Source organism: Macrotis lagotis, chromosome 4 (assembly GCF_037893015.1).
Source record: "Macrotis lagotis isolate mMagLag1 chromosome 4, bilby.v1.9.chrom.fasta, whole genome shotgun sequence".
In the NCBI taxonomy this organism is placed as follows: Eukaryota; Metazoa; Chordata; class Mammalia; order Peramelemorphia; family Peramelidae; genus Macrotis; species Macrotis lagotis.
The window spans coordinates 252,328,824-252,473,002 of NC_133661.1; the positions used below are offsets into that span (position 1 = coordinate 252,328,824).

A 144,179-nucleotide genomic window follows, 5' to 3' on the forward strand; every position below is an offset into this window, starting at 1 on the left:
GACTGCAGCTCCACGATATTTGAACTGTGTCCTTCTGGCTGCTTGTAATATTTTCTTTTTGACTTGGGAGTTCTGGAACTTGGGTATAATATTCCTAGGGGATGGTTTTTTGGGATCTCTTTCTCGGGGCAGGGGGGATCGGTGGATTCTCTCCATTTCTATTTTGCCCTCTGCTTCTAGAATATCAGGGCAATTTTCCTGTAGTAATTCTTTGAAAATGATGTCAAGGCTCTTTTCCTGATCATGACTTTCAGGTATTCCAATAATTTTTAAATTATCTTTCCTAAGTCTGTTTTTCATATCAGTTGTTTTTTCAATGAGATGTTTCACATTTTCTTCTAATTTTTCATTTTTTTGGTTTTGAAGTATTGAGTCCTTATTTCTTGTAAATTCATCAATCTCCCTGAGTTCTATTCTTTGTCTGAAGGATTTGTTTTCCTCAGAGAGTTTTCTTATCTCTTTTTCCATCTGGCCAATTCTGCTTTTTAAAGCATTCTTCTCCTCAATAACTTTTTGAATTGTTTTATCCATTTGACCTAAGCTGGTTTTTAGCATGCTATTTTCTTCAGCATTTTTTTGGATTTCCTTGACTAGGCTGCTGACTTCATTTTCATGTTTTTCCTGCATCTCTCTCGTTTCTTTTCCCAGTTTTTCTTCCAACTCCCTCATTTGATTTTCAAAGTCTTTTGAGCTCTGTCATAGCCTGAGCCCAATTTCTGCTTTTTCTTGGAGTCTTTAGATGCAGGAGCTTGTGCTTCCTCATCTCAGACTGAGCATTTTGATCCTTCTTGGGCTCATATGCAAAATATTTCTCAATGGTCTTCCTCTTGTTTCTCTGCTTGCTTATCTTCCCAGCCTGAGCCTGGTTTTGAGGTGCTTCCTGAGCTTTTGGGACACTCCCACAAGGGTCTCAGTGTGTGAGGCTCTGTCCTCCCTCCTGGTCTGTGAATGTCCATAAGCGCCCCCCTCTGCCATGGGGCCGAGGTGGGGGGGCCCTGCTGTTCTATTGGGGGGCCTAGACTGTGATCAGGATCTGAATGTGGTCAGAGCCCCAGGGTCCTGTTCCAGGGACAGAGGACAGAGCTGGGCAGTTTCTCTCTCTTCACTCCCCTCCCTCAGCTCAATGGGCTCATGCCCTGGGGCTCCTGCTTACCGGCTTCACCTGCTTCTGTTCCTGGTTCTGGGCTGCAGAAAGACCAAGTTGCTTGCTGTGTGCCCTGAGGGCTGGGCTCCATGTGCTTGCTCTGGCAGAGGTCCCCCGCTGTTCCCCCACTTTGTGCCCAGTGCTCCCCGGGGTGCAGCTCAGGAGACTCCCCCACTGCTGTGAGCTGCAGCTCCCAGTGCCCTGGGGCTGCCTCCGGGAGGCTGAAGCTCTTTCACTCTGATGGGCCGCCCCTCAGACCCCGGGGAGCAGAGCCTTTCTGCTTTTTTCCAGGTTACCTTGAGTAGGAGAACTGCCGCACTGGGTCCCTTTGTGGGTTCTGTCTCTCAAAAGTTTAGAGTCCTTAGTTTGGAAGTTTTATGAGAGAGCTTGTAAGAGATGTTGCTCTCTTGTTGCCATCTTGGCTCCGCCCCCCCCATATTGCATTTTTAATCTGTTTTATGACATCGCTTTAATTCTTTTGTAATTTTGCCAATTAGCTGGAACCTTTTAACTTGCTTTAAATTTGCATTTCTTATTGCTAGTGATTTGTAGAATTCCAGTGATGATAACAAACCATTTCTTTTTTTAAAAAAAAACTTGATTATTCATAACCTTTGGAGATATATTCTTTTGAGCATTATCTTATCTTTTTCACCTTTTTCAGACCTAGTCAAGAACCAGTCCGACTATCACAGGACTATTTATCTTCTTTGGCTTAAGGAAAAAATGCCAGAGCTCACAGGTGTATTTTTGATGTATTTTATTTTTGCACATCAATTATTTCACAACTCCCTTAGTATCTTTTGATCTTAAAGAAAAATTAAAATGGGCTAGCAGCCACTCTGTTAGCACACTCCTTACAGTTTTCCTTTAATCTGTTATCTGAACTAGTCAATTGGCCATTATATTTGACCAGAATTATGTCTTTTGTCTTGTGGTCATTCATATTATCTTAGGCAAGTGTACAGTTTTTCTGCTTTTGTTTTCTTTACTTTTTAATCAGTTCATACACATCTTCCCGAATTCATAATTATATTTGTGAATCCTTATGTCACAGTGATATTTCATAACATTAATATGCCATCTATTCCTGGAGTGATGAACTCCTGTTATATTTCTAGTTTTTTTCTACAACAGAAAATGCTGATACTGATATTTTGGTGAATGTAGGACCTTTCAGTCATTGACCTTTTGGGGATATATGCCCAAAGGTATTATCACTGGGTCAAAGAATGTGAATAATTTAGTAACTTTTCTTGCATAATTCTGGAATTGTTTTCCAGAATGTTTGGATCAATTGAGAATTAACTATGCTTGTCTGCCCATAACCCCTCCAGGATTGGCTGTGCCCATCTTGTATAATTTTGCCATTTAAGTGGGAAGTGATATTTCTGAGTTGTTTTAATTTTCATTTCTCTTCTAAGTAATTTGGAATGTTTTTATGTGGTTTTAGTTTGCATTTAAAAAACCCTATAAGGATGAATGTTAAAAGGTAAATTAGAACATTGTGAAATATCTTGAATTTGTATAGGTCTTTTAGCTTTTCAGGGTATTTTCCAATTTTTTTATGTAATCTTCATGTAATTTTCATGTAATTTTTCAGAAAAAATCCTACTGGGTAGGTAGAAAAGATGGTTTTATTTACATTTAAGAACATAGGATCATAGACCTCTAGAGTCAGAAGGGACTTAAGAGCCATTTTGCCAATGAAAGCACTGAGACTTGCCTAAGGTTACATAGGTATTTGTAGTCTGCAGAGGCAAGATTTGAACCTCAGATTACAGAGCCAATGTTTTTTTTCCTTTGTACTATGTTGCTTCCACAATTCATCAAATACCTATAGTAACTATTCCTTTTAAATTAATTTGTCCAATTATATGTAAAGATAGTTTTCAACATTGATTTTTATTAAATTTTCTCCCACTTTTTCTTCTCCCACCTGATATAGGTTATATGTAATCTGATATAGGTTATACATGCATAATCATGCTATACATATTTACATATTATTCATGCTATGAAAGAAAAATCTGATTAAAAGGAAAAAATATGAGAAAGATAAAAATCAAATTTAAAAAAGTAAAAACAGATTGCTTTGATCTACATTCTGACTCCATAGCTTTTCCTCTGGATGTTGATGGCATTTCCATCATCCAGTCTTCTGGAATTGTCTTAGATAGCTGTATTGCTGAAAATAGCTAAGTCTTTTATAGTCTTTCACAAGATGTTGCTACTACTTACTGTGTACAGTGTTCTTCTGGTTCAGCTCATTTTACTCAGCATCTGTTCATGTAAGTCTTGTTAGATTTTCTGAAAGCTGCTTGCTCATTATTTCTTGTAGAACAATAATATTATATTGCATTCATATACCATAACTTGTTCAACTAGTTCCCAGCTGATGAGTATCCCCTCATTTTCCAATTGTTTGCTACCACAAAAAAGCGGCTATGAATATTTTTGTCTATGTGGGTCCTTTTCCTTTTTTTAATGATCTCTTTGGGTTATAGACCTTGAAGCTAGATCAAAGATTATGCACAGTTTTAAAGCCCTTTGGGCATATTACAGATTTCTCTCCAGAATGGTTGGGTTAGTTCACAACTACATCAACAGTTATTCTATTCCTGATGCTGTGATACTGTGTAGATATAGAACTATGAAGCCCTGTTCATAGGGTTTGCAAGGTTCTTTGAGAAAGTGGGGTAGAGAATCCATTAAGAAGGAGAAAAAGGGACTACCTTCTTTCAAAGAGGGTCCAATTGAGTTTAGAGAATATAAATTTATGGTGATCCACTAAATTTAACTGTGTGATTTTTCCATCTCTGTTTAATAGCATGAATAGGAGTGGAGGAGATGAATGGTGGGAGTCTTGAAGACTTTACATCACAGAGTAGGTATCAACCTGATGGGGGGAGGGGGGAGAGAGAGAGAGAGAGAGAGAGAGAGAGAGAGAGAGCGAGAGCGAGCAAGAACGAGAAGAAATGTGTACTAGTATGTGAAATTCTGGACCAGAATATGCAGTCTTTACTGTTTGAAGACTGGGAAAAAGATCAGGAGTAAATGTTAAACTCTGAGTCACAAACTGGAGACTATTGGCCCAATATTATTTTAAATTCCAGTGGTATTCTGACTTACTAACTCCTTAGATTGAGATACCAAACACCAAAGTTTAACTTTCATGAGATATTAACATCATTATGAAATACATTAACATGTAAAATAAATACATTAACAAATCCTCATGAAATATCTATTTAAGAGCAAAGGTCCAAAAAAAATTCAAAGATACCAAGATGGAATTATTACTATGAGACTATTACTGTGGCAATCCAGGACTGGGGCATACAAAAGGTCAAAAGAGTGGGAATGCTTTGCACAGCAGCATCTGGGATCTTTTGGTTATCATTAGTCTAAGTTTGGGGAATTATGATACTGGTGTTGATAGTTACACAAATTTTTATCAGTGTATTTGGTGCTCTGCTGCTGTTGTTTGTCCTTCTTTCTGAAAAAACCATGACATCAGGGAGATGATGCCATGACCTACACATGAATTAGATTTGAATGAGGGAGTGCTGTACAAAGTCACCAGCTGTGAATCAGGACAACTGGAGATGGCTTTGAATGTGAGGTTATAAAGGTATTAATTGTCAAATGTCTAAGGTTGAACTCAAGTCCTTCTGATTCCAGGGCCAGTGCTCTATCCACTGTGCTAATGTAGAAGATACAGGCAAAGGAAAAGGAAGGCACATACCAATTACAAATACCTACAGTGCTTATGGGACAAAAAAAGGAACAAAAGCTAGCTTTGCATTTTTAGAGGACTAAGTTACATTGTATTCAATATCTAGGGTTAATTTAGTATTGCTATATTTATAACACATTTTCCTTATATTCTTGATCTAATCACAGTTTGATATGTGTGAAAAGCAATGAGTGAATGTGAGAGAGGTAGAATTACAAGATTTGAATGTGTATGTGAGCTATCAGAAACCTAAATAAAAATCAATAACCCAAAAGAGCCCCAGATTGTGGAAGATCTTAAGTAACTAGGCAAAGGAGTCTGAACATGACTCAGGAAGCCAGATCATGGTAATGGATGTCTGTCAACAAGGACACCTCCTTTCTCAAGGAGGTATGTACCAGATTTTCTGTCATCCTGCCCTTATAATTAAAGGGACTTAAACATGCATGTAGATTTTCTAGCAAACATCCTTAAATCCCAGCGCACCTCAGTCATACAAAATGGGAGTCTTACCATCTCACATACATTTCTATGATTAAAAACTTGGAACATTCTTTTATCCAATCACAATCATTATCTCTTCCTATGCCTTAGTCAATCATTACATCTCTTATTCAATCATTGCAATCATTACATATTTTTTCTTCACTGATACCATCCAGTACTTCGCTTCTATATCTCAGTACTTTCTCAGCCAATTATCCCTGTTCTGATTTAACCTTTCTCTCTTCCCAGTCTGTACCTTATCATTAATCAGTACAATTCCATGTAGTTCTGTGCTCTGGACTCTGTTGCTCAGCACCTCTCAAACCTTAACCCCAAATCTATGATCAACTTTAATGGATGCAGCTCCTCTCAGCAGTTCAGAGAGCTGGGACAAACCTGGGAGACTTGCTATAGACTACACTATCCACATCCAGACCTAAGAAAAGACACACTATAAAATCTGAATGAACTATGTTCAATTTTTAAAAATTTCTCATTTTTCCTTTCTATCCCTTGATTTTCTTTCATTTCCCTTAATCCTAATTCCTCATACAGAAAATGACTAACACATAAAAATGTTAAACATAAACGTATATATGCAGTGTTCATTGGACTGTTCACTGCTGAGGGGAGAGGGGTGAGAGGGGAGGGTGAAAGAAAATTATGTAACTTAAAAATAATACATGTGAATGAATATTGAAAAACTTTCATAACATGTAATTGGAAAAATTTTAAAAATAAATTTGGAAAAAACAAACCCCAACCCCCAACAAGTTTTCTGTTTCTATGATTAAGAACTGACATTTTACCTGATCATAATCATCCCATCTCTCCCTATGCGTAATCACTCCCAACTTTCCTTATGCTTTCCCCTTTCTCTTCTCTCTTCAATTTTTCCTTTTCTGTTACTAGGCTTCTGTTGCTCCTTAATACTTTCTTAGGCAGGTGTGACTTCACTTTCTTCCCTTCCCAGTCTCAACTTTCAAAATGATCTTCCTTAAATATAATTCTAACCATGTCATCTCCCCTACTTAATAAATCCAGTGATTTCTTAGTATTCTAGAATCAACTAGAAAAGCCTCTGCTTGCCTTTTAAAGCTCTTCCCAACCTAGCCCTTTCATACTTTACTACCCTCTCCACATACTACTTCTTCAGCCATACTGCCTGGCCTCCTAGCTGTCCTTTCTATAAGATATTCTAACTCTTGATGTGTACATTTTTACTGGTTGTCCCCAATTCCTGGAATGCTCTGCCTCATCATCTCTGTTTCTTGGATTTCTTGGCATCTCTGAAGTCTCAAATCAGAGATTTTCTTCAGAAAACCTTCTCTGGATACCCTTATGTTCTGAGATTACCTCTAGTTTTATTTATATGTTGTTGTTTGCATGTTGTCTCCCCATTTAGATTGTGAGCTCCATGAGTGCAAAATTTTTTTTCCCTTTTCCTTGTCTTTCCAGTCCTCAACACAGTATTGAAATATTGACTTCTCTTCTTCACCCCTTGATTCCCAGCTGTGTGCCCTCTGACCAAAGGAGACACTGAGTCATGATTCAGAGCATAAACTGTTGCCTGTGATATATCTTCTAGGCCTTTTCTTAGTTTTCCTAAAAGGTCTAAAAGTTTTGCGTCTTGAATGGACCTTGATAGCATTCTAGAATGTTTCAGGGTGATTCAGTTAAGAAAAATTCATTTTACTCTATGTTCCCAGATCTACTGAGTGGAGGCTATGGAATTCCATGGCATTTTATTAATTACTCTTAGCCCTTATTTTTGCCAGTGCTTGGTGGTTGGGAATGCAGAGCCAAATCCTGAGGTGTTTTAGGATTGTCAGGGGAACTTTGAGATCATCTAATCCAGACTCCTTGATAGTTAAAGAAACTGAAATCACACAAGGTTAGTGACTTTCCCTGGGTCACAGAAAACCAAGAAATAAACTCAGATCCTTTTGACTACACATCCACTGTTATTTCCTGTCTACCATGACATCCTCCAGTCAACACCCTCTTCTTCCTCCTCCCCCAAAATGGAAGATGACATCTGGCTGTTCTTGAGGATATTGCCTTCCCTAGTCAGGGGTAGTTCCTTCCATACTTTATTCCAATCTTATCTGTTCATGGGGTCCATTGGGTCTAGGAGTCTCAGCAGGTCTACCCTGATTGCTTCTCTTTGAAGTTGTGGTCATGCTCCTTTTCTTTGCTGTGGCATTTTTAGGCATTTAGTGAGAGACATGTGTTTAAATGGGACCCCTAGCCACTAGACACTCAAGTACTTATTTTTTTTTTTAAGAAAATTTTTTTAAATTTATTTTGAGTTTTACAGTTTTTCCCCTAATCTTGCTTCCCTCCCCGCCCCCCACAGAAGGCAGTCTGTTTGTTCAAGTAAGTACTTATTAAGCACCTTTTTATGTACCCTACATAGTGTTAAGTGCTAAAGACAAAAATTCAATGAATGGTACAATTTCTGTTCTCCAGGAGCTTATCTTCTAATCAGGAAAACAGCAAATACATTTTTAAAGTCAGTAAGATAAGACTCTAGGAAATGGGAATTCAAGAAAGGTTTCATATAGGTGGTGATGCTTCAGGTATGACTTGAAGAGAGGAATTCAGTGAAATTGAAGGGAAGAAGTTCATTCCTGGCATTGGGGATAATCATGGAAAAGAACCAGAGACGGGAAATGAAATGTATTGGAGGAACAGAGAGAGAAGGACAATTTGACTCCATTACCAAGTACAGGAGGGCAGTGATGTTCGATGAGGTTGTAAAGCTAGATTTGGATCAGTTTATAAAGGGCTTTAAAAGCTAAATCAAGGAGTTTGTATTTGATCCCAGAGGAAATCAAACATTTTGGCCAGCAGTATGACAATGAATGAGAGTGGGGAAGGTCCATTAATCTACTGCAATAATCAGTATGAGAAATGGTGAGAGCCTGAACTAAGGTGGTAGGTATATGAATGGAGAGAAGGGATCAGATGTGACAAATGTAGCACCTACCTTTCAGGACTGCTGTAAGGATAAAATAGGATATTTGTAAAGTGCTTAGTCATCATTAAAGTGGTATTAAAAATACTAGCTATTATGTTATAGAAATGTAAATGTAGGATTTCTCAATTGGTTAGTATATGAACTGGTTGAAAGTGAAAAGTTCATAATTCCAAGGTTTATAATCCTGGATGGCTAGAAGAATGGTGGGGAATAGAAGAATACTTCTACAGAAATAAATTTTGGAAGAGGGGGTGGATTGGAGAAGCAGGGTGGAAATCACGAAGTTTTGGACATGTTAATCTGAAATATCTCTAGGATATCCGGTTTGTGATGTGGCATTAAACTTCTGGGGAGAGAGTAGGTTGGATATTCAAACAGATATGGGAGTCATTAGAAATAATTTGAACCTATTGGACCTAATGGGGAACTGAGAGAGACTGTAGAGAGAAAAGACTAAGGACTTGGGTCAGAGCCTTGGGAAATACCAACAATTAGGGGGTGGATCTGGATAATTGTTGAACCAGCAGATTACACTGAGAAGTGGTCAAACAGGTAGGAGGAGAACCAGGACAGAGGTTGCTGGTTAGACAATGGCTAGAGTACTGGACCTGAAGGTAGAAAGATCAGAGTTCAATCTCAGCCTCAGACATTCTCTAGATGTTTGACCTTGGCCCAGTCAGTTATTTTGCCTCAACTGTAAAGTAGGGGGAATAAGAGTTTCTCCCTCCTAGAGTAATTGTGAGGATCAAATAAGATATTTGTAAAATGCTTGCACATAGTAGGGACTTAAGAAATATTATATTTCTTTCTAGTGTCATGAAAGCTGAGAGAGGAAAGATTATCTAGTTGGTGAGGGTCATCAGCAGTGGTACATGAGGCAGTTAAGTGGAGAAGGATGAGACCTGAGAAAAGACTGAGATTTTCAATTCACTGGTGATTGCTAAATTTGGTGGGGGGGTAGTCTTAGTCTGGTGATAAGGGCAGAAAGCAAATTGCAAAGGATTGAATAGTAGATAGTGGGGCAGCTAGATGGCGCAGTGGATAAAGCACTGGCCCTGGAGTCAGGAGTACCTAGGTTCAAATGCGGCCTCAGACACTTAATAATTACCTAGCTGTGTGGCCTCGGGCAAGCCACTTAACCCTGTTACCTTGCCAAAAAAAAAAACCAAAACCTAAAAAAACCCAAACAAAATAGATAGTATATGTAGCTTTTTCTAGAAGTTTGATTGAGATAGGAAGGAGAAATAGGATTACATCAAAAAATTTCCTCCCTTTTAGGAAGGAATTCCTATTTTTTTATCTCTAATTTTATATCCTTATATCAGTTAACCAAGTTCAACATATATATGTGTATGTATGTATGTATGTATATATATATATTTATTATTATTTTTTTTCTTACTTGGGTCTAAAATTTGGTATGTGTCATGCTACAGGATAAACAGTATTGAAATCAACCTGTAGGGTATGTCTTATACTACATGATAGACAGTATTGAGATAAAGCTGTAGGGACCATTTCCCTTTTCCTTCATCTTAAAGCATCAAATGACTGACTGGAAGATGTTAGCTATCCATTTCTGAGTGGTCTTGGCATATTGAATAGAGTCATCTCTGAACCCTAAATTTTCCTCATTCCTCTCATCAGGTCACTGAGCTTCCCATCAATGATCTGCAGGGTCTGCCAAGGATTCATTACTGGCCAAATGTAGTTGTATAATACTTGCTCAATAGGATGAAGGATCTGCCTAAATGGCTCCTCTTGTCTTCACAGTTATTAGGATTTAACCTTTTGGTCAAAACTAGGGTCCAATAACAGACTACCAGTTGCCTTTTTTTTCCCCATTTAAAGCAATTTTTAAATTGAGGAAAACTGATTTTTTTCCTTCTCATCTTCCCTTTCCCCAGTGAAAAGGGAAAAAAACTCTCATAACAAATATGTATAGTCAAGTAAAAAAAATTTCACATTGGTTATGTCCAAAAAAATGTGCACTTTGAATCCATCATCTTTCTGAATGGAGGTGGTTAGCATTTGGTTAACTAGAATTCAAGGTTGGTCATTATGTTGGCTAAGCATTCCCAAGTCTTTTTATAATGGTCTATTGTTGTTATAGTATGAATTGTGCTCCTTGAGCTGCTCACTACATTCTTCATTTCATACAAGTCTTCCCAGCTTTCTTCGCTGAAATCATCCCTTTCGTAATTTTTTTCCCCCTTTTGGTTTCATATTCTCCTTTCCTCTACCCCCTAATTATTGACAAGAAATATACATATCATGCATATCCTTCATAATTTTTTCAGCACAATTTTTTTCCATCATATTCACATGCCATAACTTGTTCAACCATTCCCCAGCTGATGGCAGTGCCTCAGTGACCAGTTTTTTGTTGCAGAAAAGTTACTATATTTTTATTCATAGAGGTTCATTTCCCTCTTTCATTAATCTCCTTATCACTTGCCTCTTTTAGAGATATATGCCCTATGGCCTTGCCCTAGAAATCTATTGGTTACTTTTGTCTGTTGCCAATGAGAGATTAGCTGAGCCACCTTAATTCCTGATTAAACCTGGAGACCTTCTATACTATACTATATCCTTATTTGGATATGTACTTAAAAAAATAAGGCTGTCTGAATTCTAGCCTTTATCTCTCTAAAAAATAAACGTGGAATGAGGAATAGAGCCCTTGATTGGGGGTCAGGGAAGTCTCACCTCTGACATTAGGGAATGCAACCCCAGGCAAATAATTTAACTTAAGCTTCAGTTTCCTTCTCAGAAAAACCTATAATGGTTTTGAAGCTTGTTTTATGAGATTATATACATAAAAGACTTTTAAAGTTCTATATAAAATATGAGCTGCTGTTGTTTCTCAGATAAGACCCCACAGAAAGAATGGGGCTTTCCTGATTGTGCAGTAAATGGGTCTTATTAGGAGTTGATGAATGTATGCTTGTTGCCATCTCACTCCTACCATCCTTTGAGGGTTTGTTTTTTTTTAAATGTGGTCTATGGAATAGGATGTAGTGACTTAAGATTTGGGTGGGAATGTCTGAATTATGACTGATTTGGGTGTCCACATACCCTTGGGGAAGCCCAGTAAATGTGCACTTGCCCCCTCACCAGGGGAAGGGTTACTGCTTTGGGGGCCTGAACATGCCAAATGCATTTATCTGGACTGTGACTGCCTGGGCTTTCTCAGAGGACTTGTCCCTTTCTTCTGATAGTGGTATCACATTAAGACTGATTGTAGAAACCGATGGGTCTATGTTCCTCCTGTCTTTTGTACTGGCCAAAGAGGAGAATGTAGTGGTGAAATCACAGGCATTTACCTCTTTTTCCTGGGGTTCTTTGATGACTTGCTTCCTCTGGGTGGTGATCTTGTTCCTTTGTTTACATTTTTAGAAAGTTCATCAGACAACAAGCATTTATTAAATGCTTTCTGTGTGTGCCAGACAATATGCTGAATGATAGGGATACAAAGGAAGGCAAAAGAAATCCCTCCTCTCAAGGAGTATTACATTTTCATGGGGAGGCAACCTGTTATTAACTAGGTACATATAAAATATATTCAGAAGAGAAGAAGCTAATTTGTAAAGGAGAATGCATGTAAAGGGTGAGATCAGGGAAGGCTACCTGCAGAATAGCTCCAGCATTCTGGGTTGGGTAACCAATAACGAATTTAAATCAGTTATTCAATATATGTATTTCCTATTACCTGGGTTTTGTCCCTGGTGCAGTCTGCAGTCTACACTGACCTTATCCTTTGGCTCCTTATTTAGAGGCAGTTGATGGCCCATTGGATGGAGTCAGGAAGACCAGAGTTCTGACCTGGCTTCTGACACTTAGTACCTGTGTAATCCTAGACAAGTCACTCATCTGTTTGAATGTTTTCTTTGTTGTAAAATGAAGTTAGCATCTTACAGGTTTGTTGTTGAGGACTAAGTGAGATAATATTGGTAAAAATAGGTGCCATAAAATACTTCTCTAGCCATTTCTGGGGATAGAATTGCACTAGCTGGCTCTATTTTCTAATTTGGATGAGTAGTCAGTAACAGTGGATCACCTGGGTATTGGTTGAAAGCAGCAGGGAAAATGACCAAATTATCTGGAATCTCCCAAGTTTTCCCTTCGTGTGTCCTTTCCACATCTCTAAGTCAAAGTCCTTCCTACTTCCTGATTTGACCTAGAATGTTGAAACCAATGTGACTGGGCATTTACTTTTCTATGTCATTGGCCTCATTATGTCTGGGCCTGTTTTTTTTTTTTTTTTTTTTTTGCTGCCTCAGTTGGCTTTTGAATACCCTTCAGGGATTTTTGCAAAGTTAACTTATATGCCTTTAGTTACTCCTGCCAAAGTCAGTTCTGCCCCCTTTCCCTTAGAGTTGGCTTAGAGAGCAACAGACATACCCTTAAATCTTTGGATTCTTTTCATTTTTTTCTAGTCTTGTGGCCATTTTATATACGTGTTCCTCTCTGTTCATAAGAACTAAATGGCTTGGACTAGATGATCTCTATGATTTCTTTAATTTAAGAGTCAACTGAAATGTTGTGCTGATGAAATTTGATACCTAGCTTACATCTGTTGTTTTTAAGTTTTAAAATGGTTTCTCCTTTTCCTCAACTTGTGAGGTAAAATTTGTGTATTACTGTCCCCATTTTACAGATGAAGAAATTGAGACTTTTAGAAGTGAAATGACCACTTCATGGTCATATAACATTTTGGATATAGGTCTCTGGTCTTTAAGACCAGTTACTGAATCAACAACACCTTCGAGAGAGACTTAAGAGTTGGATTTAGAGGGTGATACTGAATAATGATCATTTAGTTGCTGTTGATGACTTTTTACCCAGTTCTCTCTCCTGTCTTAATGGAGGGGCTTTAGTTTATTAAGTGCTGATTCTTTTTGATTTTATTTCTAGCCATTTCATATTTTACTATCTTCTGTTGTTTTATAAGGTAATAAATGAAGAAGACTTTATTAAGAAATTGGACTGCAAACCTGATCAACATCTGAAGGTGGTTTCTATTTTTGGAAATACCGGGGATGGAAAGTCTCATACTCTTAACCATACATTTTTCTATGGCCGTGAGGTCTTCAAAACATCCCCAGCACAGGAGTCGTGCACAGTGGGGGTTTGGGCAGCCTATGATCCAGTCCACAAAGTGGCAGTAGTAGATACAGAAGGGCTCCTGGGAGCTACTGTCAACTTAAGCCAGAGGACAAGACTGCTGCTCAAGGTTCTAGCCATCTCTGATCTGGTCATCTATCGGACTCATGCAGACAGGCTGCATAATGACCTCTTCAAGTTCCTTGGAGATGCTTCGGAAGCCTACCTGAAACACTTTACTAAGGAGCTCAAGGCCACTTCTGCCCGCTGTGGCCTAGATGTCCCTTTATCTACTCTGGGTCCTGCAGTCATCATTTTCCATGAAACAGTACATACTCAGCTATTGGGTTCTGGTGAGTAGTTTGCAGATGTATATTGATTTTGCTGAATAAAAGAAAAAAATGTAGAAGTTGTTAGTTTGCTAGTACTTTCTTGGTGATTGGTAATAAGTCTTTTCTCCTCTTTATATTTCTTTTTTTTAAAATTTTTTTTGTATATATTTTTTTACTTTTTAAGTTTTTGCAAGGCAAATGGGGTTAAGTGGCTTGCCCAAAGCCACACAGCTAGGTAATTATTAAGTGTCTGAGATCAGATTTGAACCCAGGCTCCTGACTCCAAGGCCGGTGCTTTATCCACTATGCCACCTAGCTGCCCCTATCCTCTGTATATTTCTTTACCATTTATGTATGGTATAGGCCTAGTAAATGTTGACTGATTTCCTTTCCTTCTCCCAAAAGAAAAAAAAAAAAGATGTGGAGGAGAAAATTTTTTTTTTCCCTCAAGGAATTTGATTAAGTATTATATGTTAAAAATGCTTTGGAGTTAGAAAATCTGGGTTTGAAGGATAGACCTGTCCATTTTCTGTATGACTTTGGGCAAGCTACTTTTTACTTCTCTTTCTCTTTTCTTGTCTACAAAAGAAGGGGAGAGAATTGACCAGCATTTCTCAAATTTTTTTGGTGTCAGGATCCTTTAATTCTCTTAAAAATTATTAAAATTGGGGTGGCTAGGTGGCACAGTGGATAGAGCACCGGCCCTGGAGTCAGGAGGATCTGAGTTCAAATCCGGCCTCAGACACTTAATAATTACCTTGCTGTGTGGCCTTAGGCAAGCCACTTAACCCCATTGCCTTAAATAAAAATTTAAAAGAAATTATTAAAATTTATAAAATTTATTAACTTTTTATTTATTTGGGGTTTTTTTTTGCAAGGCAATGGGGTTAATTGATATGCTCAAGGTTATACAGCTAGGCAGTTATTATTAAGTGTTTGAGATTGGATTTGAACTCAGGTCCTCCTGACTCCAGGGTAGGCAATAATTATTACTAAGTGTCTGAGCCTGAATTTGAACTCAGGTTCTCCTGACTCCAGGGTTGGTGCTCTTATCTACTGTGCCACTTAGCTGCCCCCATTATTAACTTATTTAAAAGCAATAATCCATTACCTATTAACAAAAATCATTTTATGGAAATAACTTCAAAATAAAAAATGAGATGAGTAGTATTTTTATATTTTGCAAATCTCTTTAATGTCTGACTAAATAGAAGACAGTTTGATTCTCATCTCTGTTTCTGCATTCAGTCTATTGAGATATTTTTTATGTTGTTTTGGGTAAAGTATATGAAAACAATTCAGTCTATTGAGATATGTTATATGTTGTTTTGGTTAAAGTGTAGGGAAAACAATCCAGTTGTAGGAAATTTTTTTTTTTTTTGCAAGGCAAATGGGGTTAAGTGGCTTGCCCAAGGCCACACAGCTAGGTAATTATCAAGTGTCTGAGACAGGATTTGAACCCAGGTACTCCTGACTCCAGGGCCGGAGCTTTATCCACTGCACCACCTAGCTGCCCCTGGAGGAAAATTTTATAGATAAATAATGTCTTCGTATTATGAAAATAGTTTTGACTTTGGATACTCCCAGGAGTCAGTCCTTATATTGAGAACTACTACACTAGATGGTGATTAAAGTTCCTTCTCATTCTGATCCCTTTGTTCCTATGTTAGTTTGCCTTGACCACCATGTTAGATTTTGTTTTCTTAAATTGTAAACTTCTTGAGGTACCTTTCCCATGGGTTAGTGTACAGTTAAAAACAGAGAGAAAGCAGAAGTTCAGAAAGGGTACATGGGAGATTTGTATAAAATTATTTTTTATGTTGTATCCTATACAATTCTCTTTTTCCTATCCTTTGTGGAAGGAAATGTTCATCTTTGTTGAAAACATAATTTAATGAATTTTAAATATATTATATAAAATATTCTTATAATTTGGGGAATTGAGAATAATTACTTGGTGATCTATAGCAGAACCTCATTGCAAAATGGTTTTATGTTGCATAGATCTGGGAAATATTGTAGGTAATTAGCTTCATTTAGTAAAGACCTAATATAAAATAATTATCCTGTAGCCCATTATTGGTCCCATCCTGTAACCTAGCACTACAAAGGGGGCAGTTCCAGAGGTAATATTATTTTCACATTCATTCATCAGTTTTTTAATGATATGCCTTAATTTTAGTGGAGGGGGGTAGGGTGGGGTGGAGTGGTGATATTTAGTTTGTCAGTTAAATGCTGTAAAGTAATATTTTAATCAAACCAGGGAAGCCAGGAAAGAATAACATAAAATCAGTAATATTTGTTTTAGGGGACCTGGATGAGTAAGAGAAAGGAATTTCTTTACTTGGAAAATAGGAAGACTGAACAAAATGATTTCTTGGTTCTTTTCAGCTCTTTGATTATGAATATAAGAATTGGGGGTTTCTCCTGTGTTTATTGGAATATTGTCATTTAATTTTGAGGGGTTTGGAAAAGAGGTTCATTGATTCCATTGGGTCTGTAATTGAGTCATTTTTATCACTTCTAGGATGTTGAATTATCAAGAATTCTTTAATTTGAGGTAGACATAGAACAGACAGATTCTTTGTAATTCTGAGAGAGAGGGAGTAGAACTGGGAAAAATATGATTGTCACCTTTTATATTACATATGATTTCTACTTCTCTTTTACTTGATATGCCTCTCTTCCTGGGCATGAAGGTAAATGAATTATCTTCGTTTTGTAAAATGATACAGGATAAATTATTGGAGAGCTCATTCTGTGCTGATACTTGGTTTTGCTTCATTTCAGTTTGTGGCTTGTAACTAGTTGGGGGGTGAAACAGTGACTTCAGGCCCTGTGTGTGTGTGTGTGTGTGTGTATTCTTTTTGCTCTCTTAAAAAGTGGAAAGGACCTATAGAAATAGCTGGGAATACATATAGGAGACTTCCTTTTCTGTTTTTCTAACTTTCTTTATGAACTTAAGGAAGATGCCAATCCTAACAGTCTTTCTGGTTTTTCAAAAAGTTTTTTTTAAAGCTATTTGCTCATATTCCTGGATTTATGCCTTCACAGATCACCCCTCTGAGGTGCCTGAGAAGCTGATCCAGGACCGGTTTCGGAAGCTGGGTCGATTCCCTGAAGCTTTCAGTTCCATCCACTACAAAGGAACAAGGACTTACAATCCCCCTACAGATTTCTCTGGGCTCAGGCGGGCCTTGGAGCAGCAACTGGAGAACAACACCACCCGTTCTCCCAGGCACCCAGGGGTCATCTACAAAGCACTGAAGGTCAGTGTGTTCCCAGTGATCTGTACTCACCAAGCTCCTAGTATTCATTTAGTGGGGCACTGTTGGGAGAAAGGTGGGTAGTTAGAATACATTAGCAAGAGCTCCTTCCTGTTGTCTTAGATAGTGGAAGAAAATTGAGGTCTACATCCTAGGGAGAAGTGTGAGAAGCTTAGGCATTTTATTAATAAGAAAAGGAGATTCAGCACTAAACTGTCCTGATATTCCATGCTATTCTTTTACCAGTCCCCTCATCCTCTAGCTCAAGGAGCTTTAAAATCACATAATTTGAAAGAAATCAGTTTGTTTCTCTTGGACTTCTTAGCATATATACATACAATATTAACAATATATGTACATGTGTACAATATGTACTTATAAATGATTTTCATTATGTATTCATTTAAATTCTCTTAAAGCATCTTTTTATATTGCAATCTTATATTTTATGGAACTAATGATGCCATCCCATATCATGATAGATATAGGATGTCTCACTGTACTGTGGAAAGTCTATAGCTTGGGTTTAGTTCTTGTATTTCAACATTAACACTTAAAAGTATTCCAACTATACCTATTTGAAAGCTCATATTCTTACTCCCTGCTCATTATACCTCTTCATCAAACAGCACTTGTTAATGCATATTGATACTTCAAAATCATATTGGTCCCTAGTGTGCTGACCTGCCTTGCTATGAGAAAAATCAGTTGAACTTTGGTTCAGGAGATTTGAAAGAAATGACTTAAGATCATAACAATTGGAAAAGTAGCAACTTAGTATTTCTAAAACATATAATAGGGGTGGCTAGGTGGCGCAGTGGATAAAGCACCGGCCCTGGAGTCAGGAGTACCTGGGTTCAAATCCGGTCTCAAACACTTAATAACTACCTAGCTGTGTGGCCTTGGGCAAGCCACTTAACCCCATTTGCCTTGCAAAAACCTAAAAAAAAAATAAAAATAAAAATAAAAAAATAAAACATATAATATCATTCTGATATTCACTATACTTTTTTCATGTTATATGTATACAGCCTACCCCCCACCCCCCAACCCTATACATACTTCTCAAAGTATTCCTGGATCCAGTATAGCTGGAGACAAAAATCTTGAAATCTGAAAACCCTTGACAATTCATGGTGATGGAAGTTGAGGCTGCCATGATAGCCATTCTCAGATCCTTGCCTGGATTGATATTTAGATGAGACTATCAAAGAATACTTAAGTCTGCTGAGAAGACTCTTAAATTTCTCTGAAATCTACTCCAGCCCTATTTTGCTAGACACATTTAAGAAGTGGAGGAAGAATGCTAAGGTCTTTCAGACTTATGATTCATAAAAGTTGTCTGGGTTGGCTATTTTGATTTATAAGGACCCTGACTGAATTGGAGTTATGAAGCTCCTTGCTTACTGATGTCACAGTGGTACCCATAGGACCCCAATGATCTTTATTTCTCTTACTGAAGTGGTGGCATATGATATTGAATGACCTAAAGTTGTTTGGGCTGTCCTCCACCAATGATGTAATTATTAAAATTTATAAATTCTTAAAATATTTAAAATAAAAAATTTATAAACCCTTAAAATATTTTTAAAAAGGGTATTTTAAGGCTATTCTTTTTTTTTTTTTAAGGTTTTACAAGGCAAATGGGGTTGTAGCTTGCCCAAGGCCACACAGCTCGGTAATAAGTGTCTGAGGCTGGATTTGAACTCAGGTCCTCCTGACTCCAGGGCCGGTGCTTTATCCACTGTGCCACCTAGCTGCCCCAAGGCTATTCTTTAAATTGATTAAAAGAGCAATTATTATTTGTTAAAAAAGACATAACAATTTTTATTGAATAAGGTAACTGTTAGAGATTAAAAATCAGAACCAGGGGAATTAGTGGATTAAGAGTTCCCATGATCCCCTATAGATCTAATTTCACCAACTTCTCCCCTTTTTCCAGGTTACTTATTATCTCTTGCCTCAACTTCTCATTAGTGTACTTTGAGATTAGCACCCATGTCATAATGAAATTTTCACAATATGGATCTTTAATATGTATTATTTGATGATGAGCTTGCTTTTGATTTTAAGAACTTTTTAGAAGTAAATTCTCATTGATTCAGAATTGTGACACTGAATCTGATATCTTAGTGGTTCAGATGGTGTGAACTTTAGTGGTTTTCCCAATATCCTAAAAAGTTAATTTTACCTTTTCTTATAATCTTTCTTAAGGTTGACCCCTTAAAGATTTTATTAAAAAGAGACATGTTTGAATTGTTTGACATGCCTGATCTCTACATTAGAATTCTGAACCACTAAATAAGAAAGATAGCCACTGGAGAAATAGATTAGTGGGAAGAACCAACAAATTAAGTTTTATCTTTTACAGTTATTTCCTTTCCACATATTGCATTATTAAGATATATCCAGAGGCACTTTCCCTTGCCCTTGATAGGCCTCATAATAATCTCCTTAACATCCACCAAGAATCTTTGTACTATTTCCTTTAATGAAATTTCCTTTTGTCCAGTTAGGTTCTAGGTCCTCATTTGTTTATCATGTGTATTCCTTAATTTTATGGTCTCTGCCTTTACTTACCACAGTGGTGACAAGAACTGCTTTAGCACAGAAACCTGTAGGGGAGTGTTTTCTAACAGAATTGGTAATTTAATCTTGCTAGTGGCAGAGGACAAACTCTTAATAAATAGTAAAGGTATAATATCAATATTTGAAGTCAAAATGTAAGGATTTTAGAGTGGGAAGTAACCTTAATAGTGGAGATGAAGCAATTGGGGCCCAGAGGGCTGAAGCTGGGCAAATATTGGGCAAATAGCCCAAGTTTTACATTAGAACTAAGACCCAGGACTTCTCACTGTAGAGAAATTTACTGGACTTTCTGTTGCTTTATATATTCCTTGTGAATTCAGACTGCTGCTGTGTAATTGAGGCAATCATTTAAAAATTAATATTGACTCTATATAACATTCTTTCTCAGGTCAGCAAAATAGAAAACTTTTGACTCTTAAATTCCATCATAAGAGAGTATTTACTGTCTACATAATCATTATTGGGTTGGGGTAGGGAATGAGGGAGAGGTAAATCTTGTCTTAGCATTTTATAGTCTAAAGCTCCATATTTGAAATAGGAAATGTATTGCTAGCTCTTGTTTAGTGTTAGCCATATGGATACAGTAGAGAAAGAGCCATGTTGTTGCCAGGGCAACTGAAGTTCAGGATCATCTGGTCTCTAAGCAACCACTCCCAGACATGCTACAAATGCTTTTCCAAGATTTCTTTTCAGAAGGTAGACCCTTTCCTGTCTTTCTCCTCCAGCCTTGGGACCTTGGGAGGAGGGGAACCCAAGAAACCCAGGAATGATGTGAGATCTGGAATGTTGGATGGGGAGCAAGTTTGGATCATGTGGTATTATCTACATTGGAAAAGAAAAATCAGGTTGCAGTTGGGGGAGGACAACTTTCATCCACTCTGGTACTTGCTAAACTCCCTAATATTTTTCTCCTTTGGGTTAGGTAAGCCAGCTGAAGCCTGGCAGTACCAAGGCTATTAAACAATATCTAGTTCTTCAGTGACCACTGTAGGAGATGATTTATTTGTTATCTTACCGACTTTCTAGAAGTTGGTCCTCAGGAAGTTCTCTGCAACTGGCATCTGAAGTAACATCTGGTTTGCTTCAGAGGCAGCCTGCCCTCTTCTGTGAGGTCATAAGGAGTTGTTGCCTTAGCAAAGATAAACCTATGAGAAACATGTCTGTGGAAAATGACAGTTATTTTTATGAGCTTACTTCATAGGAAATCAACTTGTAAACTGAGACCAGAGATTTAGAATGACTTAGGAAATCCAGTGTCTTCTCTCTTTCCTAAATAAAAGGGTTTGGACTAGCAAGTATTTGAAGCAGATGATTTTTGCACTTTCGTTGCTGTTGGGTTACAATTCAGTATTTTCCTTGCCATTTTCCAAAGTAAAATTCCATACCAAATGAATATGATCAATTGAATGAAATATCATAAGAGTGAAAAGAAATCTATATGTCATTTCTTTTTTTTTTCTTTTTTTTTAGATTTTTTCAAGGCAGTGGGGTTAAGTGGCTTGCCCAAGGCCACATGGCTAGGTAATTATTAAATGTCTGAGGCTGGATTTGAACTCAGGTACTCCTGACTCCAAGGCCAGTGCTCTATCCACTGCGCCACCTAGCTGCCCCTATTTCATTCCTTTTGAAGAGGGATTATATTAGATTGGGTATTCTAAACCTGATTTCTTTGACCTTGAGCAAAAGCACTTAATCATTTGTAGCCATAGTTTTGCCAGGTCTAAAAAAATGTATACTCAATATTTGTGCCATCATGAGGAGGTGTTTTGGGGAAACTGCTTTGTCATCCTTAAAGTATTATATATAGAATTGGGTATGAATTATTTATCATGTTTTTATCATTTTTTTCCCTGGACCAGGGAATAGGCACCCCCTATTACCTATAATTTATTTTTTTATACCTATAATTTCTTATATTTCAGCCTGATACTTAGATTTTTCAACTACAATTTACTCAAGAAAACGGGATTTTTTTGCTTAAGAACTTTTTTTATTAATAGGTTTACCCATAAGGGGGAACCCGTAATATGGTCTCTGAGACTGTCTTACAGGATCTAGTTTATCCTGCAAATGCATTTCCTATCAGAAAGATAACTTGGTATTATAGAAGGAGATCTGGCCTGGGATTTGGGAGACCTGGGTTCTAGTGCAGATTATATACTCCTTATTAACACTTCAAGCCTTTAATGAAAGCTGCCACTTGTTATAAGATGTAAAACAACTAACAGTTTGAGTGCCTGGCCTCTAAAGACTTCTTCGAAGGGCAACTAGGTGGTGCAAGTGGATGGAACCACCTACCCTGGAGGACCTGAGTTCAAATCCAACCTCAGACACTCATTAGTTGTGTGACTTTGGGCAAATTATTTAACCCCAATGCCCCTTCACACACATACCAAAAAAAAGGAGGAAAGAAAGAAAAGAAAACTTTCTTCCAAAGCTAACATTGTAAGATTCTCTCTGTAGTGCAGGTTATGATACTTGTCTATATACCTAGCTGGCCTCATCTACAGGTAAAATAGGAGACTTGCCTTTCCTTTGTTGTTTGAGTGATACATTCAGTAGGGCTCAGGATTCCAACCCCCAAATAATATCTTACATCCTGAAATTCTCTATTTGTTCTTTCTTTTAGCTATTGACTATTTAAGAATATCCTCTTAAAATTAAAACCCTATCATTACTGGGTATAGCTTGAATAACAGGTGTCTGTTGCCTTTCTTGATTTTTCTGATTCCCTTCCTTATCTAGGGAGTAATCTTTTCCTTCTGATCTTGAGATATATTGTTTATATTTTTATGTACTAATACTAAAATTTTTTAGTATAAATATATGCCTTCTTACAGCTATTAGCTTATAGGAAGTACTCTATTTTATTTGTGTTTGTAGCATTCCCATGTTTGCTAGCTTCACTAATGGATGTGTGTTGAATAAATGAATGAAAAGGCCTGTGAACCATAGCGTTTTTTTGGGGGGGGAGGTGTTATTTATTTGTTTGGTTTTTTTTATGGTAAGGCAGTGAGGTTAAGTGACTTTCCCAAGGTCACACAGCTAGATAATTATTAAGTATTTGAGGTTGAATTTGAACTCAGGTCTTCCTGGGCCTGTGTTCTATTCACTGTGCTATGTAGTTGCCCAAACCATAATTTTTTTTTTAAGGTTTTTGCAAGGCAAATGGGGTTAAGTGGCTTGCCCAAGGCCACACAGCTAGGTAATTATTAAGTGTCTGAGACTGGATTTGAACCCAGGTACTCCTGACTCCAAGGCCGGTGCTTTATTCACTACGTCACCTAGCCGCCCCTAAACCATAATGTTTTAAGAGATTACAATTGAGTTTCTCCTTACAGGGGGTTTATAATATAAAGTTAGTGGGAAAAGGTAAAAGTTCATTGTCAGAATTACCTTAAATTTTCCATAAGGTGAATGAAGTACATAATAGGGTATCCTTAAAGAGTTTGTAGTTGGAAGGAGGATTAAGGCTTTTTTAAAAGAAGGCAGTATATATCAAGAATCAGATGGATCTGAGGTGGTTGATTTGGAAACAATTGTAAATTTTATTTTTCACCATACCTAGCTAAGGTATTGATCAGGAGGCAGGTGGGAACCAGGACTTCTACACAAATAGAAGAAAGCTAAAACAGGTAAAGACTCAGCTGGCAGGGAAATTGATGTTTAGGGATAAATACTCTTGAAAACTCTTCACATCTAAGTGTAAATATGATCATAGTAAAGGGTATGCACACCACTATATTACTTAAGTTTTGTTTTCCTTATTGATTGAGGTCATAGAAAATAGAAGAAAGTCCAAGGAAACTTAGCAGGGATCTTTAAGCTGATCATTTCTACCAACTGAAGTAGAATATAATGTAGAGGAGATTCTAATCTTATGACCTACTGAGATGCTTTCCCTATGAGATGCATGCAGGAACTGAGAATGATTGAGAGAATAGCAAATTCACACTTCCCCTCTCAGACCCTGGGTTTACACTCATCAAGTGACATTAAATAAACTATTTCTTCCCTTTCTCCCTCTCAACTGTCCCTTCCTTCCCCACTTTCCCTTTTCCTTTCTCCCTCCCTTTCTCTTTTCCATCTTCCCCCTTTCCCCTCCTTTATTTCTCCCTTCTCCTTTTCTTTCCCTCTCCCACTTTCCTTTTTTCTTTCCCTTCCCCTTCTTTTTTCTCTCCCCCCTCTTTCTTTCCCCTTTCCTTTCTTCTTTCTCCCTTCTCTCTTTCCCTCCTTTTTCTCCCCCTCTCCCTTTTTTCCTCCCCCATCCTTTTCTTTTTTACCTCCCCCCATCCTTTTCTTTTTTTCCTTCCTCTCTCCTCTGTCCTATCACTTCTATTCCTCGACTCCTTCATGTCCCATTCCCACAGAGGTTTTATGCAGGCAAGCAGCTTAAGTCATGCAGAGTGCTAAATAGTCAATACACTATGGAGAGTTGCATCACCACCATCTAAATTCAACTCATGTGTCCTAGGAAGAGAGGGAGAGAGAGAAGTAAAAAGGAGATGGAGAGAGAGAAAGAGTAGACAGGGAGGAGAGGAATTGAAAGAGGAGTTGGGTGCCATGGGAGTGTGGGGTTGGATTATAGCATTCAGAGTAGAAAGGAACTATGGAGATCATATAGCTCCATCCCTTTCATGGAAGGAGATCATTTAAGTAAGTCCAGAGAATTTCCAGGAGAGGGGTGCTACAAAAGGGAAAGAAACAGGGCATCAAGCATAAGCTTTGTGTCTCTCGCTGTATCCATATAGTCAGTTCCACATGAAGCAGGGAACTCCTCCACACAACTATAACAAATCGTTCTGCTTGATCATTATAACCAAACTCTCTGTAGGAGTCTGGGCCATTGTTCTTGATAGTCTGGGATGGTTTGAGGCCAGATTGTACTTGGAAATGTAAGAGAAACCTGTTGAATTTTGTCAGGGACTCCCTCATATGAGGAAGGAATATTTGCTAGGGTGTAAAAACAAGTTTCTGGTGGCACATGGTTCTTTCATCAAATATCTTTTGAATGTCTGAAGTGTGCATTTCGCTCTCCTTGGCGCTATGGGAGATATAAAAATAAGTAAAACATGATGTTGATCATATGATCCATGCTAGTACAGAGCTTATTGTATATTTGGGAAGACAAGAAATTTTAAAGACCAAGCTAAGTGATACCAGGACTATGTTATAGAGCTCAGGAAGAGGGGTTGATGGTAGTTAGAATGTGGGATATGACTTTGAGTGCTAAGGTATGAATAGGATTAAGATAGGCAGGGGAAAGAGAAGAAAGATCTATATCACAGGCAAAAGAAATCTTGAGATTGTTAGCTACCTTTCTGCTTTATTGGATTTTTTTTTCGTGTCTTACTATTTGCAAGCTGTGTTAAAGGGTTTGATTACCTTTTCCAAAATCATCCCAAAAGGGGGAATTCTGTTTTATTATTAGATTGGATCATTTTGTATTTCTTTAGGCTTTTAAAATATTTAAAAAAATATATATACACACACCATTGTATGAAGTTCTCCCCAGTGTTTGAAGCATCTGAATTGATAATTGAAATCTTTTTTTGCCTGCGGCTTAAATTAATCTTAACATTTCTTTAAAAAAATTTTAAAAAAGTTATTCCTCCTTCCACTTAAAAAATCTCCCCCTTTTGAAAGATATTTAAGTGATTAACCAACATGTTAAAAATCTGGAATTTAAAGTGAAATTAGATGTCTTAATGACTGCAGAATCTATTCCTCTTTTAATTTGCTTAACTTTAGAAATCGATGATTGAATTTATATTGCTTTTTGATTTAGAGGGAAAAAATATTCAGCTTGAAGGGATGGTCTAGTGGAATGTAAAGAGTAAATAGAGAGTTAGAAATGGAAGATGCCTTTCAACTTAAATTTTTCAGTTTATCTCTACAAACATACTTTATTCTTTGACCTGAAATTTATTTCAGCTCAAGGAGACTCAGCTGCTTTTTGTCTTGGCTTAGCAGTACTGATAAAAGGTTGCCAATGTAATGATAATTCTTTTAAAATTTTTGGGATAGTTCCCCCCCCATTTTGACACCTTTCTAATACTTAATAAACCATCCCTGTGAATTATAAGGGGGGGGAGGGAAAAGGAAGAGTGAGGAATCCAGGAAATCCTCAACTTTGTAAGAGCTACTATTAGATCAAAGTGAAAACTATCATCCTTTTATGCCTTATTTTTTTCAGTGCCAATTTGACCATGATAAACATGGGCAATTATATTTGTTATTTTCTATTATTAAAGACCCAGTGTGTGACAGATCTCAACTATAAATGGTATTTAGAGGAACTTTGCTCCTTCATGATTTTTTGGAAGGGAGGGGTTGATAGTTTTTTCCTGAGGTTTATTAAAATATTGATAAGTACTTGCTGGACCATGATAGCAGTTTTAGTCGGTCTCCCCTTTCCAGGTGAGGAATCTGTCAGATCAGACCAGTAATTTAGCCTTTCTATGAAGGCTGCTCCTTTGAAGCAAAAACAGGGCAGAAGTGACTTTCTTCTGAGTTGCTCAGTAGTTTTTTGCCTTTCCCCCTCAATTCTGGCAGGCATTGAGTGACCGCTTCAGCGGTGAGATCCCTGATGACCAGATGGCTCACAGTTCCTTTTTTCCAGATGAGTACTTCACCTGCTCTTCCATTTGCCTCAGCTGTGGGTAAGTGAAGACAATAATTCACCCCTACCCACTACTAGAAAAGTGAGTTAGGCCTGGCCTATTTTGTAGGACAAATGAAGAGGAACCCAATTTTTTTAAAGTCATAAGATAGAAATGTCTGTGAACCTTCTTGATGTATAAAAATGCAAAGCCTAACTTAGAATTAACCTTTGAAAGTTCTGAACCAGAATGGCACCTGGGCAGTGTGGGCTAGAGGTTGGGTTGAAAATCTAAACTTCAATATATTATGTTGTTATTTAATGATTATTGACTATCTGAGAGATATAGTTCATTATAGGGTAAAATGCAGTGGGAGGATCTAGATTTGAATCCTAATTTTGCTACTTATTAGTTAGTAGGTAAAACATTAAATATGCACTCTAATCAAGGTACTGAGGAAAAAATGAAACAGTTCTTTCTCTCAAGAAACTTACGCTCTGAAGTGTTGCCATTTTATATAGTATTTTAAGGGTTATAAAAACACAAATTATTTCATTTGATTCTCATTGACAACATTTTCTCTGTTCTATAAATGAGGAAACTGAGACTTAGAAAAGCTAACTGATTGGCTAGTGTAGGATCAGTGATTTTGAAAAAGGCACAAATGGTACAGTAGCAGATTTTCACATTAAAAAAAGCTGGTAAGGATACGTTGTATTATAGAACCAAGATCCAAAAAGATCTTGAGAAGATTGGGTTGAATCAAAATTTAATGGAGATAAATATGTAAAATGTTATGTTTGAGTTCAGTAAATTAGCCTCACAAATACAATTGGGAAAGCATGAATAGAAAATAGTTTTTTTTTTGAAAAAAATTTGGAGTTTTAGCTGATTAAAGATGCTCAGTAAGAGATGATGGCTGAAAAAAGCTATTGCACTCTTAGACTTTATTAATACAGGTATAGTTTTAAGAATAAGGATTGCAGTTAATCATGTTAGTTCTCATTGAATATTTTGTTCAGTTAAGGTGTCCCATTTTAGGAATAATATAAGTCTAGAGAATGTCCAGAGGCAGACAACTAGAATAGGATTTCAGTTACTATAGTTTGAGGATCCCTTGAAGTTCCTGGTGATGTTTTAGCTTCAAGATGGGTAGAGTTAAGAAGGATAAAATAATAACCATATACAAGAATTTGGAGGGCTCTAATATGGAAGAAGGATTATATTTGCTCTATCTGGTTGATCAAGGTTCAGAGGGAAAAATAAGAATCTATGAGTAGAAGTTTCAGAGTCAAATTTAAGCTTAATATAAGAGGGGGGGAAGCCCTTTAGAGTTATCCAAAAGTGTAACTTGCTATCTTTGTGAAGGTATTTGCTTGCCATTGGAGCCTTTAAATAAAGACTTGACTACTTGTGAGGTATTTTGTAGGAAGAATTTTCTTTCCAGTATTGGTTGGGCTAGATGGCTGCTAGATTCAAGTCAATAAAACCTAGATTCAAATCCCAACCCAGACATTTACTGGCTACGGGACCCTAGGTAGATCACCTAAATTCTCTGTGCCTCAATTTCTTCATCTGTAAAATTAAGGCATAGGACTTGATTGCTCCTAAAGTTTCTTCTAGCTCTCAATATGATCCTGTGATATCAAACTTCATCTCTATTTAAATACATTATATCTCTTTTTTCGTTTTCCTAACAGGAAATTCCAAGTCTTACTTTAGCTTTTTCCTCTTGGAAATATTTCCTTCTTTTCACTCCATAATGTCTCTTCTAGCTTTCTTCTTCTTTGTACTCACAAAGCTGCTGCCTTAGTTCAAGTCCTTATCCTCTCCAACCTTGACTATTGTAATAACCTTTTAACTGACCTCCCTGCTTTTCCAGTCTCTTCTCCAATCTGCCCTCCATAGCTATCAAAAGTACAGTTCTGCCCATGTCCCTTGTCTACTCAATTAAAGTCAAGGGACTCCTATTCCTTATGGAATAACATATAAACTTGCTTGTTTGGCATTTAAAAGCCCTCCACAATTTGGCTTTAGTCTTTTCAGTCTTAAACATTTACTCCCTTTCATGCATTGAACAGTCCAGCCAAACTAACCTACTCATTATTGTTGCTCCTACACAACAATACATCTCCTAACCCCAGGCTGTTATCCCATACCTGGAATACACTCTGTTTTTACCTCTGCCACTTTGAATTTCTAGATTCCTTTAAATACCAGCTCAAATCCTAGTTCCTACGTGAGTTCTTTCATATTTACCTCCCAACAGTTTTTTGAGCCTCTTTCCATATTATTTTGTATTTATAATCTATAAATTTCATTATTGTATAAATTTGTATATATTTTTGGTATATATTTTTCTATGTATTTTTCCCTACTTCCCTTCCCCTCTGTATACATTGTTTAAAAAAAGAATCATTTAATTTTTCTCCGTATTTTGGGTTGTAAGGACAATAGTTTTTCTTTCTCTTGACAGTTGAAAGTTGGTGTGGAGAGTCATGTATTATATGACCTCGTTTCATTCATTTATGTAGAGACCCCCAATTTACACCACAGTAATATCTTGTGGCTGTTTTTGATCTGAAATATCTTCCAGCCTAACATCATGCTTGTTGCATCACTGTTACTTTTTGGATCATAGGTCTGGATGTAAAAATAGCATGAATCATGGAAAAGAAGGAGTGCCTCATGAAGCAAAGAACCGCTGTAGATATTCCCACCAGTATGATAACCGGGTTTATACTTGCAAGGTAAGTTCGGGGGCATGCTTCTCTTTTTCTCTCCTCTGAGAGAGACTTTAAGCTTGAAACAGTCCACTAGCTATCTCTTGTCCTATCTCAGTGCTTTTGGAGTTGCAGTGTGTTGTGTTACTGGTGCCTTTTATCAAGTATCTACGTGTACATTTTTAGATGAGATATTCTTTCAGACATTTCTTGATTTTTGTTTCACTTTAGTCTGCTTAGATCTATAGTTAGAGATTGATCTTATGACTGCATATTCATAAAAAAATTTTTTTCTTTAGCCACAGGTACCATCTAGTATTTTTGGACTTTATGTATTCATATGTGCACTCATGTTTTAATGATTAACTTTCAAAGAATTGACTTTTTTTAAAAAAAATGATTCTTTTTTTTTCTTGACCTATGAGATTCCAAATTTCAGTAGTGTTCATGTGGGGCAGGGTTGTTCTGTACACACTGGAAATTGATAGAGTGCTATATGTTCCAGGCCTGTTATGAAAGAGGAAAAGAAGTCAGTGTGGTGCCTAAAACATCTGCTTCTACCGATTCTCCGTGGATGGGTCTTGCAAAATATGCATGGTCTGGGTGAGTAGAGGGAGCTGAGTTTCAGATACTTTAATATATATATACATGTCCTTCTTATGCCTACTTAAAGATAGCTGTTTACTTCCATTATAGATATGTGATTGAGTGTCCTAACTGTGGTGTGGTATATCGTAGTCGGCAATACTGGTTTGGGAATCAAGATCCTGTGGACACAGTAGTACGGACAGAAATTGAACATGTCTGGCCTGGAGTAAGTATTCTAATTTTTTGCTTATTTCTCATTTAATATCTAATAATATGTAGATGTGACAGAGAGTCATATTTGGTGTCAGGAATAGTCAGTAATATGTTAGTAATGAAAGTTTCTGGTAAAGATCATGTTATAAAAGGTTGTTGAGGAACTATTCTCTCCTTCAGACTCCAACATAGAGCTGAAAAGGTGATATAGCAATGATAAAGAAAATGGAAGAGAAACAGAAGCTCCTCCATTCAGTCTAGGGCACAAAGACTGTTCAAGTACATGACCAGTACTTAGGGTTTGCTAAAAGAGGGGTGGCACTCAGAAAACCAGCAGGAACTCTGGTAAAGGGGCCTGAAGCTTTGCAGGTCTGGGGAAAGAACAGTGGCAAGAAATCCTTCAAGCTTAGGTAAACCAGGGCCAAAGCCAGCAGGCATTTTGAATGAGGACAACCCCTAGTGAAGGGTTAGGAAGAATAGGCTGGGTGGGTTGTGTCACAAGCTAGAGTGAGCTTTGGGAAGCAGGAGCTGACACCTAAGTCCCCTCAGAACAGAAAATGTAGGAAACTTGTATACACAAAGAGAAAACAATTAACTACATTTTGTAAATGATATTTTGCATAACTTACGTAGTATATATAGAGAACTCTAGGGATTCAGTTAGAAATATTAACTTCAGTAAAGTAGGAGATATAATTTAAAAACTAATAGCCTTTTTGCATATTACTAGTGGAAGATAGAAGAAATAGAAAAATAAATCTTGTTCCAAATAACTACAAAATTTATTAAAGTGCCTGAATATCCAGCTAGCTAGTTAATACTCTTATAAATACAAGTACAAAGTACTTTATATAAAAATTAAGGAAGACATCTGCCCATCATTGGGCCATGCCTTAATAATAAAAATTGTGATGTTATATGAATTAATTTACAAATTTAATGCCACACCATTTAAAATACAAAATAGGGGCAGCTAGGTGGCGTAGTGGATGAAACACCGGCCCTGGAGTCAGGAGTAGCTGGGTTCAAATCTGGTCTCAGACACTTAATAATTACTTAGCTGTGTGGCCTTGGGCAAGCCACTTAACCACGTTTGCCTTGCAAAAACCAAAAAAAAAAAATAATAATAAATAAAATACAAAATAAAAACAACATTTATCTAGAGAAGGGATAGGGATTTGTTTTTCTGCCAATGCTATTTTTGTATATTTATAACACCATTCATGGACCATACAAAATTATCAATTTAAAAATGATGCTGCTATATTTGATCAAACAATTAATTCATCCCTAAAAAGCCTCTAGATTTATTGAATTTCAAGTCTTGCAGTTGCCATGGCAGTACCAGATTTTGCAGGTCTTATATGGCCAGCCAGCCTGACATTGCCTGCCCCTAATCCAGAGGAACAAAAGACCAAGAATCTCAAGAGGAGTAATAAAAGGTTTGAATTAAGTGGGACTAGCTAGTTTAGATTTCATATTAGATAAAGTAGTAAGCATTAAGACAGTTTGACACTGGTAAAAAAATTGCAAAATTTCATCATTAGATAAAATCTATAAGCAATCTTACATATCAGTATAGTGTTTGATAAATCCAGGAGCACTAGTTACTAAGATATAATACCTCCCTTTTTAATCAAAATTCCTGGAAAAACTGGAAAGCTATCTGACAATTAATTTTAGAGCAACATATTGTACCATAAACTGCAGTACTTCACCTGGAAAAGGAATGAAATTTCAGAGTATTTCATGGAAATTTTGAAGGACAAAAGAAGGAGGTATTTTTCTTAACTATGAAGAAAAGAATTCTTAATGAAGCAAGGAATTGAGATTAATTAAAAAACAGAAAAATTTTGATTACATAAAATTTAAAATACTTAATGCAGAGAAACTACATATATTAAGAATCAGAAGAAAATAATGGATAAGTCTTCATAGCTTTACTATCTAAACTATTTAAGGTACTGATGCAAATATATAAAAATTAGCCATTCTCTAATTGGCACATTAATCAAAGGATATGAATAAGCCAGAAATACAAAATATGAACAACCATGTGAAAAAAAAATGCTCCAATCCATTAATAAGGGAAATACAAACCCAGATAACTCTTAAAGTATGACTTCTCTCATATATCAGACTGGCAAGGAAAACAAAAAGTACATAGCAATCGTTGAAATGGTGGTGGGAGGAAGGATGCTTAGTGTGTTCTTGGAAATATAAATTGGTACAGCTATTCTGGAAAATAATTTGGAGCTACAACAAAATTTGTATGTGCCCATGGATCTAGTGATATTATTAGAGTGTACTTTCAAAGAGATCAGGAGCAGAAAGAAAGATCATATAAGTATAAGAATATTTATGGCAGCATTTTTTTTTCATAGTGGCAAAAAATTGGTAACACAATAGTTGTCCATCATTTGGGGAATAACTGAACAATTTGTGGAATATAAATGTAGTGAAATTTTATGCCATGAGAAATGAGTTTTACTTTTTTTTTTTTTTTTTTTTTTTTTAGATTTTTACTAGGCAAATGGGGTTAAGTGGCTTGCCCATGGCCACACAGCTAGGTAATTATTAAGTGTCTGAGACCGGATTTGAACCCAGGTACTCCTGACTCCAAGGCTGGTGCTTTATCCACTACGCCACCTAGCTGCCCCTGGTAGTAGAAATGAGTTTTATTAGAGATTCAGGGAAATGTGGAAAGACTTCTATGAACTGATGCAAAGCAAGGTGAACAGAATTAGAACATTTTAACTGACTAACTATAAGGGGAATTAATTCTGAAAGACCTCAGTACTTTGATTTAATCAGATATTTTAATTATCTATAATTAGTCAAATAACTTAATTATCAATATTTTAAATATCAATTGAAATCATGACTTCAGAAGACTGATAATGAAGCATATCTTGCATCTCTTGGTAGAGAGGTGAAGGATTAATGATACAGAACCAAATAAGCATTTTCAGTGATGGTCAATGCCTTGCTTGTTGTGTTTGATCATATTATTTGTTATAGGCCAGGGCTTTTACTAAAGGGTTGAAGAAGTGATATGAAAAAAACCTCAGCAAAACATTTTAAAAGTAAAAAAGAAAAGAAAACAAAAAAGTTTTATATAAAGTATTTGCAAAAACTAGGAAAATAAAGGCTATTCTTACCAAATTTCTTTTCTATGACATAGGTGATCTTTATACTTAAACCAGGGAGAATTAACCCAGAGAAAGAAAATATAAATCCATAGTATCTCTAATGAATAGTGAGGTAATAATATTGGATAAAATACTAGCAAAGAGATTGCAACAACATACTAAATATATTATCCATCAAAACCTGGGTGGATATATACCATGAATTTAGAGCCAGTCCATTATTAGGAAGGTTTCTTCTTAATGCCAAATCTTAATACACAGATCTTTTTAATACCAAAAATAAAATTATCAGATAGTAGATTCATAACAAGCTTTTGAAAAAGTATAGCAGCTGGGCAGCTAGGTGGCGTAGTGGATAAAGCACTGGCTCTGGAGTCCAGAGTACCTGGGTTCAAATCCGGTCACAGACACTTAATAATTACCTAGCTGTGTGGCCTTGGGCAAGCCACTTAACCCCGTTTGCCTTGGAAAAACCTAAAAAAAAAAATTAAATGAAAAACTATTAGGGGGTGGCTAGGTGGCGCAGTGAATAGAGCACCGGCCTTGGAGTGAGGAGTACCTGGGTTCAAATCTGACCTCAGACACTTAATAATTACCTAGCCATGTGGCCTTGGGCAAGCCACTTAACCCCATTGCCTTGAAAAAAAAAATCCAAAATAAATAAATAAAATAAAAAATAAAAAAAACAACAAAGTATAGCAGCCCTTTCATATTAAAAGCATTAGGCATTGGAATAAATGGATTATTCTTTAATGTGATAACAGTATCTAAAACAATGTTTTGGTTTTTGGGTAACACTGAAGGCCTTTTTGGTAAGATCAAGGGGAAATAAAATGTGTCAATTTTCATCCCTCTTATTTAATTATGGTTCTAGAAATATTGTTGATAAATAGTAAGATAAAAACAAATTGTGGGAATAAATGTAGGTGAAGAGGAAACAGAATTATCACTTTTTAAAGTTAATTTCAGTGAATTTAGAGAGATTTAACCAAAAAGTTAATTGAAAATAACTTCACTAAATGTAGTGGGATATAAAGTAACCCTCCCTCCACCATATTATCAACCTTTCTGTATATTACCATTGAAACTAAAGAAAGACAGAAATAGAAATTCCTTTGAGAATAATAGAATGTATAAAATATCTTCCTCTACCAAGACATACTTAGGAGTTATATGAATTAAATTGCACAACTACTTGATACTGGTTAAAAAATGAAGACATTGATAACTGGAATTTAGTTGCACAAGTTCCAAAATTAATTAAATCTTGGAGTGCAGTGTTCAGTAAGCTCAAGAACTCTTAACTGCTAAGTAAAGATTCAATATTGGACAAAATCTCCTCAGAAAATTAGAAAGAAGGAGAATGAACAATTTTGATTACATAAAATTGAAAATCACTATAGTTAAAGGGAAACAACTGTCTGGGGAAGATCTTTCTTTATAGGAAAGGCTTCTAATAACAGTCTGATATCCAAGTATGTATCTTATACATAAGCATAAAAGCCATTCCTCAGGTAATGAAGGGACAGTACTCGAAAGAAGAAATGTACACTACCAACAACTATATGAAAAATGTCTTAAGAGGAATAATAAGGTTTTGCCTTATGTCTATCAGTTTGGCAAGAATAACAAAAATGGAAAATGATTATTGTAGGAGAGGCTGATAGGATAGGCATACTAATGTATTATTTGGTAAAATTGTGAATGGATCTAATCACTCTGGAAAGTAATTTGTAACAATACCCAAAAAGTCATTCATGCTTTGACCTAACAGTAGCGTTACTATTATTGGCATAAATAGCCTCTAAATAGAGGTTTTTTTTTTAAAGAGGGAAGAGTCAAATTACAAAAATATTTATAGCAGCATTTTTTTTTAATAGCAAAGAGCAATAGAGGGAGTGCCCATCAATTAGGGACTGAGTATACCTATCATTGTGTGATCATTCTATATGATTGCAGTGGAATTTTATTGCGTTCTAATGAATGATGGATTCAGAGAAATCTGAACTGTATGAACTAATGAATAGTGAAATGAGAAGAATCAAAACAAGTTTAACAGTTAAATTACTCTAAAGGAAAACAAGTTTGAAATTCTTAAAAAACTGATCAGTATTCTGATCAATCATGACTATAAGAGTAGTAAGAAATTGTGCTTTTCACCTTTGAGAGAGAAATAAGTTATAGAACAGGCTTCATGTTTTCAGATGTAGCCTATGTATGGATTTTATTTTGCTTTACTTTGCTTATTTATTATAAGATAGGGAATTTTTGAAGGGATGTTGGGGCAGGGTGGAGAGTTAGGCAAGTTACTGTGTGTGTGTGTGTGTGTGGGGGGTGATTGTAATGGGAAGATAAGTATATGTGAATGGATCCATTCTGGAAAGTAATTTGGAACTCTACTCCCCCCACAAATCACTTAAGTTGTACATACCTTTTAATCCCAAGATATATGTCTAATATTTTCATACCCCAATGAGAATTTTTAAAGAGGGAAAAGACCTTTGTCTTTAAAGGTACTTCTCATTGTATTTTTTTAAAAGTCAGGAACTTGAATCAGTTGGATAATGGCTAAAAAAGATGGCATGTGAATGTAATGTATGAAAAAGAAAGAAAATGAGTTTGAATGAAATATTTAAAAAGATACACAGAAGAGAGTAAAAGGAAGTTCAGAAGGAGGACATAATTGAGCCAGACAATGTTTGAACTGCCATGTTAAAACTTACTGCATACTATAAAAAGAAAAAACCAAGCCAAGTTTTTACACACACACACACACTTTTACATACCATAATAAAATTTAAACTTTTTTTGTTTTTGTTTTTTGTAAGGCAGTGGGGTTAAGTGACTTGCCCATGGTCACACAGCTAGGTAATTATTAAGTGTCTGAGGTTGGATTTGAACTCAGGTCCCCCTGACTCCAGGGCTGGTGCTCTATCCACTGCATCATGTAGCTGCCCCTAAACTTTTTATTTTAAATGTTCATGGTGTGATAGGCTTGAGGGATCCTCAGTACCCTTCAGTGTTCTCTGGCCTTTTAAGTTTTCTTTTGAATTCAGGATGTTAGGAGAAAACCCTTCCTTTTATAAGGAAATAATCTGCTGCTTTTATTTTATAATTTAATTCTCACATGGAATAATTTAGGAAGAAAAGTTAATCATAAACTTCTTTACCTACTGAAATATGATAGGTTGTTACAACCCTAATTTCCTAACTTCTGTCTCTTCTACAAGGTATTTCTTATAAAGCTTACTCTTTATGTTTGAACAGCTAGTTGGATCATCACAATCTAGAGCATTTCTTTATTCTTCTTGTTTGAATAGCTTTACTTTCCGAATTTTCTCATTTCTGACTATGATCTTTTTTCTAGAAATGACCCCCCCTTTTTTTTCCAGGCTAGTTTGCTTTGAGGACTTAATAGAACTTCCATTCAGTTGGATGTTTTTTCCCTTTGGGCTCTCACTACCACCAATACCATGAGATTGATAGTATTCTCTTCTTTAAGCCACTATTATCATAGGTTAGTTTCCAGGAAATGACTACCTATTTATCTGGTCTTTAGTCAAGTCACTTAATCTCAATCTAAGCTTTCCCATCTGTTAAATTGGTATAACATTACCTGCAATGCCTACATCCTAGACATCCTCTTTGTATAATGTTTTGCACATCTTAAGATAATACATTAATATTAGCTATATCATTTTTGTTATAAGGATAAAAGAGTTTTAAAGATTAAAATTGTTTTCCTTTTCTGTTTGTTACTACATAATTGGAGGTTTTTTAGAAACATGTTTCTCAGTCTTCAATAATATGTATTGTAATCCTTGTTTTAGATTGAATTGATATTCATATAGTGCTTTCACATTTGCAAAGTGTTACATATATATGCCCTAGGTTTTATGATGATTCTGTCTGTAGGTCCTTGTGGATTTGATATTTGTATAGAAGTGAGTGTGTTGGTTCTCGGGCTATCAATCTTTTCAAATGATTTTGTGTTCATTAGAATATAAACTCCTTGTGAATAGAATATATTACATTTTTTGTACTTGAATCCCCATGCTTAAGCATATAATAGTATTAGAAACTTAATAAATATTGATGATAGATTGATTTGTGAGGTTTCATTAATGGTGAATAGTCAACTTATCAGAAGTATTTGCTCCTTTCTTTCATTTGGAGGCATGACTCATACCCATTTGTTTGTTTTAGACAGATGGATTTTTGAAGGACAACAACAATGCTGCCCAGCGCTTGCTAGATGGGATGAACTTTATGGCACAGTCAGTGTCTGAGCTGAGTCTTGGGCCCACCAAGGCAGTGACGTCTTGGCTGACAGACCAGATTGCCCCTGCCTATTGGAGACCCAACTCCCAGATCCTGGTATGTAGGAACATCTGCATAGTTCCACCGGCCCTGTTATTGTATGTGTTAAGCTTATGCCATTTGCCTACCAAATGAGTGGGAAGATTTGGGGAGATCCACAACATAGGCCTGGAGAGAGTACAATAGCTTGAGCTAGGCTACCAAGTTTTCCTTTCCTGTTTTAACTTAGTGACCTTGGACAAGTCATGTCCCCTCACTGATTTCAGTTGCTCCACTTGGGAGTGAGCTGGAATCTCTGATCTCAAATAGCTTATGAAGCTTAAGTAGTGAGTTTAAGTCTACAAGAAACCTCTTCGGAAAATTGCCTTAATTCTGATTAAGAAAAACATTTATATTACTGCCTTGGGTATATTACTATACGTTCTCTATTGGGAATTGTGGGGTTGTGCCAGGTGGGATGAATGCGCAAGGTACCTACTTTTGAGAAGGAAGTTTGCAGTTAATATTCACACATCTATTTCAATCCCAGTGTGACTCCATGGCATTTTTTTTTTTTAATGTATCCTGGCCCCCCTTTACCTGAACTGACACTGTTTCTTTTTTGTTTCTGGGTTGTTAGAACTGCAACAAGTGTGCAACATCGTTTAAAGATAATGACACCAAGCACCACTGCAGGGCCTGTGGGGAGGGCTTCTGTGACAGCTGTTCATCCAAGACCCGTCCAGTGCCTGAGCGGGGCTGGGGGCCTGCACCTGTTAGGGTGTGTGACACCTGCTTTGATGCAAGAAGCATCCATTTAGGTAATTTGGGACAATGGGGCTACAAGAATAGAGGAAGAGTGCTTCCTTCTTTTGTATACTTCACTGAACCTTTGGGATTGGATACCTGCACTCTGGTACACTCCCAAATTAGACTTTTTCTGAGGATGATTCATGTCTCAACTTTTGGCTTATCCTCTTCTCTGTACTCATGTAGGTGCCGTTTTTTGCTATTTAGTATATCCTAGATTTCTAATCCTTTGGAGATAAAATCAGCAGTAGAAAGTCTTGGAATGGCAGTATAATTTGTAGATGAGGACCCTGGTTTATGGCTTTTTTTTGAAGATGTTTCTTTAGTGCTCTTAAAGGAAAACATTTCTCTTGGATTTTGAAGGTGGGTTAGTAAATTATTTTCCAGATACGGAATTAAAAAAAACAGGACAAATTGTCTCTTGCCCTCAGTGGATGATATGCCTCAAACCTTACAGAATTGAACTGTACTTCCCTGGGGAGAAGAATCTAGAAGTTTTTTCCCTTTTGTATCTTTTAGATTTCATGCTTTGACAAAGGATCTTGTTTTCATCTGTTTAGAGATGAATGAGAATTTATCATTAGACTTGTCCTTTAATACAGAAATATTTTTTGTACAGATGTTCCAGAGGCACAGGTGGATGAAGAAGGTGGGACACTGATTGCCAGGAAAGTGGGTGAGGCAGTGCAGAATACCCTGGGAGCTGTAGTAACAGCCATCGACATACCACTAGGTAGGCATGGGCAGTTATTCACTCCAGTGAGGTGTCTTCATATTAAAGTAATGAACTTTTGTATTATCCACTCTTCTTTTTAAATTCAGTTTTATTTTTAGTTCCAAATTTTCCCCCTTTCACCTTCCCTTCCTCAACCCATTGAAAAGCAAGAAAATAAGAAAATAAGAATAGTCAAACTAAATAGACTTCTGCATTAGCTTTGTTCCTTCTCCCCCCACCAAATCTGAGGGGAAAATATACTTCAGTCTTCTCTCTGAGTCTGCTAGTTCTCTAGCAATTAATATATCCAACCCCTTTTCAAGGACATAGGTAATGGTTAATTAAGAAGATTGGTTCTACCATGCTGACCTTCTTAAAGTGTTCATACTTGTCTCTCAGGAGCTTCTGCTTAAATCTCCATTAGTGACCTTGAGTTTCTGGGTACTCTGGAAAGCTTAGAATCATATCAACAAAAGCTTCAAGTTAGGATCATCAATTTTTGCAGTTGGGCTTTTGCTAGTGAAGTGTCTGTGCTATAAGGGAGTTGGGATGTGCTTATCTAAGGGGTAGAGTATCTTAAAATTTGAGGATAATTGGGACTGTAACTAATAAACTTGTTCTTTTGCTGTCATCACTGTGTTTCACTTAGACTAGAACACTCTTGATTTAACTAAGGAGCTTGGAAAATTTTTTTTAAGAACTTATGACTTACTGGCCAGGGAAATAACATTTGCTTTTATCTTTAAGGGTAAATGGGGCGCTGGGTAGCATAGTGGATAATGATGATGATGATAATATTTGTCCTTCATTCTCACAGAAGACCATGACATCAGGGAGGTGATACCATGACAAGTACATGAATTGGATATGAGTGAGGGGCTGCTGTGCTGAGTAGCCAGCCTCATTTTCTTCTCTGGAGCCATCTGGGTCCAGTGGCAAAATAAAGATCAGGACAACTAGAGATATGGTCCTGTCTGCGAGGTAATCAGGGTAAGTGACATGTCCAAGGTCACCCAACTAGTAAGTGACAGGTGTCTGAGGCTGCATTTGAACTCCTGTCCTCTTGACTTCAAGGTCAGTGCTTTATCCATAGTGCATAGTGGACAGAGTACCAGTTCTAATGCCAGTCAAATCTGACCTCAGATACTTACTAGTTGTGTGACCTTGGGCAAGTCACTTAACCTTGTTTGCCTCAGTTTCTTCATCAGTAAGATGACCTGGAGAAAGAAATGCAAATCAGTCCAGTAATTTGCTAAGAACATCCCAAATGGGATCACGAAGAGTCAGACTGACTGAAAAATGATTTAAAAAACTCAGGGTAAAATATTTTTTGGATCCTCTTGTTTTTCCCCTCTACTCATGTATTTCATGAAGTCATTTGGTTTATAATGTTAGAACAAGGAGAACTGCTTAATCCAGATAGCTTGTGTTAGAGGTACAGTATCCTATGTACTGACTTGAATCTTGCCCTGTTTTACTCCTAACCATAATTCCATTTCTTTTGTAGGTCTTGTGAAAGATGCTGCCAGGCCAGCCTATTGGGTGCCTGACCATGAGATCCTGCACTGCCACAACTGTCGAAAGGAATTCAGCATAAAGCTTTCCAAACATCACTGTAGGGCCTGTGGTCAAGGCTTCTGCGATGAGTGTTCCCATGACCGCCGAGCTGTTCCCTCTCGAGGCTGGGACCACCCAGTTCGTGTCTGCTTTAACTGCAATAAAAAGCCTGGTGATCTTTAACACCAGCTCCCTCTCCAGGTCCTTCACAATTCCTTAGGTTCTCAGGGTTAGAAACAAATCTCTTTGGGGGTCTTCCCCTCCTTGACCTGGTAGCCTATTGTAGTGTGTGCCCTCTTTCTTAGATATCCTTGGGGCTCTACCACCTCTTTTTGGGAGGCCAAGTGTCAAGTTGGGGGTGAATTCATCAGATCAGGGCTGGAGGCCTAAATCCCTCTGGGTGGGGGGACTGGGCAGCTCATTTTAAAGGTGAGTGAACCAGAATCCGTTGCATTTTATTCCAGTTTAAAAAATAAAATATAAATAACATATCTATAATTATAAATATATATGTATATGTATATATATACATATACATATGTATATATATATATACATATATATATATAAATACAAAGAAATTGAGTGCTAAGGATGCAGTGGGTTACTGAGTCCTTAACATAAAGTTACCGGCGCAGGGAAAAATGGTAGCAAGAGTTCTTTCCTGCGAGGCTGGGCTAGGTCCAAAGCCATTGCATTGCTTATTAGCCTTTTGCTTGTTCTCTTACAGCATTTTAAAGCCTTTCTTTCTTTCCTTCCTATCTCATCTTCCTCACTTAAAGGGTAGATTCCTCCAGCTGCTTAGAAGACTAAGACTTTATGGGCATGCTTTGGGCAGCTGTACAGGGAATTCTACCCTTTGGTGTTCAGGAGGACTTAATTTCCAATTCCTTAGCTAAGCCTGCTTCAATCAGGAACCAACCACCTTCAAGTGCAGGTCACTAGAATGAAAGGTAGGTGAGGAGCTATGGTTTTGGAATTAGGTTTTAGCCTCCAGGAAAAGTCAGGGTGTGTGTATCAGACCACCTCCTGTTTTTGAGAGCACAGGAAGAAGATAAATTCTCCTCTGCTCCTTTTTAAAAAAAGGTATCTTTACTTATTGTTGGGGTTTTTGTCTAGGCTTTTTTAAAGATGCAGGGGACCCTTATCCAAAATTTAGCACCTGGGTACTTCCCTCACCTATTTACTTCTCCTCAAAGCCTGTGACTTACTTCTAAGTATTGCCCTAGGATTTTAATGCTTGTTTTAAAGTGTCTTATTCTTGGTTCCCAAACACATGAGTCCTCTAATTATTAAGAGGGATGACCGTGAGTAATCTTCAAGGGACAAAGAGCACAGATTGGACCGTTTTATTATTGGAAGTTTTATTAAAACATATATAATATCTATATCTGTGTGTGTATACATATCTATATATGCACACACATACATACATGTATATATGTTGTAACAGCACATAATTCATCTTTTCAGTCTTTGCAAGAAAAACTAAATGGACTTCTGTTTATCGAGGTACTGGATCTCCATCCCTAAGCATGAAATGACTGGAAAGAGACTGTGCTAAAATAATCTTCTGTGGTGGATTTTATCTTCTATGGCCAAAAACTAATTAAAAAGCAACAAAATTCTGGACTGAACTAAATGGAAAGTTTGCCCCTTAACGATTTGTGTGTACATTTGTGCGTGCATGTGTTGGAGGGGCATTCTGTTTGAGAGACAATTCATGATCATGGGTAGCCAGAATTGGGTCCTACTCAGAGACCTGTTCCCTTACTGTCTCCTTATAGCACAGTGGCTGAGGCCCTCCTTCTAGAACTGTATATTATTAAATTAACTGTTATAAAGGAATATTCCTTCTGAGATGTGAGCTGTCCTTTTTTTTCTTCCCTGACCCCTCATAAAGAATAATTATTACAAACTTCTGCATCCTAGTTGGTGAGGAAACAGTTACTGGCTGTGTCAAGGACAAAAAAGTAAGGTAGGAATCTCATTTCTGTGAGAATGTCAGTTCAGTAAATTTCCTTTCTTTCTTTCCTAATCCTTTCAAATTTTCTTATTATTCAGCACATTAGATGTATTATTTGACATGGATGGATGGTAGAGTAGGCATTTTCATAGTTTTAAAGGTAGGGTGTGAAATGTAGGCTTTAGTTTGCTTTAACTGATGTAAACATTTGGTTTGAGAGTTATGGGTAAGTACTTTATCATTTCCATAAACAGTCTTGTGTGTGTTTGTTAATGTTTTTCATACTAGGTTTATTCTCTGTTTCTCCATTAGACCTTTCATTTCTTGTATTAGGTGCTTGTAAAATTATACTTGTTTCCTCCTCATTCCCAACTCTGGTCAAAATGCAGCTGATTTGCTTTCTTGTGGTCATAACCACTTATTATTTGCCCCACTTGCTTTCCCCTCCATTGCTCTCATTTTCCATGCTCTAACTTTCTCTTCTCTTTTTTTTTGGGGGGGTGGAGGTATGTGGGGGAAGATGGCATAAGGCAGGAGACAGAGTAGGTTAAAGATAGACCTATTAGAAGGACTAAAATTTGAGAATATCTTCCAATGGATATGTTAATTGATGCAATACATTTTTTTTTAGTCCAAAAATGTAAGAGCCACAATGAGCATTTAGTAAGTAACTAAGTGCCAGGCACTGTCCTAAGTAAGGACTTTACAACAACTATCTCATAATCTTCTCTACAGCTTGGTGTGTGAGGTTCCTCACTTGGCCATTTTATAAGTGAGAAAACTGAGACAAATGAAGTTAAGTAACTTGCCTAGTGTCACATGGCTATTAAGTTTGATTCTGAGGCTGGATTTGAATTCACATCTTCTTGATTCCAGAATAAGCACTCTATGTCAATTCACTGTCTTTCTCTACTAAGGCAAAGAAAAAGAAAATAGAAAGAAAAAAAAATCACAATAGTATTGCATGTCTTCTCCCTAGTCGGGTAGCTTAGGGACAAGACTGACTGGGTCAGCTAGGTGGCACAGTGGATTCAAATCCAATCTCAGATACTTAATAGCTGTGTGACCTTGGGCAAGTCATTTCACCCAAAATCTGTTTCTTTTTAGGGAAGGAAATAATAGCAAGCCAGTATTTTTGCCAAGGAAACCTCAGAAGGGCTCATGAAGAGTCTGACAAAACTGAAACAACTATAACAACAAAATGCACTGTATACATATGTGATTGATCTGGCAGAGGTTCTTAATCTGTGGCTTATGGATAGATTTTAGGGCTTCTCTCTAAAATTTTGAATGTAGTCAACAAACATTTTTCTCATAAGAGGACCATAGACTTTCAACAGGCTGCCAAGGAGGTCCATGATACTAATTAAGAACCCCTGGTTTGTATAGATGATTAGCAATATCTCTATCTTTGGTTTGGAGTATAAAGTAATCTAGAAAATTGATTCTCTGTTTCAGTCAAAGCAAGACAGAGGCGAGACATCTTACTGTAAAATCTTTTTAAGTGGTTCTTTTTCTACTTTTAATTTCTTTTTGTGTTTTTGCCCAGACTCAACAGAGAGTGGCATATAAAGACTTTTGATAAGCTATTCTAAAAGTCTTTTTTCATTGTGGATATGTTTGCTGAGTACTGAACTTGTTGAACTTTATTTCAGTATGTGGCTGACTAAATGGTTTCCTAAGCAATGAGACTCAAAGGACTCCCATCACCACATCCCTTGGGTGGAGATGGAAATCTGGCGAATCTGTATAGTGATGTAGCTAAACCCTGCTGCAAAGACCCTTTTCCTAATATGCCAGTTACAAATAAATCACAGTTCTCAAGTGAGTAATGCTAAAGGATTTCTAGACCTTGGTTTATTTGGGCTGCTCCCCATCTTGCCTGTTAAAATGATAGCCTTATTCTGAATACTTTAATCATCTTGTGTTGACCAACTTAGAATAGTATTTTCTTGGAAAAGGTAAAAAAAAAATAAAGGCACCTGCTACCTTTTTTTTTTTTGAGGGCTGTCAGCCTAGTAGTTAGTTTCCTTTGACTAAAGTCTCCATAGGCTATTATAGTGTCAGTATTATTCATTTCATTCAAAATAAATGAGGTAGAGGGTAGAAGTACCTCTTGTCAATGACTGTTTTAAACTACAATTTATACTATAAATTTTCTGTGAAAAATTGGCCTACAGGGAAAAAAATAACATTTTTTGAAATTATATTATTTAGCTTTAATGGACATGTTCTGTTACCTAACCACTCAGTTTAGATAGAATTTCCTTTTGAAACTAAAGATTTTTAATGCCTGTGTATGCTTGTGTATGTTGAAGGAGATAGCGAGGGAGAAGGGGATCTAATAACAGTGACATGTAGCTACAGTTTCATCTGTAGTTGGCATAAGTTAAATGCATTTACATGACTTTTGCATGCTTGTTAAGAGTCTATTTTAGTAATCTAATGTAGAAATCTAATATAGAAATCCAACAAAGAAATCCAAAGTTTTGAAGGAACTGTATCACTAAAATACAGCAAAATCTAATGGGGGGGGGGTGGCTAGGTGGCGCAGTGAAGTCAGGAGTACCTGGGTTCAAATCCGACCTCAGACACTTAATAATTACCTAGCTGTGTGGCCTTGGGCAAGCCACTTAACCCCATTGTCTTGAAAAATCTAAAAGAAAAAAAATCTAATTTGGGGAAGAGGAAGAGGAGCTATCCTTACTTTGCAACACTTATATAGTCTTTGGCTAAGCAATTGAAACTCATTCAGCTTAAGCTACAAATGCATATGGTTAGTGTGTGGCAGGCAGTCTGAAGCCAAGTTACTTAATTAGCATGTTGCAATTAACATAGAAGAGCAGAATTTAAAAAAAAAACATTACCACTTATTTCATGAGCTTGTCAGACGAGTTTTTTTTTTTTTTTTTTTTTGCAAGGCAGACGGGGTTAAGTGGCTTGCCCAAGGCCACACAGCTAGATAATCAGACAAGAGCTTTTTGACACTCAGTGTCATACAAACATACATATATACATTCATACACATTTTCTCTCTCTCTCTCTCTCTCTCTCTCTCTCTCCCTCTCCAATTTGTACTTGAAAAACAATCCTCTTTGCAACATTCCTTAAATCTGGTCCATCTCTGTATCACTAGATCCACCAATAGTGGGAAGCCTACTATTACTGGATTTTATCAGTTCCATTTTTGGACAACTTGTTTCTTATGTTAACCCTAAAGCTTCTCTGTTGCTTCTTTTCTGGAACCAAATCAAGTCTAATCACTTCCATGTGATCATTATGACTTCTCTAAATGTTGTGGCTATTTAGGCATAAAACAGTTCAACTAATGTTCTGTCCATCACCTATAATTAGATCTTAAAAGAGATTTCTTCTTAATTTCCCATTCTTTGAGGTTTGATATACTTATTCTTCCCCTATCACTATCTTCCCCCATATTTTGCTTTTTCAAACTTCATACCAACACAAGATATTCAGTTCCCTAATAATGTTTTAACATTGGAAAACCATCCTTAAGTGTCTAATATCTGCATTATAGTGTATTTCTCTTCTCATCCTTATATAAAAACTTTCCTTGGAGTAGTTTTTTCATGCTTAGTGGAAAAGTTGGTTCTAGTTAGCCAAGTTTATTCTGGTGCTGCTTTAAGACTTGTGAGAATATGGAAATGTGTAGCATGACTACACATGTATAACCTATATCAAATTGTCTTCTGAGGGGGGAGGAGGGAGGGAGAGAGAGAACTTGAAATTCAGAGTTTTAAAAAGAAATGTTAAAAATTGTTTTTACATGAAACTGGGGAAAAACAGATTTTTTAAAAAAAAAGTAAAAAGAAAAAAAGGACATGTGAGAGAAAAACTTCAGAGAATCCCCGCAAAATTGAAGGAAAGAAGTTTCATAGGGGGTAGCTTCCCCAATCTCCATAATACATATAATAAAAATCTTGAAATTCAAAAAACTTAATGGTGACAAGAAAACTAAAAGAATCTACTACAGAATCAATGTTAGAGAAAAAAAAATGTCTGAAGATTGGCTCCAGGAGCTTTTACTCATCCAAACATTCCCTCTCTGCTCCCAAATCTGATTTGTATGTTGGCTTAGAGCCATCCTACCATAGTAGTTGCTACAGTTAAGCATCCTGCTTTTGTAGTTAACTTGTGGTATATTCCAAGAGGAAATCCTACTCCTAGAACTGAGATCCATGAACCAGACCAGCTCCTTTTCCTGGAGAAGGAAAAAGTGCATTTGAGGAGCAGTGTGGATGGAGGAGACCAAAAACACTGGACTGACTAAATGGAAGCAGTACAAACAGAACTGAAGGAAACTGACAGTTCACAGGACTGAGAATGATGAGTTGTGAAGAGGTAGCACAGCTAAAGTTGCTCAGCACCCCTTAACAATGTTGTGGAAAATCCTTTCCCTACCTTCAAGATCAACTTGAGCACAATCTTAGGGATCAAAGAAATCCACTTGCAGCAAGGGTAGAGTAACCCGGACAAATGTGACTTGTAAAGGTAGAGAGTATAGAGCTTTACTGCCATATCCACTTGAACTCTCCTTGAGCAGTATCCCAGCACCTGAGGTCACCTGAGAGAAGGTGTTCAATCCTGGGGTGCTCTGAGAGAACAGATGGACAGCAAAGGTTGGGGAAGATCCCAGGTGCACTGGGCTTCATGAAGGCAACGAATTAGCAGAAAGTACCTTTTTAGCAAGGACAGCATAGAAAATAGACAAAAGCTTTTTGAGAAGTGAACATGGAGGGATAATGTTCTGTTGTCAAGTACTTGGCAACAAAGAAAACTGATTCAGTCTCCTGTGGAAGGTAAAGTAGCACAATAAATTATGCAAAACTCCATGAATTAGAGTGAAACACTTCCAAGTCAAAGATTAAGTTAAAATATCTTATAAAATGAGAACTAGGATCAAAATTAGAACAACCAGTCAGTCTAGCCAGAGATTAAAGAATTTATTACAAAAGTACAATCTAGAGCAGAATAACAAAACAATTAGAAACAAAGTTGCCCATTGATTGGAAATTATGAAATTGTGTTAGTACATAATGGAAAATCATTGTTCTATAAGAAATTATGCATATGATGGCAGTCGTGAAAAGAAAATGTAACAATGTCTACAATCACAAGTAGAAAAAAACTACACAAATTATAATTTGATGTTGCAAAATTACAAAGAACGAGCATGTCTCCGAAGAAGAGATGGGAAGATGGTCCTACCACATCCCTTTACAGAAGTGACAGCTCCATGGGTGGAACACTGGGTTTATTTTCATTTTTTTTCAATGTATTACTCAGTATTACTGATTTTTTTCCCCTTCTTCCTCTTTGAAGTCTATTATACATCTTCCCCTATAAACCTATTATTCCTAATATGTGGAGTAATTCAAGAGAGGGGAGAAAGGAAACTGGGAGAAATCTTTTAAAATATACACAAAATTTATTTTTAAAAATTACAGAATTGGAATGGAAAATTAAGAGATCTATAAAAGTGGAAGAAAATTAAAGTACAATATTTTAAGAATGCATATGTACATTCCAAGTCAAAAAAATACTGAACTTGAGTGCAAAAAAATAATCTTCAGAATTTCATTTCTCCCAGAAAAAGATCAAAAGATGAATGCTATACTCAGCAAGAAATCTTGCAGAAAAGGTGCCCAGAAGTATTTGTAGTAAATGTCAAAGACAGAGAATCTACAGAATGAATCCCAAAATTGAGGTTACCAAGAAATATTATAGCCAAATTTCACAACTCATAGAGAAAAACTTTTGTGGGCAGCAAGAGAAATGATCCTTTAAATTCCAATTTGGAAAAATTGTAATAGCATAGAATTAATCTGTCAATATTAAGAAATCAGGGGCGGCTAGGTGGTGCAGTGGATAAAGCACCAGCCCTGGAGTCAGGAGTACCTGGGTTCAAATCTGGTCTCAGACAATAATTACCTAGCTGTGTGGCCTTGGGCAGGCTTCTTAACCTCATTTGTCTTGCAAAAACCTAAAAAAAAATCAAATGTGTATTTTTTTGCAAGGCAATGGGGTTAAGTGACTTGCCCAAGGTCACATAGCTAGAGGACCCAAGTCCTACTGACTCCAGGGCCGGTGCTCTATTCACTATGGCACCTTGCTGCCCCCTGGTATATATAATTTTGAAGAGTAAAAGACAATTGGTACAACAAAGTAGTACCTTCTATAAAATGATGTTAAATATCAGTGAATAGGTCTGGAATTCAGTGAAAAGAAAATTCTTTTGAAAGAATACAGAGATGAGCAGGATATGGAACATGTAGATCTAGTAATGAAAAGAATGAGGGTAGTAAAGTATTTTTGAAAAATCATGTCACAGGGCCGGCTAGGTGGTGCAGTGGATAAAGCACTGGCCCTGGAGTCAGGAGTACCTGGGTTCAAATCCAGTCTCAGACACTTATTACCTAGCTGTGTGGCATTGGGCAAGCTACTTAACCCCACTGCCTTGCAAAAGCCTAAAAAAAAATTCATATAGTGATAGGGCAAATAAAACACTGATGGGTTAAAGAGTTTGAGGGAAAAAGCATTGCAAAAATTGGATGGAATTAAAATGAGGGGGTTGAACTAGATAATCTATAAGGTTCCTTCCACTTAAAAATGATCCTATGATCACAAATTCAGAATCTTGATAACTCCCATTGGAGAGAGGAATTGTACCTAGAATGCAAAACTTGAGAGGTAGAACAGAGAAGTGAATAGCATCCAAAAGGACAAAGATAAAGGGAATTAGAGATTGCTTCCCTTGCATCATCACTTTGTTGAGAATTAGTATTCTTAGTACAATCTAGAAACCTAGGAAGAGTAAAAAAAAAAAGCATAAGGAATGCATTTATTTAGAGCATCATATGTGTATATATGTATATATATAAAATGGTGTTCAATTACATGTAAAAATTTGTTTTCATTTAAAATTTTTGTTTTCCCAACTACATGCACGAGTTATTTTTACCAATTATTTTTTGCAAGCTTTTGAATTTTACATTTTTCTCTCTCCCCCTAGCAGAAAGGAATATGATGTAGGTTCTAATGTATTGATTTTTGTAAAATTTTTCAGTTCCACATTTTTCTCCCTCCCCAAGACAGCAAGCAATCTGATAATATATATGCACATAAATATTCAGTTTAGTCAAATTGTGAAAGAATCAGAATAAAAGGAAAAAATCATGAGAGAAAAAAGTGCTTTATTTTTTGTATTTAGACTTAATAGTTCTTTTTCCGGATGTGAGTGGCATTTCCCATCACAATTCTTTTGGAATTGTGTTGCTGAGAGGAGCTAAGTCTATCATTGATTATCATATATCACTCTTGGTTCTGCTTACTTCACACTCAGCATCAATTTATATTAATCGTGCCAGGTTTTTCCTGAAATCTGCCAGCTCATTTATAGAATAATAGAATTCCATTACATTCATATACTACCAACTTGTTCAGTCATTCTCCAAATGATGGGCATGTAGGTCCATTTTCCTTTTTATGATCTCTTTGGGATACAGATCTAGTAGTGGTATTGCTGAATCAAAAGGTATGCAGTTTCATAGCCCTTTGGACATAGTTCCCAATGGAGCATTATATATTTTTTGAAAGTTTGCTGTCTTTTGGGATACTCTATACCCATTTTACCTACTTCTGTGAAAAAGACCAGAAGTACTTTTAATCCTTTTCCAAAGTCAAGCTTGATAACCATTATTTAGTATTTGGTCCCCCCACCTCCATTATGTTGGAATCATAATGTACATTTTCCTATTCTTAACTCACTTTATCAGTTCATTTAAATTCTACCCTTCTCTGAATTGTTTATTATTTGTCACTAAATCTCAATACATTTATATATCACAAATTGCTTATTCATTCCTCAGTCAATAGGAACCCACTTGGCTAGCACAAAAAGTGTTGCTATAAATATTTTGGTGTATGGGGCAATCCATATTAATATCCCTGTAATAGTAAAGATAGATGGAGAAATGACACTGAGAATTAGGATGTTTTTATCCAAATTAAAAAAGGGGTTAAAAGAGAACACAACACAACAGACAGGAGATAAAAAAATGTAAATTTAATAATACACATATTTAATATGCTCAAAGTAGTTAATGGAAGAAAAAATTCTTAATACTAATTATTGTCCTAAATCTAAATGGATTCTATTCTACAGTAAAAAAAAAAGACAAGTCTGGATAAGAAAATGAAAAAAAATTCTGCATTGTACAAGGGAACACATTTTAAAGTGAAAATTGTGGGACAGGGGTGGCTAGTTGGCACAGTGAATAGAGCACCGGCCTTGGAGTCAGGGGGACCTGGGTTCAAATCCGACCTCAGACCCTTAATAATTACCTAGCCATGTGGCCTTGGGCAAGCCACTTAACCCCATTGCCTTGAAAAAAATCTAAAAAATTGTGGGACAAAACAAAATCTGTTACACTATCAAATAAAGGGTTACAACTATTCCAAGAAAAGGAATGAAAATTGATATTAGCTAGCACTTATGTAATGCTTTAAGGTTTGCAAAGCACTTTACAAGTATTACCCAATTTTATCTTCACAATAAACCTGGGAATAGGGTCCTCCTATTGTTCTAATTTTATAAATAAGAAAACTGAGGTGGACTCTGAACACATTAACAAAATAGAAAGATCTCTTAAACTGAGCATGTAAGTAAAAAGACTAGAAAATAAATTGGCATCTCTGAAGAAATCCTGAGAATTAGAATCTGTAAAACTGAGATAAATGAATTTTTTGAAAAGTCTTAACAATTAACTTGGTCAAGAAAAGGAGAAAGCAAAATCAGATTACTAAAAAAATTAGGTGAATACAATATAGGAAATAAACTACTAGAAACTATTGAATGCAATTATATCTAAAAATTCAAAGGAAAATCTACAAAAATAGAAAATGCCCAGTGTTAGAAAATAGAAATTGAGCAAATCAAACCATTTTCTAAAGAACCTTCCCCTACCAAATGAACTTGAAAATTAATTTGAAGAGATACTTAAAAAGCAGTAAATATTCATTACCAAAAAAAGGCAGATGGTATTCTACCAAACTCACTTGTCAGATATATCCTGAGACCCCAACAAAAAAGAAAAAGAATTATACTCACTAATAAATACTGATGCTAAAATTTTAATTAAAAATTGCATAGAAACTATAAAAGTACATCCTAAAAATAATTGAAACAAATTGAATTCATACCAAACATAGTGATGTTTCAACAACAGAAAATTACTATAACTACAAAATAAAAAAATTTTGGTAGATAAGGAAAAAGCTTTTGAAAATGCAATAGTGGGGGTGGCTAGGTGGTGCAGTGGATAGAGCACCGGCCCTGGAGTCAGGAGTACCTGAGTTCAAATCCGGTCTCAGACACTTAATAATTACCTAGCTGTGTGGCCTTGGGCAAGCCACTTAACCCTTGCCTTGCAAAAAAAAAAAGCAACCTAAAAACCTAAATAATAAAATAAAATAAAATTCAATAGCTACAAACTCTAAAAAGCATTGGCAAAGAAGGGATTTTAAAAACATGGTCAGAAATATATATATTTAAAACCCAAGAATTAGAATTGTTGTAATGGAGAAACACTAGAGACTAGCAGTATAATAAAATATAAGAAGCATAACAAGCCAGAAGTATAACAAGGATTCACTGAACATTTTTCACTGTTACTTGACACTTCTGAGCATACTAGTTATCTCAATAAAATGAGGAATAAAATCAAAAGATTTGGAGTTAGTGAAGAAACTAATGAGCCAAATAATAGCTATCTCAAGGTTATGGGATACAAGGCAAGTTCACAAATATTTTTATATAACCTTAAAAATAAGGAAAATGAAATCCATTCAAAATAACTAAAAATACAGAAAATATCTGGGATTTAACACAAAACTTATATTTTTATAGTGGAGACAATTTCAGTATTCAGTGCTCATGGTTGGGTGACACCAACATTATGACCTAATTTACAGATTAGTATTACACTAGACAAATCATTTGACTCTCAAGGGAGACAATAAAAAAGATGAAAAAAGAGGGCATACCATTAGCAGACATAATTTTATCTTAAAGCAATAATAAAAATCAGGGAAAGAATAAAGAAATGGAAGCAATCAAAAACTGCTGGATTCAAAAACAAAATAAATGGGGAAAAGATTCTGCAAGAACTGCTGGGGAAATGGCTGAAATTATGTCTTGCCCAACATTTTATATCATGTAAGCTAAAAATGAATGTGACCTGAATATAAAACGGTATATCAAGAAATCAGAAGAGAATAATCATGGATATATCAAGAATCTTTCATAAATATAATTATTTTAAAATTTTTTCTTATTTTGAATTTGAATGCCAAAAGGATTTCCAAACCATATAGCAGAACATAAAATGGTTCCATTTCATAACTCTAAATAAATTTCCATGTTCCTTTAACTTCTTTTTAAAAGTGTTTTCTTTTGAACTTCTGTTTTTTTCTGTGTCCCTTTTTTTAGGGCAAGGCAAATGGGGTTAAGTGTCTTGCCCAAGGCCACACAGCTAGGTAATTATTAAGTGTCTGACACCGGATTTGAACCCAGATACTCTTGACTCCAAGGCCAGTGCTTTATCCACTGCACCACTTAACCGCCCCTTCTGTGTCCTTTTAAAAATGTTTTAATCTCTTTATTTTTTGGATATTATTATTGCTAACTCCTTGTCCTCCCTGGACCCTCAAAGAAAAAAATCTTACTCATGTAAGGGAAAGAAAATAATTAAAGATAAAATAGGCAGTTTTGATTAAAGGTAAAAATCTTTTGTTTGAAATAAAATTGACAGATGAAAAATGATAGAACAAGGGATCATGTTTTCATAAGAAAATCACTAACAAAAGTCTGGCATAAAATTTTAATTAAAAATTCATAAAAGTATGCTTAAAATTTTGTTTAAAATATTAAAATAGGGGAGTGCCTCAAATACGTGACATTAAGAGTTACATTCCTGGGAGGCAGCTAAGTGGCACTGTGGATGGAGCACTGGCCTAGAGTCAGGAGGACCTGAGTTCAAATTCGACCTCAGACTTAATAATTATTTAGCTGTGTGATCTTGAGCAAGTCACTTAACCTCATTGCCTTGTAAAAGCAAAAACAAAAATATCAGACAAGAGTTACATTCCTTAGTGGATATGTGCTTGAAAGAGATGAACAGTTTTCAAAAGATGCAAACTGTATATGATTAAAGGAAGATATGATCCAAATCCTTAGAAGTAGGGATAATCTAATTATAACACTGAGGTTTCCCCTTCATGAAAACTGGCATAGAAGACAAAAGGTGGGAACAGTTTTGTAAAGGTCAGTGGAGAGGTACACTATTTGTACTCCTGGATTTCAATTTGGAATTAAGTTACTTGTCTATATGTGATCACATTTGCTGGGCATATATTTCCCCAAGTTTTTCTGAAATTATCACTTTCATAATTTTTATGGTGAAATAAGTCTTTTATATTCATTTGTAGTAATTGGTTCAATTCTACACCACTTGATGGTATCCAGTTCTCTTAGTTTCGAGCTTTTTAATGAAGGACTTGTGATCCTTTGGCATATATAAATCCTTTTCTCCTTCTTTGAATACTTTAGGACCTGATATATTGGATCAAAGATTATGTATAGTTTAGTGATTTGGGGCCATTAGCATAAGTCACTTTGCAGAAGAACTGCACCACTCAGCTCCACAAACTTCATTTGTTGGAAACTTCTCCAATGTTTGTTATTTTCTTTTTTGATCAACTTTGCTGACTAAACAAAATTACTGAATGTGAGACAAAACTTCAGAGAGGCTTTTTCTGTTACTTATTTTATGCATTTTTTATGATTGTTGATAACTTGGATTTCTTCCTTGAAAACTGTGCAATATGCTTTTGAGTTTCTCGGGGGGGGGGGAATGGTTTTTGTTCTTAACCTGTCACAAAAGTTTCCCCCCCTAGTTTACTGTTTACTTTCTTATTTAACAGCATGTTTTCTTTATGCAAAACCAATTTGTAATTAAAATTGTCCTTTTTATCTTCTGATACTCTATCCCTTATTTGATCATCTAGTTTGTCTGCTAATTGTTAAAAGTATTTTTCCCTTCCTCTTCTAATTTGTTATGTCACCTTTTATTATGACCTCAGCCATAGTTTGGTGGCACAGTGGATAAAAGTGATGGTTCTGGAGTCAGGAAGGTCCGAGTTCAACTATATAGAATCAGGCACTATTTAGCTGTTTGATCCTGGAAAATCACTTTTTGCCCCAGTTTCCTCAATAATACCTATTTCACAGGATTGTTGTGAAGATCAAATAGGATGTTTGTAAAGTTCTGGTGCCTGGAACCTAGTAGGTGCATAATAAATGCTAATTCCATGCTCTTTTATATCTAAAGCATGTATCCACTTGTAGTTTATCTTTGTATATTTGTGGAAGATATTGGTCTTTACATAACTTATGCTAGACTGCTTTTTAGTTTTCCGAAAAAATTTTTGTCCAGAATTGAGTGAGTCCTTGCCCTTCCTAGGAGTCATCATTTTCCCTCAAGAAAAGTTAGTTGGAATGAAAGTTCAATAAACCAAAATATTTCTAGCAGCAACCTTTTAAGAGGGAATAAAGAACTGGAAATAAAATAGCTGTTGACCAATTAGGGCAAGGTGTATGAATATAATGAAATATTAATATGCAGAAATGACAAATATTAAGAATTCAGAGAAATATGGCAAAATTTATATAAATTGGTACAGAAATATTGGAACTATTTCACAATGACTCTAAAATATCATTAAAAGGAAGTAAAATTCTGAAAAAAAAATTAAAAGAAGATTCTGGAGAAGTGACAGAGAAACATACCTCCCTCACAGCAAAGATGGGGTATTACTAGAACACTAGTGTACACACTGTCAGATACCATCTCTGAATGGGATAATTTTTCCTGAATTTTCTGCCCCAGGGAGAATGGTTAGGTATGGAGTAGGTTAGTGGTACAAAACTTGTTCTTGTTCAAGTTGTGTCAGACTCATGATGGCATTTGGAGTTTTCTTGGAGAAGAAACTGGAGTGGTTTGAAATCTCCAAGCTCCTTTTATAGATGAGGAAACAGGCAGACAGGGTTAAATGACTTTCCCAGGGTCACACAGCTCTTAAATATCTGAATCTTCCTGACTCCAGACCCAGCACTCTATCTGCTGTGCCACTTAGCCCTAGAAAATTACTGGGATTTAAAGAAAAAAGACATCAATAAAATATAAACATCTTCACACACAAACTTTAGTCACTATCATGACAAAGCTATTTCTTTTACCCATTACAGACCCAGATGAGACTCTAGAAGCCACTTAATCTTACTTTAAGGATGAGCAAATAGGCTTTAGAGAAATGACCTGAAAGCCAAAGTTGTTAGCCCTCCAAGACAGGAACTAGAAATAAGTTTCCCAATCTCATGCTTCCTTATGCCCCCTGGATATTTCAGCAGCAAGGTTATAAAAAGGTACTTCTCCAACTTAAATTGGCAAGCAGAGAGAACTTGAGCTTTCCTTCCCATTGTGTTAGCCATAGACAAGCCATTATGACCATTGTGAGGCTGTTTCCTCACCTAAGTGTTTAACACTGTTTGCTGTTGGGCTAAACCTGATGTTTTCATGATCCTTTCTAGCTTTAAAAACTTAAATTATAAGATCTTACATGTGAAAATTTGGTCAAACCTGGCTCTTTGAATAAAGGATGATTCATAAGACAATTTATGGGTCAATTTTCAGGTTTTGTTGGGTAGTGGTTGAAATGTTGGTGCGAAAGGGGTTGTTACAGGAGGGTGGGCAGGCAGATGTGAAAGGTCAGAGTAAGCTTATTCATTTGTATTCAGGCCTAGCAAAATGGTGGCTTTTCGTCCCATAACAGGTACCACTAATCCTTGATTTCCAGTTCTTTCCTGAACTAGAAACTTCTTGGCTTACAGAGTAAAAATCATATAGAGCAACTGTATTACATAGTTCTCTAAATTTTTCTTCCATTGGGAATATGTTCTTTTTTTTTTTTTTGCAAGGCAAATGGGGTTAAGTGGCTTGCCCAAGGCCACACAGCTAGGTAATTATTAAGTCTGAGACTGGATTTGAACCTAGGTACTCCCGACTCCAGGGCCGGTGTTTTATCCACTGTGTCACCTAACCGCCCCTTGCTCATTTTTTAATCATATCAGCACCTAATATTTTAAAAGGTTTGATGTCACCCTAGTCTATTTAAACATCTAAAACAACAAATGGCATCATATCACATAATGGCAAAGATACATATATATTTATTTTTTAGTAGAAAGCAAAAGATTTATGAAACTTGCTATTTTAAAAATATTTCCAACTATTTTAACAACTGTAAATAGTGTTGCTATACTTTTTGCTTAATGAAAACTTTAAAATCAAGTCATAATTAAAAAAATTCTTTCCAATACTTGTGAAAAGATAATGGAATAAATCTCTCCCAGAGACTTATATGATATATAATCAAAAAGGCTACACTGTTACCCATCCCATAATGTCATAACCTATCTTTAGAGACTTAGGAGGATTGTCTTTGGCTCTCTTCAAGTCTTCTTTACTTAAACTGTAGAAATATCAAAGGGGTTGTCTTGATAACTCATGTGTAAATATCTTGGGACCCAGACAAGATTAACTTCTAATTCATTCATTAGGTTCAAGGATAGGTTTCTGGTCAATGAGAAGGAAAACACCTCTTATCAATCCTTGCAGTGCTTGGAAAGTCTTGTTTACTTTTAAAAACAGAAAGATCTCCCAAGGGAAGGGAAATGGGAACATTTTTTAATTTATTTAAGGCAATGGGATTAAGTGTCTTGCCCAAGGTCACACAGAGAGGCAATTTTAGGTGTCTGAGACTGAATTTGAACTCAGGGCCCGTACTCTATTCACTATGCCACCTGGCTGCCCCAATGGGGATACTTTTATGAAAAGGATTTGCACACTCCTTGAGCCCATAGAGGAATTAGACAATATATCTGTAGCTCTCCCACATAATACAAGATTTATAACTTGAAGATAAGAAGAAAAAATAAGTTTAAAGCATCCACTGAAAATATTCTGGCAAGAATGGCAACAATATCAATACCATAACACCTTCTATTAATGAATTTGTACTTAATCTAACTTAGGCTGTATCTATTGTGCTTCTTGCTCGTGAAAACTCAATTATAGGAAAAACAGTAGAGATCCTTTCGAACAGCCAAGAGCAATCCTGGTACTCCACGGGGGCCCCCAAGATGGGAAGAGAAAACCACACTGGGGATATCTTCCTTGGAGGATGGATATGGGGAAGGGATAGTTCTGAGCAGATGGGTATCACCAAGGCTCCATATCCGTGTATAGCAGTCCTGTCCCACTGAAAAGGAAAAAAGGGTTGTTCAATGATGAGATGCTGAACAGGTATACTTTAACTTCTTCAAGATTCTCTAACACCATCATGTATGTGTGAAAAAGTATAACTTTGATAAATAACACAAAAATATAATGATTTCTAAACAATGTTGTAATAAAAGTATATTATGAAGTATTCAAAGCAATAATATACATGTCTCTGGATTCCCTGTAGTTCAGGAAACTAATATGGACCACTAGATTTTTCTGAGTCACTTAGACTTGGCTTTCTTTCCTCTTAGGCTAAGGATCTAATCTCTTAGGTGAGAAGAAGGGATATAGAAGTACCCTAGAGGACAATTCAACCAGGAAATGGGTGGAGAGGAGCAACTTCCTGGCCTTCCCTTTATCCTCTTTACAATTCTTCCTCATCATCTTTACAATTCTTCCTCAAAATGTGAACTGGGGTGGTGATCAGTTTCACTTCTTGGACTTGGGAAAATAAAATGGAAAATTTGAAGCTTTTTCCACTGTTGCATATAATTGCAAACCAGTTAATTCTTCCTGAAGCCTCATCTCATAAAAAAGGTTCAGATTACATCTCCAAGACTTGCAGTTCATGGGGAATGTGGTGTTATATCTGTTGAGCAAATTTAGAAAAAACTGGATATGCTTTAATATGCATGCTATTTGAAGTCTTCTGAGGAAATACATTTATAAGATTAAGCATAGTGGTAGTTTACTATATCACAAGAGTTTAGAACCTCAAATTTGGTTTTATATACATTTATATTGAAACCCAATCCATTAGAATTTACTCATCAGAAAGACCTTGCTTTATAACAGACTCATGAAGATTATGTTAAAAGCAAAGGACCATGGCACAGTAAGTTATTAGTTAAATTTTTCAAAATATCTTTTGTATCTGTGCATATAGGAAGTAGGTAACATTTTTGGGGAGTGGGGAGGGGTCTTGTAGTGGTGAATTCGACAGTAAAGTATCTTAATGGGTGATATCCTTGAGTCAGGAAGATAACCAAATCCAAGTCTGCCATCTTTGTCTTGTTCTATTCATCCCATATTGCTCCTTATTTTGTATAGCAATGTGCACAAAATCTTCACTAACTAAACTTTGAATCCTTTTTTTTTTTTTTAGGTTTTTGCAAGGCAAACGGGGTTAAGTGGCTTGCCCAAGGCCACACAGCTAGATAATTATTAAGTGTCTGAGACTGGATTTGAACCCTGGTACTCCTGACTCCAGGGCTGGTGCTTTATCCACTATACCACCTAGCCACCCCTGAATCCTTTTTCTTTATTACTGAAAATATGCCTGACATTGATCGCTACTTTTTCTTCAGTTTGTTCTGGTTAAACTTATGTACCCCAACCAGTGGTCCTTGGCTTCTCATCACTGAGAATGGAGGCTATTATACAATAGAATGGAATCTCAAATCATAAACTCTATATAACATTCCAGGATAACTTGAAGTTGGAGTATAGAACTATTTTCAGTTAACTTCCTTTATAGAAATTTGTCTTTCCCACATACCTGCTATCAGAAGTCCTTCTTCCTCATGTATATGCAAGGGCAAGTAGGCATATTCATTATTGTGACCCTCATATTGTTTCACACACTTATTTGTCCTCAGGTCCCATAACTTGATCTATGAGTTAAGGTCATAAGGGAAAAGTCATAAGGAACTACCTTCTTTACTAAGAGTATTAGATAAACAAAAAGCTAGAAGCCAGAATCAGATGACAAGCTTACCTTAAAGAGAATTTTAAACCCACATTCATGTTGGGCCTCACTTGCCAGTCCCCAGGCTCCTCTTCCTCCCATCAATCTCTCCTTAAACTCTAGGAAACATAGTCATGCTTATCTCTGCCTGGGGTGGAACAGCAAAGCAAGGGCCCCTAAAGCTCAACTGACCAGATCTCTTCTGCTTCCTAAAAAAATCCACCATGTGATCTTTCTAATGTAGCTCTTTCTTTCACAATCAATATGTACCAAGTCCAAAGATGCAAATAAGATGATCCCTTTTTCCTTAGTGGCTGCCCACTGTGCCTGTGGTCTGTGGGCCTCAGACTATTGTCTGACCCTGGGGAAATCACTGAATTCTGGATTCAGTGTCAGGTATTATCCAACTATTGTCTTGGAAGCAGGGTGCTTCTAGTAAAGCTCCTCTACTTGGATCCCTCAGCATCTCATAATCATCCAGCAGAGGGTTGAGAAAAGTCAGCTTTGCTTTTGTACCTTCCCAGCCATATCTGCTGCCATCAGGTGCTGCTCATCTTGTAGGACATGAACAGATGTCACAGCTGAGTCATGGAATAAGCGGGCAGCTTTCCAGCCCTGGCCTTTTCGACTTCGGTGACGTAGATCGATAGCAAAGACCTCCCCAGAACGGCAGCCATTGAACAATAGAGGGGTCTACAGAGAGGGAATGGAATGTGTGTAACATGTACCGCTTGCTAGTAAACAAGTCACATTCTCCATTTGCAAATCCAGGGCAAAATGTGTTTGTGTGTGTGTGTGTGTGTGTGTGTGTGTGTGTGTGTGTGTGTGCACATGCGCACCTGCCTGCACATTTGCACAAAATTTTTGATTGACTAATTAGGCTCTCAAAAAGATGGGCACTAATTACAACTACAAGTCACTTCAATGTGTCTCCACATACATGAAATTCTATACATATCCTTATAAGGAAGAGAGCAACTTTCACCAACCAGAGCTGGCCCCACATACTTCATGGCCTTTCATCTTACTTTAGAACAGTTGGCTACTGCCAGCTTCGATGCTGCTATCTGTAACAGATCCTTTAATCTATCAAAGTCTTAGGTACAAGCTTGGGGAGTGGGGAAAAGGAGGAACACCTAAGGATGGGGCAATGGGTATGAAATTAGACAGGAGAGTAGTTCTAAGTTATATCACAGGAACCTAGGTGGCGGATGAGGAAATGATGTTAAGATACTTTTCTTATTGCACTCAAAGCAGTGATGAATCTTAGTATTTCCACTGTATAGTAATTATACCATTTTCTTATATTCAGATCAGAAATAGTTAAAATAATTAATGATGACTTCTAAGTTTAAAATGTACATGTTATTTACTGATGTTACTTATTTATAAGTTTTTCCAATTATTTGTGCTGCTAGATAATCTATGTATCTACTCAGTTTAACCAAAAAGAAGAATTCGCTGAAAGCCATACAACCAAATGGTATTATATCAGTAAGCCAGATGTGATTATTAGGATATCTTTTGCAAAGTTAATTTACAAAAACTTGAGTTATTTTAGAATTCCTTATAAAATAGGGAGTTTTGGTAGAGGATATAATCATCTTTCCTGGCTTTTAGTTAATTACTACCTGGTCTCTTGATTACACCTTTTCTTTCCTTTAATTTTTATTTCTAAATTCTCTCACCCCTTCTTCTATCCATTGAGAAGAAAAACAAAACACATTATAAATATGAATAGTCAATCTTTCCCCCAAAAATTAAAGAGAAGAAAAAACATATTGCAATTTGCACTTGATTGGAATTTTTTAACCTCAACCAACCTGGGTGGCAAACTGTTGTGTTAGCACATCACTGTTGGTCCCAAATGTTTGCCGATGACCAGTCACTGCATTGGTTACAAGGACCCTTCTGGACAAGCCTAAGGGACACAAAAATGATCATTGGGACCCTGCCACAAGTCTATGCTGGTGAAAGTTCAGAACAGGGAGAGATCCAGCTATCTACTAAATCATTTCCTTAACTGAGGGTTCTAAGGAGCAGTTCATAGCTCACCTGTACTGAAGCAATTATTAGCTTGGGGATTCAGGCACCATGCACAAGACCAGGCAGTAGAGATCTTAAAACTACAAAGCATGCCAGGCTGGTCTCCTGCTGAATTTAAAAAGTTAAAAAAAAAGGAAAATAATTTGTTAAGTTTTTTTTTAGGTAAGTAGACATGAAACAGCATGCTAATAGAATCCCATATTTCCACTGCAGTGTCTATGTCTTTCCCACATATTTAGGAAACTTCAGAGACTAGCAACTGCTATCCATACATTGTGCCAGGTTTTCCTGTGGCTAGGAATAGAACCTTTCTGCATCTAGGTCTTGAGTAACCTGCAAATAGTCACATATGAGAGGAGTCCATGCTAATTTTTCTGAATGCAGAGTCTTATCCTCAGTTTCCTAAGCTTCAATCCACAGGATGTTTGGAAAAACAAATTAAATAATATTCAATTAACACTTAATTAACAATAACACTTATAAAGCACTTCATATATGCCAGTCATATGTGAAGAGTCTTTACAGATAATGTCTTATTTATCCTCTTGGGAGGTAGGTACCATTTTAAGATGAGAAACTGAAATAAACAGATTAGCTGACTTGCCCAAGGTCATACAATTATTAAGTGTCTGAACTCACATTTGCATTCAAGTCTTCCTGATTCTAGGCTTGGTGCTCCATCTATTGTCCTACCTTGTTCCTACAAACAATTTACCCTGATGGCTTCCTAGATCTTTCAGGCTTTCAAAAAAGCAGCCTGTACTCCCTGCCTTCTTTTTTCTTTTTTCCTTGTATGGACTAATTAAGATCACCTTTGCTTGGGAATCTGAAGTTCTTATAAATTTAGGAGAAAGGATTTACTCAAAACATTTTAAGCCTGTTAGGACTGGTTTTGGGACCAGTTTAGCAAATCCTCTCTTTAGCATTAATGTATGTGGAAATAACCATAATATTCATCAGCTTAGTAAACTAAACTAGGCCTTAAGCTCTAGGATTTTGCTTTTAAACCTTTTTTTTTTATTTTTCAAGGCAATGGGGGTTAAGTGGCTTGCCCAAGGCCACATGGCTAGGTACTTATTAAGTGTCTGAGGTCAGATTTGAACCCAGATACTCCTGACTCGAAGACTGGTCTCTGTCCACTGTGCCACCTAGCCGCCCTGCTCTTAAACTTTTATTGGACACAAACTTTGGGTAAATCACAAGGAAAAAGTTGACACTTTGTTGGTCTCATGTGAACGGGATTACTGATCAAAGAATAAACCAAAGCCTAAACTTTAGTATTTTTAAAGTATAAGAAAGGACCTCAAAGATTAACTGGTCCAACTTTTAATTTTACAGATGAGGAAGGGCAATTCAATTCTACAAATATTGAGTACCTGCTACGTGAAGGACAGATGGAAATCAGGGCTGAGAGACATCGAAGGCATACATATTGGGCTGCATACTCAGAATTACAATCGAGATTTCCTGTGGGAAAATATGGTACAGTGGAAGGGCATCTAGGTGGTGTGCACTGGATAGAATACCTGCCATGGAATCAGGAGGATGGGAGGTCGAATCTGATCTCAGACACTTGCCTCTTACTAGCTATGTGTCTTTGGGCAAATAATTTAACCCTGATAACCTCCCATCAAGGCCCATCTCCAGGCATCCTGATTCATATCTGGCCACTGGATGCAGATGGCTCTGCAGGAGAATGTGAGGCTGGTGTTTTAGCACAGGACCCCCTCACTCAAATCCAATTCATGTGCTTGTTAAGGCATCACTTCCTTAATGTCATGGTCTTCTTTGAAAATGAAGGACAAACATTGTTATGGTACAGTGGAAAGCAGTGGATTTGAAGCTAAAGGACTTGGATGTGAATCTTGGTTCTGCTGGCTCCAAGAGTTGGGACAAATCCCTTAATCTGTAGGCCGACTAAATGAGCTCTAATCCTATGATTCTATTTTTTTCCACTGTTCTTCTACTAAAATATGAACCCACATAAAACAAATGATTACTGTACCTGGCCTGGTGTTGCTGAACAAGGAGGCAGGAAGTAAACTGGCACAGCCTGGTGTCTCTGCGATGCCCATGAGACAGAGTCTGAAAATGACATTAAGGATAACAGGAGGAAGAAGGAATCTCTTCTGGGAAAGAGTGGGATGAATGTATTCTTTTAAACAGAACCATGAAGCGTCTGAACCTACAAACTTTTCACAAAACCATCTAGAGCTGAGAAATCAAGAACATATTTATCCCTTTTCCTGGAGGGACAACTAGTTGGTGCAGTGGACAGAGCACTGGGCCTGAGAGGGGCAAGAACATTCATCTTCCTAAATTCAAATATGGCCTTAGACACTTACTAGCTGGATGACGCTGGGTAAGTCACTTAACCTATTTGCCTGTTTTATCAACCATAAAGTCAGATGGAGAAAGAAATGGCAAACTATTCCAGCATCTTTGTCAAGAAAACCATAAAAAATGTCACCAAGACACAACTGAACAGATAAAAGTACTGTTTGCAGTCCCCCATTTTTTAAAATTCTTTTTTATTTTATTTTTTTAGGTTTTTGCAAGGCAAATGGGGTTAAGTGACTTACCCACAGCTAGGTAATTATTAAGTGTCTGAGACCGGATTTGAACCTGGATACTCCTGACTCCAGGGCCGGTGCTTTATCCAATGAGCCACCTAGCCGCCCTAAATTCTCTTTTTTAAAAATGAAGATTTGCCTTCTCTTTCATCCACCTCTCCTCAATTCCCGCAATAGAGAGAAAAAATTCCCTCTGCAAACACAAAGCAAGCAAAATAAACTCCTACATTGACTATGTCCAAATCAGGACTATGTCTCAATATGCACTAAGTTATTACCTGTCCTAAGAGGAAGGAAGAAAGTCTGTTTTATCACGAGTCCTCTGAAATCATACTTGTTTACTGTTAGCCAACTATACCCAAAATCACCAGCCAACAGATTAGTATTAAGACCCAAGGATACAAGAAAATTAAATGTTTCATATAGGTTGGTAACTCTACCTTGATTTCTTCTGGGCCTTAGGAATATGTGCTTGAATAATTAAATTAATGCCACCAAGTATGATGGACTAAGGAATCTTCACCTAAATAATTGGGTATTTCTCTTGAAGGACAGTAGTATACCCTGGCAACTGCCATTTTTCTTTTTTCTTTTTTTAAATCTCCCTCATGGTTATATACTTTAAGATCAGCAATGTTATCAATAAAAAAATTTAAGGCAAGATTTTTCAAAATGATGAATACCGGGGGTGGCTAGGTGGTACAGTGGATAGAGCACCGGCCCTGGAGTCAGGAGTACCTGAGTTCAAATCCAGTCTCAGACACTTAATGATTACCTAACTGTGTGGCCTTGGGCAAGCCACTTAACCTCATTTGCCTTGCAAAAACCTTAAAAAAAATGATGAATACTGAACTGATCTATTATAGCTGGGTATATCTGGCTATATGAAAATTAGACCATATTGCCTTAGATAGTAAGTTTTATGAGGTCAAAACCCATTAGGTACTTATTTCAAAGACTGAGATAAAATAAGCAAATGAATATCTTGTAGCTGGGTCATGTAAATTATATATAAATCATGCCTAGTGTTTGGAGAATAAGTAGAAGAAAATCTTTACCTATCCTGTTTCATGTAGCTTACAATTTAGAACAGATAACTTGGTTAGAGTATGATTTTCAGGAGGCTAAAGACTGTAGACTTAATATCCTCCATATAGCAGAGTAATTGCAATTAGCTGGGCTCACAAGTGTGTTGAGGTTCAAGATTAGACTGCTAAATACAAAACCATGAGTACTATTTAAAAGGGCCAAAAATGGATGATATTTTTATTGACAAAGGATATAACTTTATAAGACATTCTGTAGAAATAGAAGGTATACCTGAAACCACTACCAGAGGATACTAACCATCATGGCTGGATGGGAAGGGATATCAGCATTAGTATTTTTGATCCTATTAAAGCCTAATATAGATCATAAGTCATTTTCATAAAACAGAAAGCATCTTAAAATGAAGTTCATTTTTTCCCTTTTGTTTATGATTTCCATATAAATATTTTTCACAAGAATGGGTAAATTTCACAATAGAGTAGCATACTTGCATAAAAATGGGTCTTGTTTTAAAGAAAGCCCTTCTACATAGAGTTTGCATAAAAGAATACATTAGGGATTTATTTTTTTAATTTAAAGGAGGATTATAAGGGGCGGCTAGGTGGCATAGTGGATAAAGCACTGGCCTTGGAGTCAGGAGTACCTGGGTTCAAATCTGGTCTCAGACACTTAATAATTGCCTAGCTGTGTGGCCTTGGGCAAGCCACTTAACCCCACTTGCCTTGCAAAAACCTGAAAAAAAAATTATGATTGAATTTTTCTAAATTCTATAGTAATTCTAAGGCAAGAACTGAATTATAAAAATGCAATAATATGCTACATAAATATAGTAAAAGACCTGACTTGAATGATTTTGGACATGCCATGGATAAAACTTTGTTCTCTGAAACATAACTACAGTATATAATCCATAACAAATACTAGTCCTGTTCACGGAGAGCAGCATTTAAAAAAAGGTTCTAAGTACTTCGTTGTATCCTCTGCAAAAGTTCCATTGCTTCCTCCATTTTAGAAACACACGGAATGAGTCACTTCAAAATAATGCTGCTCCACTGTATAAACAGGAAAGTACTACTTGGATTAAGCCAGGTGGTGCAGTGGATAGAGCACCGGCCCTGGAGTCAGGAGTACCTGAGTTCAAATCCGGCCTCAGACACTTAATAACTACCTAGCTATGTGGCCTTGGGCAAGCCACTTACCCCAATGCCTTGCAAAAAAAAAAAAAAAGAAAAAGGTGTTCATTGTAGTGAAGAGTTTCTTCCTACTACCAAAAACTACTAGTCAAAAATCACATGAGCAGAGAATGTGAATTTAACTTTTCACTTGTTCATTTCAATTGTGTTGACTTTCCAGGACCTCTTTTGGGGTTTACTTGGCAAAATTACTGGAATAGTTTGCCTTTTCCTTCTCCAGGAACTGAAGCAAACAGGGTCAAATAAATGTCTGAAGCCACTTTTGAACTCAGGTCTTCCTAGGCCCAAGGCTCTAGCCACTTCATCACCTAGTTGCCCATGAATAGTACACTTTAGTAGTTACCTCAGTCCAACATGTACTGGAATAAGACAAGTCTCTCCTTCCCATCATCTACAAATAGTTGTCTAAGAAGCCATACAGACATGAAGGAGAAGAAAACAATGATCTCCCAAGGAAATTCACTGGGGGGACACTCTGCTGGCAAGTTTTTGCCTTTATATGAAGCCTTAATCTGAAATCCACTGTTGTTCCTAACTTTGCCTGATATGATTACCTTTCACTTTCTGGGTCAGTTCCCCTAACTGTGAAGGAGGGCAATTGCCTTGAACCTTACCTAAAAAGATATCTCTTTTGTTGAAACCCCCTGGGGGTGGGAGCAAAGGGAAAAGGTATAAAAGCTGTGGAAGAAAAAAGATTATAGGGAGTTGTCTTTTTTTTTTCGTTTAGATTTTTCAAGGCAGTGGGGTTAAGTGGCTTGCCCAAGGCCATACAGCTAGGTAATTATTAAGTGCCTGAGGCCGGATTTGAACTCAGATACTCCTGACTCCAAGGCCAGTGCTCTATCCACTGGACCACCTAGCCGCCCCGGGAGTTGTCTTAAAGGAAGTTGAATATCATGTAGAATGAGTGTGATCTGATACCACTCTATGAAGAATAAAGTTTCCATGGCAAGATTAGCCCCCTTTGTCATTTTCATCGTTAATTATGTGTTTCTTTTTTGCCAACTTTAATACTTTTTTAGCAGCACTCTTTTTAATTTTAAACAAAAGCTTTCTTGGATATCAGTATTCATTTTCTCAGGGTACAAAATGTTCTTGGGGAGAAATACCTAAGTAAGCTTGCTTGTTCGTTCATGAGAATTCTCTTACTCTTGAGATGCACCCTTTTCTTCTAAGACGTGAGATGTCTGCAGTGGCTTAAGCTCCTCCATTCTGTCTCTTATTTAGGCACCAACACCCTTATAGATGCTCTGTGTTTGTGACAAAGGACAGTCTGCCAACCTAAACTCCTTCATTTGTTGAAGGATACAAAATGTGGGAATCTGGATGAGTCAGAGAGGCCCAGCATACTGAATTGACCTGGTAAGGAAGCACACCGCAAGAAGGAATAATCAGTTATGACCTATTTTCTAACTTATGGTAAAGGTATATTACCTAAAATCTTAGAAAAAGGAACATGTTTTGGTTGTCTTCTTCCTTTGAGCTGACTAAAGTCCATGTGGCTTTATAATAAGGGAAAGGCCCTCATCTTATCAGTCAGAGGTGACTTCTCAAGCTCCAGGCAGCTTTTATGGTTGTTGAAAGAGAAGAATGTAACAATTCCAATACTTAGTCCTGAATAAGGTTGTTGAGCCCACCTTTTGCTTTTACATGTGAGCTCAGTGCTAGATTGATGGCCATGGGGTCTAGAGATTAAAATCATTTGGCTTCTCTCCCCAGTAAGTATCAGTAAAGTACGTGATCTCTCTAGTACACTTTCTCTTAAAACTTAGAGGGAAAAGATCAGGATAGCTTTGGAGTTATATATAATTCTTGAGTTTTGAATGGGGAAAACAAAAATCACCATCAGATGCTTTTGCTGTCATTTTACTACACTAGATTAACAAGGGAAGAAAGAAAAAAAATAAAAAGAATCTCCAGGACAGATAAACTACAGGGAGACAATACAGTTTACACTTCAGATAATTCCCAATCTTCATTTATCCTATATGCTACCAACAGAGGGGGCTGGGAACTCTGTGTGTGTGTAGTCATCTAGTTTTACTGATGCTTTCTCAGGGAGACATAGTTGGAAGGTATGAAGCTCTACTTTTTACCTTAGTCTTACAGAGAGAACATGAAAAGGGAGGTTTCATCATTTTATTGCAAAGAATTCATCTCTTCTCCCATCCTCACAGTTCTTCAACTCTGAGACACCTTGAATAACTTGCTTCTCCTCTGCCCTTCACCCTCTATGACTCTTAAACCCAATTTGGGAAAGACCACCTTACATCCATTGGAGAAAGTGATTATTTTCTCTCAAGTCACCCACTGTTGAGACCATTTGTCCACAAAGCAGTTAGTCAGGATCTCAGGATCACTTGGAACAAAAAATTAGACAAATGAATCCTATACCTTCCCTTGGTCTCTTCCACCATCTTTATATCTCAACTTCTCTTTGGTCCTTCCAACTATCAGGAACCACTCATTTAAATCTAAATTGGGATATGGAATTATTAGAGGAAAGAAGGAAAAAGAAAGGGGGTACGGCTGGTGATGGAGACTTTAATGACCTACCTTGCGGTTGGTAAAATAGAGGTTGTCATACATCTCCACAGTGAGAGCATTGGTTCCTAAACCGCTAAGGTTGATGATGCCATATTTGCAGCCTCCATGCTCCACGTCATTAACTGTGAATACCCTCTCCCGGGCAGTGTCAGCCTGCCAAAGCAAATTACATGCTACTCTGAAGTATGAGTCAGGATCAGCTGGGAAGGTCGTGCCCGGACAATTCTCTCTGGTCAACTGCCCCTTTACTTTTTCCAGCAGGGATACTGTCAGTTAACCCTAAGAGTGGCAATTACTAGGTCTGTCCCCTCAGACCCAGATGCAGCCATGCTGACAACTTAGAATGGAACAGTATCACAAAAAGGAGGTAATGCTCCCAGGGAAACTGAGGCCAGTGCTTGAATCAGAACTTGTCTAGAAACTGGGGAGACTGCTTCAATTTCTGTATGAAATCTGCCTTGGGAAGAATAACTATTAGTGCTTGGAAGGGTGACAAATAGCTATGCATAAATCTCATTTGTCCCTGAGTTTAAAGGAAGGCAAGTTCTATAGAATTACTAGCATTTATGATGACAAGTCACTGAGGAACCCTTCAACTAAAACTTTGCCCACAGGACTGCATATTCTGAGGCAACTAATTTTTTTTTTTTAAGGCTTTTACAAGGCAATGGGGTAAAGTGGCTTGCCCAAGGCCACACAGCTAGATAATTATTAAGTGTCTGAGGCCAGATTTGAACTCAGGTACTCCTGACTCCAGGGCCGGTGCTCTATCCACTGAGCCACCTAGCTGCCCCCTGAGGCAACTAATTCAAGGGAGCTAAGCAGCGGAAATAACTTTTCTCTATTATGCTTGATCTGAATTAATTGAAAAATGTCAGAGGTATCCTGGATTTTAGCTTAAATCCTTGGGTTGCAGGAATGAGATTCATTCATGTCTCTTATTCCCTATAAAATTAATGACATTACTTTTGCAGCCTTTTAAAAGTTTTAGCCCTCTCCTGACACCAGTTTCCCTAGAGACATCATCTCCAATGAAGTTATCAAAGGGAGAAACATTCTTTCTAGAAGGCAAATGAAATAGGGATATGCTTCAGAAAAATGAATGTCTTTTGTGTACACAGATCATGCAAGTTATATTTCCTGAATCTCTTGGTTCCTAATGCACACAAAGTTTCCAATTTGGCCAGCTTTATCTTGGAACAGGTATATAATTCATCATCCAATTGAGGGACAGAACACCTCAAAGAAAAAAAAATATATTATGCTTAGCTGATCTTTAGGCATGCAGGGGCCCTAATGCAAACTGATGGAGCAGAAGGGAGGAATGGGTTCATGGTCACAGTACATCTACCCTGCCAGGATAACACCTGCCATTTTAACATACAGTGAGTGTTTAAAATAATAATAGTAAAATTGCCATTTCTGTGGCAGTTTGAAGCCAAAATTAAAAAACAATATATTAAATGTAACATAGTCCACCCCAAGAAATTCTTGCTACCCAATCACAAAAAACAAAGGCTGACCTATGCCGTGTCCTGTTATAATGAATTCTTTTCCTTAAACATCTCCAACTCACCACTATGAGTTTAAAGTGATCAGTTCCAACAACAGAAGAATCAGGGTTCTGAATTTCCACCTTCTTTCTCTGCATGCAGTGTACACGTAACTCATGAACTAGTCTGTTGGGGGCAAACAGGGAAGGGAGAGTGATGACTAAGCAGTGAAGAAAATTCAGGATGTGGGAAAGAGTAAGTACAGCATGAGAAAAATCTTTATTATTTGTTCCTTTGTTCTTCAAGAAAAGCTTCGAGGGCAAGAATACCTGGGCTCTAATCATTTTAATTCAACAGATACTTAAGCAACTTCCTTTTATACAGCATTAGACTTAGGCACTGGGGAGATAGAATTGGCAAAAGATTGAATGTAATAAAGGGAATTTGGATGCCAAGAAGTTCTGAATCCTAATCCCAGGAGTACCTTCTACAAATCTCAATCTAAATCTTGAAGATACCCTTCCCCATTCAAGTAAAAAGCTCCTACTCTGATCTCTGGGATTGGGTGATTTTCTTAGTCCAAGCATGTACTTATCTGTTTTAGAACTACAGTAAACAGATTTTACACACCAAAATTACCCTTTACTACTCCCTGGAGACTGCTCAGAGCCCTTTATTATTCAGAAGATTGGGAAATCTGAATTATGAAGCTGGAGAAGGAAAAGCTGATTTTCTTAAGTGGTGTCTTTTCTTACCTCTTTAAAGGAATCTCCTCTTATGGAAAACCTCCTAGTAGAAGGATAAAACACAAAAACAACTGCAAGTAGCAGGAAAATAGCTGTAGGGCAGACAGTGTTACCTGTAGGCTGAGCAGGATGAACCAATGCAAATCAAGGGAGATACAGGAAGGCTGTGTAGTCTTTCCATTGTGTAATGGAAACAATGGCTTAACTGGGCTTTAATGGAGGAATAGTTGTTCTGCAAGAGAAAGGGGGCTAGAGCAGGAGCAGGTGGGTAGCTCAGAAACTGACAGCTAGTATGGCAAAACAAACTCAATAAAGGTCACAGAGGCTAAGGATGTGCTGCAACTGAGACCTGAAAACACCAAGAAGGGGGTACTCAAAGAAAAGTGAGGGCAAAAAGAAACAGAATGAAGTACAGGATAGTGTGACTCGATAAGGTAATGTGTAAGACAATATGGAGAGCAGGTTGGAAAAAGGAGGAGGAAATAAGGACTTTAAAAGACAGAGAAGTAAAAAGGAGTCACTGGAATTTATTGAGAAGGGAAATGATATTATCAGACCTTTGATTTAGGAAGAAGACTGTGGCAGCCAGATGGTGGATGGACCTGAGTAAGGAGAGGCCTGAGGCAAGCAGACTACTGGTGCCATTGGAATTTTGCAGGTGAAAGGAGAGGGCCTGAATGAGGATTATTTATGTGTGAGACAAGGTGTGGGAGATTTGGCAAGTGATTTGACAATGGAGTGGGGGTTGGGGGAGAGAGGTTTGTGCAAGTGAGGAGCTGCAGATGACACCAAAGTGTCAGAAGGACATAAGTACCCTTGACAGGTATAGGAGGTTTGGAAATGAGGGTTTGGGGAAAGATGAGCTCTATTTTAAACATGTTGAGTTTGAGATGCCTACCAGGGCTGGATATATAGAACTGGGGCTCATCTACATAGACATTATGACTGGACCCATATGTGTGTGTGATGAGGTCACCAAGAGAGAATGGAGAGAAGAGCACCTAGGACAAAGTTTTGGGGCAGGGACTAAGACTAGTTTCCTTTAGTTCTCAATTCAGTCTTCTGTCATACCACAGCTGGCTATTTTTTACCTGTGCACTGGTTCCAGGATAATAAACTTGAGTGGGATAAAGTCTAAGATTTCTTCAGTAGAATATTATAGATTAGAAAATAGTTGAACTATGTGCCCCTCCTCCCTTGACAAAGCAACTTCTGGGATATTGTTGAAGAGTCAACTGACCCCATCTTATCTGTTGAAGTCCAGATGTCCATTCAATTCCTGGGGCTGAAGGGATATTCTGGTTTCACTTTGAATTATGTGCTCTTTTCCTTAAGATTAATTTACTCATCTAGATTGTGAAGACCACATACCTCATTAATGAGGGTGGGGGGGTGAAGGGGATCACATTAGGATAAGTGTGATTCTTGGGTCTTTTGCTTTTGCCTCAATCTCTGTAAAAGAGAAACGAATAAAACTTTCTCTTTATACCTTGAGAGATCTCCGAAATTTATTTAAATGGCATTTGTCCCACACAAACTAATTTTTGCAATGAAGAGCAGAACTCTAATATTTGGGATAGAAAATTTTCTCCTTGTACCATCAGAAGTTAATAAGCTAAGGACTTATTATACAACATTTTTATTTACACAATTCCAATTGGAATTTTAGCATTTAAAACAGCTTACCTTGGTTCAAGAGATTAGCTCTCACTTTTTCAAAGAAAGGAATTGCCATCTCAACAACTTTCTCATAGCACACCGCCCTCCCAATCTGTATTTAGATGTATGCTAAGTATCACATTTTTTCCTATTGTGATTTGAGCAACTATACACATCCCTAGGTATTACACTGTAAGCATTTTTTTGGGGGGGAGGATTGATGTGATTAGGACATCTTTGTCTCCCCAGTGCCTTGGAATACTTTGCACAAAAAAATCCCCCAAACTTTTAAGCTTAGTTTAAAACTATACTGAAATTTTTGTGAAATTCAGTCAGAAGTGGAGGGACTGATTCACTTATAAAGCATCTCAAACTTCCTCAATCTCATGCAGAAAGATAAAATGGATACAGATAATATTCTTATTCTAGAGTATCTTTTTAGTGTAGTACTTTTATAAAGATAAATTTTTAATAGTAAAAACTAAAAAAGAAGAAAATTAGAAAGGGGAAGAAAAAGGTCATAGTAATGAAGTTCTAGGACCTGTCACATTCACTAAAATCTGAATGATTTGTCAGTTAAAATTATTTAACAGTAACAAGTGGACTGGCCACCCAAAATAAAAATTTCTGTTTTTGTCCATGTTTAATTTCTTTGTATTCTCTCCTTTTTCCTTTCCCCTCAGGCAGAAATACTCTCTACTCTCAAGGAAAGAAATACCTTCCTTGGGACTGACTTATGCAATGAAGGCATATAACTTGGAAAGGTTGTTTTAAAGCAATGATATTGAAAGAATCAGAATTGCAAAGAACTTAAGAGATCATGAGGTCTAACCTTCATTAAGGGAAACAGAAGAAACATCCCAAAGAGTTATGTCTTACCGGCAATAATTGGTAGAGTAGAGCAAACCCAACTGTCTCTTGTTCAACAAAGGTAATGGATTCAATCCAATTCTGGTTGTTTTCTAAGGAGAAAGAAAAGGAGTGGGAGTGGAAGAGGGAGACGGGAGAGAAAGAATTTGATAAAATTTTATTGAGCACAGGGTGTAAGAAAACTTTCATCCTTACTAAGAAATTAGTTTCTCAAAGCTCATTACAATAAATTCTTAAGTAAGGGCTCAGGCTTTAGAGGATGTTTAGTATAACCTCCTCATTTTATATACAAAGAAATTAAAACCCTGAAAAGGTTTAATCATTTACCTAAAGGTCAATACAGCTACACAGGGTAAGGGGTTAACACTGGTTTTCTCCCAAAACACAGAACTTTGTAGGCCAAATAACAGATTATAGCTTAAACTTTACAAAGAGACATTCAGGAAATTTCTTGTCTTTTCTCCTCTATCGAGGCATCACAATTTTGGGGTATCTTCAATGGAGAATACCTATGTATTCAGGTAAAGAATTGTGGAATTTGAACAAAGATCAAAGACTATTACCTTTAATTAAAAAAAACAACCATAATCTTATTATAGCATTTTGCTATCTCTTACTTTATTTTTTTCCTTAAGGATATGATTTCTCTCTCATCATATTCAACTGAGATCAATGTATAGCATGGAAACAATGTAAAGACTAACAGATTGCCTTCTGTGGGTGGTGGGGGGAGGGAAGAGAGATTAGGAGAAAAATTGTAAAAATACAAAATAAATAAAGTTTTAAACAGTTAAATAAAAGAGAGAAAGATAAAAAAAGGAGGCATTTCCTGGAGAAGTAACCCCATACTGAAAGTCAATTGTTAAGTGAAAAGGCATTCGAGTAAGTAATTTTTCAGCAACTGGTGAATGTATACTATGCATACATGTATGTTTGTTATGGGAAAATATTACAAGAATAAAATATTCCATTTTGTACTACTGACTAATATTAGCCCACCTTTTTTTGCATATCCTCTTCTTCTAAAAGCTTCAATCTTCTGCTTTCCCTTTCCTTGTGCTGGATCATCTCCCTTGTGAGGGGGTTGCAGTTGTTATGTCCGGGAAGTAAGCGGAAATAACGGTTCTTTTCAGGATCAAAGTAAAATCCTGGAAGTTCTTTTACCATATGAAATGAAATTTAAATTTTAAACAAGATAAAATGATTGACCTAGAAAAGAGCTTATATTAGATCCTCCTCCACCTCCCTCCTCCTCAGCTGTTTCAATTTATATTTTCTAGGATGGAAAGAAACAAAGTTACATACTGGTGACTAGACTTTCAGTCTATAAAACACCACTTAAGTATTAAATACAGAAGAAAACAAAATGAAGTTCAAAGTTGATGCAACTGGCAACGTTAATACCTTGTTAATTTTAATATGTACTTATAAAGATGAAGTGGAATGGGATCATAGGTTCATATACAATCCTCTCTTGTGATCTATATCTATGTTTGATGATGACTGTTTATTTTTATTATTTTTTCTCCCAGTTACATGAAAAGGTAGTTTTCAATATTCATATATTTGCAAATTTATGAGTTCTGTATTTTTCTACCACTTCCTTTTCATGGCATTGAACAATCTGGTAAAAATGGTCCATGTACAATTGTGTTTAACATATTTCTGTATTAGTCATGATGTGAAAGAGAAATTAGAACTAAGGGGGAAAAAATGAGAAAGAAAGAAATGATCTCTCAGTTCTGTTCACTGCACTCGGCATCAGTTCATGCAAGTCTTTCCAGGTTTTTCTAACATCCAGATGCTCATGGTTTCTTACATAACAATAGTACTCCATAACATTTATATACCATAAATATATATAACCAAATCTTCAATTGATGGGCACCCCCTCAATTTCCAATTTTCTGCCACTATAAAAAGTGTTGTTAGAAATATATGTGGGTCTTTTCCCTTTTTTAAATGATCTCTCTGTGATACAGACCTAGTAGTGGTATTGCAGGATCAGAGGGTATGCAGTTTTATTGCTCTTTGGGCAAAGTTCCAAATTGCTCTGCAGAATGGCTGAATCAGTTTACAATTCCACCAACATTGCACTGCTGTCCCAATTTTCCTACATCCTCTCCAACTTTGATCATTTCCCTTTTGTGTCATCTTAACCAATCTGATACTTGTGACGTGGTACCTTGTATTTCTTGAAAAAATAATGATTTGGAGCATTTTTTAATATGACTATCAATTGGAAAAGACTTATAATCTTATAAATTTGATCTAGTTCTCTTTTTCTAAGGTTTTTGCAAGGCAACGGGGTTAAGTGGCTTGCCCAAGGCCATACAGCTAGGTAATTATTAAAGTGTCTGAGACCGGATTTGATCCCAGGTACTCCTGACTCCAGGGCTGGTGCTTTATCCACTATGCCACCTAGCCACCCCTCAGTTCTCTTATAAATTTGATTCAGTTCTCTTTTTATTTTAGAAAAGAGTTCTTTATCAAAAACAATAGTTATGGGGGCAGCTAGGTGGTACAATGGAGTCAGGGGGACCCGAGTCTAAATCCAACCTCAGACATTTAATAATAATTGCCTAGCTGTGTGACCTTAGGCAAGTCACTCTTAACCCCACTGCCTTATTTATTTTTGCAAGGCAATGGGGTTAAGTGGCTTGTCCAAGGTCACACAGCTAGGTAATTATTAAGTGCCTGAGGCCAGATTTGAACTCAGATAGTCCTGACTCCAGGGCCAGTGCTTTATCCACTGCACCACCTAACCACCCCACCAATTGCCATATATACATATATATATATATATATATATATATATATACACACATACACACATATATATATATATGTATAACACTACTTATGAAAATTGTTTTCCAGATTTCTGCATTTCTTCTAATCTTGGTTGCAGTGTTTTTTTGGGTTTTTTTTTAGGTTTTTGCAAGGCAAATGGGGTTAAGTAGCTTGCCCAAGGCCACACAGCTAGGTAATTATTAAGTGTTTGAGACTGGATTTGAACCCAGGTACTCCTGACTCTAGGGCCGTGCTTTATCCACTGTGCCACCCAGCCACCCCTTGTAGTGGTTTTGTTTGTACAAAACCTTTTTAATTTATAAAGTCAAAATCATCCATTTTGCAATTTATAATGTTCTCTAACTCTTGTTTGGTAATAAACTTTCCCCCTTTCCATAGATTCAGCAGATAATTTTTTGTTCTCTTAATTGTTTAAGGTATCATCCTTTATGTTTTCTAAATCCTGTACCCATTTCAACCTTATTTTCATGTAGGGTGTCAGATATTGGTCTATGCCTAGCTTTTTGCCATACTATTTTCTAGATTTTTGTCAAATGGTTAATTCTTATTCCAGAAGCTAGTGCTTTTGGTTTTATCAAACAGCAGACTACTATAGTAATTCACTACTGTTTCTTTTGTACCCAATCTATTCCACTGATTCATTTCTTTATTTCTTAGCCAGTATCAGGCAGTTTTGATTTGAACTCAGGTACTCCTGACTCCAGGGCCAGTGCTCTATCCACTGTGCCACCTAGTTGCCCCGGCTTATTATTTTAAAGAAAACTCCATTTATTCCTATGCCCTCTAGTGTTTTTTAATAGGAATGGGTATTTTCACTGTGAAAAAAGGAAAAAATTTAAAAAAAGAAAGAGAAGAAAGTTGGTTAAACCCATCAGGACTTTCTTGCTTCAGTGCTAAGAAAACAAACTTTATCCCCAAAAATTCTATCCAAAGAAGGAGAAATAGAAAATGGGCTCAGGCTATGAATGAGCTCAAAAATTTTTTTAAAAGCTATTAAGGGAGGTAGAGGAAAACTTGGGAGGAGAAATGAGAGCAATGCAGACAAATCATGAAAACCAAATCAGCAGTTTTGTGAAAGAAATACAAAAAAAACTGAAGAAAATACTATGTTAAAAAAGCAATTTTAGCCTGAACTGGAAAAACAAACAAACCCCAAAACAAGTTGACTAGGTATGATTTTTGTTTGAATTATTTTTTTCAGGAAGGAAAGGATTTAATACAGAGGACACAACTGGCATTCAGCAACTGCCTTACCTGGTACTGAAGAGCTTGAATTTGAGCTGGAAGCTGATGAAAAAACTCTAGCACTGCTGTCACAATTTTGAGCACCATGAGATGTCTCTGCTCCATATCTGTAAACATAAGTAACTATGGTAAATTGGAAGGTCATACTAGTTTACCTAGTGTCCCAATACCTTTTTGCTTAAAGTATAAATATAGCAACACTAACATTCATACCCATATGCCTGGTTATTTTTCCTATTTTCTTATGGAAAACTTTTCTCCTAGCACATCATCGACAATATTCAGGCAAGGTTTTTGAGAACCTTTTTTTTTTTTTTGGAAGGCAAACAGGGTTAAGTGGCTTGCCTAAGGCCACAGAGCTAGGTAATTATTAAGTGTCTGAGACAGGGGATTTGAACCCAGGTACTCCTGACTCCAGGGCTGGTGCTTTATCCACTACGCCACCTAGCCACCCCCAACCTTTGGTTTTTAAAAGATACGTATTTTCCTAGTAATTCTCAGTTTTACCTCTAAGCATCAATGCATTTTGTGAAGTCATTTGAAATTTTCCAGTTGCAAAGTACTCTAAAATAAAGAAATGTTGTAGGAATATTGTAGCAGTTCTCATTTGTCACAAAAGTAGCAATTCCAAGCAATTGCAGCACCAGACAAATCCTAGTCTTTGTCTTCTTTGGTCTAGGTTTACCAAGCTTTTCTTGGCCATTCTATTTTATAGATGGGGAAACTGAGGCTGAGGAATGAAGATTTTGGGCATCAGAGCCAGAGTCAGAAGGAAAACATAGTTTTTTGAGTTCCAAGCTGCTTTGAATCCAAAGAGCCCTCTAATTGACCTTTGTTAAATGACAAGCTGAAGGCAAGGAGGCAGCATGGTATAGGAAAAAGAGCAATGGAAAGAGTCAGAAGACTGACAGTCCTAACCTAGGACTCCCTGGGAGTCACCTCCCCTTCCTGTGGCCCAGATTCTTCATCTGATAAAGATATAGGTATATATATCTATATATATCTATTATATAATATCTTTAATAAAGATATATATTCTTCATCTGATAAATATATATAGCTATATTGTCTCTCTCTCTATATATATAGAGACAATCTTCCAGCTGTAAAATTCTATGTGTTCATAAGATGATTTAAAAAAGGGCTTTTTAAAGAATCATGGTTAAATACAATACCAATACCAAACATGCTAATAAGCTGCCACTGTCCTTAGTGATAATGAAGCCAAGCGAATGAAGGTTCCCCCCCCCCCCCCAAATATAGGCAATCTAGACAGGAAAAACATTTTAGTTCCAGATTTTTCTGTGATAAGAAACAGAAGAGATAGGATATACATCTTCTTTTCAAGTGATAAACAACTGAAGAGATAGGATCTATATCCAACCCCAAAATATGTCTATTGCCTTTTAGGTTTTCATAATGTCCTCATACAATTTGGTTATGGCCATATTCTTACATAAGCTTCATGTAGTCAAGTGAAAATATTGTGTGGTAGGGTGGAGCCAAGATGGCAGTGTGAAGGCAGGGATTCCTAGAAACTCGTTCCCAAAAAAAACTCCTGTAGCTGTCAAATTATGACTCTAGCCAAAATTTAGAGGGGCAGAACCCACAGAAGGACTGGATGATACAAAAGTTCCACATGAAAGGTCTGTTTCACTGGGACCAGGGTCTGGAAAGAGCCATAGCACAGCTGGGCCAGGCACCTGGGTCTGTGGCAAAGGGGGAAGTTTCTAGACCTCCTGGCCCAGGGATCACCGAGGACAACTGGGAAGGGGTGGTGGTGGGAGAACTCTGCAGCACAAGAATGAGTTTGGAGTGGGGTGCCAGCCTCAAAGCAGCCCTGAGTTGAGAACTTGCAGCAGAAATTGGGGAAACCACCCAACACTTCCAGAGTGCAGCCCACAGATGCTAAGGAGGTCAGAGGAGATTGCAGAGGGTCTTTCTGCTCTCCCTGGGGCAGGACTCAGTTGTTTGTCCATACTCAGATCCAGGCTACAGTCTGGGCCCCCGTACCACCATAGCCAAGCAGGGACCCTCTTCACAGCTCCAGGGCCTCCCCTCCAGAGGGGTGGGTCTGTGGTCATCCACACACCAGAGATAGGCAAGAGAGCAGTCAGCCTTTCATAAGACCTTGGGGGAATTAAAATCCTTGTGGATTATCCCCAAAACCCCCAAATGTGATAAATCAGTCATAGGCTGAGAAAATGAGCAAACAACAGAAAAAGAAGAATCTGACCATAGAAAATAACTTTGGTCCCATGGAGGACCAAAATACATACTCAGAAGATGACAAAGTTGAAGCTTCTGTATCCAAAACCTCCAAGAGAAATAGAAAATGGGCTCAGGCTATGAATGAGCTCAAAAATTTTTTTAAAAGCAATTAAGGGAGGTAGAGGAAAACTTGGGAGGAAAAGTGAGAGCAATGTAGACAAATCATGAAAGCCAAATAAGCAGCTTTGTGAAAGAAATACAAAAAAATACTGAAGAAAATACGTTAAAAAAGCAATTTAGGCCAAATGGAAAAAAGCAACACAAAAGGCAAATGAAGAGAAGAATGCCTTGAAAAGCAGAATTGGCCAGCTGGAAAAGGAGATAAAAAAGCTCTCTGAAGAAAATAACTCCTTCAAAAGCAGAATGGAACTAAAGGAAGTTGATGATTTTGCAAGAAATCATGAAGAGGGGTGGCTAGGTGGCGTAGTGGATAAAGCACCGGCCTTGGGGTCAGGAGTACCTGGGTTCAAATCTGGTCTCAGACATTTAATAATTACCTAGCTGTGTGGCCTTGGGCAAGCCACTTAACCCCATTTGCCTCACAAAAAACCCTAAAAAAAAAAAAAAAAATCAGGAAGAAATAAAAGTATAGCAAAAAAAATTAGAAGAAAATGTGAAATATCTCATTGGAAAAACAACTGACCTCAAAAACAGATTCAGGAGAGATAATTTAAATATTATTGGGCTATCTTTAAAGTCATGAGCAGGAAAAGAACCTAGACTTCATTTTCCAAGAAATAATACAGCAAAATTACTCTGAGATCCTACAAGCAGGGGGTAAAATAGAAATTGAAGGAATTCACCAGAAACTTCCTGAAAGAGATTCCAAAAGAAAAACTTCCAGGAATATTATAGCCAAATTCCAGCACTCCCAAGTCAAAGAGAAAATACTCCAAACTGCCAGAAACAAACAATTCAACTACCATGGCACTATAGTCAGGATTACATAGGATCTGGCTGTATCTACATTAAGGGCTTGGAATATGATATTCTAGAAGGCAAAAGATTTTGGTTTATCGACAAGAATCAACTACCCAGCAAAACTGAACATTCTCTTTCACGGGAAAAGCTGGACTTTCAATGAAATAGGGGACTTCCAAGCTTTCCTATTGAAACAACCAGAGCTGAACAGAAAGTTTGATCTCCAAGTACAGGACTCAGGTGAACCATAGAGGTGGTGGACAAGAAGGACTTATTATGAGGAACTTAATGATGATAACTGTTTGTATTCCTGCATGGGAAGAAGATACTGATAACTCAAATGAACTTTCTCATTTATAAGAGCTGTTAGAAGGAGCATATATAGACAATGCACAGGAAGGAGATGAATATGATGGTATAATATAGTAATAAGATGGAGTCAATGGGTGATAAAGGAAAGTACTGGGAGGAAGGGAAAGGAGAGGAGGAAGGGGCTAAGGGATTTCACATAAGAGTCAAGAAAAAGCTTTTTGAATGGAGTGGAACAGGGCAAGACGAGGGGGAATGAATGAACCTTCGTTCTCATCAGAAATGGCTCAGAGAGGAGATAATACTTAATAGGGTATAGAAATCTATCTTACCCTAGAGTAAAATGAGAGGGAAAGGGAAGGGATAAGGAGGATTGGGGGGGAGTAGATGACAGAAGAGAGGGAAGACTGTGGGAGAGGGTACTCAGATTCAACAGTCTTCTGAACAGGGACAGGATGAAAGGAAAGAGAAACTAGAATAAATGAGAGTGGGTACCAAGAGTGGAGGGAAATAGATTTAGTAATAGTAACTGTGGGAAAAATATTGAAACAACTTCTCTGGTAGACTTATGATAAAGGCAACTCATCCCAGAGACTGTGCCGTTAGAATATGAACATACTGAAGTACACTTTTTTTTCCTCTCTATTTTTGAGGTTTCTCATCTTTCTGGGATGGAGGGTTTATGTTTACTCTCACAAGATTATTTTAATAATATAAAGTAAATAAACAAAAAAAAAAGAAAAGAAAATATTGTGTGGCAAGGCCTTTCCCCCAAGGACACCGGGTTACTCCATTACATAAACAATGACTAATTTTTCTGTACAAGTGTTACACATTGGCATGCTTTTAAAATTTTACCATGGGATTGATTTGAAGAAGCTACATTATATTATTATACTAACTGCCTATGGATGTGCCTACTATTGTTGGAAACAAATAATTTGGTGGTATTGATACTTGACATCCATTGTCACCATTGTCTATTGTTAAATATCTATTCATTCCAAGAAAGGAGAATTTATTGGGTGGAAATTGATGATGATTGTTCCCTTTGGGAATCTTTCAGAAGTAGGTGTAGTAAAGTCTCTCTTTATTGACTCAGGACCCTAACATTCTGAGGACCATGTATGTATCTGAAGAAAGTAGTGACATCAAGTACAGTTACAAACCCTTCTATTCTATGATGTGGTAAATACCAATCTTTCTTTTCAACAGAGCACTGGGTAGAATGAGTAGAAATAAAGAAGTTGAATGTATTTGGGTATGGTGATGCTATTTAACTCTTACATTCCATGGACATTCATTTTTTCCCTCTAGGATAATTCTGCCCAAAGGGCAAAGATCTTGTAGTCTTTCTCAGACTTTTGTTGAATGGAGGAAATTAGTTTCATAGAAGATTGTACCTTTGGCTGTAAAATAACAAATACTAGCAGGAAAAATTCTATTAAGCAGCTGGTGACTGTAAGAAGTTAGAAACAAAAGTGACAATAGTCACAGGCTTAAAAATAAAAGAAATCACATACCAATTGCAAATAAGGAGTCAAAGTTTTTCAGCCAAGGCTGAAAAAAAAAAAGAAACCTAGGACAAAGGCTGACTCCCATCATTATACCTGCCTTTCATTAGAACTACGTCTTCTGTTCCAGCAACAGGCACTACTCTGCCGGTAACTGCTTTTCCCATATTTCTCTCTGCTGTGTGAACCTCTTTTCTTCATTTCTGTTCAAAGGAATAAAGAACAAAAGACTCTTCTGAGTACTTGGCATCATGTACAGGGCATACCCTCATGCATGTATTATCATCTTCCTCCATCCATCCCTATAAGATTTTTGGATCTCTGCTCTCTTATCTGCTCCAACATCACCTAGAGAACTGGAAATATTGTTATAATGGAAATGATTAACTGTTAATCATCCAAGAGGGGATGGATAAGCATAGCTTGAACAACTGAAATCCATCCAGAACTCCCATACCTTTGGAAAGGATCAAGGAAATTACAAAAGGTAGGCAGCAAAGCGTGAATAAAAAGGATCACAATAACCCACCCTACATGTTACACATGTATTAACATATGTGAAGCATTGAAGCATTCTGAAGATAGTAAAGAGTATATAAATAATAGTTGTTATTTTTTTTAAGGTGCATTGTTGGTCACTTAAGAACAGGCATTTAAAGTTCCTTCGATCTATAAGCACTACAATGGGCACCCTAATATTTCAATGGATTTATATCTAATTGAGGCAATTTCCTTTAACTATGAACATTGAAATCTATCTGGTGTTTTTCATTGCATATAATTCTTATCCATTTTCTCCATAACTTTACCCAAAGGTCCACCCAAAATGTTTAGGGCATTCTTCATATTTTTTTTGTAAGAGATCATGGATTTAAAGCAGAAAGGGACATTAGAAGTCATTTAGTCCAACCTTCTCATTTTAATAAGGAAAATGAGCCCAGAGATATTAAGTGTTTTACTGAAGGTTACACAAATACTAAGTGGCAGCTCTTCCCACTGTACCACACTCTCTCTTTTTAAAGTCAAGTCGCTAAGTCTACAATACTGAACTATACAGTGTATTATTCCTAAGCCTGCTGTTTAGTCATTTCAGCTATGTCCAACTCTTTGGGACCTCATTTGGATTTTCTTGACAAAAATGCTGGAGTGGTTCACCATTTCCTTCTCCAGCTCATTTTACGATAAAGAAACTGAGGCAAACAATTTTAAATTTGACTTGTTCAGGGTCAAACAGCTAGTCTGGGGCCAGATTTGAACTCAGGAGGATGAATCTTCTTGATGTCAGGTCTGGTGCTCTATCCCTTAAACCTCTTAGCTATTAATTCTTTATTTGTGTAATAATTTTATGTAGTTCATAAAAAAACTTTAATATTTCTTGGAAACTACAAGTGTTTTTTCCCACTGAAATAACCCAAGTCCTTGCCAAAGCAAAAGACTTATATCCATAATTAAGTTGGAAGCTGTAGCACAGCCGAGGAAACTGCATGTGACTTACTTTATAATTTACATTTACAAAAAAAAAAGAATAAACATTTATGCTGTATCCCCTTATATAGCAGGTACTGAGATCTTTTTAAAAATTATTTCATGATCAAATAAGTTAATAAAAATAAAAAAATGTATAATTGATTGCTGAAAGAATTAACCAGGATTTTAAGGGAGACAGTTTTCTTATTGTTTATTCTATTTACATATTATTCTATTTACATATAACTTCAGGAAAGTTTATTTATTATTGTATAAATTGTAGCTACTACACCCAGCTACTACAAGTTAAGTGTCTGAAGTTGGATCTTAACTCCGGTCCTTCTGACTCTATCCACTGAGCTGCCTGCCCCCTACCCTCACACAGCAAAATCTCAAGACTTAAAAAAAAATCTGCACAGACTTGGGATCATAGGATTAGAACTGCGACAACCGCTTTTTAAATTCTGATATTTGCTGAAATGAACTTGAAAAAGACAATCCATCCAATATTTATTAGGCGTCTTTTATATCTACATGCATATATATATATGCATATATATGTGTATAATATATGTAAGTTACTGTGCTAGGGCAGGAGGACATAAAAGAAGTATTAAAAAGTCCATTATTTTGTCTGTCAACCCAGGGCAGTATGAATATAGTAAATAAACTCGGGGGAAATGGTGGGGAGACGGGTCAGCAAAATGACCTCGGGGCAGCCGAAGCCTAGCAGGTCCAAGCCACCTGGCTCGCCTGGGCTTGATTCTGAACTTGGGCTTGGGCCGGCTGACCTTCCCCTCCCCCTTCCCAGACAGCGGAGCCTCGGGCTTTTCCGGGTGTGTTTGGGGTCAGTTTCCGCGTCAGTTTCTGCAATTCCCCAAGGAAGACCCGGAAGTCTCCGCGCCCGCCCCCGGCCGCTCCTCTTCCTGCCTGTCAGCACTCAGGGTCAGATGTTCCGGTTTCCGAAGCTGGGGGCCTGCCCCTCCAGGAAGCGACTCTCGGGGGAAGGAAAGACCGAACAAAAAGAGTCTGGATCCCACCTCCCGAACTTTAGCCACCCACGCCGTGCGGGGGGACACCCGCCGCCTTACCTGCTTCACCACTCCGGACGCGGCCTTCCCTTCCACGTGCTCGCTCCCGCCCGTCCCACGCGGGAATCTGCCCCACGTGCTCCGCCCCCGCTTGGACCGGACTTTCTGGGCTTTCCTCCCTTCCCCCAACCCCTCCTCCCGTCCCGGGCCCTGCGAGGCGGGGAAGCGGCTGACAGTGTCGACAGAACGGGAGTGGGCTGGAGGAGCCGGGCTTCAGACGCAGCGCTTCTCTCAACCCCTGCCCCCTCCCAGAACCTAAGCCCAGAAGCTGCCGGGGAAGAGGGTGGAGCTGAGGTGAGAGCGAGCGCGACGGAGCTCGGCGGCAGCCAATCCCTTGCCAGGCACCCACCCACTCCCGAGGCCTCGCAACGGATAGGGCGATGCCTGCCTTCTCATTGGTTGTCGCTGCCGTCAGTCAGCGCGCCGCTCGCCCAGCTGAGGGGAGTCGGGCGGATCCGGGGCGCGGGCGGGGTGAAGGGGATGCTGTCACGTGACGAGGAGGCGGGGCTGCGGTGCCGGGCTCCAGCTGGTGGAGGCTGCCCTTCCCTTTCTCTATTTTTAACCCTTTTTTCCTTGGACTTGCTGATGTCATTTATGTTTTTTGTCACGCCTGTTTCCGAAAAGGATTTGAGGCGGCTTCACAGCTTAAAACGTCTATTTTATATAGACTGGAAACGGACGAAAAATAGCTTAGTTTGGGACCCCCCCCCCAGTCCAGGTGCTGGCTCTCATCTTTAAGATGAGTTTGCACTGGCTTACCTCGGCGCTTCCGACGTAATTAGAGGCTGTGTAACTCAACTCTAGGGTTGTAGCATTAAAAAATGAAAAGAAACAGAGAATTCTACATTCTCCAGCTCCCGAGGTGAAGTAATGAGCGAGGTCGAGCTTTTCATCTGAGCCTTGTGCTTCCTGACAGCTAAAGCACCTCCCCATTTCTCTTTGCGAGATAAAACGAAGAATAGAAATGAATTTGCAGAGACTGACTTGATCTACCAGGATTCTAAAAGGCAATTGGTGTGGCGGATGGATGCGTGGGCAACAATAATTTATTTTCAACGATGTTAAAAAAAAGGTTAAAAACTCAAATAAAACGAGCATTTCCATATGCCGATTTGAATGGGAAAAGTAGATTGCTCAAGAAATTGGGTATCTACCTACTACTGACTTTTCCTTTATTTTTTTTTTTTTTTGCAAGGGGTTAAATGGCTCGCCCAAGGCCACACAGCTAGGTAATTATTAAGTGTCTGGGCTCATATTTGAACTCAGGACCTCCTGATTCCAGGGCCTGTGCGCTATCCACTGCACTACCTAGCTGCCCTGACTTTTTCTTTTAAGTATATAATAAGCTCAACTCTTTAACTTCCAAAGTGGTTCAGTGTCTTACAAGAAATGCTAGTTAAGTGGAGGGTTTTGATACAGATGCTTTTGTGAAAGATGTGGACATAACATGAAATCTTGATTCCTAGAAGGAATTTATTTTTTTTTTAAGGGATCCAAGATGCTTTAGTCCAGTTAAGGAACTTTCTGGTGTTCCCGTTTAAAAGAGATTAAAAAGGGGAGTATATGGATAGAGGATTCTTAATGTTTTTTGAATCATAGACTCTTCTGAGAATTTAGTGAAAAGGTAGAACCCTCCCCTTCTCAGAATAATGCTCTTAAATACATAAAATAAAATAATGTTTCTCTGTTTTCCAAGAAGGCCACAACATCAGGGAGGTAATGCCATGACAAACACATGAATTGGATTTGAATGAGGATGCTGTGCTAAGTCATCAACCTCACTTTCTCCTCCAGAATCATCTGGGTCTAGTGAATAGGGGAGACTGGAGATGGTCTTATTAAGTGACTTGCCCAAGTGGCAAGTGTCTGAGGGCAGATCAGAACTCCAATCCTCCTGAATCCAAGGCTAGCACCACCTAGCTGCCCCATAAAATAAAATAAAATACATTGGATTTCAAAGGCAAGTGTTTGAAAATAGTTATGAACATACTAAAAAAAAATATTCCTGGACATCACATTAGGAAACTCCTAACCTGACAGAAAGGTGGTTAAAACATGTCTCTCAAGGAACTTTATGTGTACAGGAAAATGGAGATAATCTTAGAGGAATGGCATTAAGGATGCTTGGGAAAGGCTTCTTTGAAGAATTCAGAATTTCAGCCAAGATTTGAAGAAAATCAGAGAAGCCAAGAGATGGTCATGCGCAAGGAACAGTAAGGAGAACAATGTCATTAGATCATGCAGAGTATGTGGAGGAAAGTAAGGTATAAGAAGAATAAATAGTGGGGAAGGACCAAATTATAACTTACTTTAGAAACCAAAGAGAAGACATTCTATTTGATCCTGGAGGTAATAAGGAGCCACCAGAGTGTATTTTTTTTTCATGGGGTAAGGCTAATGGAGAGATATGGTCAGATCTATATTTTAGGAAGATTACTTTATTAGCTGAATAGAAGATAGACTGAAGTAGGAAGAAATCCTAAGGATACTGCAGTAGTTTAGATCAGGGATGAAGAGGGCTTCTATGAGAGGAGTGGCTGTATCTGAGAGAAGGGGTTATGTATACCTTAGGACTTGGGTGAGAGAGAATGAGGGGTTAAGGATTACATCTATGATGTTGGTAAAAGAAGTTAAGAATAGGGGAAAAGGAGAAGGTATTGTGGAAAAGATGAGTTCAGTTTTGGACATGCTGAGCTTATGTTTTAGATGCTGAACAGGGAATTGGAAAAGAGGTATAGGAGAATGGATAGGCTGGATGAATAAATCTGAATCACCTTCAAAGAGACTATAGTATTTAAAAAGTTCAAGAGAAATAATCATTTTATTAATAATCCTAGTATATGATTAATATAAAGAATGATGATTTGCCCTCCTCTCTTTTGGACCAAAAGACTCCTCCTTACGCCTTTGGAAGAGTGGGTATTCCTTAGTGTGACAATCAACTCTGATGGTTAACAATTAATGAGAAATGGACTTTACAATGAAAAATGGGCTCACTCCAATAAGGGGCTGGGAAAGTAATATCGAATCACATGTATCATTGGTGCATATGGATGGTAAAATGGGTCACCTCTTTATGTAAGGTAGGAGTAAAGGAGATGACATAATAGAAGGCATCAGAGTGATAGGAGATTAAGAGGAAGGAAAAAGAGGGAGCTTTCAATGAATAGCCTCAATTTCCCCCCCCAAGAAATGTGTGTGAGGCAAGGTTCTCAGTTGAGGCATTGAAGGAGGAGGAACTAGATAGGAAGTTTGAGGAGCGATGAAAATAAATTGTACCTACTGGACTGTTATGAGCATCAAATGAACTGAGGCACATGAAGTACTTTGCAAATATTAAAGAGTTATCTGTATAAATGCAATTGCTAACAACTACTACTTCAGCTACTACTATGGTGGGGAGAGCACTGGACCTGAAATCAGGATTCAAATTTGACCCCAGACACTTACTGGCTGTGTGATCCTGGGAAACTCACTGTTTGCCTCAGTAAAATGATCTGAAGAAGGAAATGGCAAACCACATTTACATTTGTGTTTACATTTATATATTATAACTTGTTCAGTATCTTTTTAAAAATTATTTTATTTATTTTTCCAACCTATATGCAAAGGTAGTTTTCAACAATCATTTTTTGCAAGGTTTTGAGCTTTACATTTTCTCCTCTCCTTCCCTTTCCCCTCTTCCTGATAGAAAGCAATCTAATATAGGCTATAAATGTATAACCTTGCTAAATATTGATCTTTATTAATCATGTTGTAAAAGAATCAAATCAAATCAAAATGGAAAAAAATGAGAAAAAAGACATAACACATAAGACAACTTTTAAAGATTGAAGATAGTAAGCTTTGATCTGCATTTAAACTCCTTCTTCTCTGGATATGGATGGTATTTTTTTATCACAAGTCTTTTAGAATTGTTTTTGATGATTGTACTCCTGAAATGAACAAGTCCATCATAGTTGATCATCACCCGGTGTTGCTTTAGTGTGTATAATGTTCTTCTGATTCTGCTTACTTCGCTCAGCATCAGTTTAGCCAAGTCTTTCCAAGTCTTGTCCCTAAAGATTTCTTATAGAACAATAGTATTCCATCACATTCATATACCACAGTTTATTTAGCCATTTCCCAATTGATGGACATCCTCTCAATTTTCAGTTCTTTGCCACTGTAAAAAGAACTTCTATAAATATTTTTGTACTTGTGGGTTTTTTACCTTTTTTTGTGATCTCTTTGGGACACAGACCTAGTAGTGGTATTACTGAATCAAAAGGTATGTACAATTTTATTGCCCTTTGGGTGTGGTTCCATATTGTTCTCCAGATTGGTTGGATCAGTTCACAACTCCACCAACAATGCATCAGTGTCACAGTTTTCCCACATCCCTTCCTACATTGATCATTTTCCATTTTTAGTCATATTGACCAATCTGATAGGTGTGAATTGGTACCTCAGAGTTGTTTTAATTTGCATTTCTCCAATCAATAATCATATTCTCTAATCAATATCATATAACTATAGATGACTTTAATTTCTTCATCTGCCACTCCTGTTTCTTTACCAAGAAAATTCCAAATGGGGTCCCAGAGAGTCAGACACAACTCAATAACAATTACCATTATTAAGCATTACTTATATAGTGTCAGAATTGAGACTAGAGCAGACGAGTTAAATTCTTGTCTAAGGGACAAAATATAAAGGGTTCAAAGAAGAATCTTATTTTAAAATTGTACATATTTTTAATGATAGAAAAATTCAAATCTTTCTGTTATATAGATATTTATTTTAAAGTCAGATATGTTACAATGAAGTTTGAAAACATTTGCTAGAGATTCATAATCCCTAGGACATATTGAATGCATTGTCCCATCTTAGAAGAGCTTGTGAAAAGATCCCATAATATTGTTTCCCTAAATAGGATGAAAACACTTCTGAGTAGGAACTAATTAATTTTTGCTTTTATATCTCAAGGGCCTGGCATGGTGCTGTGCACATAATATTTGATGTATGTTTGTTGATTGAAATAAAAGTTTTTGCTGGGTGTTTGAGAGATTGATTCACTTAAAATTATATTTTATTTTTTTTTCATCTAGCAAAAATACATCTTTCTTCCCTCCCTTTCTCCCCCTTCCTCAATTGGGAATAAAAGAAAATAAAATCCCTGTTAACAAACAAATATAATAAAGCAACACAAATTTCTACATTGGCTACATTAAAAAAAAGTCTGAATCTGCACAGAATCCTTTACTTCTCAATCAGTAGGTAGTTAGCATGTTTTATCATTAATTCCTAGGAGTCCTGGAGGGTTATGATCAGAGTTCCTAATTCTTTCAAAGTTGTTTATCTTTATTATGATATCATTGTTATTATATAATTTGTCTTCCTAGATCTATATCAGGTCATATAAATCTTCTCAGGTTTCTTGAAAACTATCCCCTTCATCATTTCTTACAGAACATTAGTATTCCTTTACATTTATATATTATAACTTGTTCAGCCATTCTTCCACTTATGGGCACTCCCTTAGATTTCCATTCTTTGTCACCTCAAAAAGAGGTGACATCTTTAATTAGAGTTTGTTTTGTTTAGGATTAATCCCTTTCTTATTTTATCTTCTTCCCTTTCCCTATTATTTCCCCATTCTTCCTTTTCCCTACTATTTCCCCATTGGGTAAAATGTTTTTTTTCTGAATACAATACTAGTTTATGTGTGTGTGTGTGTGTGTGTGTTCCCTCTTTTGGTTAGTTCAGAAGAGAATAAGATTGAAATGTCAGTCATTCTCTTCTACCCTCCTTGTTTATCTAAATACCAGTTTCCAAAACCTTATTCCTTGGAATAATTTTCCCTCACCTCCCTTTCCTCCCCTCTACCTTCTCAGTGTATTCTTCTTCCCTTTTCTTTCCATTCTTAAGATCATCAAGACATTACAGAATTACTAATAGTCCTTGTCTAATTAGACTACTCTTACTTCTGTGGATAATTTAGGTCAGAATTCATGTATCATCTCCTCATATTTGAATATAATCAGTTTATATTGTTTAGTCACTTGTCTCTACTACAGAGGATCAAATTGTTGGAATGCCAAACACTGAGCTTGCCAAAATATTTTATGGAGAACTGACACAGAGCAAACACTCACAGGGTGGGGTTGTGGGGGGGGGGTCAGAAAAAGTGATACAAGAACAGTCTTAAAGTCTTTCAAGAACTTTGGAATGGGTTGGGCAACATAGGAGACAATGGCACAGGACCCTCAGTAAGGTGTGCCCTCATCAGAGAGAATGCTGTGCTCCATGAGCAAGGCAGAGTTGTACTATTTCAAAGGAAACAAATGATGTGAAAGTTTAGAGAATCCACCCCAGGTGTTCACATGCACTATTTGCGTTTGACCTGTGGTAGAGCATTCTGAACTCTTATTGTTCTGATCAGCCACAGTTGGACACATTGTAAGACTAACAAAGTGATGTCATTTTGGTCCTCTTTGAGAACAAAGGACAGCATCCTACCAATCAGTCCTTTGTGATTTTCATTTCTGTTTATCCTTTTGTGTTTCTCCTAATTCCTGTCAAAGTTTCAAAGCTACTCTGGTATTTCCATAAAGAATGTTTGGAAATCTTCTATTCATTAAAGATTCATTTTTCCTCCTGTGGGATTATACTCAGTTTTGTTGGATAAGTTATTCTTCACTGAAAGGTTATCTCCTTTGGCTTCTGCAATATCATGTTACAAGCTCTTGACTTCTTTATAGTGGTAATGCTAAATCATGTTGATACTGACTATGACTCCTTTGTTCTCTAATTCTTTTTTCCTAGCTCTTAGTAGCTCTGAATTGACTTTGGGGTTCCTTGGGGTTTTCATTTAGGGGTTTCTTTCAAATCATCAGTGGATTTTTGCTATTTCCACTTTACTCTTTAGTTCCATAGATCTGGATAGTTTTCTTTTAAGATTCCTTGAAGTAAATATATGCTCTTTTTGAACACAGTAAATTAACATTTATTAAGGACCTACTATGTGCATACTGTGCTAAGTACTAGGGATACAAAAAGATAACTCCTGACTCCAAGGGCTTACTATTTAATGGGGGGAGACAATATCTAAATAAATATATACAAAGCAAGCAATATAGGATGAAAATCCTAAAAAAAACAATATAGGAAAGCTTTCTATAGAGGTTGGGACTTTGGTGATGTTTGTCCTTCATCTTTGTTCTTGAAGAAGATCATGACATCAGAGAGGTGATGTCATGGCATACAAGAGAATTGGATTTGAGTGAGGAGATGCTATACTAAGTCACCAGCCTCACTTTCTCCTCTGGAGTCATTTGGATCCAGTGGCTAGATAGAATCAATTCAAATGGAGATGACCCTAGATATGAGGCAATTAGGGTTAACTGACTTGCTCAAGGTCACACAGTCAAGTAAATGTCTGAGTCTGGATTTGAACTCAGATCCTCCTGACTTCAGGGCCAGGCGCTCTACCCAATCTAGCTACCCTCAATTTTAGCTGGAATTTAAAGGAAACCAAGAAATCAGTAGTTGGAATGGAAGAAGGATAGGCTTGCAAGCATGAAAATCAACCAGAGAAAATACTTGGTGTCAAGAGATAGAGTACAGTATCTTGTTTGTGGAACAGGCAGGGGGCCAGTATCACTGTACTGAAGAGTATGCATTAGGTGTATTAGTATGTATAAGGTATGGGAAGATGTGGAGAGGACTAGGTTATGAAGGACTTTGAATACTATGCAGGCATTTTATATTTGTTCCTGGAGACAACAGGAAGTCACTGGAGTTCATTGAGTAGGAGGGTAAAAATAGTAAACTCATTTAGGTGGTTGAAATAGGGATAAACTTGATGCAGTCACATTTACTAGTAGGCTATTGTAGTAGTCTAGATAATGAGGGCCTGAGGTAGAATGATGACAGTGTCAGCTAGAATTTCTTGATGAAATGAAACAAGAAAGTTTGGAGTATTTTAAAGAGTTAAAAAAATGATCTGAGTGGCAATTTTTGAAAAAGAAATGAAAGCAGGGGTGGCTAGATGGCACAGTGGATAGGGCACCGGCCCTGGAGTCAGGAGTACTTGTGTTCAAATCTGACCTCAGACACTTAATAATTACCTAGCTGTGGGCCTTGTGTAGCCACTTAATCCTATTGCCTTGCAAAAACCTTAAAAAAAAAGAAATGAAAGCAATAGAAGAAAGAATTGGAAAGAGAATTATTAGTTTGGGCAAAAAAGTGCAAAACTTTCCCCAAACAACAAGCATCCTGAAAATTAGAATGAATGAGACAAGAAATATTAAAATAAAGCCAAAAGAGTGAAAAACAGAAAATGTAAGATATCTTTGAGTAAAAACAACTGACCTGGAAAACAAATCAAAGAGGAAAAAGAATTAAGATTTATTAGATCTGTTCCAGAATTCCATTCTATTCTGGCTCCTCCATCAGATTGTCCTCTCTGTTATTCCTACTCTTTTACTTATTTCCAATTTCTCTGCCCACTGACTCATTTTCTACCACCTATAAACATGCCCATGTCTCCCTCATTCTGAAAAAAAACTTTCACTCAATCTTTCCATCCCTTCTATTGCAATATATCTTCTACCCTTTGTATTTAAACTGTCCTAAAAGACCATCTACAATGTATGTGTATATTGTATATACAATATTGCCTCCATTTTCTCTCTTCTCCCTCTCTTCTGACTTCCTATATCTGACTTCAGACCTTATCATTCCACTGAAACCATTCTTACAAAGTTACTAATGATCTCTTATTTGCCAAATGTAATGATTTTTTTTTGGATCCTCAGACTCCTTTACCTTCCTGCAGACTTTGACATGACTGATCAGTCTCTCCTCCTTGATATTCTCTTCTCTTTTAGGTTTTTAGGACATCATTCTTTCTTAGTTTTCTTCCTATCTATCTGACCCTTCTTTCTTTGTCTCTGTTCCTGGATCCTCTTCTGGATCATGCTTTCAACCATACATGTTCTCATGGTTCTGTCCTGGGCCCTCTTCTCTTCTCCCTCTATACTATTTTACTTGGAGCTCTCACGAGCTTCCATGGATTTAATAACCATCTCTCAATGATTCTCAGATCAACCTATCCTGCCTCAGCCTATTAATCTCCAATCTCATATCTCAACTGTCTTTGAGACATCTCAAACTGGATATTCAGAAATCTTAAATTCAATATGTCCAAAATGGAAGTCCTTATCTTTCCCCCTAAAGACACACACACACACACACATACACACACAGTCTCTCCCGTTTTCCTTAGGATTCATCCTGCATCCCTCACTTTCACTCCCTCGTGTCTAAGCTGTTGGCAAGGCTTTCACCTCTGCAACATCAAATCTGACATCAAATAAGGCCAATTAATAAAAAAAGAAACAATACAACATTAAATAATCTGATTTTTAATTGGAGGAAAGATTAGTAACCTTCCAAGTTGGGAGGGGCAGAGTAGCAGGAGCAATTCCCAGAAATCAGAAAAAGAGATATCCCATTCCTTCTAAGTATCTGTGAACAATCAAGGGAACATGGAAACAATAACTGATTGATCAGTATTAGGTCAGTTTCAGATAAGATATATAGGATTTGCTTGAGAGGGAAAATTGTGAGAAAACTGCTTGAATCAATCTTTTTTTCCCCACTTTATTTTATTTTTTTCCAGTTACATGCAAAGATAATTTTCAACATTAATCCATTTGCAAGTTTATGAGTTCCACATTTTCTTCCACCCTCCCTCCCCTCCTCTCTCCCCATGGTAAGAGTTATACATGGAGAATTATTTTACATATTTCCATAAATGCACGTGGAAAATGAATTAGAACTAAGGGAAAAAATCTTGAGAAAGAAAGAAAAAACAAAAGAAATTTTAAAAAAGTGAACACAGTAGGCTTTGCTCAGTATAATATTTTTTTTTCCTGCATATGGATGTCATTTTCCATAGTACATCTCTCAGGATTGTCTTTTATCACTGGACTGCTGAGAGGAGCTGCATCCATCATAGTTGGTCCATATCATATTGTGTACAATGTTCTCCTGGTTCTGCTCACTTCACTCAGCATTACTTCATACAAGTCTTGCCACCTTGCATCAGTCTTTGGATCTGATTGAGTTTTTTATTCAACCTAGGTCCTTATTTAAGGGACTCTAAATAGCTGGTAGAGACCATCCAGCTTCCTAGCTATGCAAGGAGTCAAATCAAGCAATATAATTAGGTTTTCTCTCAATTTCCACAACTGAATAAACTTTTCTAACAAGACAGAATTTGAGCTACACCCATAATTGAATGGAAAGAAAATTGAATTAACTCTAGAATTGCATGGATGGAGTCAGTGTTTACTCATTTCCTAGTTACCCACTTGCTGTCCTAATCCCCACAATTCCTAGAACCTGTGACCTTGCCCTGTTACTTCCTGTTCTGGATCTGTGAACTGGAATTGATCAATAGGTGAAAATAAATGCCAATTGGCACCTGTTTCCATAGTCTGCATGAGGTTGTGATGCCCTTACATGTAGGAAGGTCTGAGATCTTTTTTTTGCCTAAGTGTATAGCCTTTGTCCAGGAAATGGAGTTTTCCATTTTGTTGGAATTTGTCCCCAGTGTCCATAGATTTATCTCTGTCTCCCTATACCAACCTGATCTGAAAAATAACTTGTGATTTTTTTTTCTTGAAGTTTTACATCAGGATTCTGCCTAAGGAATTTTATTTTTGGCTTTTGCAAGGCAGTGGGGTTAAGTGACTAGTCCAAGGTCACACAGCTAGGTAATTATTACATGTCTAAGGTCAAATTAGAACTCAGGTCCTCCTGATTCCAGGGTTGGTGTTCTATCCATTGTACCACCTAGCTGTCCCTGCTTATAGAATTTTTAAAAATCTGTTTGGAGAAGTTTTGGAGCAACCTCATTACTCTTTTTTTTTTTGCTATATCTTTTCTTTTTTTTCCCAATTGATATTTTATTTTATTTTTTCAATTACATGCTATAAAGTTTTTCAACATCCACATGTATATGCATATTTATAAGTTACATAATTTTCTTTCACTCTTCCCACCTCCCTCCTCTCAGCAGTGAACAGTATGGTGAACATTGTACATATTCATTTGTGCTTAACATGATATGTATTAGTCTTTTTCTGCAAGAGAAATTAGAACTAAGGGAAAAGGGAAAAAAACCACGAGATAGGAAGGAAAAACATAAAAAGAAATTTAAAAAAAGTAAAGTGTTCATTCAGATTCTGTAGTTTTGTTGTTGTTGCTGTTGTTTTTTATTTTTTCTTCATCTGGACATGGTTAATATTGTCCATAACAGGTCTTCCAAGTTGTCTTAACTCTCTGAACTGCTGAGAAGAGTTGCATCCAACAAAGCTGATCAACTCACAATGTTGTTATTAATGCAGTGTTTCCCTTGACTCTGCTCCCTTTGCTCAGCATCAGTTCTTTTAATTCTTTCCATGCTTCTCTAGAGTCCTGATTCATGGTTTCTTATGAAACAATAGTACTCTATAATATTCATATACCATAACCTGTTCAGTCAATCCCCAGTTGATGGGCATCTCCTCAACTTCCAATTCTTTGCCATTTTGTACTTGTTACTCTGCCTCTTGGGTTCTAGTATCATTTTCAAAATCTTTGTAGCCTTAGTGTCTAGCTCAGTTTACTATATGAATAAATGTGCATTGGAAGAAATGTAGTATCCAGAGCAAAGGAAATGATAATTATGTTCATATAACAACTGACTGAAAGTCATGTCAAATTCTAGGTGTCAAATTTCCAAAGTAATATTGATAAGTAAATATCCAATAATAAAGGTGATCAGGATGGGGAGGAGACTTGAAATTATATGAAGATAGGTTGAAATGTTTTTAGAAATGTTTAACCTTGGGCAGCTAGGTGGCGCAGTGGATAGAGTACTGGCCTTGGAGTCAGGAGTATCTGAGTTCAAATCCGGCCTCAGACACTTAATAATTACCTAGCTGTGTGGCCTTGGGCAAGCCACTTAACCCCATTGCCTTAGAAAATCTAAAAAAAAAAAAAAAGAAGTTTAACTTTGAAAAGACTAGAAATCTTAATATTTGAAGAATAACTATGTTGAAGAGGGTTTTAGATGTCTATTTGGCTCCAAAGCACAGAATTGAATTGTGGTCATTATTACATACAGATTTGGCTTAATACTAGTAAAACTTGTAACAATAAGAAATGTACAAAAATGAAATAAAGGCTTTTTAGAATGGCAATGATTCTCCATCACTGGAGTTTCAAAGAAGAAGCTGTTTAATTAGTTGTTGGAAGTGTAATCAAAAGGGAATCTCTTTCAGATATAGATTACAATGTAGGAGCTTTGATGTCTCTTCCAAATCTAAAATTCTATGATTTTGTGACACATGAGGATGAGAGACAGTAGAATAAGTCTGTGATTGGAATGGAGTAGTAGAACACCAAAAAATCAATAACTATCGAACAAATGTAACATGTTAAGGGAGTAGTGGATGAGGAAATCAAGGGATGTCCTGAAAGAATATAATTTGTCCTTGGCTATACAGCATGAACAATTTAAGAAGGAATAAAACATTGACACTCACTCCATGCTTTAGGGTAGAATAGACTTCTTTCTGGACTCCTTAGCTGGACTCCATTGGGGTGCATTAAAAGTGATAATAATATGCCCTTTGCTTTTATTCTACATTCCTATAAAAGGATTTCTTTCATGTAAAAATGTTATTAACTTTATGGAATGCTTCCTTCTCATTGGTCAAGCCCATGCTCATTCTCAGCAGGGACTGATACTATCATTGTTTATCTACTTGCCATATGGAGAAGAATCATAGATCCAGGGAAATAAACACTTTTTTTTTAAAAAAGCAAAAAGAGATTTATTAAGAAGTTTTTACAGCAAAAAGAAAGTGATAAAGTTAGGAGAAATTAAAGGACAGGTGGATTTTAGTAACCAGGCAGGCCAGATGCTAGATTAAGGAGCTGGAAGTCAGAAAGAAAGGAATAGGACTATCCAGAATATCCTTAAATGTCCCCTCAGGGTCCATGGGAAAAAAATTGTGTCTTGGGAGTTGTCCAGGGCCAGATTTGGAGAGTTTACCTTTTGGTAGTGGACTTGTATTGGAGAGTTGGATTCTAGTCAGGGTGGTTTTAAGATGCTTTTTTTCCCACCTGCATAATCTAGCTTGCTTTACCAGTGAGAACATGACCAAGGTCAGATTGGAGGTCAAGGTGAAGTGTTTTAATAGAGGGTTAGAAGGATCAATAGAATTACATAATTTTAACAGTGCAAACAAAAGATTTGCAAAATTTGTTTCCAATTAAAGACAATTTTCCCTATGCCCATGATTCCCTGCATCAAAATAACAATAATCCAGTGAGATGCACTTTAAAATTACGTTACTGGGACAATCATTTAATCTCCTTTGGCATCTTATTAATTATAGTCAATGACATCTAAAACCCACTATAAAGTTATCCAGGATGGAGTAATTACAGCTGATTAAAGAGACTGCAGTAGTTCATTTACTGAACATTGGCTTACCACATGCCAAGCCCTTTTTTAGTTCCTAAAGATTATTTTACAGGATTTCAGAGACCATGTTTAATTTTTGGTTTCTCAGTTAGTGCTTGCTAATTTACATTATCTTGCTGTTATAAGTATGAAGACTTAAGTCTTTTCTCTCACTAGTTTAGAGAAAAATGTAACCTATTGATTATTTAAGTTTTTCAAAATTATCTTTTCCATGTTTTACCAGTCCAAGTCATAAGATAATAAACTTGCTTTAGCCAAATGACGTCATTTATTATCAATGGCTCATTATTATAAACACTTAGTCCAGAGTGATTAAAATGGCTTTTATTAAGACATCTTAATAAAAGGGCCACCTCTCTCTCTCTCTTTTTTTTGCTATAATTTTTTTTGGTTTATTTATTTTATATTATTACAATAATCTTGTTGTGAGAGTAAACATAAATCCCCCTCCCCCCAAACAGATGAGAAACCTCAAGAATAGTGAGAGAGAAAAAAGTGTACTTAAATTTGTGTTCAGATTCCAAGGGCTCTGCTTTTGGGATGAGTTGCCTTTATCATAAGTCCACCAGAGAAGTTGCTTCAATATTTTTCCCACAGTTGCTATTACCAGCTATTTTTCCCTCCACTCTGTTCCTTCCCACTCTTGTTTATTTTCTTTCATCCTGTCCCTGTTCAGAAGTGTGTTGTATCTGAGCACCCTCTCCCACAATCTTCCCTCTCTTTTATCACCTACTCCCCTTTCCCTCCTCCCATTTCTCCTTATCCCATCCATTTCCTCTCATTTTACTCTAGGGTAAGATAGATTTCTATACCCTATTAAGTCTATATATATTATCTCCTCTCTGAGCCATTTCTGATGAGAATGAAAGCTCACTCATTCCCCTTTGTCTTGCCCTGTTCCACTCCATTGAAAAAGCGTTTTCTTGACTCTTATGTGAAATCCCTTAGCCCCTTCCTCCTCTCCTTTCCCTTCCTCCCAGTACTTTCCTTTATCACCCATTGACTCTATCTTATTACTGTATTATACCATTATATTCATCTCCTTCCTGTGCACTGTCTATATATATATATATATATATATATATATATATATATATATATATGCTCATTCTAACAGCTCTTATAAATTGAGAAAGTTCATATGAGTTATCAGTATCTTCTTCCCATGCAGGAATGCAAACAGTTTATCATCAAGTTCCTCATAATAAGTCCTTCTTGTCCACCCCCTCTATGTTTCACCTGAGTCCTCTACTTGGAGATCAAACTTTCTGTTCAGCTCTGGTTGTTTCAATAGGAAAGTTTGGAAGCCCCCTGTTTCATTGAAAGTTCATCTTTTCCCCTGAAAGAGAATGTTCAGTTTTTCTGGGTAGTTGATTCTCATTGGTAAACCAAAATCTTTTGCCTTCTGGAATATCATATTCTAAGCCCTACATGCCCTTAATGTAGATGCTGTCAGATCCTGTGTAATCCTGAATATAGAGCCACGATAGTTGAATTGTTTGTTTCTGGCATGTTGGAGTATTTTCTCTTTGACTTGGGAGTTTTAGAATTTGGCTATAATATTCTTGGAAGTTTTTCTTTTGAGATCTTTCAGGAGATGACCGGTCATTTCCCTCAATTTCTATTTTACCCTCTGCTTCTGGGATCTCAGGGTAATTTTGCTGTATTATTTCTTGAAAAATGAATTCTAGGATCTTTTTCTGGTTGTGACTTTCAGATAGCCCAATACTTTTTAAATTATCTCTTCTGGATCTGTTTTTGAGGTCAGTTGTTTTTCCAATGAGATATTTCACATTTTCTTTAGATTTTTGTTTTTGTTGGTATAGTTTTATTTCTTCCTAGGGGCAGCTAGGTGGTGCAGTGGATAGAGCACTGGCCCTGAAGTCAGGAGTACCTGAGTTCAAATCCAGCCTCAGACACTTAATACTTACCTAGCTGAGTGGCCTTGGGCAAGCTGCTTAACCCCATTTGCCTTGTGAAAATCCTAAAAAAAAAAAAGTAAAAAAGATAAAAAGTTTTATTTCTTCCTGATTTCTTGCAAAGTCATAAGCTTCCTTTAGTTCCATTATGCTTTTGAAGGAATTGTTTTCTTCAGAGAACATTTTTATCTCCTTTTCCAGCTGGCTGATTCTGCTTTTCAAGGCATTCTTCTCTTCATTTGCCTTTTGTGTTGTTTTTTCCATTTGGCCTAAACTGGTTTTTAACAATATTTTCTTCGGGATTTTTTTTTGTATTCCTTTCATCACACTGTTGACTTGGTTTTCATGATTTATTTGAATTGCTCTCATATCCCCTCCCAATTTTTCCTCTACCTCCCTTAATTGCTTTTAAAGTCTTTTTTATTTTTATTTTTTTTAGGTTTTTGCAAGGCAGTGGGGTTAAGTGGTTTGCCCAAGGCCACACAGCTAGGTAAGTATTAAGTGTCTGAGGCAGAGTTTGAACTAAGTTCCTCCTGACTTCAGGGTCAGTGCTCTATACACTGCACTACCTAGCCACCCCTTTTAAAGTCATTTTTGAGCTCATCCATAGTCTAAACCAATTTTCTATTTCTCTTGGAGGTTTTGGATACAGAAGATTCAACTTTGTCTTCTTCTGAGTATGTATTTTGGTCCTCCGTGGGACCAAAGTAATTTTCTATGGTCAGATTCTTCTTTTTCTGTTGTTTGCTCATTTCTTCAGCCTATGACTGATTTATCACATTTCCAAGGCTTTGTGGTTTTTTTCTGGTGGCAGGGAGGACAATCCACAAGGACCTTAATTCCTCCAAGATCTTATGAAAAGCTCTGACTACTCTCTTGCCTATTTCTGGTACATGGATGACCACAGACCCTCCCCTCTGCCCTGGAGCTGTCAAGAGGGTCCCTGCTTGGCTATAGTGGTATGGGGGCCCAGACTGCAACCTGGATCTGAGTGTGGACAAATAGCTGAGTCCTGCCCCAGGGAGAGCAGAGAGACCTCTGCAGTCTCCCCTGACCCCCCTTATCATCTATGGACTGCACTCTGGAAGTGCTGGCTGGCTTCCCCAATTCCTGCTGCAGGTTTTCACCTCAGGGCTGCTTTGAGGCTGATGCTCCACTCTGAGCTCACTCTGGTGCAGCAGAGTACTCTTACCACCCCTCCTGGCTTTCCCCGGTGATCACTTGGCCAAGAGGTCTGGAAACTGCCCCCTCTGCCATGGGCCCAGGTGCCTGGTCCGCCTGTGCTGTGGCTCTTTCCAACCCCTGGTCCTGGTGAAAAAGACTTTTCCTGTGGAACTTCTAAGTTGTCTTTTACATGGAAATCGTATCACTCAGTCTTTCTGTGGGTTCTACCCCTCTAAATTTTGACTAGAGTCATAATTTGATGTCTTTTTGAGTTTTTTGGGGAGTGAGTTTCCTGGTAATTCCTGCCTTCATACCTCCATTTTGCCTTCACACATTTTGTTTCTGAGGAGTCTGGAAGCTATCCTTAGATATACATACATGCAAGGGTTGTTTCAAAAGGATCTAGTTTGTTATGTTTGATATCAAGCACTTTATTTCTGTCATAAGGGTTTTTTCCCAAGGCATATTTTGTGTTTTTAGAGGGAACTTTTTTTAAATTTATTTTTATTAAAGATATTATTTGAGTTTTACATTTTCCCCCAATCTTGCTTCCCTCCCCCTCCCCCCCACAGAAAGCACTCTGTCAGTCTTTACTTTGTTTCCATGTTGTACCTTGTTCCAAATTGGGTGTGATGAGAGAGAAATCATATACTTAAAGAGAAGTGTAAGAGGTAACAAGATCAGACAATAAGCTATCTTGTTTTTTTCTAAATTAAAGGGAATAGTCCTTGCACTTTGTTCAAACTCCAAAGCTCCTTATCTGGATACAGATGGTACTCTCCTTTGCAGACAGCCCAAAATTGTTCCCGATTGTTGCACTGATGAAATGAGCAAGTCCTTCAAGGTTGAACATCACTCCCATGTTGCTGTTAGGATGTACAGTGTTTTTCTGGTTCTGCTCATCTCACTCAGCATCAGTTCATGCAAATCCCTCCAGGTTTCCCTGAAATCCCGTCCCTCCTGGTTTCTAATAGAACAATAGTGTTCCATGACATACATATACCACAGTTTGCTAAGCCATTCCCCAATTGAAGGACATTTACTTGATTTCCAATTCTTTGCCACCACAAACAGGGCTGCTATAAATATTTTTGTACAAGTTATCTTTTTACCCTTTTTCCTCATCTCTTCAGGGTATAGACCCAGTAGTGGTATTGCTGGGTCAAAGGGTATGCACATTTTTGTTGCCCTTTGGGCATAGTTCCAAATAGCTCTCCAGAAGGGTTGGATGAGTTCACGGCTCCACCAACAGTGTAATAGTGTCCCAGATTTCCCACATCCCTTCCAACAATGATCATTATCCTTCCTGGTCATACTGGCCAATCTGAGAGGTGTGAGGTGGTACCTCAGAGAAGCTTTAATTTGCATTTCTCTAATAATTAATGATTTAGAGCATTTTTTCATATGGCTATGGATTACTTTGATCTCCTCATCTGTAAATTGCCTTTGCATATCCTTTGACCATTTGTCAATTGGGGAATGGTTTTTTGTTTTAAAAATATGACTCAGTTCTCTGTATATTTTAGAATGAGTCCTTTGTCAGAATCATTAGTTGTAAAGATTGTTTCCCAATTTACTACATTTCTTTTGATCTTGGTTACATTGGTTTTATCTGTGCAAAAGCTTTTTAATTTAATGTAATCGAAATCATCTAATTGGTTTTTGGTGATCTTCTCCAACTCTTCCTTAGTCATAAACTGTTCCCCTTTCCATAGGTCTGACAGGTAGACTAGTCCTTGATCTTCTAATTTGCTTATAGTATTGTTTTTGTTGTCTATGTCCTATAACCATTTGGATCTTATCTTGGTAAAGGGTGTGAGGTGTTGGTTAAATCTAAGTTTCTTCCATATTAACTTCCAATTTTCCCAGAAATTTTTATCAAAGAGGGAGTTTTTATCCCAATGGCCAGACTCTTTGGGTTTATCAGACAGCAGATCACTATAATCATCTCCTGCTTTTACACCTAGTCTATTCCACTGGTCTACCACTCTATTTCTTAGCCAATACCAAACATTTTTGATGACTGCTGCTTTATAATATAATTTTAGATCAGGTAGGGCTAAGCCACCTTCTTGTGTACTTTTTTTTCATTAAGTTCCTGGCAATTCTTGACTTTTTATTTCTCCATATGAATTTACTTACAATTTTTTCTAACTCATTAAAGTAATTTTTTGGAATTTTGATTGGTAGGGCACTAAACAGATAGTTTAGTTTTGGTAGAATTGTCATTTTTATTATATTAGCTCTACCTATCCATGAGCAGTTGATATTTGCCCAGTTATTTAAATCTAATTTAATTTGTGTGAGAATGTTTTATAATTCTTTTCAAAAAGATTCTGAGTCTGTCTTGGCAAATAGACTCCCAAATATTTTATATTGTCTGAGGTTACTTTGAATGGCATTTCTCTTTCTAGCTCTTCCTGCTGTTTCTTGCTAGACATATATAGAAAAGCTGAGGATTTATGAGGGTTTATTTTATAACCTGCAACTTTGCTAAAATTGCTAATTGTTTCCAGTAGTTTTTGGATGATTTCTTGGGATTCTCTAGGTAGACCATCATTTCATCTGCAAAGAGTGAGAGTTTTGTCTCTTCTTTCCCAATTCTAATTCCTTCAATTTCTTTTTCTTCTCTTATTGCTTAAGTTAGCATTTCTAATACAATATTGAATAGTAGTGGTGATAATGGGCATCCCTTGTTTCATCCTACAGGGAATGCCTGTAGCCTATCGTCTTTGCTTATAATACTTGGTGATAGTTTCAGATAGTTACTGTTTATTATTCTAAGGAACAATCCATTTATTCCTACACTCTCTAGTGTTTTTAGTAGGAATGAATGCTGTATTTTGTCAACAGCTTTTTCAGCATCTATTGATATAATCATATGATTTCTGATAGGTTTGTTGTTTATATAATTAATTATGCTGACAGTTTTCCTAATACCTGCATTCCTGGGATAAATTCTACTTGGTCATAATGTATTATCCTAATGATAACTTGTTGTGATTGTTTTGCTAAGATTTTATATATTTAAGATTTTTGCATCTATATTCATCAGGGAGATAGGTCTATAATTTTCTTTCTTTGTTTTAACTCTTCCTGGTTTAGGTATCAGCACAATATTGGTGTCATAGAAAGAGTTATTTTCCGAAAGAGTTTATATAGAATTGAAATCAATTGTTCCTTAAATGTTTGATAGAATTCACTTGTGAATCCATCTGACCCCTAGAGACTTTCATCATTTTTTACAACTCAATATTATTCCATTGCTTTCATATACTATAACTCATTCAGCCTTTCCCTAATGGATAGGCACCCCTTCAGTTTCTAATACTTTGCCACTCTTTTTTGTTTGATTTTGGATTTTGCAAGGCAGTGGGGTTAAGTGACTTGTCCAAGATCACATGGCTAAGTGATTATTGTGTCTGAGGTCAAATTTGAACTCAGGTCCTCCTGACTCCAAGATAGGTGCTACCTAGCTGTCCCAGTTTTGCCACTCTTAAAAGAACTGCTACAAATAATTTTTATATGTGTAGTCCTTTTCCTCTTTGATTTCTTTGGAGTAAAGGCTTAGTAGTAGTATTACTGGGTCAATATTGTTTAATAATTTTGGGGGCATAATTTCCAGACTGGTTGGATTAGTTCACAGCTCTACCAATTGTGCATTAGTTAGCTGTTTTCCCACATTCTGACCAACATTTGTCATTTTTGTTTTTGTTGCTTGGGTATAAAGTGCTACTTCTGTTGTTTTAATTTGCATTTCTCTAATTATTAGTTATTTATTGTATTTTTACATTTCCTTTTCAATAATTGCTTACTGAATCTCTCTAGATATTATCAAATGGTGTAGTAGGTTCACTTTTCTGAACTAAACAAATATTCTCTCTCATTGACCTTCTGGTGCCAAGATGCATGCCATTCAGCTTGCTTTGCTTTGCCATTTTTTTAAAAGAAGTCATTAGCAGAGTTATAGTGCTGTTCATTAGTGTCTGGTTGTAGTGTCAGAAGGAGAGATTTTCTAGCCTCAGGCAAAACCTTTTATACTAGTCAAAGCAATCATTTTCAGTCTTATGAAGAAAGAATGCATGGTAGAATAAAGATTTTGCTAATGTGATATATAGTTATTTTTCAGACTAATATAGAACATTTATAAGGTAATATGCTAATTTTATTTAAAGTTCCTAAGAATAGGAGATAATAATAATAGTTCGCATTTATGTGGTTCTTTAAGGTTTGTTTGCAAAATGCTATTGAGTTTCTGAGGCCAGATTTGAACTTAGAGCTTTCCAATTTTCAACCTATCCTCTATCTATGGCACCATTCAGTTTGATAAATAACTAAGGACATCTTTGATTTTTTTTCCTCTGATGCTTACCATATCACCTAATTTGGTGTCATGTAGCCTGTGAGTTCTCAATTAATATTTGTTGATGCTACAATGTGAGTAGATGAAGTTTAGCAGAATTAGATAATAACAATCAGGAAGAGTCAAACTCAATACATGGCATTCAGAGTTCCAAGATTCAAATGCCAATAATGAATTTTGCTGAAAAATAACACATGCCTTTTAAGGGATACAACCAGATTTTTTGGGGGGACTGGGAATGGGAGAACAATGGAGAAAAATAAACCATAAGGAAGATGAATCAATGAAGGAGAGATCTGAGAGGTAAGAGAAGAACCAAAACAGAGAAATGTCACAGGAAGTCAAAAGAGGAGAAAATATTAGTAAGGAAGAAGTGGTTAAATGCTATAGAAAAGATCAGAAATGCTAAAGGCTGAAAAATATGGCATTTTGGCATTTAGGAGGGTATTAGTGATCTGAGACGAGCAATTTTAGTGGATCAGGAAGAATGGCAGTCAGATAACATGAGATTGAAAGATGAATAGGGAAAGAGAAAAAACAGCATAGACTATTCTTTCTAAAAATTTGATAGTTTGAAAATCTTGGCAGGGAGGAAGGTGATGGCAAATAATTGGAAGCAGAAAGCTCTTTTTTTTTTTTTTTAAGGATTTTGCAAGGAAATGGGGTTAAGTGGCTTGCACAAGGCCACACAGCTAGATAATTATTAAGTGTCTGAGACCAGATTTGAACCCAGGTACTCCTGACTCCAGGGCTGGTGCTCTATCCACTGCACCACCCAACTGCCCAGGTTCTTCTTTTTTCTTTTCTTTTCTTTTTTTTAAATAAAGAATAAGGAAGTCTTTCTTGAAGCTACTGGGGCATAGCCTAGAACAAGAATAGAGGATTGAATTCCATGGGGGTGGGGAATCAAGACTAATCTATCAAGACTTTGGAAGATAGCACTAAGGGAACAGGCATTTCTTAAGCACCTATGTGTCAGACCTGTGTAAAACACTTAACAGATATTATCTCACTTGATGGGATTCATGTTGGTGGAAGAAATAGTGAATGGTTTTTAGAGTGAAAATGGATCTAATAATACAAAACTGTGAAGAAAAGTAGGGAACCTGAAGTGTAGCCTAGTGGGAACCACACTAGATCAGATAGCATAGAGACACCATGTGGTTGTAAGCAAGTCACTTATTCTCTCTAGAGCTCAATGACTTCATCTAAAACATTAAAAGATTAGATTTCATGATCACTAAGTTACTTTCTAGCTCTAAATTCTATACTATATAGCTTAAACATTAATAGTATCTTAAATATAGAAAAACACTTTACACACACTGTCCCAACCTTGTGAGGTAAGTGGCATATGTATGATTATTCTCATTTTGCAGATGAGGAAACTGAGGTCTGGGAACTTGTGACATCTTTTAATTTTTAGTTTTGTTTTCTAAAATTCAATTTAATGTTATTTTCTAAATTATCTCCTTCCCTTTCCTTCCTCCCATCCATTGAGAGAGTAAGAAAAACAAAAATCCATTACAAATCATTCTCTCTCTCTCCCTCTCTCTATCTGTATATTTATTATGCAAAATAAACTCCTACATTAGGCATGTCCAAAAAATAAAGAAAAAAAAAAGAAAGAGAGAAAATGTGCTTCAGTCTGCAATCTGAATCTATCAGCTTTTTCCTGGGGGTGAATAGCATGTTTCATCATGAATCTTCTGGAAGCATCACCACCAACAATGCATTAAAATAGCTGTTGTTAACACAGTCCTTTTAACATTTCATTATTGTCATTTTAGTCAATCTGATGGGTATGAAATAGTAACAGAGTTGTTTTAATTTGCTTTAACCTAATTATTAGTAATTTAAAGCATTTTTTTCATGTGGCTATTGATAGATTTGATTTCTTCCTCTGAAAATTTGATTCAGGTCCTTGTATGTCTTAGAAATAAGACCTTCAGGGGCAGCTAGGTGGTGCAGTGAATAAAGCACCAGCCCTGGAGTCAGGAGTACCTGGGTTCAAATGTGGTCTCAGACACTTAATAATTACCTAGCTGTGTGGCCTTGGGCAAGCCACTTAACCCCGTTTGACTTGCAAAAAAAAACCCCTAAAAAAAAAAAGAAATAAGACCTTTATCAGAGAAACACTGCAAAGATTCCTCCTCTATACCTCTTTTCTTCTAATTTTAGCTAAATTGGTTTAATTTGTGGAAAAACTTTTAAATTTTATGTAATCCAAATTATTCTTTTTTTTTTTTTTTTACTTTTTGTGAACTTCTCTATCTCTGCTTTGGTAATGAAATCTTCCCCCAGGCATAGATTTGATAATTTTTTTCCTACTCTATGAATATGCTTATGATGTCACCCTTTATGTCTAAAGCATATACTCATTTTGAACTTATCTTGCTATACAATATGTGAAATGGTGGTTTGTACCCAGTTTCTGCCATTCTACATTCTAGTTTTCCCAACAGTTTATGATGACTAATAAGTTCTAGACCCAATACTTGGGATCTTTGGGTTTATCAAACACTAGATTACTGTATTCATTTGCTTCTCAATATTTTATGCCTGATTTGTTTCACTGATCAACTCTATTTTTAACTCAGCTCCAAATACTTTTTGACAATAATAGCTTTAGAATATAGACTGAGATCTGGTACTTCTGGGCTTCTTCCTTCACATTTAAAAAAAAATTATTCTCTTGATAGTATTGACCTTTTAATCCTCCAGATGTATTTTGTTATTATTTTTGTAACTTTATAATGTCATTCTTTCATAATCTAACTGGTATGACACTGAATTAGTAAATTTATTTAAGTAGGTTTGTAATTTGTATATTGTCTTAGACATGAGTAATTAATATTTCTCCAATTATTTAGATTAGATTTTGTTTCTGTGAAGTGTTTTGTAATCATGCTATATAGTTCCTATGTATGTCTTAGCAGGTAGATTTCTATTTTTTATTATTTTTTATTTATTTTATTATTTTATTATTTATTATTATTCTTATTATTTTATATTATTTATTTATATATTTATTATATTATTATTATTATTTTATTATTTATTATTTTATGCTGTCCACAGTTTTAAATGGAATTTATCTGTCTCTTCCTCTTGGATTTTGAGAGAATCAGAAATGCAGATGACTTAGGGGGTTTATTTTATAACCAACAACTTTGCTGAAGTTGTTAAGAGGTCTCTATCTAACTTTTCTAACATTCTAATAATCTCCTTAATGTCTTTCTTTTTTCAACTAGTTTTTTTTGCTGAATCTCAAGGGCAGAAGTGTCAAACATGGGAGAGCCTGAACCAGATTAAAATATATTTGGGAAATATTTAACAAAATAAATAGAACAAGAATAATGTTAATAAATGGTTTTCTAAGTCAAGAGGTGACCCACAAAGATCCTTGTGTACTTTTAAGTGTTGTTTTTATTTGAGTTTAACATTGCTACTTTAAGTAAACTATTATTCCATCTGCAAAAAAGTGTTAATTTTATTTCCTCTTTGCTTATTCATATCCTTTCAAAATTTTTTTCTTGTCTCATTGCTATAGCTAGCATTTCTAATATAATATTAAATAGTAATGGTAATAGTGGACATCTTTCCTTTTTGGAAGCACTAATCTTTTCGGAAAGGCTTCTAGCTTATCCACATTACAGATAATGCTTGCTTTTGATTTTAGATAGATAATACATATCATTTTAAGAAAAGTTCAATTTATTTCTATGCTTTCTTCTTCTTTTTTTTTTTTTAGGTTTTTGCAAGGCAAACGGGGTTAAGTGGCTTGCCCAAGGCCACACAGCTAGGTAATTAAGTGTCTGAGGCTGGGTTTGAACTCAGGTACTCCTGACTCCAGGACCAGTGCTTTATCTACTACACCACCTAGCTGCCCCCCTTTCTTATTTTTTTAAACAGGAATGAGTGTTATATTTTGTCGTAAACTTTCTGCATATATTGGAATGATCATATGATTTTTGTTGATTTTGTAATTAAGTAGGTTATATTATATTTATAGTTTTCCTAATATTGAACCAGGCCTCCATTCCAAATATAAATCCAACTTGTTCACAGTATATGATTTTTGTGATATATTCTCATAGTCTCCTTGCTTTATTTACTTATTTATTTAATTTTTTTGCTAATAATATTAATTAGGGAAAATTTGTCTATTTTTTTTCTGTCTCTATTTTGACTTTTCCTGTTTTCTTATCAAGATTTTTTTGTCATAGAAGAAATTTAGTAGGATCCCTTCTTTATCTATTTTTTCAAATTGTTTATTTGTTGGAAAAATTAATTATTATTTATAGAATTCATTTGTAAATCTATCTGATTCTAGTTGTTTTTATTTAGGAGTTAGTTCACTTATAACATTCAATTTCTTTCTCTAAGAATTCTATTTCCTACTCTGTTAATCTGGGCAATTTGTATTTTATAAGTATTCATCCATTTCATTTAGCTCATCAGTTTTATTGGCATATAGTTGGATGAAATAGCCTCTAATAATTGCTATCATATCTAACTTTTCTAAAATTCTGTTAATCTTTTTAATATTTTTCTTGATTATATTTTGATTTGATTTGCCTTGTGATCTAAGAGGGGAGTAAATTGATATCCCATTATAGTTTTATTATCTATTTTTTCTGCAACTCATTTAATTTTCCTTTATGAATTTTGATAATATGCTATATGATATCAATATATCCAATACTGATATTGAGTTGTTGTCTATGGTACTTTTTATATAATAAAGTTTCCCTGATTATGTCTTTTAATTAATTTTATTTTTGTTTTTACTTTGAGATCATGATTACTATTCCTGCCTTTTTTTTACTTCATTTGAAGCATACTAGATTCTGCCCTAGTGCTTTATTTTAACTTGTTGTATATCTTTGTTTCAAGCATGTTGCTTGTAATCAATATTGTTGGATATGAGTTTCTAATCCCTTTTTATCCTTTTTCATTTTATGAATGAGTTCTTTCCATTCACAATCACAGTTATAATTGGTGTGTATCTCCCTCCATCCTATTCTCTTCTACTTTGTTTTCTCTTTTCCCCCTCTCTCTTCATTAACATGGGGTGTTGTTTCTTACTACCACCTCTCTTAAATCTACCCTCCCTTCTAATCCCCTTACCTCCTTTTTTCCTTCTTTGCTCTCCAACTTGTTGATTGAGATGAATTTTTGTGCCCAGCTGTGTGTGTATAGTTGTATTCTTCCCTCATTTAATCAATTTAGATGAGAATGAGATCCAGGTGGGTTCTCTATCAATATCCCTACCCTCTATCATATAAACTCTTCTTTGCACACTCCACTTGCCTGGCCCAGAATAGGTGCTTAATAAAATGCTAGTTGACTGACTGTGCATTGGCAATATTCAATAATATTTGTAAATGAATGAAATTACTACATTATACATATAATAGTAATGTCCTATAGTGCCTGAAGAAATATAGTACCAGATCTATCTTTCATTATTAACGTTCTTACTTACCCAAGGTCTACAAATTAGATTGTATCCAGCTTAATTTCTGTTTATGAGTAGTCAATTCTCCATAATGATCATGTGATAATCTCATAGTTCTATTAGGGGTTAGGAATCTATAATATTGTTCTTAGCATTATAAGAAACTTGCAGGGAAATGGTGCTGTAGTGGAAAGAGAAACAGACTTGGAGCTAGAAGATTTGATTTCAAATACTAATTGGTGCTTTCTAGCTGTTATTCTCTTTTACAAATCATCTAGTGGGCAGAGACAAGATGATGGAGTGAGAAAGATGATGGAGTAAGAAGAAGCATTTCTGTCTAGCTCACCAAGCACATCTTCTCCACAATAATCTATAAAATGAACCAGACCAAATTTTGGTCAGGAAAACCAAGAAAAAGTCAATGGTGAGTCATTTTCCAGATCGGGGAATGTAGAAAGACAGGCAGAAAGGTTGACCAGGAGACTGATAGGTAGTAGTGGCAGGGAGCATTGGAAAGAACACCAAGACAGAAAACCACTTGGTGGGCAGAAGGAGATCATGGTGATCCCTGAAAATGTGTTCTGGAAGCTTTTCCTTTCATGGATTCCACAACTGTACTTGTAAAATTCCCACCCATCACTCCTACTTTTGTCTCTTGGGGTCAATCAAAACTCAAACCACAACACTTGCTGTTCCATAAGAAGCCCTATGCTTTCAGATTTTCTTCTCTGAAATTCTCCTCACCATCCCAGTGCCTCAACCCACTTATCTTCACCTGCAAAATCCTAACTAATCTTTAATTATCAGTTACCTGACTTTTCTCTTGATTCCATGAGATAGAGACACTCTCTCCATTTCCATGTAATTCATGGATGTTTCTCAGCAAATTTGCCTTTTTCACAGTTATTTATGTATTTTGTTGTTTTTCTCTTTTGGACCATAAGATTCTTGAAGGTTTTGTTTTTCTGAATTTTGTTCATCTTTATCTTCTTCATAGTTCCTTGAAAACAGTAATAACTCAATGGATATTTAAATGACTGATAGAATTCTAAAATGGGCTGCAACATATTGAGATAATGTTGCATAGTGGACAGAGTACTGAAATTAGAGTCATGAAAACCTAGATTTGAAGGCTACTTCTGGCCTTTAACTGAGTGACCTTGGGTAAGTCACTTTATCTTCCTGATCCTGCATTTCCTCAACTATAAAATAGGGTTGTGTAATATCTAGGATTATTGTGAGGCTCAGATGAGATTTTAATACATATATCTTATATATACATAGACAAAATAGTTATATATACACATATATCTGTGTATGTATACAATATAAATGTCAACAATTCTTACTATTTTTATAATTTGTATATCTTAGTCATGTCACTTAACTGTTCTGTTTCAATTTCTTCATCTGTAAAATGGTAATAATACTTATAAAACCTTCCTTACAACCTTGATTAGGCTTAAATAACATAATGTATATAAAGTGTTTTGTAAAACTTAAGTTTTTTCTGTCAGTTATTTTTGCTATTATTGTTTATGCTTCTCTATTGATATGATATATTTGAGAATGTAATTCTTTAGAAGTCAAGAACTAGTTGCATCCTTCAATATGACAAAACTTATTTGATTGCATCAAGTCAACAAACATTAACTTCCTACTATGTACAGTGTATTCTGCTAGGTACTGAATGACAAAATTAAATAATCACTATTTACTTCACAATGGAGTTTAAGAGGTGATTAAGATATTAGTATGAAGGTTCTAAAACAAATGCACTTACTTAAGTTTCTTGAAGGAAAGACATTTAATGATAAAGAATAGACATACAGCTCCACTTGGATAGAACAATGATGAAATACAGTATTTCTAGAGCAGTGTTGAAAAGGATAGAATGCTGTGTTCATATCTGGTTTGAGATCTTTACCATCTCTGTGATCCTGTGAATAATTCACTTAGCTAGTTTTGGCCTAATCTTCGTGTGTAAAATGGGAGTAATAATAGTTCCTAGCTCCCAGGATTGTTATATGGATAAAATGAGATCATGTATATGTAAAGTGCTTAACATAGTACCAACCCCCAGTAGATTCTTTTTATTTTAAGGTTTTTGGAAGGCAAATGGGGTTAAGTGGCTTGCCCAAGGCCACACAGCTAGGTAATTATTAAGTGTCTGAGGCTGGATTTGAACCCAGGTACTCCTGACTCCAGGGCCAGTGCTCTATCCACTGTACCACCGAGCTGCCCCCCCCCCCCCCCCCCCCCCCCCCCCGCCAGTAGATTCTTAATACATACTTAAATCATGAAGATGGTGTAGTCAACATGGTTCAGAGTCAGGTAGGGATCATTGCCTGCACCTGAAACTGAAAAGGATAAGCAACACAGAATGAGACCAAAGTTCACAGACCATTTCTTTCCATCCCCTCTCACCAGTTTGATTCTAAACTCTGGCACCATGAATGAGTGAACTATGATCTTCACCAACTTGAAGCACTAGGAAAGTGAATGCAAGTCAGAAATAGAGTTTGACGGTTGAGTCTCATAAGGTTTAAAGTCAGCCTGCTCTGGTTTACAGCAATCAAATGAGGCTACATTAACCCACTTGCTAGGGAATGAAAAGTACCTTCACCATAAAAAAAATTAAGAATCTTTGGATTCTCTGACCAGTATAGCTAAAAAAAAAAATTACTTATACATCATATTTCAAGAACTGCCCAGAAGTCTTAGAGTCATGGCAAAATGGAAATAGAAAGAACCCACTTGAAAATTTGAAACTACTAAATGACAACTCCTAGGAACATCATAGCCAAAATACAGAGATTCCAGGTCAAGGAAAAAGTACTACCAGCAGCCAGAGCAAAAGAATTCAAGTATCAAGGAGTCACAGTCAGGATTACATAGGATTTAATAGTTACCACTATAATGGAATAGAGAACTTGGCATATGACATTCCAGAAGATGAAGGATATAGACTTATAGCCATGCATAATTTGCCCAGGAAAATTGAGTATAAGTCTATAGGGAAGAATACAAAATTTTAAAGAAAGAGAGGACTTCTATGCATTCCTAATGAAAAACCTAGAACTGTGGAGAAACTTTGAAATTTAAATACAAGAATAGAGAGAAACATAAAAAGGTAAAGATGGAGAAAAATTATGAAGGACTAAACAAGGGTAAACTGCTTTCATTCAAATATAGAGAAATGACACATATTTTCCTTCTGATCCTGTCACAGGGTTCATGGAGAGAATCCATTTAGAGAATGTTTTGGAGTGGACATTCATAACAACAAGTAAGAAGGGCTAAGGACATTTTAGTTTCACTCTTCTGCTTTTTTAAAAAAAATATTTTTATTTATTTGTTTTTCCCACAACTTGGAACAATAATTTTCACCAATAATTTTTTGGAAGGTTTTGAGTTTTACATTTCTTTCCTTTCTTCCCTTCTCTCCCCCACTCCCTTGACAGAAAACAATCTAATATAGGCCATTCATGTATAATTATGCTAAATAGAGTCATATTAATCTTGTTTGAAAGAGGAATCATAATTTCATTCTTCTTAAAGGAAGGAAGAATACACATACACCCAATTGGGTATAGAAATATATTTCACTCAATAGGAAAATAAGAGGGGAAAGAGAAAAAAGAGAAAGGGAAGTTAGATGGATGGTAGATTAAGGGAGGGATTAACCTAAGCAAAGCCAACAATGTACAAAAATATCTGTAACTCTTTTTTCAGATGGCAAAGATTGAGAATCTGAGGGGGTGTCCATATATTGAGGAAAAGATGAACAAGTTATGGTAAATATAGATATGATGAAGCGCTATTTTGTTGAGCTCTCAGCATAATGATCAACCAGGATTTCAGTAGGGTAAAACTAACCTGTCTCATGATGGTCTAAATCCAGTTCACATATCTATTAGTGGATGAACAATTAAAGCTTATTGAATTCTGCTTCACAATAATAGGAAGAGCCAACATTGAAGAATTTGAAAGTCACTATAAATGCTTGACTGCCACAAGTCAATTATAAAACATATGTAAATATGTTTTACATAATAGTACATGAATAACCTATATTAAATTGCCTTCCATTTTTGGAAAAAAGGAAAAAGGAAACAGAGGAAAAAATTTGGAACTCAAAATCTTATAAAAATGAATACTTAAAATTGTCTTGACATGCAATTAGGGAAAAATACTATTAAAAAAAAGAATGTCACTTTTTTTTTAATCAGCAAGACAGTGTGGTTGACAGTTTTGCCCACCAGATGGCATACCACTCCAACTACTATCATAGAGGTATGGTCAGTTGAAGCTTATTCAAGACTTTCTCCAGGATCTTGATCAATACACCAACCTCACCAAACCATGGGGATTCAAAGACTGGGGCTTTGATGATGCAAATTTGGATTGAATCTAGGGCATGATTCATAATTATTCTCTGGAATTATAAAGTTAGGCCAATTTATAATATTAAAGCCCTAATCTTGGTTGTTTGGCAGATTTCCTGCTCTCTGCTGATAATTCACAGGCAGTCAACTATTGTCAATATTGCCATATTGTTTATTAAATATCTTCAAGAAAATTGCAAAAAAGCAATAATTGTTCTAAAATCAAGCATTTAACTCTATTATCTCCAAACCTCCTCTTGACATCTTTAGGGTCCCTGGGGTAACAAACAGTTCTATTTCACCTGCAGGTAATGGAAGAGATTAAGGAAGGATTTCATGTCAGGAATCTTTCTGTGGTTAGAGACTATAAGCACTTGAAGTGCAGTAGGACCTGACGATTTTAGAACATATTCCCACCTTTTTTTAACCAATCAATAACGATTTTCAGAAGCTTCCTGGCAATTGGTTCAGTATGGATTTGACATTCCACATCCTAGTTCCTGATTGGCTTCCAATCTAGCTTTGACAAAAAAGTCTCAGAAGCTAATTGATAGGTTGGGGACTTATTGCTGTAACTTTCCTTTCTCCTAAACTCAAATGACTACAATGAAGTGTCCTTCTTAGGCCATAGCCACAGCACACACCACAATCAATAGTATTCTTTCCTAATCCTACCTGCCAACCCATTTAGTAGTCAGTGATCTTGGCTTCACTGGGAAAGAATAAGTGTCTTTATTCCACCTCATGGAAATGAAGGAAATCTCTTCTGAATCCTACATACCTCATTGTCACTATTCTAGCCTTGGACTCAGCTTCATCTCTTCCCTGGGTAACCTTCAGGCAACTTAGCAATACTTTCAGGCAACTAGATGGCATAATGGGGAACAAAGAGAAGAAAGGGACAAGTTTTTATTGTGCCAGACACTGGCAAAAAGTTTTACAGATCTTACCTCATTTGATCCTTATAACAACTCAGGGAGATAGATGTTATTATCTCCATTTTTCAGATGAGAAAATGGGGACTGAAAGGTTAAGTGATTTACTCAGGATTATCTAGCTAGTAAGAGTTTCAGGATGGATTTGAACTCAGGTTTTCCTTAACTCTAGGCCCAGACCTCTATAGAGTTCTGACCTGAATTTGCATCCTGTCTTTGGACCTTCAGAGCACAACTGCTAGGGCTCGGTTTCTTGGGAACAAGTGTTATTGCAGCATGATTGATAGAGATCAGAAATTAGACTCAAGAAGATCTGGGTTGAAATCTTACTTAGGGCACACTCATACTAGTTTGTGACCATGAGCAGTTATTTAATCTGTCAATGCTCAGGCAATGCAGAAGATTACAAGTTCCAGGGGAGTTGATGATCTATTGATTGAATCAGAGGTTTGGAATTCTTCCCCTAAAAAGACAGGACCCAGGAGATTAGTTTCATTTTCAGGTTTGCTATCATTTCACCCTGTTATTCTGTAGCATTCTCTTCCTCAGGGTAGAAACTCTGTATGTCCAAGAGTTAATATTCTACTGCTCTTCTTGGAGTCTTTCTACACCCCTTGAGAGAGGTTGAACTGGCTTCTTTAACCAGCTCTCCTTAAAGGGCACTCCTGTGCTTTCCTCTCTGCTCCAATTAGTCTAGGTAGAATGGAACATCAGAAGGATAGGAGTCATGGTGGGAGGGGAATGGGGGCGGGAATGAGAGGGAAGAATTTTCTCTGCATTAGCTTGGAGCCTTATACAAGAAACCCCCTGTAGTGCTGTCAGATTTTTGAAACACCCTGGTGAGTAATGGGGATCATATTAGTACTAGGGCCAATGAAAGAGGACCAGGTTTCATTGCCTTGCCCTGTCTTTAGCCTCATCCCAAATGCACTTAAGTAGAAACAAGATAAATGCAGAGGATAGTTGGCAGCATATAGTGTTATTCTTAAAGCTTTCCTGCATAGTCTTGGAAAAGACAGCATGGGCTTCAGCATATCTGTATCTATTTATTTTCTTCCTCACTAATAGGTTTTTCTTAGGGCTAAGGATTTGCTCAGATGTCTGTATAGAGTGATCATCTTTGATCCTTCCAAGTCAGTCTCCCTTCACTGGTTTAATCTTGGAGATAGGACTGGGGATGGTATGATGGAAGTTGTTGGAGTTTTTAATCCAGTCATTGGTTTGAAATTTATCATTAGAATAACAGAAGCATTAATCTGTCTGTAGCTACCAGTACAGCTAACAAATGAGTCATTGGACAGTAACAATCCACTGGACAAATATAATTCTCTGTGGTCTTCTGTATAATATGTATATATACATGTGACAGTTCTATTCATAAAATATTATCCCAGGATCCAAATGGGATATCAGATTTTCAAATTTAAATGATTGTTTAATTATAATAACTCACTTTCTATAATGATTTAAAATAAAAATACTTCTCATAAAACATCTTGGTATAGTTGATCACATAAACTTCATTATTTATTTATTTATTTATTTTGCAAGGCAATGGATTTAAGTGACTGGCCAAGGTCACACAACTAGGTAATTATTTAGTGAAGGGGGTCAAATCTGAACTCAGATCCTCCCGACTTCAGGGCTAGTGCTCGATCCACTGCACCACCTAGCTGCCCCTAATATAAACTTCATTATCTTCATTTTACAGATGAAGAAAATAAGGTAGTTTAAAAGTACTAAGATTAGGCAAATGTGGGAGCTAGTGTTTGAATCCATGTCTCTTTAACAACACAACATAGTAGGTACTTTGGGCAAATGTGGGCATTGTGGATACTTTCTGGACATATACCCCAGGACAATAAAAGACAAAAAAACAAAGTTCAGCTCTACAGTATGCCAACATTGTTTCCAGATCTTACTGCCCATGAACAAAGTAAATGTTTATTGACTGAAGAATGACTGTAAATACAATGTATGAAACATTATTATACAGTGAGAGAAATGATTATTTCTCTCTTGTATTTAATAACTTATTAGTGCATTAGGATCAAGGTTTTTTTCCCCTTTTCTACTTCTTCCAGAACTCAACTAGGATGAGAACTTTTAGGAACAACTCATCCAACCTGGTTGAGAGAATTGATGAATTCTTGTTCATTGTGTTTGGTCAGACAGATCTGGGGATTCTCTCTTTGACATGTTTTTTTGACATGTTTGGCATGTTTATTGATATATCTCTTTGACCAAGACTTGCGATATCCAAGTCATGTCCCAAGATCTTCATTAGAATGAACTCACATCTTATTATAATAATTCATTTTCTCATTTTTAACCAATCAGAATGCAAGAACACCTCCTGGGTATATAATCTATGAGCATACCACCATCAGGGGTTTTTGACATTTGAGAGTGCTACTGACGTCTCTTATTAATAAAATGCTATCATTTTTAATCAAAAAACTAATTACCTAAAATTATGTCTCTTAAACTTTTTAAATGTCACAACATAAACAAATGATGAATATGAAGAATGAAGAGAAACAAAGGAGTATTTCTATGAGCTAGTTCAGACTGAAATAAACAATCTCAAAAGAACAATATTCATAATGACTAAATGTAAATGAAATGATTATTAGAATAGCAGTTAATAATAGCTTACACTTAATAGGGCTTTAATGCTTGCAAAGCACTTAAACTGAACTCTGAACAATTGAAAAACCAATGAAGGTCCTGCTTTTGATCTCATCCCCTCCTGTCTTCTTGAGTAGATTTCCCCCCTATCATCCCTCTCTCTGTCTAATCTTCAACCTTTCTCTTCTATTGCTTCCTTCCCTTACACCTTCAAATGTGCTTTTAAGTCTTCTCCATCCTTAAAAAAATAAACCTTCACTAGGTTCTTCCATTTCTCAAGCTATTGTCTTATACTTTCTTTCTTAGTTAAACTAGAAAATGCTTCTAAACTTGTCTTCATTTCCTCTCCTTTCTTCAACCTTTTGAAATCTGATTTTCAACTTCACCCAACTGAAACTTTCTCCAAAGTTACCAATGATCTCTTAATTTCCAGATATGATGGGAATTTCTCAGTCCTCATTCTTCTTGAACTCTTTGCATCACTTAATCCTATTGACCATCTTTTTCTCATGGATTCTCTCTTTCCTCTGGATTTTTATGACACTATTCTAATTTTCTTCATATCTATCTAACTATTCCTCAGTGTCCTTTTTTGACTCTTAGCTTATCATCTCTATTCTTCCCCATGTGGATATTACCCAAAGCTCTGTCCTGATCCTTCTTTCCTCTTCTTTCAGCTCTTATGGGCTGATCATCAGTTTTAGAATTCACCAATTCTCTCAGCCTGGTTGGGTGAATTTTTCCTAAGATATCCTAGAGATATCTCAAATTCAGCATGTCTAAAAGAGTACTTATATATCCCCCCCCCCCCAATACCTATCCCTTCCCAGACTGCCATATCTCTTTCCAATAGCACTACTATTATTCCAATTTGTTTCAGAATTTCATCATTCCTCATTTAGATTATTGTCATGTCCTCCTAATTAATGTTCGTGACTCAAGGCTCTCACCACTAACAGTGCCTCCTCCATACAGTTGCCAAAATGATTTTCCTTATGCACAAATCTAACCATGCTACTCCCCCCTCCTCAATAAACTCCAGAGGTCCTATAATCCTTTAGAATTTAATATAAACTCCACAGTTTAACTTTTTTTTAGTTTTTTTTTTTTTATAAATTTTTGCAAGGCAATGGGGTTAAGTGGCTTGCCCAAGGCCACATAGCTAGATAATTATTGCGTCTGAGGCCGGATTTGAACTCAGGTACTCCTGACTCCAGGGTCAGTGCTGTATCCACTATGCCACCTAGCTGCCCCCACAGTTTAGCTTTTAAATCCCTTAACAACTTGATCCCAACTTTTTTTTCAGCCCTTTTGTACATTTTCTCCTGTTACAATCCATGATCCACCCAAACTGGCTTTCTTTATGTTTCTTACACATACTACTCCAATTCTACGTCTTTGTGTTGGTCAGCCACCATGCTTGGAAATGTACTTTCTCCTCATCTCTGTCTCACAGAATGCCTCTTGCATATGCTCATAACATTAGGGCTGGAAGAGACCTTAAAATACTCTGAATTCAATTCCTTCACTTTACAGATGGAGAAATTGAGGCAAGAGAAGTTAAGTGGCTTGCCTAGGATTACATAGCTAGAATGTGTCCGAGGCACTGAACTTCAAGTTCAATTCTGTCTACTACTCTATGCTTTCTTTTTTCTTAAGTTGGAGTGGAAGCATCACCTTGTGCTGTTTGAAAAGGTTCAAGAGATCTAGAATCTCAGTAATTTAATCATTTTATTAATAAAACCAGCAGATTATTAATAAAAGGATAATCTTTGGCCATCTTTCTTAGACTAATGATAATTATGGCAGTGGGGCTTGCAGTTTATATCCTCTTCAAAGCAATGAAGGGCTGCTAGTGATATCATGTCACTCTTTGGGCAGAGTCTTGGCTATTTTGAGTGGTACCCAGTAGGTTTCCCTACCCTAGATTAAATTCCTTGCTACGTTGGGTTGGTCTGACCAGAGAAGACTTAATGCCTGCTCATTATCAGTAATGTCCTTCATGAAAACTGAACTTTTAAAAATGAGTTTAGAAAAAAGGGGAGACCTCTGAATCTCTCCAATATATTGGTTAATAATCTTTTCTCTCAATCTTCAGCATGAATCATTTCCTGATCCCTCTAATTGCTAGTACCTCACCTATCTAATTACCTTTTACTTGTATTTATTCTCTATATATTTATTCCCTATATAGGTTTATGTGTACTCATTGTCTTGATTATTATACCATAAGCTCTTTTTTGAGTAGGGAGTTTTCATTTTTTGTATTTGTGACCTTGGAACCAACACATAGAAGGCACTTAATAAATGCTTGTTGATTGACTGAATTGTTTTTATTTCGCCCAAGAGAGGATTTGACACCCCTCATGATTATTATATAAAGATAAAAGACATTAATAAAATTTAATTTTAAAAAATACTATTCTTATGGTTGAAAAACAGGAGTCAAATGATCCTAAAACCTTGTTTTAGAAAAAAATATGTTGAAAATAGTATAGTTTAGGTTACAGATTCTAATACAAATAAGTTAGTAATCACATGCCTAGAAGCACTGTTACTATGGATGTTGCTGGTCCCAGAATGTACTACTTCTATCAAGATTCTAGAAATTTGGTCAACTTAATCAAGGCAAACATTTCCTGCTGGGAGCTATTGATACCCCATGTGCTCTACAACACTATGTAGAGTTGGGGTGGTTGGGGAATGCATTGTCTGTATCAAGTGGACTTAGTAGAGACTTTGGGAAAGAAAGAAATTTGATTTGCAAGTTACTTGAATCTGGATTGAGTCTGTGTTGCATTACCTTTTCTTTCCTTCATGTGGAATGACTTTATCACCATTAGTAATTCAAACAAATATGCAGCATTATCATCCATAATGAGGTGTAAACTTTTTTTCTTCTACTATAGGAGTCTTCCTTCATTTTTATGATATATATATGCTGAGACTGGGTGGGGGGGGGAGATCATTTGGTCATAGCTATGTGGACATTGGCAGGATCATAAAGCATATATCCTAAAATCAGCCAGGTGTTCTAAGATATTTGCTTTCCTAAAACTTATTCTTATAAAATGTGCCTTTAGATCTCAGATGTTCTTTTTCTATATCAGTTTGAAAAGTGGTATGCTCATTGCACAGTCTGTCTAAATGACCTGCTGATGATATAATTCAGGTCTGACTCAGAATTGAATATGCTACTAACAACTTTTTTTTTTCTTAATAACAACTTTCAACAATTATTTGGGTATGCAGAGACTTAATGACAAGTGAATTCTTTTATATACACTGATTTTTTTTTAAACCTTGTGTCCTGTTTTCATACCATACACAGAAACATAGTGACTCCAGGTAACTTTTAGGGAATTAAAAAAACAAAACCAAAAAGTTACCTATGATTCTTTCTTTTTCTTTTCTTTGTTTTTCCTTCTAATTTTGGAATGCGACAAGTGGATCTTACTGAAAATATAAATTCTTCTAGGGAAATAGACTATAATCTTTGAGGGCAGGGACTGTTTTATTTTTATCTTAGTCCTAGTGCTTAGCATAGCAGTACTAGGGGCAGCTAGGTGGCACAGTGGACATAGCACTGATCTTAGAGTAAGGAGGACAGGAGTTCTAATCCAGCTTCAGACACTTGCCATTTCCCAACTGTGTGACCCTGAGAAAATCATTTACCCTGATTGCCTTGCATGCAGGACCATCTCCATTTGTTTTGATTCATATATGGCCATTGGGCCCAGATGGCTCAGGAAGAGAAAGTGAAGCTGGTGACTTAACACAGCATCCCCTCACTCAAATACAAATCATGTGCTTGTCATGACATCATCACCCTGATGTGTGGTCTTCTTTGAAAATGAAGGACTAACATTATTTAGGTGGCATTTAGGAGGCACATAAATGTTTGTTAAATGGAATTTAATTTAAACTTCCAATTCATACCACTAGAGGGTACTAAATTTCCAGTTTACAAATCTTTATATTTTGCCAGTTGCTGCTCTGAAGTAGAAGCTTTTAATGCGGTGGAAGTCTTTTTTAATAAAGCACCACTTCTTAACATCATTATTTTACATTTGGATCAGATAAAGAATAGTTACTGTTTACTGTGATAGATCTTGGTTGGTTCTGGTAAGGATTTATGTATAAAGATTGAATTGTTCTAGTTGTAGTAAATAACATTTGAAACTACCACCCTCTCTTTTTATTATGGATAATGCACCTAATCTCATCTCACCTTCACATATCACACCCTTTTTTATTATCATCTAAACCCTTGACAACCCAAAGGAAAAAACCTCCAAGAAGGGTTTTGACTCCCACTTCCTCTTTTTTCCCCTCAAGAATTTACTGATAGTCCAATCTAGCCTTTATGATTTATTTCTAATACCTCCTATCTTTGAATTCAGATAGATTCCTTCTCTTTATTCTGAAGCTTATAATTGTTATATGGATTTATCAGAGATACCTGAACCCAATTTCTGATAATCTCTGGTTCAGCTCCTAAAAATTCAGCCTTTGGGGGCGGCTAGGTGGAAAGAGCACTGGCCCTGCAGTCAGGAGTACCTGAGTTCAAATCCAACCTCAGACACTTAATAATTACCTAACTGTGTGGCCTTGGGCAATCCATTTAACCCCATTGCCTTGCAAAAAAAAAATCCAGCCTTTCTTTACCATTTCTAATAAAACAAATGAAAATATTGACTGTATCTGAAAATTTATGTTTCATCCCCCCCCAACTCATATACCCCCTGCTAAGAGATGGGAAGCAAAATTCATCTTCAATCTTCTGAAGTTATGATTGGTTACTGTATTGATCTGAGTTCTGAAGTATTTCAAAGCTATTTTCCTTTCTTTTTTTAGCCATTAAATTGTTCTTCTGGTTCTACTTACATCATAATTTCTTATGGGAGTAATACTATTTCATTATTTTCATACTATAATTTGTACAGCCAATCCTTCAATTGATGGACAGACATTCTATTTCCAAATTATTTGCCACAAAGAGAAGTATTGCTATCGATGTTTCTTACATATTGGTCATTACCCTCTTGCTTTGACTTATTTGCTACACATGCTAGTTATTGCATCTGTGGGTCAATGGATATCTACAAATTAATAATTGTTTGAGTGTAGTTCCAAATTGCTTTCCAGAAAGATTATTTCAATTCACAGTTCCATTAGTTTGTTTCCATGTGCCAATCTACCTACAGCCCTTCCAACAATTGCCATTTTCTTTTTTTATAATCTTTGACAAGTTGATAGATGAGATATATAACTTCAGAGTTGTTTTAATTTGCATTTCTCTTTTTAGTGTTTTGGATCATTTTTATATGGTTGTTGATAACTTGCATTTTTTTTTCCTTTGAAAACTTCACATCTTTTGTTGAGTTGTCTATAGGATTTTGGTTCTTATTCTTATGTATTTGTGTAAATTACTTATATATCAGAGAATATTTTTTATCAGAAAGATTTCCTACAAAGATTTGTCCTAGTTGTTTTACTTCTAATTCTAATTGCATTCATTTTGCTTGTGCAACATTTCAATTTTGTGCAATTGATATTATCCATTTTCCCTTTATGATCATCTTTGTTCTTTGTTTAGCTAAGACTTTCCATAACTATGAAAGCTATCTATTTCCCTTTCCCTCTAATTTGCTTATAACATGTTGTTTTATATTTTAGTCATGCTCTATTTGGTACTTATGGAATATGGTATGAGATATGTGTCTAAACTTAGTTTCTGCCAGACTTCTTTTCCATTTTCCCAGACAGTTTTACTAGTGCTCATTTCCTGTTCTTTCACACACACACACACACACACACACACACACACACACACACACACATATATTTACTTTTAGTACCTTATAGAATTTCCTTTATCATCTTCCCAAGGCTTTCAAATGCAGAATCTTTGTGTCCTAGTCTTATCATAAATGTTTCCAGCTTCCTGAAACATTTTGTCTTGTACTCTGAATTTTTACCACATGAAAATATAAACTTCATCTGTAGTAGAGAGTAACTAAAGATTTGGCAAAAATGGAAATGGATAGAATGTTTTCTCCTTTCCCCATTCTTCTCCTTCCACCTCTATTGCATGTACACTTAAGCCTAGCAACAGGAATTAAAACAACTCATCTGGGTGTGGAATGAAAATGACATTGTGTAGAAGGAAAAAAAATTTCTATTTCAAGTTATTTTACATTACTTACAAAGGAGTCAGTAACAGTGTTCCTGTAGACTGAGATCAATTGTTTATAACATGCTTGGTTATAACTCTAACTTTTATATTTCAAGTTTTTTAAGACAAAAATACTCCCAGCAAGCTAAAATGGAGAGCAATCATATTCTGACTACCTCTGCATTTGTGAAATTCAAATTAAAAAAAAACCAAATCCATCCCAAACTTCTCTAGCCTTCTTCACTTGTACATTTATGATAGGTAGCACCCAATTTTGGAGTCAGAAGATAGAACTGGGTTTAACTCTCTCTCTTCTGCCACTTTGACCTAACCTGACAAGAATATATTAAATACTTGCTTAGTGCAAGATTCTTGGGGGATACAAATTCAAAATGGAGAAAATTTTCCTTGAAGCAGCTTATATTTATTGGGGGAAGCAATATGAACATTGTTGTTGTTCAGTTATATCTGACTCTTCATGACTCTGTGGTCCATAGCATACTAGGCCCTTTGATCCTCCACTATCTCTTGAAGTCTGTCCAAGCACCCATTCCATGGGGTTTTCTTGATAAAAATACTGAAGTGGTTTGCCATTTCCTTCTTCAGTGGGTAACTTTTTGTCAGAGCTCTCTACTATAATATCTACTTTTAGGGTAACCCCGCTGACTATAGCTCATGATTTCACTGAGTTATGCAAGTTTCTCTATCATGACAAGGCAGTGATCCAGGAGGGGAATATGAACATAAATACATTTAAAGTACATAAAAAAGTAAATACAAAGTCATTGAGTGTGGGTATTCCAAAGAATACCAAAAGATAGGTTATCTATCTAATGCTGCTGAAATAGATGTGTCTGTTGGAATCACAGTATGATAAGGAATAAGATTTGGTGTGTGGAAGATGTACTAATTTTTTTTTTTTACAGGGTGGAACCTTAATCTGTAGGTAAACTGCAGGTCCTTGATACTGGTAAATCTGGCAGAGATTAAATTGATCTCACAAAGCAACATTAAAGTGATTAAAATCAACACAAAAGTTCTCTGAAAATGAAGTGCCCTTTAAATTCGTTGTTAACCAATCTACTTCTGTTCTTCAAACAACCCTGATGGGCAGATCTTTGAATGCCAAGTATAAAATGTGTTCACAATGTATGGATTTACATATGATGAACAGAAATGAAATCTATTCTGTGGTCCTTGTCTGTTTGAGAACAGATACAATCTTAAAGTTTTAATAACGGTATTGCAAGTTTCATTTCAGGCCAAGATAATTGATAGTCCCATTTCTTTGGATTTAAGAGGGAACATTTCTTTGCTTTTTCCTTTTAATAAGAACCAGTTCTTTTAATTCCAAAGAATTTCTGATGAAAAAATGCTATCTAGCTCCAGAGAGAGAACTTACAGAGTCTAAATGCAAATTGAAGCAAACTTAAAAAATTTTTTTTCTTGAGTTTTCTTTTGTCTGCATTTGCTTTCACATGACTAATATGGATATATGTTTTGTGTGACTGTGTAAATGTATCATCTATATCAAATTACTTGCCTTCTCATGGAGGGGAAAAAGGAAGAGAGAGATGATTTTATAACTCAAAAAAATGTTTAAAGTTGTATTTAAATGTAATTGGGAAAAAAATAAGGATGAAGTCACATTTCCCATCTATTCCATCTCACCTGAACTGCTTTTCTTTCCCTTCCCCATCCTCCCTCCAATTTCAGGGTTTCTCTTAGGTTTTTTTAAGGGTGATTCTCATAGTCTCTTTTCCTTTTATCCTTTTTGGTAGGTTTGGTTCCTACTTCTTGGTGATCAGTCCCAGTTGACAATGAGCTGTATTGTCCTGGTGCTTTCCGTTGAGATTCCTCTCTATTGATTTAAATATATTTTAAATGAAATGGTTTCCTCTTTAGAATTTAAGTCCATCTCTTCTCTTTATCTTGTTATGCAACATAAACATGGAGTTTGGATCCCTTTGCAGCTATGCAGGCCAGAGTTCACTGCTCCTAGCAGCCAGAGATGGAAAACACCTGTCAGAACCCTGTGTTCATCCTTCTCATTGCCAGAGATAGGACACTTTTAAGTATTCTGGTTACAGCAGCTCCTGTATAGACTCCTGTCTTTCTGATATTTTGATTTTTTGAAGAACCACCAACTAGCTATATAAACATAGACTTAGATTTAGAATGTTGCAGGATGATTTGCTGCATGGTACAGATATTAATAATCCAAGTAGCTTCCTGATGCCATCCATGTGAATGGTGTGAGTGAAGGGAACAGCTGCAACACAATGTGATTACATTTAAAGCAATGTCCTGCAGAGGGCAATCTTTGGGCCTTCAGAAGTGGTGGATTTTCCTGGTGATTATTCACCCAGGAAAAAAGCCAAGAAGTGAATTTGTTTTCAGCCAGCATTTGTAGACAGTGTGAGGTTTTTTGTTTGCCAAATGCCTACATGAGAAACTGCCATAGTAGATTCCTTTCTGGTGGTAATGGAACATTTATGTGTTGTACCTTTTTGTTTCATCCTGCATCTAGACCTTACTAGTTATAGGACATGGAAAAAAAAGAACTGGAACAGGTTCTGGTCTTGGAGTAAGAAAAGAACTGGGTACAAATCCTGTTCCTGATTCTTACTAGCTGTATGACCATGGCAAGAGATTTTATACATCTAAACCTAAGTTTCCTCATCTATAAAATAAATATATCTGTAGTGTTTACTGTTGTTATAAAAGGTAAATTAGATAATATATGTAAAATGCTATATAAATGCTAGCTATTATTATTATTATTAATCTACTTTGAACAAGTTATTTAATTGATTTAGGCTTCAGTTGGTTCTTTATCTGTAAAATAATGGTAGTAGCAGTATTTGCTTCATCTGCCCTATAAATTTGTGATGAGGATCAAATAAATGAGATGTGTATGAAAAGCCCAGATAAATTGTAATGTGAAATAAATTTAAGGAATATTAATTATCATTTTAGCAAGTTGGGAATAGACATGGTTTTTGAGGCTTGAGGAAGTTTTGGAAAAATATACATTTGATGAGAAAAGTCAACTCTAGTAAATAGAAGTTCGATAATAAATGTAAGCTGCTTGAGGAGAGGGACTGTTTTCCATAATGTTTTTATAAACCTAGTGTTTAACACAATGCCATGCATAGAGATATTTAATAAAAATGTTATTGGCAAGCATAAAATGTTAATTTTTTATTTTAGCCAATATAGTTTATTTTTAAAAAAATTATGAATCTTTCCTCCAAATCTTTTTGGAATGCATAAGAAACAAGGTCTACTTATATGATTATATGGCATTATTAAAATAATTGAGGGAACAAAGGAGTCAGGGTTCATTTCATAATTAGGTAGAATTTTTGGACAACAAGTTCCTTGCCCTCAAATCTTTCTCCCACTGCCAAGTCTTTGTGCCCCAAATTCTGGTCAATTCATTAATAACCATTTATTGAATGTCTGGGGCAGCTAAACAGCACAGTGGATAGGGTGCCAAGCCTGGTGTCAGGAAGACTCATTCAGCTTCAGACATTTCTAGCTATATGATCCTGGGAAAGTCACTTAACCCTGTTGTTCTCAGTTTCCTCATTTGTAAAAATTAGATGGAGAAGGAAATGGCAAACTCCAGTATCTTTGCCAAGTAAACCTCAAATAGGGTCATGTAGACAGCAGACTGAACAAAAATATTGAATGCCCACTAGGTGCCTAATAAGTTATTATTAAATTAAATTAATTATTAAAAATTACCCCTCTGAGAGGGGTAGGTCATGAGTACTTGTTAACATCTCAGACATAGAGTAATTCACAAAATCATAAAATCTTATAGCTGTTAGGGACTTCTGAAGCTTTCTAACCCAGTTTGTATAGAGAATTTTCTCTACAACATATCTGACAAGTGATCTATCAATCAGCCTTTGCTTACTGACCTCCAGGAGGGGAACTCCACACCCTTTTAAGGCATTCCATTCCACCTTTGGACAACTTTCATTGTTAAGAATTGTTTTTTTACCTTGACTCTGAACTTCTTTGCCAGGCTTGTCTTTTCCAGGCTGACTATACCTAGTTCTTTCAACTGATTCTTTATGTGATAGACTGTAAATTCCTCCATTAGATTGTAAACTCTGAAGCCAGGATTGTCTTTTTTATGTTTTTGCATCCTCAGCACTTAGCACAATGCCTGGCAAGAGTAAGTACAATGTTTATTGCTTGCTTGCTTGATTGATCTCAAGGCCATAAGACTCTTTGGGAACTGAATATAAATAGATTGAAAGAGATGGCTAAGACTTTGGAGAAGAATGAACAGGAGATGAAGAGGAAACACAGAAGGTGAGGCTGTAAGCAGATAGTCTCATTTGTTTTTGTGGATTCCCTTGAAAATTTAGGACTTTGGAAACCTAGTCCTGAGAGAATCATTCACAGTCCCAGATATTTTTGTTCTCTGCTTTCTGAGAGGAATAGGAAGGAAATCACTTGATGCCTTCTAGGTTCCTCTGTTTCACTTGATGACTTTGAACAAGTCACTTGCTTCTTTGGCCTTCAGTTTCCTCATCTGTAAGATAAGGGATTTGGATGAGATGATCTCTACAGTCCTTGATAGTTTAAAATTCTATAACCAAGCCCATAATTCTTTCTCTCCTTCTCCCCCATCCCTAAAACTAGATTCTTTCTAAGACAGGAAGAAAAATTGGTTCTCTTAAAGAAGAGAAAACTGAAGGGAACTGTTCTGTCTTCAGGAGCTTCCATGTTAATGGCAAAAATATAACAGAGCAGGTGCCCATGGGATTTAATGGAATATAATCAATGGATTGCCTCTGGAAAAAACAAAACAAAGCAATCCCCCCCCCCCAAAAAAAAAACTGAACTTGCTTTTGTTATCAGATCAAGGGAATATCTGGGGATTCTCTTAACCAGTCCAGTTAGTTCACTCAAGAATTAAATTCATCTTGAATGGAAATGAAATCTTTGGTAGCCCCAGATCTAACTAATAAGGGAAAATAAATTCTTACATTTCAACCTTCTTTTTGATGTAAGTTAGAGATGTTTGAGGTTGCTGAGTAAGGAAGAAATAGCATTCTCTATAGTTTCTCTTTTTTTTCAAACAATGAAAATCTACCTTTTCTACATCTTATTCCCTTCTACTCTTCCCTCTCCCCACCTTGATAAAGCAAGAAAAAAAGGCTGGAATAACTTACAAACATGTTTAGTGAAACAACACAAATTCCCAAATTTTGGTTATATTCAAATAAAATATCTCAATCTGCACCCTGAATCCATGCTCACCTGTCTGTTAGGAGATGGGTAGCATGCTTCATCAGGAATCTTAGAATTGTGGTTGGTTATTTGCATTGATCAGAGTTTCTAAGTCTTTCAAAGTTGTTTGTTTTTACAGTGTTTTTACTATTATTATGATTTTTCTGATTCTGTTCACTTTACTCTTCAGCAATTCATGGAACTCTAACTAGATTTCTCTGAAACCATTCCCTCCATTATTTTTTTATGGCACAAGAGTATTCCAATGACTTATCAGTCATTCCCCAATTGCTATCCCCTCAGATTTTTTTTTTTTTTTTAGGTTTTTGCAAGACTATGGGGTTAAGTGGCTTGCCCAAGGCCATACAACTAGGTAATTATTAAGTGTCTGAGGGCAGATTTGAACTCGGGTACTCCTGACTCCAGGGCCGGTGCTCTATCCATTGTACTGCCTAGCCACCCCACTCCTCAGATTCTTAATGAACTTCTTTTATCCCTGACTTATTTGCTTCCTTACCAAACTTCTAACTTTCAGCAGTTAGACTAAAAAAAATTTTTTTTAATAACAACCTTGGTAGCATCTCCACTAAGAACTAGAGAATTCTGTTGACAAAAGTAAAATGATTTACTGGTATTCTTTGGGAATGCTGCATCACTGAATGAATTAGCATGACTGAGCTAGCCTCTGCTTTTCTTTCCATGGATATTCTCACTCTCTATCCTGACTGCACAGGTTGAGAAGGTGGGTGGCATTCTGAAACATCTCTACTCTTGACTGAATAGCTGAAGATCAAAGAGAATGGGATATAGGGTTGATAATGAACAGAGCAGACAAGCTGTACAAAAAGCTTTAGAAACACAGAGGATTGTTTTAGAGTGTTCATATCAACAGGAAAATGTTTTTTAGCCAAACAGATACATTCTTTAACTAAAGTTTTGTTAATATGTAATTTATCAAACCTAATTTAGTATTTTCCAGTCAAGGTTGCTCATTTACTTATCATTTCTCTGATCAGTGAGTCTTAATGAAGGATCAGTTTCACTTTCTGTTTTATTCTTTTATTCTGATATATACTAGGGAAGTGTTCTTAAAGGACTTGTATTCTCAGGAGAATCATGGTGTCATGAAAAAGGCACCAGACTAGAATTCTGGAGACCTGAATTTGAGTCCTAGTTCTGCCAATAATGAGATGTGTGTCTTCAGTGAAGTCACTTCTACTTCAGAGGACTCATTTTCTTTTTTTTTTGTAAACTGTAAAAGTTGGATGAAATGATTTTTGAGGTTCTTTCTAACTCTAATAATCTATGATTCTATCAGAATTAGATTCTAATTAGCAAATTTAGAGAAAGTCTATTGAAGATTTTCCTTCTATTTCCAGTATTTCTTATCATATTGATATGTACTTTTCTGCACCTGTAAATATTCATATTTATATATAGTATAAATATATATTCATATATACATAACACATATACATGCATGCATTCATGAATACACAGGTATGCACATAAAATCCCACCAATTTGGAGAAATATGTTATTTTACACATAAGTTAGCCTGTTGATAGAAGTTTCCTTGATCCTTTAAGAAAACACATCTTCATGAATGAAGTGCTAAAATATTAATTGAAAATAGTTCATTGAATTACAAATGTGAGATTATCATGTTAATTAAAAAAATTGAGTTTTCAACTTAATAAATGTGGTTTTAAAATGAACTTGAATGTTTATTGAGCCTTATATCAAACTTTTTTGTGCTTAGCAGATTTGGCCTTCTATTTTCAAATGGACTCATTTCTGCTTAACCTACAAACATTATTTATATATTTATAGTAAACATACATAATGTTTCCTACTTCCTCTCTATTATGAAGTATGATACTTTGTATAAAGTAAACTCTTAGTAAATATCATCTGATTATATAGCTCACTTACTTTTGGTGCTCCCAGTTAAAGTAATTGTTTTTAAACATATCAGATACCTTACATGGTAAAATCACTGGATATTTCAAATGGGACATAAAACTACCTGTAAGAATTGTATTTTTCTCAATAGGAATATTTATTGTTGTTTTTAAATTATGCAACATCTTTTTTTTTTTTTTTTTTGCTAGGCAAAGGGGTTAAGTGGCTTGCCCAAGGCCACACAGTTAGGTAATTATTAAGTGTCTGAGACCGGATTTGAACCCAGGTACTCCTGACTCCAGGGCTGGTGCTTTTATCCACTGCGCCACCTAGCCGCCCCTATGCAACATCTTTTGCAGAGAAAACAGTTTTCAAAATAGAAGACTGATAAAGGAAGAAATTTAAAATATTTTATTGAAAATAAAGGAAAAATTTAATCTTTAACCTGTGATGAAGATAGGATTATGTGCAAAATGATCCCTTAAATAGACTGATTCATATAGTTAAGAAGAAAGAGTTAAAAGTTTCTAGCTATGCCAAACATGCTGCTACAAAACTCTGTGTATCTATAACTTTTACTATGAAAGGCAGAATTCTGTTCAAGTAGTTGAATCTTTTTAACTGACTGGTGGAGAGAGGGAGGGAGGGAGGAAGAGAGAGAGAGAGAGAGAGAGAGAGAGAGAGAGAGACAGAGAGACAGAGAGACAGAGACGGAGAGACAGAGACAGAGACAGAGAAAAAGGAACCAAGGAAAGAGGCATCAAAAACATAAGGTTTTAAATGAAAAGGACACTTAATCCAATTTAAAAAAAAAGAAAGAAATATGTTGTCTCAGTTATTTTGGGAAGTACTTACCAGGTTAAATAGAATTCTTATCAATTCAGTCCTATTGATATATATATATATGCATATATATATATGTTTTAGAATATAATTATATTCTTTGGCAGCTTTCATCTTAGCAGCTTTGGAAGCTTAAAACGATTGAAAAGCCTCTCCCCTTCTCCCCCCCTCCACTCTAGCCTATAATAACTAGAGGCAGACACATTGGATTATTTATTAGCGAATTCTTTTCACCTTCCATCTAAATAGTCATAGGTAAACCCAGAATAGAGCCTTGAGCCACTCCCTGAAAGGGATTCTAGTAACACCCAGTTGGTGTTCCACAACTTCTGCCTCTAAGTTATTCATTTGGTGGAACACCAATTAGGTAACAAATGCATTTTCAAAGCTTTCTTCGGGCTTCCCCCACTTCGAAGCCAAAAAAAAAAAAAAAATCAGAGTACTAGTTTTCCACACGCTGGCTAACAGGAAGAAGCGATCGTTTTAGAAGTTTCTTTGGAGGATTGAGGGACGGATAGAAGATAGAAGAAACGTGTGTGTTTGTGTGTGTGTGTGTGTGTGTGTGTGTGTGTGTGTGTGTGTGTGTGTGTGTAGGGGGTGTGTGTGGGATCACGCAGTTTGGCCACTGTGCATTATGTAACCAAAGCACTGGCTGTAGGAGGGAGGAAGACTGACATTGAGAAATTCCAGGGGGAGGGGAGCTGCGGCCCTGGAGTCGTACAACGCACAGCGCACAGGACTAGCAGTTCCAAGAAATCTAAAGAGGAAGGCGACTAAGATAAAGATTACAAATTAGGATTAAGAATATTAAAAATATTTAGGATACAGTACAGCAGAAAATGTCAGGACACATGTAATTTATGTCTTTGATGAAATAGTTGGCTTTCAATTTTTATTTATTTTTGCACACGAATAAGGGTGCTTTGCCCTTTGAGGGATCAAAAATCAATACTGGCAATACAAAATTATTAATGAGAATGAATGCATGCATCGTTTAAGTATTTTCGTTCATCAGGGCAAAGTCACTAATTTTTTTTTCTTTTTCTTTTTTTGGCAGGAAACCAGCCCAAATACTATAATCTTCTGTCGGTCTTCACATTCTTAGTACCAAAAGAGCTCCTGAATGGTACTGCCGCTTTAAGACCTGCTCTCTTTCCAGCTCTACAAAAGGGAGTGACCTCTGGGCTTTGACAGCTCCCCTAATAACTACCATCGCTCAGGCTCCACCCACTTGGCGACAGTCTTCCCCTATTGGTCAGCGGGCCGGTATCCCGTTCCCTGATTGGCCATCCGCTTCCCCTGAGCAAACCTTTAGAACTCTGAGACAGACAATATTCTGTTACATTGTAGCAAAATGGCGACTGTCATTCACAACCCCCTGAAAGCGTAAGTAAGACTAAAAAATGTACATATTCCGCGTGGTTTCAATATGAAAAAAAGGGCGCCTTTCTCGGTGCGGATCGCAGGCAATGCACAGCGTCTCCAGGCTCCTCCCAGTCTTCTCATTCTCTCTTTTCTTTCAGATTCTTCTTTTATCCCCCCCTCCCAACCCGCAGAAATGTCAGGAGATGCAATTAAGAAGAAGAAAATTGTTACATTTGTGTTCTGCTTAATTGGAGGAAGGAGAGGGAGAAGGGAGCAGCTGGGGGACACTGGCACCGGAGCGCTGTGAAGCTCCGGGGATTGTAAAGAGCTAAGGGACGGGCACGATTCTGAGCTGGAGCCCCACGGGTGGCGAGTTGAGGGACAAGGGGCGGTTGGAATTGGGGTGTCTCTGTGTGTGTGTGTGTGTGTGTGTGTGTGTGTTTGTGTATGTATGTGTAGAAAGGCATGAAGAATGTTTTAAAATGCACTTGAAGAAGTCGAGCGCACCCGTATCCAATGACAGGTTTTTCCTCTCCGGCTTCAGCCAAGCCCGGAGATCTGGACACCGGGTGCCTACGGAGTTTGCAGTGCTTTTCTGATCATACTCGGAGGGTTCTTTCCCTCCCGCCCCCAAATTCGTTTTTCTAGAAACCTTTCGGAGTTTTGAGTGACTTCTTCGGGGGAAACAATCTCTCCTCAGTGATTGCGGGTTCAGGTGGCTGACAGGGCAGCTCCGGGAGCGTTTCCTTAATGATTTTTCATCGGCTGTGTTTGTTTGTGTGTGTGTGTGTGTGTGTGTGTGTGTGTGTGTATGTGTGTGTGTGTGTGTGATGTGTGTTGTGTGTTGTGTGTTGTGTGTGTCAATTTTTGTGTGAGGAGTGCGTGGTTATGTGTTGAACATAGTAAATTCATTACTCCGGTTAACCTGTATTTGATTTCGAGGAAGGAAAGAACTGCTGTTCTCATGATTTTTTTGGGGGGGGGGCGAAGGAAGGTAATAAATAGACAGTGGAGAAGGAGACAAGATTTGTGTTTCCTCGCTCGAATAAGCAGCCTTTACTTTGAGCCAGAGCGAGGGGGCAGGTGCCTCTGGTCTAGATGCTGCCGAAAGACTTTGAGCGAGCGCCCAGATCCGGGACAGAGGGAGGGCTAGGGGAGGGCACGCAGGGGCCAGTCCTCTCTCTTTAGATCGAGTTTCTTCCTTCCTTCCTTGCTTGCTTCTTTCCGTCGCTCTTTCCAGTTCAGGTGCCGCTAAGCTGTCAGATTGTGAAGAGGGTAGAGTCTGGGGGTGTCTTTAGGATATGAGCGTTAGCACAGCCAAAAGAGCATGAGTGGGAGAGGAGAGATGATCCCTCTGAATTCGCAAGACCGAGGAGAACCCCCACACTTTGCTTTACTTCCCCAGGACCTCCTAGTTAAGTCGAGTGGGTGTCGGACTTTCCAGAGATCTGTAGTAGGCAGTGACCTGCATTCTTTCAACTCCTCGTTGCTTGGGCTGCCTCCTTCTTTTCTTGAGTTGGAATTGATTCAAAGCCGAGGGCTTTCCGGGGACCGGGTAGTGGCAGCCGCTGCTACTGCCTCGGTGTCCACCCTTGTAGCACCCCCGCTCCGCTGGACTACAGTAACAACAATTAAGGAGTGCTTGAAGGAGAGGTTTTATTCGAAAAGGGTCTGATTTCACCTCTTATATAGACAAGAACAAGAAACAAGCGGTTAATGAATTTTCAAGCCTTGGAGTAAAATAGATATAGATAGCTAGATAGACATTTTAAAAAAGAGATAGTGAAGAGGACATAAGGAAGCTGGGTTTTAAAGACAGTTGCTCTGGCGTTTCTCCTTCAGGCTCTTGGATAGGTTGCACTTTACCACCACCGGGTTTCACCCAAGAAATAAAATGTTTTATGACAGCATTAATGGGTGTAACTTCTCGTGTCCTCTTTTTCCCTCCCTTTTTTCAGTCATTTCTAACTGCATTCAGCAACTGATTTGCGATCCTCCTATTTCCAGTCCAAATTACATGGAAATAGTAATACCATCCCGTAGAAACTTAAGTTAACATAATCTGTTGGGAAAGATGCGAACTGATGCTACAGGGAAGCTTACATGAATTTCAATCGTCACCCTCTCCCTTCCACTATTTCTTTTGACTGTAGAAGTAATGTATTTGTGAGGGGAGGAGTAAGAAGGTGAAATCCTGGAAGGGGATGACCGAATTTCCCCGCTGTTCAATAGAATTCATTCTGCACCATTATATTTGGACTTTGTATAATTGGGAGCAGTTGCAAAGGTGGTGTCTTTGTAAATTTATAACTGCCTCTACGTGCATACACGAGGGGCGCGCGCATACAGACGCTCACCTTCCCCCCCCACCCCCCGCTTTTCTTGGTGGTAGTTGAGGAGTAATTTATAATTTGCCCCTCCTTTCTAAATCCCAACCCCTTTCCCTAGGGGTGCAAGGAAGAAGAAACAATACCTATAGAAAGCGAAGCTCCTCTGCACTTGATGTCTTTTTAAACTACTAATGTAGTAGAAGAAACAGGGTTGTTACTGGCAGCCTGACACCATCTGCCTCCTCCTCCTCCTCCTTCTTAACTTGTTTAATAAAACATCTTATATATTTCATTTGTTCTTAAAAGTTGCTGATCAAGAAACAATACACACATAGATAAATTATGCATGGGATAAATTAGAACAAAAGCTGTAAGACATATAATGCGGATGGGGATGGTGGGGGAGGAAAGGGGAATGGTGGAGGGAGGAGGGATGGGGAGGGAGAGTGGGATGGGGGAAGAATGATTCCGAGCGCGATGTTTTTATCCTCATGTGTCCTTCCTGACAATGAAACAGAGCCGAACACATTAGCATTTCCTCTGTCTGCGTTTTGATTATCTCCCCCCACCTCTCTTTCTCAAAAAGAATGGGGGGGGGAAACAGACGCCCCCTATGGAAACTGGTCACACAAAGGTTTTGCTCTGAGATTGAGGTGGTGGGAGGTGATGGATAAAGTGATAACTCTGCTAGGAGAAACTAGCTCAGATTTAAAGTAACATCTCTGCTGGACTCTGCCATATATATATATATATATATGTATATATATATATATATATATAATTTTAAAATTGGCTTTGTCCATGTGGGATATGCAATACAAGAGGTACCTGGAATCAAATTGATTGCATATTTTATATCTTTCCTGCCTCCTTTTTGATCTCACAGCTTCCTTTCTTATTACTTCTCATTGCACCCCCTAACCTTCTTCTTTGAAGCTGAGCATCCTAGACTCATTCTGTGTGGTTGTCTTTAACATCTTGGGGATTGCTACTGACAGAAATGGGGGTTGGTAGACTGATCAGATCACAAAAGAGGAAGCAGCAGGCATTCCAACTACTGGACTGCACATCTGTGCAAAATAGAATTTAAAAGCACTGATGAATGTAATAATCTAGGTCTTGTAGTAATCTTGGTCATTTCCACATTATCAGTTATATTGTCTGAGTTTGAAGTATGGATGCAACAGTCAACACATACACAAGCACATTAAGAGCTATGTGGTAAAATTTTTATGATACACAAAATATGAATCAGATGAACATGGTAGAGAAGATAATTCATTACATATTGCATTTTGATTTATAACTATTTGTAAATAGAATCTTAATGCACTTAATACAATTAAGATATTAAAATAAGTTGAAAAATGAATCCAGAAATCCAGGTTGATATTCTTATATTCAGAATGATCACTTCAGTTTCCTTCCCTCCCCCCCCCCAAGTTGTTAAAAAACCTTAACAGGAATAGAAGTTAAATGGGATATCTGAATTCTTTTTTTGCCAGATATTAACATAACCACTATAATATAGTTTGAGAGGCAGGAGTATGTATGGGACTTGGAGTCAAGGAAGACCTGAGTTCAAATTTTGACTGTGATAATGGAACCATGGTGCAGTTAACCCCTTTGAGCTTCAGGCAAATCTCAAACTTTTAGCATTATAGATGGGATGCCATCTGCCCTCCACTAATGAAATGACAGGTTTTTGATATATTATAGAAATTAATCATTCATTACTTTAATATTTCAGTGCCTCAAGGATTTGTGATTTAATTAGTGTGGGTATAATACATCTCCTCCCCTCCTCAACTAATGTAGATCATAATGCCTTAGTAGACAGTTTCATGAGTTGTTACTCAACCCAGATCAATTCCTTGGTGACCAATCTTCTGTTCTCTAGACTTAGCTAAACCAATCATTGGAGGACCCACAGAACCCAATTCTGCACTATTACTCAAAGCCTTTCCAGTTTAGTAGAATCTCTCAGAACTTGTTCTCGGCTGGCATAGCTGTAGAGAACTTAGGGGTCACTTTCATACCATAATTAACCATCAGAATGGAACTATAATAAAGGAAGAATTTGTTATTGAAAAAGTATTTTAGAATGAAGAATACTTTGCCTTAAAGTAGTTATCAATAAAGGGATGTATTAGTAGACTATAGAAAACCTCTACCTATGAACCTCTGCTAAAGATCTGTTTTGATGGTGGTATGTATGTGGCCTTGAAATCTTAAAAGTTATGCCAGTAAATTGCAAACTCTAACAGCTTAGCCTAGCAAGTGGAGAAGTTTGGACTCTATGTAAGAATGGACTATATTCTTGTCACTAGAAAATAACTATAACTAAGTTTAATAATAACTAGCATGTATATAGGTTTGCAAAGTGCTTTGCAAATATTATCACATTATATCTTCATAATAAACCTGGAGGTGAGTCTCCACTTTATAGATGGGGAAACTGAAGCAGACAGTGGTGAAGTGATTTGCCAGGCTCAGACAACTAATGTCTAACTTGTATTTGAACTCAGGTCTTCTAGATCTAGTTCAGGTGCTTAATCCATTATGCACTTTAGTTGCCCATTATCAGAAGGTTGGCTATCAGGTCTACATTCTTTTGAATGCATAAAAGAATATTTATTAAATACTTAAAATATACAAAGCACTCTGGTAAATTCTGGGGATGCAAAAAGAAATCAATAGTCCCTGCTTTCAAAAAGCTTATATTCTAAAGGTGGAAATAGTCTATAGAGGAGTTTTCTCTTGAAAGAGAGATGGAAAGATCTTATAGTTCTTAGGGTGCAAAATCTGCTTTAATGCCATTTCAATGGACATAATTCCTGTGATTATTTGGATAGATATTGAAAAGAATTTGCTAATGAAACTCATTTATTTGACATTACCCAGGTCCTTAGTAGTGAAAACTTTCTTTTTCCTGTCTCTCTGCTTAGTAGGAAGAGGATAGTAGATCTAGAGAGTCAATTGTAAGTTATCTCTCTACAAGGGTTGCTTGTTTGGACAGTGGTTTCAGGGGGTTGACTGTAGGGATCTGGGAGGAAGGGTTCCCAGTTCTTTCCAGAATTCTTAGGTTTTACTGGCCATTGATGACAGAAGATTGGCAGGTGGTGGTGGTAATAGTGGTGGGAGAACAAAGGTTGCTCCCTTCTTTGATGGTTATAGGAGCCAGGCTTGAAGTGAGGCTGGTTGTTTGGGTTGGGGACAGAGCTGACATTCTTAAAGTTCTTGGCCTCAGGATTTTAGGATGATACTACCAGCACATGGAGGAAGGTGGTGATGGTGGTTTGACCCATTTGGCACATATTGCTTCCTCAGGGTAGCTTGCTGCTTCAATTTGGTTGCATTTTCTGCCCATCAACAGCCACAAAACCTCATGAAATTACTAAGGAATGGAACAACTGTGATATACAATAGTGGAAGATGCACCTTTGCTGTTGAAATCACACATTATTGAATTATTGAAGTATAAGATTTAGATAGGAAAACCAGTTACTTCACTGGTATAAGGATCTCTTGGTGAGGAAACTCTCCACTAATTCAGATTGGCACCTTCTCTGCAGTTTATAGCTAGAGTTGTCTAGAACATTGAGAAGTTAAGTGATTTGCTCAGTAACATGACTCCTATGTATCAGAGACAGACTTTGAACATAGTCTTACTGGATGCCTATCTAGTTCTTTGTCCATTATGCATACTGTCCTTATATTGAATAAGTATAACATATATATGTATGTATATATATATGTATATATATATATATATATATATTTTATATACTTATAATTCAGTCTGCCAAGAGGGGTCCTCCTTCCCCAGAGGGATAATAGACAACAATAGCTAGAATGAATGAATGATGAATCCATGAAAACAGCTTCTGACATCAAAGGTATTTTAGCAATTTCTGAATGAATTCTTACATATATATATATATATATCCACACACACATAGGCATATATATATATATATATGTATGTATACATATAGTTGTCTTTTGTATTTATATCAGGATCTTATCCTTTTCCCTTATAGAATAACCATTCCATTGTGACAAAGAAAGACAATAAAGCAAAAAAAAAATCAGATGCAGTGATCCCATCTAAACAATGATATGGGACCTCCACTGAATTTTCCCTTAGTCAAATTTTCCCTTCCTTTTAGTGATACCATTTATGGTGCTGTAATCCTTGTGTTTATGAGTTCTATTAATTTTGCTCTGTATCAATTTCTATACAATTTCCTATGTTTTCCTGTATTCCTCAAATTTCTCATGTTCATCAACATTTAATGAACATTTATATTCATCAATAAAGTTCCATTACATTTATATGCTATAATTTTCTCAGATATTTCCCTATAGTTTACACATGTTTGGTGTTTCCAAAAGATGCCTGCAGATTGCAGCCTTTGAAAAAGTTGCATCTCCCTTTTCTTAATTTTTCTTAAATATAAAACACTGCTGGCTACAAATGTTGCATTGCCATTCTAGAAAGGACTGGTTATTACCATGTTGCTTCTGCACTCACATCACAGCTGTCTGAGACTTGGGTCATCTAAGCAAAGCTGATTAGCACTTATATGCTCATTTTTACAGTTGTGGAAATTGAGGAAGAGAGAGATTAGCTCAAGTCTTTCTAACTTTAGGCTCCGCATTCTATCCCCTGATCTACCTTGCTGTCAGGGTGGGTCTGTATTCCTTTTCCTTGAAATCTAAAATCCATTTTATTCTAGTTTTTTAAAATCTATTTTGGGGAGTCATGTAGGCATTCCAATCTTATCAGTGGGAAAATTGAGGCTGAGGGAAGGAAATTTAATTGGTAAAGGTTAAACAGCAGAGCATTTATATAGTTAAGTCTCCAATGTACATCTTTCCCCATATTCTAAGATGATTTTATTAATATGGACAGGATCTGATTATCAGCACTAGAAATTAAAACTTATTTTTTAATAGTTCCCACTGTCTGCTATATTTTTAATGGACTCCTTTCCATATCTAACTCTGTGTGCTGAAATCCCTTCCTTTTTTCAAGGCCCAATTCAACTTTTATCTTCTTCATAAGATTTTCCCTGACAGCACTGCCCTTTCCCAAAAGAAAGTAATCTCTCCCTCTTCATATTTCTTTTTCCTTTTGTTGTAAAGACTTAAATATGAGTCAAATTCTGATGTGCCCAATGAAAACCTTGGATTAAGATAAAGCAAGTCTTTGTCTGCTGGCTGTGGAAGAGATTTTGCATGTGAGAACATAAGCTAAGAAGAGGATTTTTTGGGAGCAGAAATCAGGATTGAACCTGGTCCATATAAACTCAAGAACTTTGGTTCTGCCTACTTTTATTTTTGCACAATGAGAATGGTACCTTGCACACAGCAAATTTTTAATAAGTAAATGTCACCCTTCCTGCTAGGTGTGAGTCAAGGCATAGTGATAACAACACTGCACTGGGAATTAAACATTGGTTCCTATGTAAACTGTATCACTTAAGTAGCTTTATGACCCTCCAAGTTATTTTCTTTCTTTCTTTCTTTTTTTTTTTTAGGTTTTTTGCAAGGCAAATGGGGTTAAGTGTCTTGCCCAAGGCCACACAGCTAGATAATTATTAAGTGTCTGAGACCGGATTTGAACCCAGGTACCAAGTTCAGTTTTCTTAACTGTGAACTGGGAAATTTGGAGGAGCTGATCTATAAGGTCCTTTCTAGTTTTGAAATTCTAGGATTCTATCACAGTAAAGGGTAAAGAGAAGAGATTCCGATTTTGTATCTCTATCTAGTTCTTTCTACTAAGTCTGTCTTAATAAATTTTGAGCTAAAATTTGCCTGATTTAACCTTATAGGTCACAAAGGAAAATGATTTTTGATCATTTCTAGCAATAGTTTTCATATGTCTTCATTCTACTTCATATATATACATATATATATATATATATATATATATATTTTTTTTTTTTTGCAAGGGTTAAGTGACTTGCCCAAGGTCAGAAAGCTAGGTAATTATTAAATTCTTAGATCAGATTTGAACTCAGGTCCTTTTTTTTTTTTTAGGTTTTTGCAAGGCAAATGGGGTTAAATGGCTTGCCCAAGGCCACACAGCTAGGTCATTATTAAGTGTCTGAGACTGGATTTGAACCCAGGTACTCCTGACTCCAAGGCCAGTGCTCTATCCACTGTGCCACCTAGACACCCTTTAGTCCATCTCTTCTTGCTTACTGCTGAGTCAAAAAATAAAAAAGATTGCCCAGACTTCCTTAACCTCATCAGGATTAGTCTGAAAAATGTTTGTTCAGGACAGCTAGGTGGTTCAGTGTGTAGAGTGGAAAGCTAGATGTAAGGAAGAACTGAATTCAAATCTTACCTTATTAGATGTCCCACAGCCAGTAAATCATTTGGATAAATCATTTCACTTTAACCTTAGTTTTCTCATCTGTAAAATAAGGATAAAAAAATCACACCTTTTTATAGTGTTGGTATGAGGATCAAATTCAATTCTATGGACACATACATATTTAAATATATATGTATGCACACATATACACAAATATAGGTTTCCAAGCACTTTAAAGTTTGCAAAGCATTATATAGATATGCATATATATAAGTATTTATATTCTATATAGTGCTTTACAAAACTTAAAGGGTAAAATAAATGCTAGTAGCAATGTCAGAAATAAAAATTGAAATATTATATTATATTATAAACATAGATACTATATTAA

General features: G+C 36.7%; 3 protein-coding genes and 1 long non-coding RNA gene across 8 annotated transcripts in view; 2 read left to right on the top strand and 2 right to left on the bottom strand.

Annotated features, from left to right (window-relative positions):
- The first annotated feature begins 3,160 nt into the window (after positions 1-3,160).
- ZFYVE1 (zinc finger FYVE-type containing 1) lies at positions 3,161-56,576 on the top strand. Of its 2 annotated transcripts, XM_074235788.1 has the most exons (11): positions 3,161-4,031; positions 13,307-13,811; positions 16,845-17,059; positions 26,201-26,307; positions 28,889-28,997; positions 29,476-29,573; positions 29,667-29,784; positions 37,130-37,300; positions 37,863-38,043; positions 38,652-38,765; positions 40,255-56,573. In XM_074235788.1, exons 1-11 carry the CDS (start codon positions 3,999-4,001, stop codon positions 40,485-40,487), a joined length of 1,884 nt encoding a protein of 627 aa, XP_074091889.1. In that variant the 5' UTR covers positions 3,161-3,998; the 3' UTR covers positions 40,488-56,573. The 2 variants fall into 2 exon arrangements, with proteins under 2 accessions (XP_074091889.1, XP_074091890.1); XM_074235789.1 differs by lacking the exons at positions 3,161-4,031; positions 13,307-13,811; positions 16,845-17,059 and adding an exon at positions 19,160-20,526 and having other exon boundaries at positions 40,255-56,576.
- On the bottom strand, positions 13,306-21,038 carry LOC141522387 (uncharacterized). The gene is made up of 3 exons (XR_012478203.1): positions 20,661-21,038; positions 17,090-17,118; positions 13,306-13,842 (listed from the first exon to the last, which is right to left on the bottom strand). It is a non-coding gene; the product is annotated as an uncharacterized LOC141522387 (long non-coding RNA).
- Positions 56,559-85,475, bottom strand: DCAF4 (DDB1 and CUL4 associated factor 4). Of its 3 annotated transcripts, none has more exons than XM_074235791.1 (14): positions 85,192-85,475; positions 82,734-82,836; positions 77,628-77,725; positions 74,559-74,716; positions 73,569-73,651; positions 70,368-70,470; positions 68,801-68,944; positions 67,554-67,603; positions 63,434-63,513; positions 61,438-61,533; positions 61,206-61,303; positions 59,899-60,075; positions 59,194-59,308; positions 56,559-57,669 (listed from the first exon to the last, which is right to left on the bottom strand). In XM_074235791.1, exons 2-14 carry the CDS (start codon positions 82,832-82,834, stop codon positions 57,476-57,478), a joined length of 1,497 nt encoding a protein of 498 aa, XP_074091892.1. In that variant the 5' UTR covers positions 82,835-82,836; positions 85,192-85,475; the 3' UTR covers positions 56,559-57,475. The 3 variants fall into 3 exon arrangements, with proteins under 3 accessions (XP_074091892.1, XP_074091893.1, XP_074091891.1); XM_074235792.1 differs by having other exon boundaries at positions 61,438-61,536; positions 82,730-82,836; positions 85,192-85,447; XM_074235790.1 differs by having other exon boundaries at positions 61,438-61,536; positions 85,192-85,446.
- Positions 85,476-134,805: 49,330 nt separating this feature from the next.
- LOC141522389 (zinc finger protein DPF3-like) overlaps positions 134,806-144,179 on the top strand; it is a 547,867-nt gene continuing 538,493 nt past the window's right edge. For both annotated transcript variants that reach the window (XR_012478204.1, XM_074235798.1), the window contains exon 1: positions 134,806-135,151. Coding sequence is in view for 1 of the 2 variants with exons in the window: in XM_074235798.1 (XP_074091899.1) it covers positions 135,120-135,151 (32 nt within the window). In the remaining variant the exon portion in view is untranslated. The remainder of the gene's footprint in view (positions 135,152-144,179) is intronic.

What these genes read in the sequence shown, in the direction of transcription:
- DCAF4 (XM_074235790.1), bottom strand. Translation starts at nt 82,834, where the DNA reads ATGAAGAAAAGAGGTTCACACAGCAGAGAGAAATATGGGAAAAGCAGT. An exon ending in TTCAAGCTCTTCAGTACCAG is followed by an intron (nt 74,717 to 77,627) that starts GTAAGGCAGTTG and finishes ATATGGTAAAAG; the next exon opens with AACTTCCAGGATTTTACTTT. An exon ending in TCTATTTTACCAACCGCAAG is followed by an intron (nt 67,604 to 68,800) that starts GTAGGTCATTAA and finishes CTTCCTTACCAG; the next exon opens with GTCAATTCAGTATGCTGGGC.
- ZFYVE1 (XM_074235788.1), top strand. Translation starts at nt 3,999, where the DNA reads ATGGTGGGAGTCTTGAAGACTTTACATCACAGA. An exon ending in ACCGGGTTTATACTTGCAAG is followed by an intron (nt 28,998 to 29,475) that starts GTAAGTTCGGGG and finishes TATATGTTCCAG; the next exon opens with GCCTGTTATGAAAGAGGAAA. An exon ending in GCAAAATATGCATGGTCTGG is followed by an intron (nt 29,574 to 29,666) that starts GTGAGTAGAGGG and finishes CTTCCATTATAG; the next exon opens with ATATGTGATTGAGTGTCCTA.